The sequence below is a fragment of the Tetrao urogallus genome, assembly GCF_951394365.1.
Source record: "Tetrao urogallus genome assembly, chromosome: 9".
NCBI lineage: Eukaryota > Metazoa > Chordata > Aves > Galliformes > Phasianidae > Tetrao > Tetrao urogallus.
In genome coordinates this window covers 7,075,337-7,219,515 of record NC_136822.1, presented here as the reverse complement: position 1 = coordinate 7,219,515, position 144,179 = coordinate 7,075,337, and the positions used below count along the sequence as shown (strand labels likewise).

At 44.4% G+C, this 144,179-nt stretch overlaps 1 protein-coding gene across 1 annotated transcript; it reads left to right on the top strand.

The window, feature by feature from the left end:
* Positions 1-45,833: 45,833 nt before the first annotated feature.
* EPHA4 (EPH receptor A4) lies at positions 45,834-134,580 on the top strand (the record flags this gene model as incomplete). The annotated part of the gene is made up of 17 exons (XM_079539667.1): positions 45,834-45,924; positions 46,474-46,541; positions 50,309-50,972; positions 81,302-81,457; positions 94,594-94,932; positions 113,466-113,590; positions 114,757-114,916; positions 115,957-116,068; positions 121,235-121,293; positions 122,061-122,174; positions 122,355-122,540; positions 125,596-125,657; positions 126,213-126,422; positions 128,934-129,083; positions 131,423-131,616; positions 134,030-134,185; positions 134,466-134,580. The coding sequence occupies 17 exons, from the start codon at positions 45,834-45,836 to the stop codon at positions 134,578-134,580; spliced, it is 2,961 nt and encodes a 986-aa protein (XP_079395793.1).
* Between the last annotated feature and the right edge of the window lie 9,599 nt (positions 134,581-144,179).

Genomic DNA, 144,179 nt, shown 5'->3' with positions numbered 1-144,179 from the left:
TTACAATGACTGACTCGAGAATAACCGTAACAGAAGATTACTGTGGAGAAAGAGAGAGAAATGTAAAAGAATATCACAGCAGCGTGTGTAGTTATTTTCCTGAAGACAGCAGACCCACGAGGAAGAAAATATTTGAAATACACAGGTCATTAGCCTGAAGTGTTCAAAATGAATAGGTGTATTGGGTCCCCACATTTTCTCAGCAGCGTTGATAATCCCAGCTCACATAAAATCCATCAGAAAATCAGCTAAGCATATCTTCATTCAGAGCAGAGTGATGGTCTCCTTGAATTTACCTGCGTAGAACAAGTATGCAGAGGGCCTTGCAGTCACTGCTCTGGTGAGACACGGAGTGATAGCCTGAGCTTGATGGGTGCTAGCAATTGCCTATGACCAGCTCCAGATCAAGGGAATTATCATTTGTGGTCGTTTTGTCAATAGGCTGAGTGACTATCAGTAAAAAAACACATTTCCAGACCCATCCAGAACATCTATGAACTTGTATTTTTCCTTCATTCTCTTTCTACGTATTGGCTGTCAATTTACCATCAACAGACTATATTCTCCATAACTGAGTTTCCACGAACTTAAAATATATGCAATTAACATTTATTATAATTAAGCTTCAGTGCTGATGGGGGAAATGTCAAGAAATTTATACTTAATGTAGAACGGAGGAGATGGAAAAATGATTACAAGAAGTAGTGTTTGGTAATGGAGTTAGTGACTTAAAAGGATTAGCCAGAATTAGCAGCTGGATCAGCAGTCGCTTTCCTGTTTTCTCCCAGAAATGGTTCTGCTAATAAAACAAACACAGATGTGGGATGGTTTTCTAGCTCATCCTTAACTATCCCCGTGCAGTGTCTGAAACCTAATCATCTCAATGTTTTGCATGAAAGCCAGAAAGTGAGCAGGTCATTATGCTGCTACGTGTTGACATGGTTCCTCAGTATCTTCTCCTGAAATAAATACAGTCTCTCCGTAGATTTGCTATAATTGGATTCTACTGCACTGTAATATGTAAATCATAAACTCCAATTACCAATGCCTAAAAATAGAAGATCATGTAAGTATCTTATGGAAAAGCATGCAAGCGGCTAAGTATGTTTAGGATAGCCAAAAATATGTATTATTTACTTACAGTCATGGTCATGGCCCTGTATCTTTGATTTTTCTTCTTTTCCAAGCTATTTTACAGTCTTCTCTTGGGTTGCATTATTGCCAGCAGTGGCAGTTTGCTGTGTATCACTCGTGCTGCACCAGAGTGCTGATTAGGGGTACACTGCCCAGTCAGTCTGTGGTATTTTGGTCATGAAATCCCTACCTTAAAACAAATGAGCATGAATGTGGTTTAGTCTGCTGCGTTTTAAATTGCACTTAGGACACTGCTATAATCAAAAGAAGTGTGGCCAGCAGGCGAAGGGAAATGATCCTGTCCCTCTACTGTGTGCAGGTCAGACCTCACCTGGAATACTGTGCCCAGGTGTGGAGTTGTCAGTACAGGAGAGACGTGGACCCGTTGGAGCGCATCCAGAGGAGGACCACAAGAAAGATCCAACCTCTCCTATGAGGACTGCAGGAGCTGGGGACAGACTCTTTAGCAGGGTCTGTTGTGATAGGACAAGGGGAAATAGTTTCATACTAAAACAGGGTAGATTTAGATTGGATATAAGGAAGATGTTTTTTACAGTGAGGGTGGTGAGGCACCAGCACAGGTTGCCCAGAGAGATGGTGGCTGCTCCGTTCCTGGAGACATTTGAGGTCAGGTTGCACCAGGCTCTGAGCACCCGGTGGAGCTGTAGGTGTCCCTGTTCATTGCAGGGCAGTTGGAACAGAGGGCCTTTAAAGGTCTCTTCCAACTCAGACAATACTTCGATTCTTTCATCTGTGTGTCTAGCTTGCTTTTTGCAGTTCCCATGCAGTCTGTGATAAGTGTGCCAGTTTGTAAGATCAAAATATGATGCAGTATGTGAGCCTTGTTTCCAAAAGAGATGAGAGTGAGGAGGGCTAATGCAGCACCTCCTGAAAGGGATGTCAGTACAGCGAGCATGGACACCCATGCTTATTATTCCCTGCCCTGGGGTAACACTGCACAGGTGGGTTCCTGCAGCAGAGCAGATGTGGTCACACGAAGAGAAATATGAAGGCTGGTTTACAAGTGACAGCTCAGTGTTGGGCTTCACTGGTGCTTTACTTCACAGGTGGAAATAAAACCTGCAGCACATCTAGTGGGTCAAGTGATGGAGGCATGAGATTTGACTACTGTCGTAACTTGTTGAGTACTGAGTTTAAGAGTTGAGTTTAAGAGGCAGCAAACAGGAAATGGGAGAGGGGTGAGTTTGTCAGCGCCAACTGATTTAACACAACAAAAAAACAGTCTCTGCTTCTTTCATCTTCTCTCTTTTGCCACTGAAGCTCACTTACTTTTGTCCCTTACATAAGGAAGACCAAACATAAATTTGGTTTTCATCTTTCACATGAGCTGAACTCTTTGTTTTCCTCGGGCCTGCCTGCTCCTGACTGTTCTGCTGCCTGAAGCTAGTTACGGGTAGGAACTTGTTCCACATTTACATTGAACTGATACTGTAGCAACATGCAGGATCTGAACAAATGAGAATATGTCCTAAGGTGAGCTTTTCATCTAGCCTCCACAGTGTGATCCAGAGAGATTCTTCCATTACCACCACAATGTGTTTACTGATGTAAGTAACATCACCACTCATTAATAACATCACCAAGCCTCTTTGGAATAGGTTGTTATACCTCAAAGTGTCTCAGAAAGCTGCAGCTTATTTTCTCACCTGCCTAAAGGATTTCAGTAATAAAGAGATCAAGGTGGAAATGCAGAGTTCTTCCACCTGCTATTTATTTCTAGTCTTTCTACATTTATCTTCATAAAGTTTAATGTTATGAAAAAAGTATTCCCTTGCCACAGAAGATGTATCGGTTCAACTATTGTCCTTTGTTCATGTTATACTTAGTGTGTAGGTCCAAGAAAGCACTAAAGCAGAAACTTTCAGAGAGCCCTTGAAAGTGTCACTGCTCAGGTTTTGTTGAATTCTAGTATGATGTTGTTGTCTAGTTCTTGAAGTCTCTATGAAGACTCCAACTTAAACAATCTTGTATTACATCCTGGGCAGTGCAAGTTCAAATATCTTTAGCAAACTACTGCATTGATTTATTAATGTGAGATGGTACTGAAACTTGCTCTATGAGATGATCAAGTCTAATCTCACTATTAGAAACTGTGCTCAGTAAGAAGACATAGGCCAAGAAATCGTGCTAAAAAACCAGTAGTGATTTCAAGATATTTTTATATTAAAGTGAAAGAAGGAAAAGCCTGACGCTAGCTTCAGCGTGGCTTACATAAATGCTTAAAGAGGAACATTTTTATTGTGAAGAATTACATTTCCAGGAAAAGGCCTTTGATACTTAAAAAACATAATAATAATCTGGTTGTGCACTGGTGGAAAAATCCCATCATTGCTCGCCAGCCAGACCTGAGCCTATAATACAATGGGATCCTATCGTGATCTTTCATTTGCTGAGCCCACTATATTTTTTCTTGACACAGCAATTACTACTTAATCTTGTTAGGATAGATGGTAATGGACCCTAGTTGTAAAATATCCCTTTGTATTTTTTCTTTTGCTTTGTTTTGAATATACTGCCTTGATTTTTATCACATTTATGTGCACATCAAAGCACAATTATTCATTGTTAAAGCCAATCTGCAATCAATGTCATTTTCTGTATTTTGTTTACACAGATTAGTGGTTTGATCCTGCTCATTGACTTCACTAAGAGCCTGAGTTACCCTCTCCTCCCCTCTCCCCGGGGTCTCTATTTTACAAAGGAGCAGTTTGTCCTTGGCCCTGGCCTTGGTGCACAATGAAAAGAGCCTGTGAGAGGGGCTCCAGCGTGCTCAAGGGGAGACCAGCAATATTTACTCATGCAGGTGCTGGGGCAGGGCAAGGTGTGAGCCCTTCAAGTCTCCCTGGCCTCTGATAGAGGGTAGCTGGAGGACAGCGGCTGGGGAAGAGCGGAAGGAGAAGTGTAGGGAGAGGGAGCATGGCAGAAAATCGCTACCAAAAGATTTGGAAATAGGGAGACCAAGGCACGGTATTCCATGGAAATGTTTGGTGATGCAAAGAGCTGCAGCTGGGCTCGGTGCACCTGGGAACGTGAAGAGCTGCATGGGTTCTCCAAGCTCCCTGCTCCCAACTGTGAGCCCCAGAGGCTGCACGGCTGCCCTTGAGCTCTCGAATCAGAGGCCTGTGTGTATGGGCAGTTCAGTAATGAAGACAGCTAGGGGGAGGAAAATGAAATGTACTCTACTTCAAGGCACAGTCCAGAAGAAAGGGCAAAAGCAGTCTTTTCTGACCTTCACGTGTCTCTGGTTCAGAGTGTTTCCATTTTTGAGCACTGTGTATGTATTCAGGAGAAACTTTCCTCTCTTCCACTGATGGGATATTTGTGCTCTCCACCCTTTCCTGTGACTTTACCACTTATTACCTTCCTTGAGTTATGAATAAGTAGTTTTTTCCCCTGTGAGCTGCGTTCCTGTTCCGATGAACGAGAAACTTAATGTGACATTAAGCAAAGAAAGAAACTCATTTTCCTATCTCTCCAACTTGACTCAGGCTATCAGTCACCCTGGAGTAAAGTGGAGATTAATCTACCCCATGTGTACTTGCTGTATTTAACAAAAACAGCCAGTTCGCCTTATCAGCCTCCCTGTGGAAGTTCTGATCACAGAGCTGGAGGAAGAAGGAGCCAATGTTGACTCTTCTGAGGATCTTGACGCCTGGCAGAGTGTTTGCCTGCTGGGTCAGTGCCAAGCACTGCGGCCCCGGCTGGCTGTGTGACGGGCACAGAGGGCAAGCAGGAGAAAGCTCCTATTAATGATCACTGGGAACAAAGCCCTGCGGAGGTTTCAGTGTAGTTCTGCTGCTCCCAGTTATGGGGAGATGTTGTATGGCCAAAGGAGGGTTGTTCCAATGAGCAGCCCAACTTATTTGCCACAACCAGGCTGTGATTTTTTTGTTGATGGAAATATTTCTCTTTTATTTCTTTTTTGTCTTTTTTTCCTGAGACCAGACTGCTTTCTAGTGTTGCAGGAGAGACCATATCCTTCCTCCATTTATTTCAGTGGGAGGAAGATCCAACCTGTCCATACCAAAAGCAGTGCCCTTCCTTAGGTTGTCTGAAAACACAGAATCCTCTCCATCTCTAGATCCTACCTCAGGAAACCTCTGTAATGTGCTTTGTTCAAGGGGCCAGCTGGTTGACTTTGCACAGATCAGTGCTGCTCAGGATAGAACATGGTTCCCAGAGAGTTTTTGCTTAATAAGTGAGAGTGTGATATTGTCCAGGGTTTTGTGACTGCTAACATTGCACTTCCTCAACTATTCTCCTAGTTTAATTCCCTTAAAAAGTACATTTTGAACATTTTTAAGTACCTGCAATTGGTTATGTGAACTTTGCAGTATTATGGGGACCTTATTTTGACCTAGACTTTGTAGTATCATTTCATATAAATAACAATTAACCTTTGGAGAAGAAGAGAACATTTATGTTCTCTTCTGGACTCAGCCTATCCAAGTTGTCACTGTGGAGCTGCATGGATAAAAGGAAATCAGTTTTTTCCCCCCTCTTCTTCCATAGCAGTTTTAAGGTCAAGATCATCTCTGCATGGATCACCTGCAGAAGAACGTGTGGCGGCTCACGTTCTGTGGCACGGAGCAGCACAGTGCAGACCTGTCGGTCTCTGTCGGTGTCTCTGGAGGAGGACAGCAGGAAGGGGAACAGGGTGGCAGCAGGGATGCTGTTGGCTGCTTTGGCATTGCTGTGGGAGAACCCCTCTTTGACAAGTAAAGCTCAAAATACACCTGCATCACTTTGTAAAGTCTTTTTTAGGGGAAGAGGATAAGGATACTTTAAAAAAATATTTTTTTTAAATATATATATATTATTGTTGGTCATTATTTGGTGCCCCACGGTAGATTTCTAGGCCTTTTCTATTAATCGTTACACTAAAATTCAACATTACCAATATGTCATTTTCATTTCAGTTATCCTGCCAACTTCTACTTTTTCCCCTTATTGATTTTATTCCTGTCTAAAACCTCTTTCTGTTGTTTTTCAATAGAATAAAAACGGGCTAAATCAAGCACTTTATCCAATCGATGACTCTTCATACTTGACCAAGAATCCCTATGCCAGAAATAACATTCCACAGTCTGGAGACGATAAGGATGAAAAGGTCCATTACAACTTATTAATCATTGTTCTTTCATTTTTCTTTAGGCAGGACAAGTTTCATTGCTGTTTATTCTGTGACTTGTGATGGGAATCTTTGAAGCCTGCTTTACAATAGCAATGACCTTAGGCTCTACATGCTTTCTTTGACTTTTTAAACTACTGTGCCAAAATACATGCCCATCAGTATGCATAATTTGCATGTGCACTTGCTAGGACAGAACGCAGAACTTACTGACAGCCTGCAGTGGGGAGGTCGGTGTTTTTCTTGCCTGATCTGAAAGAACAGATGTGTTAAGCGTGTGGTGAAATCAGGGTCACAACAGTGTGTGGAAATATGCAGGTGGCAGATATTGCCTATGAGTTGAGGGAGTCAAGAGGAAAGCTCTAGGGCCAAGGAGACTCCTACAATCCATAATGGTGCTTGCTGCAGGAGATGGGGAATTGACAAAAGGCTTTTGAGATCTAGGGGTGGAGACAGCTCACTGAACAACATAGCTCAGCTGCTTCTGTATCAGACAGGAAGAGTAAAATCTGTGTGCAGACAAGGAAACAAGAATGGAAAATATTTTCATTCAAAGCTGAGTGTTCATCTTATGCCATGCTACCAGAATCATAGAATCATAGAAGGTTGGAAATGACCTGTAAGATCATCTAGTCCAACCATCCTCCCATTACCATTGCTACCACAAGCTACTAAACCATATCTCGCAGCTCCTCTACTTACAACTCCTCCTGCAGGGTATATGCCAACAAGGACCCACGGAATCAGTGCTTTTAATATATGGTCAGTTAGGTTCACACAAGTCACAACGAGCTCTGCTCAGCTCAGGACTAGATCTGGTAAAACACCTCCCTCAGGCAGTTCATGGGGAAAGAACAGCCTTGCTTCAGAATGGGCTGGGAACCACACAGTCTACCAGGCATAAAGCAGCCAGAAGGAGAATGGGAGAAGGATGAGTCCTCTGTCATTGTGTGCAGTGGTAGAAAGGCTCTGCACAATGTGTTATCAGAGCTTGGAAACCTGTCTTGAAAGTTCTCTTCTCAGATGAACAAGCAGGGCTCTCTTGCTTTCCTTCTCCTACAGCAGCCACTAAAAAAAGCAATTAGAAGAAGGAAAGTGTTGCTGCTCAGTTTTTAGTGGTTCAACAGACTAATCACGATCTGCTCCTCCGTCAGAATAAATTCAGCTGGACGTTTGGAAGGATGCTCTGTAGGCAGTCATAGTATGATATCATAGGAAAAGAGTCTGAGTTGCTGACATCAGTGAAGTGGGCTACTGCAGCCCTGACCTGGTACAGATTGTGCAGAATGAGATCCCTGCTTTCTGGATTTTCCCACTGATTCCAGTCCAGTGAAGCTCCTCTTTCTTTAACTGATTTTTAAGGGAATGTTGAGCATTCCCACTTCTCTTGTCCCATCCTCGTTGGATTTTGTAGGATGCATTCAGAAGTATAATCCTGGGAGAGGACTTTTAGCTGAAGTTTGGACTTCCCCAGCACAAGGTGAGTATGGCTTGGAATCTCCTCTTTCAAAAAAAAAGTAAAAATGCTGTGGCAAAGGCATTTCCTATCCACATCTGTCCTCAAAGCAACTGCCACCAAGATCAAATCATATTTGGATGGGAACTTTCAGGATAGAAGCTTGGTTCAGGTTGAGTGCAGAATTCATGTGGTTTGCAACTGAACTGGGATCTTCAGAAACAAGAATTTCACTATGCTTGCTAAATGGAGAATTTACCCCACCGTTTTTTGGGCATTCAGCAGCTGACATGTAGCTTCTGATGCACATTCTTCCCCTTCTTCCTCTTCCAAAAGGGTTAGGATTAAGCCAGTTTACATACTGCTTCCTCTTTCTGAAGCAGCAGTCCTCACAAAGTAGGTGAAATTGGAAATTACATGGTATATAACCGAGATCAATAATTAGAACTACTTTACATAATCTCAGACTAAGTGTGTCAGTCGGGTGTTTCTCATTAGAAGTTTGAGGAATGTTCTGGCTTCCTTTTGCTTCACGCTGCCTGTTTCTGGGTGTCTGTAATTCCCCGCATGGATTCGCCACAATAATTTACTGTGTATTCTGCTGTTTCCCCACCGGTGAGGGCCCGCATTTCTCATCCATTTAGTTAAACAGAAATTTTGCAGTGACTTACGCAGCTCTCAGAATTCAGGATGAAGGTATTTTTAAGGATTTGCCAGTTTAAAATGGTATGGATTTTTTTGAAAGCCAACATTCTTGATATTGAATCAGACGTTATGAAACGGAGATACATAATGTGGTGGCACTTCTATTATTCATGACAGATCAATTTTGTATGGAAGGTTATGGCAAAAAATGCAAAACAGCCTGCCACAAGAGGTTCTGACTAAGACAGAACACAGGTGGCATTGCTTTGTGTAGGAACTACAGGCAGATAAAAACAAATAAATTAGCAGAAAAACAAGTTTCTCTTTTGGTTTTGTTGGCATAAGGACCAGATAGGTTATTTACTTGCTGTTTTACAAATAGATGAACACACTGCAAATGCCATCAAAAAACATTTTGGACTCTAGATCAGGTCCAAGCACTTCAACAAACTTTAATTTAAGATCATGGCTTATTAAAATAAAAGATTTGTGCCTGCATTCTTGCAACCTTTTGTCAGGCAGTCTTTAAGGAGCCCTCTTTCCCTTCTCCTTGGTCTACTTGCAGAGTACAGTGCTGATCAAAGACAGGTGGCCCTTTAAAGCTGGTCTGTCTCTCTGTCCATACAGTCTGATGCTTTCCCTGCAGATGTGAGTGCTGTGCCCGTGGGTTTGGTCAGATATCACATAATCTGCTGCTGCTGTGCGTGGCAACAACAGTTCCTCCTGCACATAACTCCGATTTCTCAGTTCTCCTCTGACCAGAGGGTCCTGGTTTTGTGAAGGATGTTCCTTCACACATGCAGAAACAGATACCAAATTGACCTAAAGGTTATTTTCTCTAAATTTCCTTTGAGTTCTGTTTTCTTCAGCTGGCTGGAACCAGGTTGCTTCAAATGAAATTAGCCTATCATAAATCTTCCTGTGCTTCCTTTCCTGCCACAGGCTCTTGCTTCCATGTCAGCTCTTCGATTTTTTGAAACGTACTTATTGCAGTTAGGCTCGGAGGACGCCTTGTAGATGAAGCTGATCATCAGAGTGTTAATTCAGCTGCGCATTAACGCAGCGCCTTCCAGGGGCCCCGACACCCCGCACCCCAGAGCTGTGTGTGCCACATTGCTCCTGTCCTGCTATGCACAGCCATTTCTGGGTCGTCCCTGCGAGGTACCTCTGCCACTATACAATTTTTATGGTCTTTCTGAAGTGAGTCAAAAGACAATAATTGAGTTTTGTGGCGCGGTGTCTTTAAGTGAGCCAGCTCTCCGTGAGTTAAGTGAAAATATTACAGCTGTTGCTTTATGAGTCATAAGCGCTTGATTTTCATCAAAGCTTTATATGCTAGCCTGTCCCAAGGGGTTGACCTCTGTATCAGGTATCATTTGTCAAGTATTAACACAAATTAAGTTTTAATTGTAAGGTATGATGGAAAGTTGGATTTGTTTAAAAGAGGCAATAAAAGGAAATTTATGTGTTTAACTGTGCGCAGAGGGAGATTGGGTGGCTGGAAAATGCTTAATGCTTTTTGGGAAAAGTAAGGAGGTGAAGGATGGGAGGGGAGACGGCCCCAGCATGCTGATAACCCCTGGTGCTTCCCTGCTGCAGGATGGCTTGCCGCACATCTCCACTGGAGCCAAACCTCCCAGAGATTAAAGCCACTTAGGGAAAGGGCAGCGCCTGGCCCCGCTTGTGTTCTTGCTCGGGGAAAGGCTCACTCTTCACTTGCATCCGCAGCAATTTTGGGCTAGAGTGAGATCGAGTTTGACAGTAAAAGAGATAAAACTTATCTTCTGGTGTCACAATTCAGTACATAGCCCTGAAGATAAATGACTCATTTCAGAGGTTGATAAAAATGTATTTGTTCGTTCGCTGTCGTATGATCTGTTATATTTTCAAGCCATCTTACAAAAGAAGTAGCGTCCATTAGCGCAGAACAGCTGTGTGCTGTCTGCAGAGTTAAAAGGAATTAAAGCACACTTGTGTTTAAAAAAACAGGGATTATTTTTCAGATTTCAGCCACAGCTTGATGGAGCACTGCTCGATACTTGGGTGGCCAGAGCAGTCCCTGCTGACACTCTGGCTGTGAGCAGGGTGCCCAGGGATGCAGCTCTGGGAGGTAACTCTGTGTGTGCCTCTGCCTCAAGTGGAGGAAAGGTGATGAGAGAGCCCTGCCATGACCTGGGTACTGCTGGGGCTGGCTGCTGCCCTCCTGTGAAAGGCAGTAGAAAGGCCGTGCCAACAGTGTGCAGGAGCATGGATTTCCAGCAGTGGCAGCTAAGCCATGTTAATGGGGCTGTGAGGTCCAGGTAGCAAGGCTTTGAAGCGCAGTCCTAAACCAAGGAGAAAATATTTCTTCTAGCAGAGCTGGAGAAAATGGCATCTTTTCTATCAAAGAGCTCCGCACCAGTTTCTTCCTCTTCTGTGCACTCCCTTTTTATCTTTGCAGTTTCTCAGGCTGTCTCCCTTAATGGGCTTTTGCAAATCCTGCCTGCGCAGAAGGGAGCAGCCTGGTGCTCTGATTTCCATGTTGGTCTCCACAGCTGCTAACAGGGACAAGCTATTCTCTACCCCTCCTGCTGATCAACTCTCCCCAGCATCATTCACACAGTTTCTGAACCAGGCCCCAGCAGACACCTGGTGGCCAGAGGTACCCTTGGCCTGAAGATCTGCCTTGTCCCCTTGGGGTTGGAGATGTTGCGAGCTTACATCATAGCTAACTTAAATCACCAAGGGGTTTATCACCACTAAGATCTAGCATTTAGGTCTGCAGAAGCAAAAGTTATCTTAAATCCAGAATGACACTGGGCATGCTTTGCATATTTCCCAACAACACGCAATTCCATCAGCAGAAATGTTATACTTAAGGGCCTGGTGCAGAAACACCAGTAAGAAAATGCGTAGAGGTTTAAACTCTTTTCCAAAGTATGTCCCAGTTCAGCATTATCTTTCCCTTCCCAGTGTCTTTCTACTGATAACTTGGTGGGAAAATGTTCAACAGGATGTACCTTACAGCTGAAAGTAATGTTAGTGTAATGTGTGAGATGCAGTGTGATGCACTGCTCCTGCTGTTTTCAAACGTGCTTAAATATAACTCCTTGAAACAAGGTGAAGTGACAGATGAGTGGAAGTTTTATGGATTTTGTAATTTAATTTTTATATTCTTCTCCCTCTGATTCTTCCATAACCAACCTCCCCCAGATATATGCAATTCATTATTGGTAACTGACCCCCTTGCACCTTGTCACCACCTCTCTACGCCCAACAGCCCAGCCATCGTTTCATTACTAATGCAGCGAGCCACTTTATTGCAGATAATCACGGCAAAGCACGGTTTGTCTTTTCTCCTGCGTTAGTCCGAGTTACACAGTGATGTTTCCTTGTGACTTAAAGCCTGGTGAAAGACGGTTGCAAGGCACAGAGCTGGGTAGGGCACATTCATGGTGCCCAGGGCTGTCTGCAGCCCACAAAGCATCGGGCAGTGGTTCCCAGGGAGCAGCTCAGCTCTGTGCTGTGCCACCCCCAGCCCAGCAGCAGGCTGCGGCTTTCTGCCAGGGCTTCTGGTGCCTTTGTGCTTTTCACACGTTTGCCACTTCTTTTTTTGTGATACTAAAGAGGAGTGACAGAGCTGAGCTAGGACTGACCTTTTGTTCAGCCCTGCTTCTCCTGGATGATTTTAACCTATTTTTGGATGAAAAGGAATTTTTTTCTACTACAAATGGGCTCCGTTTTGAATCTGGAGAAGAAATTTGAGCTATCACTGGATATTCACATTAACTTTCCAATAGCGCCTAACATTTCTGCATCCAGACAATTAGCTAGGTGAAGCTCCATACTCAATAAAAGCAGACAGTTGCTAGAGGAAGAGAGGCAAACCGCTTACTGCATTTACAGTCATATAGTCATTTTATCCAGTCTGTGCTAATGTGCTGAATCCTGGTAGATATTCGGTAATGTTTAGCACACGGACATGTTCACACCTTTCTACCCATGCTAAATGTGCTTTCCTGCAGGCTCTGCCCTCCTGCTCCCAGCTGGAGGGATCTACCTTTGCTACAGGCTCGTTGTGCCAAGACCAACGTGTCCTGGTCACCAGGACGTTACCACAGTTAAACAACACTTAGCAAACTGCTGGCTGTTTGATTGCAAGTAGCTGATATTTTCTTATGTATATTACTTATAGCAGGTGAACACATGAAAGAGGATGTTAGTAAGATGAAGCTTTCATCAACAAAAAATATATTCATTTCAGGGAAAAACTGGGCACATTTTCTGTGATAGGCTTACCCGATATGTTTTGCTTTCATATCATGCCTGATGAGATGTAATTCTATGTAATGCAGTTTACCTACAGCACCTTACCAGAAAATACAAACAAAACCTCTCAGGTGTAAAGCATCCATTAACCCAGGAAAAATGTCCTTTCATTGCTTGTGGCTTGCTTACTAAGTTAAGGCGCAGTACAGCCATGCTGAAGAAAGCGCTGATAGGTCCGTGGAGAGGAGTTTTGTGCTGCCTTGAGGGACACTGCCGATGGAGGGTGAAGGCAGATGAAGATGAAATTGTCTGAGTACGGCAGCCAATGCCTGTGGCTCTTCCCGGAAGGATGGCAGGGTGGCCACTTGTTCAAAACAGAGCACATACAGGGGTGTTTCTGCCCAGCAAGGGTGCAGCTGTTGAGTGGAATTGGTGCAGTGAGTTATGTCTGTCATCCAGCCTGGACCTAGTTGCCTGCTTCATTCATATCTGTGGTTGACTATCTTGGGTGCTACTTTTACTTCAATCTTTCCCCATTAAAATAAGTTAAAAAATAAAAGTAAACTAATTCTGCAAAATACATAGACTACTATTGAGCACATTGTGATTTCTTCCAGAATGTGGCAAATTTCAGAAATATGTTTCAGCTCCAGCCTACTGCCATGCTTGGTATCATTTCAGTTAGGTTGTTGCTTTTTTTTTTTAGAATGTGGATTTGTGAAGAAAGGTTTGATTTATTATGATAATGTAGAGGCTGAAGAACTGGTTATTGTGATTTTGTTCCATGACATTATTTCTGAATAAGCAGCAGTATCTTTCCTCCACCTCAAACAGAACATGTAGGTTCCAACATGCAGTCCGCCTTCTAATTCACTGCTCAGCAATTGAAGAAGTGTCACTCTGGTGGACATTTCCCCCATGTGTGTTTCTCGATGCGGCAGAGCTCCCAGGCCAGAGGCACCTCCTGCTGTTTGCAGTCACTGCAGAGTCACTGGCTAGAATGGATCGACAGTTGGCAGTCTGGAATTGGACATCTGCTGCAAGCTGTAGAGAAATGCATTCTGGCATTCGTCAGGTGAAACAAGTACTTTTCAGGAAAGCCCCACCTTCTCCCGATAAGACCTTGGTTTTCATGCGAGGTCCATCCCAGGCCCTCTTCTTGGCTGTCAGCCTCCAACTCCTGCTGAAGTCAATGGGTGCTGCAGGCACAACTCGGAGGAGCGCAGACTTAAAAGAGACTGGGGATAAGTGCCCCCCCTTCCCTGCCCCTCACTACTTGTAAGTGATGTACAAAGAGGTCTTGAAGAGCTGGAACAGGGAAAACTTCAAACTTAAGCCTTCTGGGTCAGCTTTTTATATCCTAAAATAAGCTCAACAGCACAGAGATCTTTAAAGGCTTTTCTTTTTGTTCCAATGCTTTAATGAGAAGTGTATAAACTGACATTGATCTCTTCCCGTTAGGTTTACTACGCTGAGGCACTGGAGATGTTTTTAGATGATGAAGTTCTGCTCAAGTACTCCGTAAATAAATGCGGTAATGTGGTGATTTGGTTTATGTCAGAAAGAGCTGACCTGAACAGAATAGGACTATAACAGGGAACTCCTTATGAAAACATTGGAGTATTACAAGAACAGTGGGGTTTGTCAGAGTCCTTAGAACTCAACAGAGCCTGCAGCACATGAGCTTTTCTTGAGGATAGGGGAAATGGATTGGATTTGAGGCTGCCGTTCTGAAGTCTCCTCTTGGCTCTCTTGTTATCCTTAGTAGCTGCTGCTCCCTCAGATCAATGTTTCTGTGATGTAAAGTATTCTTGCCACTGGAAGAAGCCTAATTTAGATGCAGCCTAATTTAATTTGCTCTGTTTGGACATGCTGTATAATCTGGTGTTGAAAACTGAATCTTAGAACGGCTTTTCTTGACTCTACTGACAATTACACAAGTTAAGTGGTTCTGCCTTTTGGGACAGCATGTTCACATCTTTGTGGCAGGTTTATATTTGTTTTATTTAGGTGCTATTTCAAGTCAAGGTTTATGTGATAACCACTTGGGCAGACAAATTAGCTGTTTCTCTTCTAATTAATATCTAGTAACTTTTATTGGAGGCCTTCAGGAATATTACTAATGAACATATTCAAGATAGATTACTCATAAACAAATACTTATGTCTTTATTCCTAAAACATCATTTAAGTCTGAAAATATTATCACACAATTTCAGAAAGTTGTGGGTTGCATCCAATGTAAATGTAATGATTACATTAGCATCACATTCACAAGCTGTCAGCTGTCAGATTTTACTGGTAAATATATTGAAGTAAATAGCAAAGCAACATTGCAATTTCTTATGTTAATGTGGCTCTGTAGCTATTAAAACAGGCTAAATGCAAACAGAAAATAAAGCCTGGTACTGTAAAATTCTGTCATAGGAGTGACTGTCTTGTGGCAGAACGGAGGTGTGGGGCCATGGCCACAGCTATGGGCAGGCTGTCTCTGGGCATGGCATCAACTGCCCCAGGTCTGCCTCACTGACTCACAGACATGACATCACGTTTGAATGGGATTTGCCTCATGCTGGGCTGTTGGAGAGTGCAGAGTTCTCCCTTGCTAAGTTTTTGGGGGCAGATGGCAGAGAAGAAAAGTTTGCATTGCGGGGACGGCAGAACTTTTAGGCAGTTGGAGATGTGCTTTAACAAAGAAGTGAGATGCTATGGAGTACTTGGATGAACAAGAATTCTAGGCTCCCTCTTTCAGTATGTAAGGAACGTGACTCTAAGGAACACGACTCTCCTTCCCCACCAAAAGCAGACCCTTTCCCTGCTGCAGGCTGAGCGTAACACCGAAGCAAGCAGTAAAATATAAAGTGCACCATCTTACAGGGTGACATATCATTTTTCCTTGACGTCTCATAACTTACCCTTTTCTACAGCTTTTTGTTCTGAGCCAAATGTCACAAGTTAATGCATGAATAAATGAGGACGGTTCTCACCACTTTCATGATATGTTGCAAAATATACACAGGTGGTGCTTTAAAGCTTGCCATTTGCCTCAATAACTAAATACCGTTTGCATTTTACTGGCTTCTATGTGTGTCAGATCCCGCACCTGTTCAAGACCAATTTCAGTAGACGTTATACCAGATCCTGTATTTTACTTCTTTCCAGTGGTAAATAGGTCAGTATTTCATGACAGAAATCTATTAAAGAGAAAGAAAGTGTTCTGTCTGAAAGGAAATATGGCACATATGAAATTAAATTAAAAATAAATTGGGTAATAATCAGTCAAAAATACTAGAAGTGCTGAAGAAATCATTCCAAACAGGAGGAGTAAAAAAGAAATCAAAGCACACAAAGAAACCCCTACCTCAAATTCTCATGCCTTAAATTCATGTTTCCATAGAGCTGTGAAGCAAGTACTTAACTTAAAACTATGACTTGCCCAGCTGTAATCAGGGGTGCTTGAAGTTATACACGTTCTTATGTGCCTTGCTGATCTTTGGCTGAAGCGGTCAAGCTCACTGAGCATCTCTAGGCAGTGTCTGATTACATGTAGGCAATCAATGCTGTTATGTTTGCAGATTTTCTTACACTGGATACTCTTCAAAGCATGGCATATCTGACCATGCTCGCAGGCAGTCTGACACCAGATGTTATAACATGTGATGAATGCTACCAAGATTTATGCAAGGCTTATTCTGAATGCATACATGATGCAAAGGATTAGTGGCTTTGGGAAGATGTGATTTTTACTATTTCTATCAATGCAAATGTTGCATGTAAGGAAAAACCCCTTGCTCTCTTGTGGAGTTATAGCCTAACTGGAATGGCTGCTGATGCTTTTCAGCTTGCTGTTCTCTGCTAAGGTGCTCGGAGTGGTTCCAGTGCAAATTTGAGCAGTCTCTGCCTAAAGCCATCTGTCATTGTTTGCAGACATTTCATCTTGTGCCTCTTGGCCCCAGCTAAGGACTTTGACTTGCTCTGAATGAGAGTGTTCGTGATGTTTACAGTTTACATTAAGTGGCTTTTAGAAAGGAAGAAAAGCTTTTACTTCATGAATTAATCGTTCTGTGTATATTATTATGATGGTCCTAATAGGAGCTAGTATACACAATAAAAGCAGAATCAAAACACATCAGCTCTGGTTGTCAGGAAAATCAGAGTTTTTAAGAGTTGCATGTACGCAAATTAAATTGTGTTAAGAAATTTGTAATGCTATTAAATGGCCTTTAAAGGCTTTAGATTTATAAACCAGGCACAAGGTTTTCCCATTTCCCATTGTCAGTGAGCGTGAGCATGCACTGGCAGCCGAACTGGAAAAAATCAGAGACCAAAATGTAGGTGAGCCCATGGACATCACTTGGCACACAGCTAGAGAAATGAACAGTGATGGGCTCGTATAGAAAGCTGCTTACTGCTCACATTTCCAGAATTAATCCTTAGCACTTACCATAGTGTTCAGACCTCTAGCTATCCTGTTCTCAAGGGGGTTCTGCTCCCAAATGGAGCAGTTTGCTATGAGGACAGGTTGGAGCTGGTCTCAGTGGAGGTGAGTGGGAGCCTGGTGGTAACAGCAGGGCTCTGTGCAGCACCACACCTGGGAGCTGGGAGAGGGCATGGAGGGGGCTTCTTAACCTTATCCTCAATAGAATGCTTAGCTGGTGTGATGTGCTAGCATATGACTTATTTTATATCTTCCTCTAGTTATTTTGGAGGGAGAAAAACAGGCTAGGCAAAGTCTCTGTTGATGCTGCTGGAGGGGTCACAAGTGCAAAGAACTCAGGCCCTCATAGCACAAGCCCCAGTGCAGATGTGGGCATTTGCCCAAACTGGGCTTTCCTGAAGTAGCTTGCACTGTGTTTGCTGGGAGAGTCTGCCTTTGCTGATACAGGTTTCCCCCTAGTCTGCTCACACTCTGCTGGGATGGCCAGAGGCCCCTTAAGGCAGTGTCAGAATACAAATGGCACAGAAAGGAATTGGTCATACTGTGACCATGGAAAAACAGCAATTAACCTTTAAACCAAGATGGACCGCTTTGAGACCAGTCCTCACTGCCACCAATGGCTTCGTAGCAGATGTCCGGGAGAGTCTGCAGGGATTCAGCCACAGCACTCTAATCTTCATGCCTCTCCTTCAGGCACAATAAACCAATGTATTTGTTCAGATAAAAAGAGAAATATGATTTTCACTCAGATGTTTCCTGTTTGTTCTTTGTCAGTTCCTAACTATGGCACTTACCAGCCCGAGCCATGCGCTGCTCCATCTCACTGCAGAGCTGTGCTGCACTGTGTGTCTTCTCAGTGCCGGGCAGGAGCTCAGCTCTGGGCTCCGGTTGCTGGAGATGGAAACTGCACAACTGTATTGCCAGACACTGCCAAAGTTTTTCCTTGAGATCTGTCATAGCACAGTGCACATCATTCGTGGCTGCCCACCTGCGGCTGTGCTCAGAGAGCTTGGCAGCACACAGCTTTGCTCAAAGGTACCTGCTCTCATCAGGATAGGGAAGTTGAGGCTGCTTGTGCAATGCTTGGAGCTGTGTAGGCTGGGTCTGTGAAATGTTGGAGAAAGGAATGCTTGCTGGTTTCTAATTCAGCTAGTTTGCATTCCTGCATGCATCCCCTCAGGCCATCTCTGGGCATTCAGTGCCTGAAAGTCACTGCTCTGGTGTGAGAACTTCCAGTCTGTGTTTGGTACCTTTACAGATCAGCTTTTGGCAAGTAGGTGCACCTGTAACTTCTGTCAGCTTCAAAACAGTGAGGTCTTGATTTTCCTTAGACTGGTTTTTGATTCCTGTGCTTTCGCCATCATTTTCAAACCTGGTGCTGCAAAGCGTTTCTCATGTCTGTTGACCATAAAATAGGATATTACCATTTTTAGCCACTGATGAAAGCTGAGTGTTACATTTCCCTTTGCAAAGTTTGTATTTCGATGACTTTCCATTCTCCAGATACACTCCTTTTTGACTGTTCCCCCCATGACACAGATCAAGGTGTTATTTTTCCTTGAGCATAACAACTGTCTGTGCCACTGTGAGCATCTCCCTGTTGCAACAGTTGTTTGCACCACTGTGTGCCTAACGCTGCTACTGAGAGGGCTGACATAGGAGCACATCCGTTTTCTCAGGGACACACAAAATTTGTAGATACCCAAATCACTTTTTACCTACTCTCGTATTTCTGAAACTTTCCACTAATCTTGCAATATTTCTTTTGCTTTTGTTTGCTTTGAACAGCAGCTATTGTTTTATAAACGCTGACTGCCATATTGTAAAATATCGACATGATTCTCGTAGGAATTAGGTTGTATTATTCCAGCTGAGATTTATTACCTACATTTCTGCATCAGACTGGGAAACCATATAAAGATAAACCCTTTTAGATTGGCCGTTGCAGACGGAGCGCGGTGGAATGTGGAACGAGCTTTCTACATGCCATCAGCTGAGGACTTCTGCAGAACCTCAGGCGAGCGTGCGGCTGGCGGCTCTGCTGCCTGCGCTCAGATGGGGCTCTGCTGCTCCAGCCATGTGCTCGGCTTCCAGACCTGTGTTTGTTTGAGTTGTGTGCTGCAGGAACACACAGGGACAAGGATATTGTTCTGGAACAATGGCATGGAAGTTACCTAGACTTATAGCTGTTTATTTTTCTGAAACTATGGGATTAAGTACTTGATATGGTTAATTTATTATGAGACATAAATTGAGCAACATGGTAAAGAACTTAACTGCAAAATGATGGACAACTGGTATTAGAATTCCTCTAATAATGCTGTACGACGTTCATTTATTATTATTATTATACATCCAAAAGTGCTTTTGGCACAGTTTTGACATACTCTACTAACAGACATCCAGACCAAATTTATTGCCCAAGATAGATCTCTGTAGGAATGGCAAACTATCCGCGTGTGCCTGGACTGTCAGATACACGCTCTGCCAGCTATCCAAACAACCGCAGGCAGGCAGCCAGAGAAAACATATTATAACTTGTTATAAAACTCTATTTTGACTTGCACCTTTGTTAAGAAAATAAGGGACTGAATTTTTAAGTAACAATAATAGAAGAGAGCCTTTTGAATTTGGAACCCAGTAATCTGAAGGCAATTCAATGACCCATCAGACTAATCACATATAAAGTCTAGGCACAGGCATTCAGGAAGGTTTGAAGCCAGTGTGGGGAAGTGAAAAGCTAACTCCTACATCTCCCCATTCTTTTTTCCCCTTCTCCTTATGATTTAATATTGAACAACGATGAAATATGTCATCCATAATAGGAGAATTGGCTGAAGTGATTTTCCATTAATTAAAAAAATGTATGGAATCTGGGTCAGTCTCCCAGCAAAATACCCAATATAAATTGATTCAGAGAGAGCCTAATCCATGAAATATATGATTTCAGTTCATTATCTGATTTCTGAAACACTGCAGTACCTGAGGATCTTGTTTTCATTATCTGGGCGGATGGAGAGTAATCCAAAGTTCCTTTAAAATCAAAGGGTGCTTTGTAGCTTCCCCAACACGGAAAGTGCACTGGACATGTCTGAAGTGCATTCAACATGGAGAAAGCACGCCAGGTCTCCTTCCCTTCATTCTGCAGTTGCTGTGCCTGAGGTTGCTCCAGCAGCAATGGGCCAAATCACACTTGCTGGAGCCGTACAGCTAGCTTGCTTGAAACCAAAAGAATTACATTTCCAAGTGAGGAGAACGGTCTTCAGTTGCATTTCCAAAAGTCTTCCCACTGATTTCAGGGAGCGTAGAACTAAAAGAATCTGTTGCTTTGTGGATTATTCCTGATGCCATTTTTCGTTATGGTAAACTTCTCTTGGCTTCTGAGATGCTTTTCTCTCAGCAAGTCTGCTAGAACATGCAGACTGCACGGGCAGTAGAATATTGCTACGTTTCTCTGTGTGTGTGTGGCATCAAAAATGATAATCTTGTTTGAGGCCAGACTGTTCCATCTTCAGTAAATTCAGCAAAGTAGATTTTGAGATTTTGTTGTTTTAAAATCAGAATCTCTTTATTCCTATTTAATTAGAAGTAGTTCAACAGATTTGCAATAAAGGATTTGAAATCACTCTAATTTAATGGAAGCTCTTTCCTAATATGAATGATAGAACTGGTACATGACTAATCAAATATATTAGTGCACAGAATGGAGATTGCATAGACTCATTTGTCTTTTTGGTCATGTTTTATATTGTCCATACTTTTACTTTTTTTTTTTCTTTTCCATTTTCCCTTTACTTTTTCCCTGAGTTTCAACTGGACAAATTCACTTACAGTTGATTGCAAGATGGTTCTGGAGTAGATTAAATAGTGCTTAATGGATTGTATTTCTGCAAGACCATTCGACTTATATTTATTAGGGAGTTTAGGTTTATAGAAAATTAAAACAAATATCAAAAGATTTGTAATATTAAATATGTTTCTGTGCATCATAATTTTAACTGTTCCATATGTTTATATGGAGTTGTATCATCTTTGTAGACATAACAAGTGATATCTCAAAGAAACACACTTGCAGCTTTCAACAGAGTTTTGGTATCACACTTTCACTTAAGATATTTTAAAAATCAAGAAGTCTAATAAAAGTTAATTAGGTCTTTAAAAATGTGAAGAGTAATCAAAGAGTTTGGCTTTATGTCTGGATTTTGGTGCTAGTCAATTGGCATCATATTGCATGATTAAGAGTCACTCTCCTAATTTAGCTATTAGACAATCATTAGCCTGATTACTACATATTGACTGCTGTACTTAGCTCACAGATCATGCTACAGGAGGGAAAAAATACACCGGCAGAAAGGAATAATTTCCCGATGACAGCTTTGCCTAACAGTTCTCAGAGCTGTTTTGGTTTTAAAATGTTTCCCCTTTCAAAGTAAATTCTCAGCTTGGCATTTAGAGACGTAAAGGCCTGTCAGGTTGGTTTAGCACCAGGCTGGGGCTGCGTCTGTGCCCTGTGTGAGGCCAAGTGCTCCCTGTGTGCCTGAAGATCACTCCAAAGCCAGACTGGATTTTCATAGTCAGAGACAGAATTTAATTCTGATTCTGAGACCCAGGAAGCTTGAACACAGTAATTCAGAAATATTTACGTTCCCAGCTCTTGTTGAAGTCCTTCCATCACAGCTCCCACTTGAAAAGCAGCTCCACTCCTGCCTTGCTCTTTGGGATATCTCCGAAATCAGGCGCTGTGTGATGAGAGCAGAAGGAAACCTTTGCCGAGGGGAGCAGTGAGCAGGCTTTTTTCTCCCCTTTTGCCTTGGCCCCAAACATCCCCCTTCAGGCTGCTCCGACCTTGTTGCAGCCCTCTCTGGTGTGGGACATCTCACCTGGCCCTAAGGCCGTTCTGGGTGTGCACAGCTCTGCAGTTCTTCACCCCTTCAAAACTCATTAAAATGGGCTATAGCTGAGCCTAGGGATGGGCGACCAGTCCTGGACCATCATTACTGGAAACGTGCATTCCAGAGCAATCTAATCAGTGCCTTGATTTCTTCCTTCTGAGCTCGTTTTGGCATAATTGGGCTATTGGAAGATGAAGTCTTCCAAGCACTGTGCAGTGGGATGAATGCCATCCACAGCAAGTAGATAATTTAGCACCTACCTTAAAATGTAGTAGTGGATAATCAGTGAACACTTAAATGATCAGGAACTTAGTTAGGTTTTGAGAGACTAACAATTGAAACTCAGATCTGCTGTTGCGATGTGGTGTGTGCACTACATAACGCTAAGTACCCGTACAGACACTTGTGTTAAAAGATAACACTAAAGCTGTTGAGGCTTTAACCCATGTAATGCATTTTTATGCTCTCACCAAGTAATCTTAAATTGTTTCCCTTGACAGTATGACTGACTGATCCTGATTGAAGAATCTTTCATTGTCAGAGAATACCTTTTTGTTTCATAATGTCCCCCGTTAGCTGTAAACCCTGCTACTGCTGGCTGCAAGGAGCTGAGCTTGCCAGCAGTGACTGCCCACAGAAATGCGGGCCCTTTGAATGTCGCCTCACAAAAGTTTATTTTCCATATCAAAAGGCGTATGTGCCACACAATAAGGGTAGATTGCTTCAGCTGGAAAAATGAGGTTAAGCATAGAAATAGAGACCCAGAGGAAATACCAGACCCAGAGCTGCTGAGGAGCCCTGCCGTGCCACAGCCAGCCTGCTGCCTGCAGGTGGATGTTGGGATGCAGCACCCGGCAGATGCCAGCCATGCTCGGCTCTCAGGGCTGTGGAGGAGATGAGGAACCTTCCTCCCACATCCCTGCAGCTTTCTGCAGGGCTCCTGCACGCCTTTTCCTTTCAGGAGCAGGGTTCAAGCTTGGCAGAAGGCGCACGCAGCCTCCAGAGGCCATGGCCCCAGTGGGCGACTGCACAGCCCGCCTGCCCCAGCTCCCCCGGCACGGCATGGTGCAGCCTCTGGGTTGTGCCCCCAATTAGGGCTGCTCTCGTGAAGGGAGGTGACCAGCCTGGAAAACAGGACCAGGCTTGGTTCTCGGAAGCTTTCAGCCATATAAAGGGTTTAGATCAGCTTTGGACAAGTTTCTGAGCTGAAGCTTTTGTGGGGCATGAATCTTTTTTCTACTCACGTCAATGTGTTTCGAATCAGGCCCCTTGTTGGGCCAGGCTGACTCTTTTGATATATTAGCCTGTTGCTGATTAAATGTACATTTTGCTTTTTAATTTTTGCTTTTTGGGGGTAGCCATTGCTCTAATGGAGACCCATTTAGCCATTGCTATAGATCAAAAAAGCCAAGCTTCCTCTGTGCCACTATGGATTTTCCATGGAGCTGCCCATAAGAGCCTTGAAGTTATTAAATCCTTTTGTTTTGCTGTCAATTACAGACGGGTAAACATCAGTCAAGGAAGATTTTTTTTCTTTGCTTAGTAATTAATCAGAGAGCCCCCTCTCTCACTCTTCTCTGCTCTCCCTTTTCTTTCTCTGCTTCGTTTTATGCCTGTCCTTGCTTCTAATAGTAACAGGCAGCTGTACAGCGTGGACCTGAGTGCTTTGGTAGCACTTTGGTGTGCCTGGATCAGCCACAGCCTTATAAGAGGTAGCAAACACTGCTACACATGTCAAAATATGAAACAGAATGATCCCTATTTTATTTTATTTTATTTTATTTTATTTTATTTTATTTTATTTTATTTTGTTTTATTTTATTTTATTTTACAGGACTGCTTTGCACACAGCACACACAATGTCCTTTTACATTAAGAAATTAGTTACATTTCCTTGATGGCTCACTTTCTTATTAGGTCACATTTGGCATAACTGTTCAGGACTACTTCTAATTATTCGTATAATATCATCTTACGCATGAAGATGGCCCATTTTCCACTAATTTCTCAACCCTGTTTTTCTTTCTGTAATGGCATATGACCAGCTCCCAACATAAAATAAAAGAAAGGAGGGTGAATGAAAGGATAGGAAAAGAAAAAGAGCTCTGCTGTACAACCGAAACGGGTAATTATGCTCCTCTAAGCACATCGCTAGAGCCCAGCTGGCACAATTAAAGAAATAGCTGATCAGTTCCAGTTATTGATTCTGCTAACATGTTTGTTCATGGTTGCTTCTTGTCTAATTAGTTTTTTCTGCTTTCTTAGTCTGAAAGCATACCTTTTCAGTCAAATCTGTTTTCAGGCATCAGATAGCAATGCTTTATTTAGAACACTCGCTAGCCAGTTACTTCAATGCAACAGTACTTCACTTTTTTTTTTTTAACCCAACGTGGGGCGGATCTTGTGGAGTTGTATTGAACTTTGTAGTGCAGCTGGGCACCATTGGAGATGTGAGACAGTGCATCCTAGCAGTGAGATAACTGCTCTGAACGTCAGGGTGAGGGATCTCCTGCCTAAAAACACAGAGCCGCCTCTAACTTCTTGCGAGAAGCTACAGGCTGTGCTTGCCAGCTCCGGAAGAGAGAATGCTGTGGTTGCATGTTGGTTGGGTGGGCAGACAGTTTTAATTGCTCAGAGGTCCTTGTGCACATGATTTTGCTCAGATATTTTCCCCCTTTTGACAAAACAGCTCCTATGTAGAAAGCTGCGCTTTAGCAAAATAGAGCCCCGGCAAAGAAAAGAGAATCATGACTTTAATGGGAATCCAACGGTACTCTTTTTTTTTTTGACATTTTTGAAGTGCAAATGTGTAGCTCTGTCCATTTTACATAAAAACGAAGAGGACTGATGTATCAAACAAGAAATGATTTCCCTCCCCTAGAATCGCAGCCAGTGAAAACGTTCAGAAATACTGCTTTTCGCACTCACTCAGAACTGCACCAACAAAGGAGAAGAAGTCCCAAACTCCTTTTCTGATCAACAGAAAATCTCTTTCCCAACCAGCGCTGGTGCTGGTGCTCCTTTGTGCTGATACGCAGCTCTTGCACTGCACCTCAAACATGACTGCATTTCAGTGGCAGGTAAAGCTTTATATATTTCAATAAAGAATAAACACACCATTGCACTCTGAATAACTTTTATCTCATATTTAGAAACACCAAAGAGGAAAGAATGTGCCGCAGCCTTCATGACACAATGCGTGTGTCTGCACACATGAATGAGCACAATAAGTCTAAAATGGATAGTAGTAGTCTGACAGATTTAAAGGCGCAGAACATTGAAAAGACATCATAATTCTGCAACTTAAATACGTTGTTCAGGCAATGATTTCTTCAGAAAAGAGAATTGCTTATTGCTTTGTGCAAAGAGATTTGAGAAGTGCATTATCTGGACTAAGAGAGTAAAAATGACTTTTATGTCTGCTTGAATCATGCTGTTTTTAAGATTTCTTTTTGGGTTATTAGATCTGTGTAAGTAAGGTTGCTATTAGCTGCTTTCAGTGCTCAAAGATGTATACACCTCTGAGATACTGCAATATTTTTGTTAGCAGTAGTCACCTTGTCTTTGCGGCTGACACCACCGTTTGCTGGTTGTCCGTTTGTCACTGAGGACAGCTGTTAGCAGAGGAAAGATCCACCTGCCATTGGCTATAATTCCAGGAGCATCCAGCACAAACACCCAGCAGCTTTGGGTGCACTGAGCTCTGTCACCTCTGCCCAGCTCAATCCTGGCCCTCGTCCCGCTCCCCCTCCCTCCGCTCCCTGGCACTGTGTGCCCAGGCTCCTTCCTGCGGTCCCTCCCCATAGCCCTATGGCTCTCCACAAGCAGAGGAGCTGTAGGGGGGAGAAAAAGAGACAGCCTTATAAGTGCCTCTCCTGCCCAAGGCCATTGGAGAGGCTGTGGGGACATGGCGGCTGTGGGCTGTGGAGGTGAGGAGGCAGCAGTGCTCGGCCAGGCTTGGTGCGGTGCAGCTGGGCACAGCCAGACACAGGGCTGGCTGCACGGCCCTCACTGGTGCCGCTCATTGTGGGGAGCTTTTCCCTCTTCCTGCTGTAAAAAAGATGTAAATTGGAAGAGCACAGCACTCCTCATAAAAACGCCGTGCATTTATATTTAAACACTGAAGTCACACCACTCCCTATTGAAAACCACTCGGCTCTGTTGTTGCACATGACTGGAGCAGAAAGAGACCATTATGCTCGGCAAAAATGTATTTTCCTTGCTCATTTTCCTGGAAACAAAACCTTCCAGCCCGGGTGGCACAAACCTCACCAAATGGTATTGATGAAGAGGGAGAAATTGCACATGGCACCAAGTCACCAGCCCCGTCCGAGGGGATGGAATAAAGCTCCAAAGTGGGACAGCAGATGCCTGCGTGACGCAGTGAAGCCCGCCTTTGTGGGGCACGGAGCAGTGTACCAATAAAGCTCTCTCTGGCTGTTGTAGTTGTGTTCAATAGCAGTGACAGCTGTCAAGGAGCTCAGGGACTCGCTGTGATGCCTTCGACATTTTAATCGCTCCAGGAAAGGCACGGGAAAACTGTTTGTGTTTTGAGCACCGTTATTGCCATATGATATTTAAAAGGAGTCGGTAATTGTTATTTACCTCAAAATTAGAAGGAGCTTTTGCTTGTTGTGGTACAGCTCTCATTTCTGTAAGCACAAAGGACAGGTCCTCTTGCATTCTAATTCCGTGTGGTTAATTGGTGATTTACATAGCCCCTTCACCACCGTGCGCTCGGTCCTCAGATGAGGAACTATTTTTCCCTGAGAAGCTCAACTGACAGATTTTAATATTCCATTAAGTTTGCAGTTCTGCTATAACATTTGCATCCCGAGACACCGGGACACTTTGATTCAAACTACAGGAAATTAATTTTCTCTCTTTTATTATACCACCAGTAACTACCTTAAAAAAAAAAAACAAAAAAACCCAACTTTAAAACTACTGGAGACATGAGTATAATGTGTAAAACTGACAGGAAGAATTACGAATTTTATTTCCAGAAGAGAAGGAAGAAGGGGGTAATTATAGTGCTGAACCATTGTATTCAATCTGAAATTAAGATACTTTTCTAAGACATGAAATTCTCGGAGTGAAGAAATGATGGGAAGTAAATCTTTGTCGTTGAAAGGCATTAACAGTTGTTAACCCCTTTCACTGCAGCCAAAATGTTTTGACTGAATATTCCTGCAAAAATCACAAAATTTGGTACCTAGGAGATTGAACTTCTTCATCCTGTCTGAAATGACCACAGCTCTTCCTGAGGAGACGAAAGTATCATCGTTTCACTTTAATTGTCTCCTTCATTTGGATGGGTTTGGCTTCGTGGTCATAGGCTGTTACGGCAAAGATTGAGTTACTTGCAAGTTACAAGAGTGTTCTGCAGATGGATATAACATATATAGAAGGTAGATGACAGATTCCTCTATAGCATACAGGCAGATGTTCTGATTTTTAAGAGTAATCGAGTATTCCCTGAGCAGAAACGGTGGTTAAAAGTTAAAATATATTCAAATTGAAGAAGACGTTGTTCCTCTCTCTCACACGCACATGCAGTGGAAAACAAACATAAGTATATATATGTGGTTATATAATGTGTGTTTTCTATAGTTGTCCCAAATGGAGCTGAGAGGTGCTTTGCCCCATCTGGCTGGGAGAGGAGATGTGGGATGGGGGATGGAAGTGGGAAGTCGAGCCCACCACATGGCCAGGGAAGAGGGAATGGCAGTGATATTTGCTTAGTGTTGTGCTGCAGTGATGCACAGCTCCCTGAGCTTAGCAGATGTCCATCAGGAGCAGAGTCCTGCCTTGGGACAGGGGTCTCAATTTAAACCTCTTGAGGTTCTCTTTTTCCAGTTCATATTTTAACGATTTAGTGATTAAAGGGGGACAAGAAGATGGAGCTGGGGAAGCCTTTCTGATCAAGCAGTGAGTGAGAATATGCAATAGTTTCTGAAAGGTGATATTGTTAACTGTATTGCTGGCATCATGGAAACACATTTGGGAGGATTTAAATTTCTTTGTTCTATTTGATTTGTAATTTTAAATCAAACAAAGATTTACAAACTCCCATGCATGGATCATCTTATAAATGACATAACTCACACAGAGGCTTCTTTTCATTTACCTTGAATTTTAAAAGAAGGGATTTTCCCACTGAGAACTGTGTTGGGCTGCAAAAGACCTGAGATGTCTGTGCATCTTTGAAACAGTGTGTGATATAATTGCTGCACAACTTGCAGCTTAGGATGAGGAGGCAAGGCAGTAGCAAGGGGAGGAGCAGAAAGTTGATGGTTGCAAAGTACTCACAGGTTTTGCTTCAAACAAAATGAAAGTAGCCTGGAAGTGCTCATCCTCAGTAAGAAAGGGAGATTGCTTAGGGATGTTTGACTGGGGAGAGGAAACAGGAGTCCTGCTTTTGAGGAGGACAAGATGGGTTCCAGCACAAAGCAAACATGCTCTCTCCATGCTGCTGCAATTGAGGCAGCCAAATAGAGATGGAAATTACTCAAAGCTTCTGCCTTCTGTCTTTCAAAAGAGTAATATTCTAAGAGTAGTGCCATCTTCAGTCTATCCTTATGGATTTTTGTCTTCCATCTTTACCTGTTAATGAATGAGAGCTATCATTTTCCCCCCTTTTTTCTGTTTAGACATAAGTAAAAAGCCAGAGAGCAGATCTGAGTCGTATTTCTGTGCCACCTGTGTCAGATTAGTGCTGACCTGGGAGCTGCACTCACTGCCTGCTGTTTTCTCAGGGCTTTTGACAACCGAGACCTGCACTTCTATAGCATGGGTGAAGGATTAGTCACATGGAGAGGAACCTGCACACAGTAAGTGATGTGACACTATTTCCCGCTGAGATAATAACTCCACTTTCCTGACAGGACAAGTGCAGAGGTAATTGAGATCTCAGAGAGATTAATTACATGTACATGGCAGAGACTATGGCACTGGTAGCTTTGTTACCATAGCTTTACTTTGTGTGCTTCGAGGGAAACCAAGCAGGGATTTATGAGCTTTTCAGTAACAGAGCGTGCAATGGGCACATGTGGCTGCTGGAGAATTGTGCTAAGATTTGGTAGTTAAACTCTGGAGTTCAGAAACTTTTTCAATGAACTCTTTTGCTCCTCATCCACATATTTTCTGTAGCTTGAGAAATTCTGGCGCAAAAGTGCTGATTAATCTATATAAATTCTCAGGTGGAAACTGACATTCATCCTTAACCAGTCCTGTTGCCTCCTGTGGCGATTCTGTATTTATTATTGATATAAGATTTTGTCTGTGAGGTGATAAAGGAGAGCAGAGCATACTTGTCATGTTTCTGTCACTTAGATTGGGTCTGTCAGGCCTCTGTGGTTTTAGCCCAGCCAACACAGCGGAGAGGAATGATAAATGCCAACTGCTACACAGTAAAGAAGTGAGTTTTGACTGAGTTTGGGATTAGAGACACTTGTTTTAGGTAGCGTTTCCCTATCCATACTTATTTCCCTCATAATTGAAAATCCATGTGGTTTTTCAGCATAGTTCCCATGAATCACTATAAATTTAGGTCATCTTACTATAGTGATTTCTGAGCCTTGGAAATTTTACTTCCCAGTTCTGCTTTGATGCCTTGTGAAGAACCAGCTTTAGCAAAACAGTCTTACATTTTTATCTCAATCATATATCCATATCCCATTGGCTTCAAGTGCTGGAGCTGGCACACACTGAGTGCTGGAGCTAGCGCCGCATGGGCTGGCAGCGGCCAGGCACAGCAGCTGCCTTGCTGTTGGTGTTCATCAAACCAGCACTGAGCGCTCACAAAGATTTCGTTCTTCTTTCAATTTATTTGTAAATGCTTGCTGTGGGACAAGTCTACTGTAAGGGCACTTTGGAGGCTGAAGCTTTCCATCACTGGCACAGCTACAAGCCTGGCTGGGAAGCTGGGCTGCCTGCAATGGGTGCTGCCTGCGATTGGAGTTGCCTGTACTGAGTGCTCCCTGCAGTGGGTGCTGCCTGTACTGGGTGCTGCCTGCAATGGTTGCTGCCTGCAGGGGAGCTTCCTGCCTGCCTGCCTGCAGTGGTTGCTGCCTGCAATGGGAGCTGCCTGCAGTCTCTCCCCCCACCACTCGCCTGTTGCCATGGAGAGCAGATTTTGTCATGCACACTAGTGGGTCCCGCGTCTCCTCTCTTCCAGGGTAATCTGCTGTCACTGCAGCCATCACAATAACTGGGCTTTTTTTGCTTTTTTTTTTTTTTTTTTTTTTTTTTTTTTTTTTTAATATACTCTTCTCAGTACCACATATCACTTTCGGCTGCTTAGGTGCATTCCTGACATTAGTATCACAATGTGCTGTGCTCGTTTGAACTGGGAGACAAAAGCCAGATGCACTCTGCTCAAAAAATTGCTCAGTGCTACTGTATGCTGTGAGGTTACTTGGGATGCATGCGCTACTGTTTCACCTTTTGTCTTTAAAGTGATGTAGGATGAATGTCTTTCAAATGAAAAGACAGGCGACTGAAGAAAAAAAGGGGGGGAAAAAAACAAGTAACAAGATCAAAGACGTAAATAGAACAAAATATGCACAAGAGATCTCATCTGAGATCAAAGATGTGAGCATAATTACCATGAATAAGACGTGCAGAGCTCACCAAAACAGAATGTTTTGTGTGCCTGAAGAATTCTGCAGAAATGAACCATTCTGTGGGAAATCAAATGCTCCGCAAAGTGAGGAAGGGAGATTTGTTCTGCAGTGGAGGGGGAAAAGTGGAAAGCCTGCCGTTACTGCACTGCTGCACAGTGTTGGCTGACCCAGGGCAGGGTGGCAGCCATCGAAGTAACTCAGAAAAATCCTCCCAACGTTTGATTATAAAGAGGTTGTGATTTGGGTGGGGAAGAAGCCGCAGACGCAGCTCTTTATCCCTGGGAGATGTGTAGCTCTCAGGCAGACGTTTCCAAGGTTAAATGCAGTGATTGTGTTACAGGTGCAGCTGGAAAAAAACAATTGCTCTGTTAAAGTAACTTAATGCATAGAGGAATTGTACAGAACATGAAGAATTTCCTTTCCCTAATGCTGTTCCAGCAGAGATTACGAATATATCTGCGATTTTTATGGCTGTTACTCACACATGCCCACAGAAAGTCCCCATAAATTGAATAAATAAATAAGTTGTCTGGTAGAGTCATAAAGAAAGTTACAGTGACTGAACTGAGATTGCAAAATGCCAGTTCTTCCCAGGAAAAGATTTCACGAGCTTTATTCTGGCCACATGTAACAGAATACTGATTGATTTCCAGTGGAACCAGTCTAGATTTGATCCTTCCCTGAGAACACGCTCTGGATGCTGGTCAGTCCTCGCTGTGTTCCAGAAGGTGTGCCTTCTCCATGACTATCTCAAGCATGAGGAGAGTGTGGAAACCCAAGGAGACAGACTTGAGAGTGTTTATTGTTTTTACACCTCTCTTTGCATTGGCATGAACAGGAGATTCAGACACAGTTCCACATGTCAGTCTTGTTTCCACTTGGAAGAGGGGAAGAAGAGGAAAGTGTGAATGCTGAGCCTGCTGCCACTGCTTATTTTCTCAGAAACATTTCTGGAACTGCATTTAACATAAAGATTTGTATGGTTTTTGTGGTGGTGTTATTGTTTTGTCTGACGTAGCCTGATCAGGTCTAATCTGATTCTGCTGCAGATGAACATTTTGCAAGTACTGTAGAATTTTTATGGTATCATAATACATTTAAAAACATATCATTTTCACCAGGCAAAAGATAGCTTACTTGGACAAGAAGTTGCACAGCTTCTTCTATTCTCATTAGCACAACAGACCCAGTTCAATCTTCCATCATGTCCTTGTGGTCTTTCTGAAATAGAGGTATAGAGATTCACTTGAGACGAGATTTTGTCCTTCTGCAGGAGATATACTTCACAGACAGAGCACTGTTAAGTCCTTAGTCCAGGATGATTTATGATTTATCATCTTAAGATCACCAGGTGCTGTCAGATCAGAGACAAGGGACAGTTAGTTTTGCCATGCGTACTATTGTTTCTGTTCTGCGAGCTTTGCCTTGGGCTTCCATGCTATGTGGAATCAGTAAACTTACTCAAGAAGTGGCTCATGTGTGAGTATATATGTGTATATGTATATATTTAGCTTGGTGGTCTCAATCATATTCACAAATCCTTTTGAAACAACAAGCACACTCATGTTTCTGGGCAGCCCAATTTAGATGTCCTTGCTGGAGCTGCAGCACTGGTCAGGATGAGCTCCGTGGGTCTCTTCCAACTTCAGCCCTTCTACGGTTCTGTACTTGGAGCTCCTCAGTCTCTTTATTTGGATTCAGATGATATAACAATAGAAACCCCTGTCTCATTTTATTCTATAAATGGGATCCATTCAACAAAATGAGCTCAACAGGAATGGTGATCGCAAATTTCGTATGTGTGTAATATATTTAGTTATTTTCATTAGATAATGTTATGGGCTCCGGTTCAACTAAGTACTTAAATGCCAAAGACAGGCACACGAATGATCCCAAGGAAGTCAAGAGAGGTGCTTTTTTAGTGAATACTTAAGCTTAAGTGCTTGGCTGAATAAGAGCCATACTCTTGATTTTCATTAAAACAGTACTGAGAAGAGCGTGTACGTAGTTTGTGCAGCAGAGAGAAGAAGGGCGTTAATTGCATGTGAGTCTCCACCTTCTACCATAGTTTTTGAAATTTTGACACTTGGTCTAAGTGATGCAGAAAGGCAAAGGCTCACCTCTGAAAATCCAGTTCATAATTGCTGAGCAATAAAGTAAGCTGGACATGGCATCTGAAAAATATTTTGGTCCGCCTTCTCCCGAGGACTAGAGCCTTCCTTGTGATTCCAGCAATGAAAGAGTTTTAGGGTGGGCGTAAAGGCCATGCAAAGCTTAGTTTAAGTGGGAGCCAGACCCAGAGCGTGTGTATCAAGGACTATTTGAATTACATATTCAGTGCTGCTCACGACTTCTGCAGAATTGTAGAGCATGTTAGAAATAAAATACTGCTTACAAAAGGGGACTTATGTTTTCTATTCCTCTGGAAAAGAAATAAGGAGAAAAACATATCTGTGCCTGTTCAAAGGCTGCCCAAGGACAGCTTTCATTCTTTGTGACCCACTTATATAATCGGCTTCCGCGGGAACTCCTCAGACAGTTATACTTAAAAAAAAGAAAAGAAAAGAAAAAGCCTGATCAGTGCGTCTAATCTTCAGCCTTAGAACAGATCCAGGCTTGAAGCCATTGATAAATATCTTGCATCTCCAGCTGCCCTTGCAAAAATTTCACAAAGAAAGAGATGAGCAGTGCTGGAAATGAGAAATTAACTCTATCCATGTAAATATCACATGGCGCAGTTAAAGATCCTTTGGTTTGTAAGAACTAGGTCAATGAGTTTTAGTTCGAGCCAGCACAGGCTGACCCATTGCTCTCATGTCACCTTTCTCCAGCTGTGTTTTTTTGGGCACAGTGTGAGTACTCTAGGTGTTCTGTTGGTATTGCCAGGCCTCCCTTCTGGAAGCAGTGCTCCCACTGGATTTCATGCCCACACCACAAGCATGAGGAGGGTGACACTCAGCGGAGGCTTATCAGACAGGAACCCCATCGCCCCTGATCGCTCAGTGTGGGGCAAGTGGGCAGCACTGATGGGCCTCAGCCTGCCCTGCACGTCTTTGTGGGAAGGTAACAAAGCTTTTTCTTGCATTTTTTTCTGCATTGCTTTTGAGCAATGTTCAACACTGTTTGAGGAACATGCAGAGGGACAGGATCTGTGGTATATCTGTTTGCAACTCCCAGAAAGGAAAGAAAGAGAGCACAAAGCTCTGGTGAGCTCCAGGCAGTAGTACTGCATGTTCACAGAGAGGGCCTATATAACAGAAAAAGCCTTTTGTGGAAACTGGAGAAATGTGGAGAGCCAGAGGGTTAGTTGTAGTAAAATGTGGAAAACCTGAGTCCTTTTGGCCTTCCTGTCGTCAGTGACTAAACAAGCAGCAAATTTGCTTGGTGGTGGTGTTTCCTAAGGAAGAAGAAAATAGAAACCAATGAAGTTTGTTGTAGTTGATTGTGATTTGAGGAAGTTAAGATATTCACCATCCGCTGTAGTAATTCCCTGGATACTGTGTCATGTTAGGTCTGCCAGAATGAAAAATAGATTAAAAAAAAATCAGTATTATCTTGATACAAGCCCTGAATTCTTGTTGTTCCCATCATATGAATATTGAGTCATTGATATTTTATATGTCACACAGAATGGTTGAGATATCAGAGAAGTGGAAGATTTGCATAAGCATCCCAGAGGCATTTTTGGCTGTCTTGCATGCAGAAGATTTAGCCTGTTGCCTTTACCCAGAGTCTGCTGTAATGCTGCATGCCAGAGATGATAATTCATTTTGAGAAACGTGATCAGAAGAGCCCTTATGGAGGTGTGACAGATGCAGCTGTAGCCATCGCATGAAGCACTTTCCCACAACCTGAAAAATATATCTCCAGATTTTCCTTCTTGATGAATTTTTTAGGCATTGTTGAATTGAAGTTGTTGCACACAGTGAAATGCCTAAAAGAGCAAGGGGATAAAAAGGTTAAAGTGCTCGCAGTCATAGTTTCAGGACTTAATTGGACACTAGCAACTCTTCTAGGAGCATTCCTCCAAAGAATGCTGGCGTTCTTGTAGGCTTCAAACAATGGAGATGCGTGGGTTGGTGCCATCTGCAGCCTAGGGCTCGTGGAACAAAAAGATGTTTGAAGAAGAGGGAAATTCTCAGAGATATGGTAGAATGGGAATGATCTGAAAGTAATCAATCATTGCGGTGACATAAATCACAACACACAACAGCCCACAGCCAGAAGATGTCAAATACCGCCTGCGGCGCGTCAGTCTCTCTGGCATCATCACTTTTGTGTGCCATGCCACTGCTTTTTTGTGGGCCATCAATTTTGTTGGGTGATGAAATGTGAGAATGCTGCTAGTCCTCCTTCCTCACTAATGCAAGCTTTATGATTGCGCACCCTAACGTGCTCTTAAGGCGCATTCATCCTTTGACCTGAACTAACAATCAATTGTGAACTGGGTGCCAAATCCACCAGATGTTGCTTGATCTCATAATTACGTTAGTGCCATTGCTCCAGTGCAACAGCATCAAAACAATACCAGCCAATCTGGGGCACAAAGAGACTCTGCAACTCTCATGTGGTCATCTGGTTCACGCCTGACATTTTTGCCTAAAGCTCTCAGATGTTAAACTTAATTTTCCTTCCTTGATTATAAGCAAAATGATCTGTGCACAATATTAAAAAAACATTTATCAGCTGGAAAACAGTAAAAGGCATGGCATAAACTCATATAAATGTTAATGAAAGTCAGACAAAATTAAGCAACATTATTGTGTTCTTCAAGCTCTTCCACTCTTTAACTTAAAAGAAGATCTGGTAGGGGAAATTGGAACAGTTTGAGGATAAGCACAGAAAGCATTGTTTTGAAATTTACTCTTCTTCTTCTTGTGGTTCAGAACACCGTCTCAAGTTCTGCTAAATGGAGCAAGCACAGTTCTCCTTTAACTCGTTCCGATATTGATAAACAGCTCAATAAAAATCACAGCTCCCTTACTTCTGATAGAATGGCTCTATCTTCCTGTTGTTGCCTATAAAGAGAAGCTTGACCTACCAGCTGCATAGCTCCGACTAAGAAACTCCACAGAGTGCTAAAGCGTGGGCTGTAGTGGTGTGTGATGGGATTTATTCCTCCAGGTTGAGTGATGCCCTGCTGAAGGTCTGTAGGGCTTCCTGAGTGCAAGGCTCCAAATCCCAGCGCAAATGGCTCAAACTATTCCTCTTTGTCTTACGAAACTGAGCTGCTAAGTGAAACTGAAACATAACAAGAACGTTTTCATCCCATTTTTCCCAGCTCTCCCACACCCCAAATTGCTGCTGGGCCTGGTGCCCCTATCATTCACCGGCCTCTCTTTTTCCGGAGCTCAGCCCTGAGCACTGGGGGCAGATGTGGGTGCAGAATGGCACGTGAGACCATCAACTCAGGGGCCCTGACTGCTGTGCTGCCCTCAGGAAATTTTGCTTTTTAAGAAAAAACGGAGTTCTCAGCAGCAGGGATGGTGAAATGGCAGCGGTTTCCTTCTCTCTTGATTGTGAACTATAACGTCTCAAACACGACACAAGGAAAATTGAAGCACAGGACAGTAACTGCCAGCTAAAAAGAGTTTCTAAACGATACAATTTGGCTTCGGCTTCTAATATTCTCCATTTTACATGATTTTCACTTCAGATAGAATATAGAGTCACACACACGAGAAATTTTACTTCCTGCACTACTACAGTTTTCAACCATAACGGCCCATGTAGGCCAGTAGGCAAATATTATATCCTAAAGTTTCAAATGATTGCCATCTTGATGCTTCACATCTGATCTTTAATAAATGTTGTTTTACACAGTGCAATTATATTTTGGGATGTAAAACTCTAAGAATAATCGCGAACCTTTTAGCAGAGCTGGGTATTTTCAGGGTGCACGCACGTCTCGGCTCTGATCTAACAGCACAAATCTGAAGCAATTTCCTTGAAATCAGTACAATTACATCAGCACAAACCCTATAAAAGGGGGATGAGGGACAGACCTTTATTTCTTTTCCAGTCAGTTCTAGAGATACAGTATTTTCCATTTAGTCAAATGAAAAGAACTGTAAAGGGATAGAAAGAAATGATAGAACTAGATTTTATTATTTAACATATGGGAAACTTGGTTATTTTTTTACCATAAGCATATGAAGGAAAAAGAGCTGAAGTAAAATGGAAAAAATTCATCTCAGGTGTTGTGTCATGAAATCCAAGGAAGTGACATCAAAGATTAAGTCTGGTCCATTTATTTTTAAGCTATGGTCTTTAAGTATCAGATTTTATGTCTGGATTTTAATGTGAATTTTAAAATATCTTTTTTCTTGTGGTAAACATAAAACTGAGTAAGGATCCAAAAAACCTTGATCTGTCACTTGGTACCAACATAAGACCCCCATAACAGGTACTGCAATTCTTTTTTCATGGAGAAATGGCAGAGCAGAGGGCTCAGGGTACGCAGAGCCGTGGGCTGGTGGCATATGATTGCCCAGGGACGAACCAGGGAAGCGCAGAGGGATGTGGGGATCACGGTACGGATAAGACAGGGGTCCGTCGTGCTGAGTTCTGCTCTGAGTCCAACACCAAAAACCCTTCTGTGGGAAGAAGTTGAGTGGAACTGCTGGAGTTTCTTTTCATGGGTTATTTAAGCAGTACAAGATGTTGTTAATTCCGAGTTTCTTGCATGTTATTCAGGAAAGTATGTCTGATTATGTAAATTAAAAGTTGCTGCTTAGAAATATTTTGCTTGAGAGATTGCAAAGGCAACACAGTAAATGAATTAAGATCAGAGAGTCTTGCTCAAGTGAGAAGATGCATAAGTAACCACATGTGTTGTTGAAAAATACATATTGTTTACAACGTACTCTTACAAGATCCTTAAATATTTCACTTTGAGGTTTGCTTGATATAAAATATTGCATTTGTTTGCAATATTGCAAGCTTGTCACATGGGCTGGGCTCTAAGCTGACTCACAGCTACATCCAGAATAAAACCACTATGCCATCCCACTGCAATTGTGGATTTAATTTGATTACTTTCCATCTCTTTAAGAGAAACAAGAGAGTTTTCAAACCAAAAGGCATTGACTGCTTACCTAATTAAAAATGTATCCATCTGCTGGTTTGGTGGCTGACTTGTTATTCAAAGCATGCGGATCTAAGTAGGTTGATTTATTTATGAAGACCTTATGACACTGAGAGATATGCACTCAAAAACATGTAAAAATAAATGTGGCTGCAGATGGGTAGATGCACACAGATCTTTGTGGGGTTCTAAATAACACAGTGTTTTGGAAAATAGGCTTTCTGGCGAAGCTCCTTTTGTGAGGGCTGCTCAGAAAGCAGTGCCTCCTATTGTACGATGTTGGCCCACAACGCCAGAGGCGGACATTGGTGGGATGGCAGTAGAGGCTGAGCCTTCCCACCAGTATCCCACTGCATTTTGTTCCACGTGACAGATGGCAGCAGAGGGGCAGTCTGATAGATGGCGTCTGACATGGAAGTGTGTCCGAAGCAAAGGTGTGTCACTGAATTCCTCCCTGCAGAAAAATGGCACCCACTGACATTTGTGGACACTTGCTGAACACTGATGGAGACCCAACAGTGGATGTGAGCACAGTGAGGTGATGGGTGGTGCGTTTCAGCTGTGCTGACTGTGACAGTGGGTCACCTCCACTGGGGTGCATTTTTACAAGAGTGTTACGCAGGGTCTTGTTCATTGCTGGCAAAAATGCATAGCTTATGGTGGTAACTGTTGAAAGTAGTGTTTTGTAGCTGAGAATTTGCTCTATCAAATAGTATTTTTGTGCTCCTTATATCTGCTGTCATTTCTATGGAAATAAATAAGAGACATTACTTTTGGAGCAACCTGTGTACAACCCATGTGCTTCCACATATTTAACATTTAAAGCTCAAACAACAAAGCAGCCAGCTAACATGTTGAGTGATAGTTCTAGTCTGAATCTCCTATAGTGCCTTTTAAGGTGCAGTGATTGGTTCTGAAAACTTTGTGTGAGCGACTGACTCCTCAGGAGATGCTACATTTTCATCAGTGCTTTATTTAGAGAATGTTTTAAAGTGAATTTTAATCAAAGGAGAAAATCATTATCGCTCACAAATATCGTGTATTAGAATTAGGGTAAATGCTGTCTTCTTATATTTCATTTCATTGATATATTGGTAGATCTTCAGCAAATTGAATTTCCTAGTAACTATGCTAAGGCGAAGGGAAAATCAGGTTCTAATGGATTCATTCTTGATTTCCTCAGGTAAAGTTTATTCACCATTTTATGGGCTCTAGGAAGTTCCCAGTGTAATGAAGCCATCATGGGATTTCCATGCGGGGTGTGGAGCTGTTAGTGTTAAGTCTCACATCATTACTGCTGCAATTCCACTGGCATGAGCTGGCTTCTTAAACTAATATAATGGACTAATGCCCATGCCTTGTATACGATGCTGTAAGCAAAGCCGAGTTCGTAGGTGGTCTGCATTGGCCACCTGAGAGGTATAAGGAAAGTGGAGAATTACGTGGCTGGGAACAGTGTTGCAGGAGCTTTATGGCCTCTGTTTCTGTTTACCGCATGGTTTCTAATGGGTCCTTCTCAGCTTTTCTTCCCTCCATGGGTCTGGCCACGTTTCTTCAGGTTTTGTGTATGTTTGCATGTGCGTTCACATTCATACATGACAAAAGGGACAGAAATGATCCCTTTATAGACCACCTGACTACACTGATAGCCTAGCAGATTGAAACCATCTTGCATCTAACAATGAAGTTGCTTTCAGCAGAAATGTATTTTCTACCATACCAAGCATTGACAATTGTGCTCAGCTTCACAAAAATGCGTTTCTCTAAGCCAAGGTCAGTTTAAACTGGTTCCCCAGTATATACATTTTTAAATTCCCCGGGAATCTCTTTTTATTTTCATGTCAAGACAAGCATGTGGGTTTCTTAGCGCCAACAAAGTAAAGAAATACGGTTTGTATGTAGATTTAGCCAAGGAAGGATATTAGACTGAGTTGGGTTTTGGTAGGAAGCCATTTTGGGGGGAAAACTCTGGAGATGGTTGAATAATCCTTATAGTAACAGATGTCACCACTGGGAATCTGTTTTACTTTTACAGCTCTTTATGTGAGTGTCTTGCTGGCATTTTTGGTTACTTTGGATCCGTGGGTGAAACTCAAACAAATCTGCGTTGTCCTCGTGCTTTGATCTGTCCCAAGGATATACTTTGATGAAAGTTCCTGATAGAAATCAAGGAAAGAAAACCCATACATTTTACTGCGTGTGCTCCTTCAGTGCAGAAGCATTCTTCTCTGCTTCCATAAGGAACGGATAAAAAATTGTACCGGTAATCCTTCGCTTTTGTTTCCAACACACTGCAAATGGCTGTTTTCCTGGTCCCATGCGAGCCCTTGAAACAGGGGACAAGGGATCGCAACGGGTCAGGGCAAATGGTTAGTCACACTGCTCCTTAGAATCGAGCCCATTGTCCGGGCGCTAAGCAAGTTTTCCACTGCTCATTTCAGCCGCCATTAGGAACTGTGGGCAGCGTGGTAACGCGGGTAAGGAGTTGTAATGGTGGTGGGCAGGGGGCCGCCGAGGGAAGCTGGCAGCTCTGGAGCAGGAGCAGCACTGTGCAGTTCTCCCCAGGCATAACAGTTTTCCTGTTTTCCTCAGCGTACCACAAGAGAAAATATTCGGGAAAAAATGTTGTCATGGCTGTGTAGGTATTTGGAAAATTTGACAGCAGTGCGTCTCAGTAAAGCAGTACGAGGGAGTCATCTCTAATGGACACGGAGCTCTGAGGTAGAACTCAGAGGCACTCCTGCTGCTGTGTGCGGGAGGATGGCACGGCTTGGGGCTGCCTCCATCAGCAGGACGAGCTGCGTGCTGCTGGGGAGCGGGGAACGGCGTCTGGGAAACTGTGCTTCTGACCAAGGGAAACTGCCTGATGGTGCCAGTGGTGCACTGAAATAACAGCAACTAATTTGTATCTCATCAATTAGAAGAATTCTTAACATTAGGTTCGTGCCTGAGTAGCACAGGGTGCAGGCACGGACCCATGCGGGTCTTTTGTTCTGATGTCCCTGTGGTGCTCACATCCCAGAGAGCAGGCTTGGCAGCCGGCTGTGCGGGGGGCTGTACGAGGATATCTGCGTTTGTGACAAGAGCCAGCAGATAGGTATGAATGAAAAGCAAGGCGATGCAGTGGCAGCACTGCCAGCACAGCAAACTTCACCTTATTCTCTGAATGCTCCTCAGATCAGTGGCAGCACGGAGGAAAACAATAACCGTCACCTTTTTGACAGAAAATCAATCAAATGGTATTTTGGTTTTTTTTTTTCCTTTTCTCCCATTGTTCTTCTTGCAGGATTTCATTTCTATGTTTTTTTTTTTTTTTTTTTTTTTTTTGCTTTGTGTGAAATTAATCTAGAATGTGAAATATTTTGCAATAAAATCAATGCAGATACTGAGCTAAAGCAAATGCAAATATATGTACTCACTTTCCCCAGCTAGAGGTTCCTTAAAACGTGGCAAATCATTTCTTAGATAATAAACAGCCATTCTTTGCTGCCTGCAGCTTCTCTGTAGCAAGGACAGAGATGCTCAGGGAATGCATCAGACAGAGATAAGCCCAGCATTACTATTTTCAGATTGGCCCGTAGACAGCAGGTATAAAAGGTGCTTTCGTGCCTTACAGATGTTCCTGAATGAAGCTGGCCCCTTCTGCAGGAGCAGCGCGGCAGACAGTGGCTGCCTGCAGTTCTCTCTAAGCTGTTTTAAGGCAGGCATGGCAGGCACTCAGCTCCAGCCAACTTGTAAAGTTTTACTGTGACAGCGACTGAGAGTCTCCCAGGAAACCTGTGCAGAGCGGAGCACAGCTCTCCTCCTGGGGGCAGTCCCAGCCTCTGCCCTGTTTGGGGAGCACTGCAGTTACTCTTGCATTCACAGAAAAAATGCACAAATGCTTTCCACTTTTTTAGGAGAACAAAAAACAGGGTCTTGCATTTCGTTCTAGAGAAAACCAATCTGTCTGTATCGTGCTACTAAAAAATGGCATGCAGTAATAAAGAAGGAGGGGCTGGTTTTGTTCCTTAGCGTAAGCACAGAAACAATTTCCTTCTATATGTTTGCTAAAATTTTGTTCATTAGTCTGGGTGGAGTATCTCAGAGAGCATGGCTCACTCAGAGCTCATTTGGATTTACTCTCTTGGAAGTGCCAGAAATGTTCAGGGCTCCGTAGGGAACCTGTCCCTGGTACAGCTTGATTGGTACCATCATTGCATGAATAATCTCTGGAAAGATCACTGTCTCCAAACACAGAGCAACCATGAGTCAGAGCTCCGGCATGCTGTTCTTTAGGTTATTTTATCAAAAAAACAGGTTGGAGACTTTGCTTTATAATTAATTATCTGTGCATCCAAAGGCATTCCTGCAGAACGTTTATCAAGACAATAAATATAATCCTGTATCTTTTTAAATTTACTTTTTTTTTTTTTTTTTTTTTTTTTTTTTAGTAATACCTGCAGTAATTAATGGCAGGAAAGCCGAAATTCTTGCAGGAAAACAAATCCAAAGCATTTATATTGATTTAGGATTGGTTCTATTCCACACGAAGGGCCCAGTTCCACCTCTTCAGGTTTCCTAGCTAAATTCCTACAAAAATTCACTCAACTTCATCTTAGACCAGGCCAGAGTCTAGCTGAGAAGTCCCAAACTGCGACCTTATTCTTGAAAGAGGAAAGCTACATCTGTTGAACTCGATCTTTTCCCCACTGCAGACAGAGATGGGTGTGTGCTTCTAAAGAAATCTGGATGTAGTTTGCCATTCCCCGCGCTTAGATTTCAGCCTCACCCTTCGCGTTCAACCAAGGCTCCTCCGAAACGGCCACAATCAGCTTTCCCTGCCACTTCTGGCACGGGCTGCCGCTCTCGCTGCGATTCCTGCTGGGCGGCGCAGCCCTCCCAGCTCCCTGGCTGCACCCTCTGCCCGCCGGCCGTGCCCCCCGCGGCCCCACGGCCCATCCCACCCAGCTCGGCGGCTGGAGGCTGATCTCTGCTGCTTGCTGCTGCAAATGCCAGCGATGCTCAAAAGCCTTTTGTAGTCATTCAGGTATCTGTTAACCTCCGCGGCTCTCAATAACCTTTCGGTGCAATGTACGCACGCACATTCCGCTCCGAGTTGCCAAGCATCTGTGCTCGCAGCTCGCAGTGCAAACAACCTGCGGGGCTGCACAGCTATGCACGGCGTTCTCGGTCACGCTCCGACTTGGGACAGCTGCAGCTTGCTGCCTGCCTCCGGCCTGCCTGCAGGACAGCACAGCGAGCCCAGCCCTGCGCTGCCGAGGTGGGTGCTCGGCTCTGCTGCATCGGGCCTGTTGTTGGGTGATGGGCTGCAGCACCGGGCTTGGCACTGGCTGCATTTCTTCCTTTTGTTCTTCATTGTGTCTGAGTTGCTTTTCACATTTTACAGTTTGCCAGTGCCCTTCTGTGCTCACTGATGGTGGGCAGCACGAACTGTATCACAAACACTCCTGCATGGTCAGTGCTTTTGGTGACAGGATTTCTGTTTGGGGACCTGATAGTGGCATACTGCAAATGTTAGGGATTGCACTGTACAGAGCAGTCACAGCTGTGGCTTCACTTGGCACTGACATCCCATAACATCTCACTGACGCTCACCCAGCCCTCCTCAGTGGCATTGGTTGGGGAAGGGAAGAGTCCCGCACGGCTGTCCCTGTGCTGCCAAGACCTGGCTTGTGCCCAGTCAGAAGAAGCACACCGTCAGGCTTCTGCCGTTAGCAAAAAGGCTGCAGTAAATAGGCAACTGTTGTGATGATGGTCACGGTTAAGAGAAGGAAGTGTCAATACGTTCCAGTGCCTAAAGCTCACTTGTTTCGCAGAGTGGATTTGCAAATGAGCTACAGGTCTGATCCCTTTCTTATTGAGGTCAACAGCAAAGCTCCCTGTGATCCAGCTGGAATAGAACTGCTGGGATGCCGTGATGCTCTCTCTCCTCACTGGGATCCTGCAGCTTTTTGTGCTCTGGCAGCAGCTTCAGCTAATGGCAGCTCAGCCTAGGGAACCGCATCCTGCTCGGACCCAGGAGCAGCTGCTGCTCGCACATAGCTTGCAAGAGGTTTGGTCAGGGGACTGATGGGCAGATGTGCTATGCCCACAGCTCCGCCAAAGGTCTCTGAGCCTGGAGGGGATGGTGGGCAGCACAGTGCTGGTATTGGCTGTGCCACCGCGGTGTGTGCCAGGCCTGCAGGGCTGGGCTGTGGGCACACAGCTGCCTGGGGCTGCTGTGCCCTCTGTGCAGGGGCTGGTCGGGTGCAAGCTGTGTGGGAGAGAGGTAAATGGCTCACATTTTTGTGGGAAAAAGCTTTTCAGAGGATCCGGGTGCATTTTCCCCTGCAGGCTGTGGAATTGCATACTAAAGGAGGATCTGTGCTTCCTCCCCCCGCTGCTTCTTTTTCCTCCTGTTTTTTCCCCACCTCAGCGTGGTGCTGGGCCCCAGGAGGCCTGCAAGCACACAGAGCTTCCTACCAAGGCTGTCACTTGACTGACAGCAAAAAGCTTCCGAGAGATGGACGAGCGTGAGTAGGTGGGCAGAGGGAGAAAGGGGAGAAAGGCACAGTGTGCAGCAGCCCCACATCCTGCTGGGGCAGGAAGGCACCAGGCTGTGCATTCACAGCTAGGCAGGGTGCAGAGCAGCTCCTTGTGCAGAGCTGTGTGATACTCCAGAGCCCTGCTAGCAACACTGCTTGCTGTGGGACCGTGCTCTGAGCACACAGCACCTGTCAGGGGGATGCTGTGTGGGTACCACAGTGTTCACCAGCGCTTCAAAACGAACAGAAAACAAATGGTGAATGCAAGGGGGACCAGCGATCTTTCTGTGATCAGTTGCTCCACTGCTGCCAAGCACGGCCAGGGCTGGATCCCAGTTTGTGCTGTGTGCTGTGGGCAGGGTCAGCCCAAGTGCTGCTGCAGCTGGTGTGGCCATGTGGGCTGTATGTGCTGAGGTGACCCTGAGTGAGGAAGCAGCAATTGCTTTGGCACGGCTTCTTTCACACATTTCTAACAGCCAAAGTGCAGTGGATTTGGTTCAACTGGGACCATTTCTGTTGTTATATTTACAAGGCTGTTTTGTATTGTCTATGTTTATTTTATCTGAAAAAATCTCTAAATTAAAGTGGCATCAATATACTTGGAATATTTTAGAGGTTTCAAAGCATGTCGTAATTGATGACAACTGACATTTCTGTCATCGCAATAGAAACGACCCAGTCTTTTGCAACCCCACACCATTTACCCTAACATGAAGGTGGGAGGCTCACATCATTGGAACCGAGCCCTGCCTCCTTTGGGGTGTAATAATAACGGAACAATTCCTTCTCTTCCTCTTAATTAAGCCGAGAATTCGCATCGATAATTAAAGTCAGGAAGCGCAGAGTTTAACAATGGCACGACCGTGCTGCTTCCAGCCCCCCGCCCCGACAGGCGCTCCAAACTTTCGCCGTGTGCGGGCCCAGAGGCCGGCGTCGCTCCCCGCTCCTCCGGTTCCGCTCGGAGCTGCCCCGTAACGGGCGCTCGTGGGGAGGGGGAGGCCGAGCCCCGGCCGGGAGGAGCCGAATTGGTAGCGGCGAGTTTGAGAGCTATGCTACGGGCGGGCAGAGAGCGCGCTGCCGGAGCTCGCCCACATTAAAGCAGTGAGAGGTACTTTTCTGAGGCGGAAACGCGATGGCAGCAACGGTACCGCAGCGGGTGCGGGGGCTGCTCGACCCCAGGCGCGCGGCGCTCCGGCGCGGGGCAGCGGGGCCGCAGAGGCGCTCGGTGCGGCCGCCAGGTGGCGCTGTTGCCCAGCGGTGGGGCGGCGCGGGCGCTGCGGGGCCGCTCTCTGCCCGGTGCCCGCAGTTCCCGGGCGCCGCGCGGTACCGGGAGGGGGCGGGTTCTCCTCGCGACTTTTTGCGATTTCTTTACTCAGTTATTTGTTTGTCCGTCCGCGCGTTCTTCCTTCCTCCTTCGTTTTCCCCGCTCGCGGGCTCCTCGGGCCGCACCGCTCCCGGCCCCGCCGCCCGCTTTGGCCACCGCACAGAGGGGCGGAGCGGGGCGGGGCCGGCGGCGCGGGGCGGGCGGCGATTGGCGGCGGCTCGGCGGCTCGGCCCGCCCCTTGGCAATGCCTATGCCCGCGCGCCCATGCGGGCGTTATTCCACTGGGATGGCGCGGCCGGGCGGCATGGCCGGGGTCCCCGTCGGCGCGCTCCTCCCGCTCCTCGTCGGCGTCTGCGGGGCCGTCACCGGCTCCCGCGTGTACCCCGCCAACGAAGGTGAGGCGCGGCCGCCCCGCGGGAAAGTTCGGTGCCGGCGCCGCTCCCTCCGCCCCACGGGCCGCGCGCTCCCGGGCGCTGCCGCGGGCCGGGGCCGGACAGGTGCGCGGGGCGGAGCGCGAGTGCCGCAGCCCCCGCGCCTTTCGCCCCTCTCACCCCTCTCACCCGGGCCGGGGCCGCCGCCGCCGCCGCCGTCTCGCGCGGCTCTCCCCGGAGCGGCGGCGGGCGGGTGCCCGGGGAGCGGACGCGGCGCGGGACGGGGCGGGAGCGGGAGCAAGACAGCCCTTGGGCGCCGGGGTCCCGGCAGCGCTCCGCCGAGCGTCCGAGGCGCCGCTCGTTCACCGTCCGGAGCTCCGCTCGCTCCCCCTGCCGCCCCGCGCCGCCCGAGCGGCTCCAGCGAGCGGCCCTGCCCCGCGCCGCGTTACTTCCCTGGGCGCCCCGCTCCGAGCCCCGCGTGGAGCTGCCCGGGACTCGCGCGCTGAGCGCTCGCCCCTGCGCGGTGTTCCCGAGTGCGGCCGGAGCGTAACGCGCTGTTTTGCCTCTCCGCAGTGACCCTGCTGGACTCCCGCTCGGTGCAGGGAGAGCTGGGCTGGATCGCGAGCCCGCTGGAAGGAGGGGTAAGTCCGCCGCTATCGGATCGCGAGGGCAAAGGGGGCGATTAGTGCGTTTCGGAGTGCCCTAATGGCGCGATTACCGCTGATTGCGGCGGGGAGGTCGGGTTTCGGCCCGGGCTCGCGGAGTGAATTACTCTTTGTTGGGGAAACTCTATACTCCCTTCGGATGGCTCTGTCATGGAAGAGGTAAAAACCAAAAGGGCAGAAAAGAGGTTTCGGAATTAAGGGATCGGTTCAGGCACGGGCTTAGGTGCCTATTTGAAGGTGAAATACCAACGAGAAACGCGATCCGGCGGCTGAACCGGCGGTCCTGGCTGTAATTACTGCGTCTGGGGGCTGGCTCCGCCGGGCCGCGCTGCGCTCTGGCGCTGCCGCTCGCGGGTACGACGCGGGTCGGGGCTGCCGTCGGGTTGGCGCGGTGCGTTGGGCTCCCGCTGGGTACCTGCAGCGCGCAACCTGTGCCGCCCGGGTCTTTTGGTGCGCTTTTCACAAAGAGGTGATTGTAAGACAGAGTCGCTCCGATTCCCTGCGGTGCGGTGACAGCAGAAGCCTCACTTGGAGGCGGCCGGGGCTCCGCGCGGCGCTGCGGAGGGGCTGCGGGCAGGAGGGCAGGGTGCCCGCAGTGCGAGCCGCTGCTGCGGTCCGTGGGGCGCGGGGCGATGCGGCTGGAGCTGGCGGGGTCACCGCGGTGTGCGGTTACAAGGGGCTTTCTTCCTGAAAGAGAGCAGCTTAAGAAAAATGCAGGCAACGCACACTAATCGTTAATAACGATAATAAAATAATTAAAAAAAGCCCACCTCTCAAATCCTTTCAATATGAGATGACTAAAGCAGCTTAGTTACTTTTCTTTGAGCACCCTAAGTCAAACTGGGTGAAAAACAAGTGCTGAAAGATCCAGACCCAAACACAACAGAGTGCTGGGGTCTTTGGGAACCTACGGGTTTAGTTCTGTGTGTGTGTTCCTGCCTGTAATTAGAAGAGAGCTAAGGAAACAGCAGCGGGTGGAAGGAATCTGAGGTTGTGCTGGTTGGCGGCGTATTATGCATAAGCTCTGAATAGCCATAGCATGGGAGAAAGGGGGATTGATTGGCTCCTCCATTGTTGTTCTGCCTGAACTTGACTACAGCCCGGCTGGGGCTGAGCCTGGCACACTGAGCTCCGGAGCACGGTGCTGAGCGGCAGCCCTGCAGGCTGCGCTGCGGTGCCCACTGGTTGCAGCCCTCAGCCTGCACAGCTGCCAGGAGCAGCTCTGCCTTGGGGAGGGCTGTGGGGCTGCAACCCAGGACGGGCAGCTGTGTGAGCAGGGTCTGTCCTGCAGCTCTGCAAGGGGAACCTGCGCTGTGGATGAAAGTAGGACCCAATGTATAAGTTTCAATAAGTCAGTGATGAATTGATGACCGGGGAGAGCTTTGTTACTATTAACTGTTGAATTCTCCCTTTCCCCTCATGTCTTCCCTGAAAGCTCCATGCAAGCTGGAGAAGGAAGCGCGCGCTCTCCTTGTGGACGTGACTGGTTTCACTAAACCTACATACGTGTGTTCTATTTTTAAGCCAGTAGTGAAAAATTTAAGAGTACATGGTCTGCTCTGAGAGACAGTGCTTGCAAAGCGTTTATTTTAGCTTCGTGTGCTGCAGATTTATTTCAGGCAGCAGCAGTGAACTCTCTCCTTTATCTTCCTGGGAAGACCCTGTCCTTCAGCACCAGTTTATCTGTGTGCACCTTCTCTATTCCAGGAGATGTTCCTCTGCACCCCTGCCAGTTCCTGAGGTGTGAGGGCTGCGTGAGTAAGACGGGTTAGAGATAAACGCTGCCATTTAGCAACGCCTGGCTGTAATCAAATGTATAGTAGCCCTGGAGGAATTAATGAATTGCAGTATAAACGTCATTAATGATTTTCTCTTGCGTTTCACAGTCGAAAAGCAGGTTTTGTGCCCAGAATGTTTTACTTTGCATCATTAAACCGTGAGAAGAGTTGAATTATGAAAGTTAACTTTTTGCTTTCAAGCTGAAATTAAGCCTTCGCCCACGTACTTGGAGTTACAAACCATTTACAGTGGCTGGAAGTCTTGGGGCTCTGGTCGCTTTCAGCTCTGGCGGGGAGATGTGCTTGCATTTGGTTTGTGTGTCCATGAAGTAAGAAACGTTTGCTGCGTGCTGGGAGGCAGGGCTGTGCTGAGGTCCTGAGCAAGGCTCGCTGAGTGTGGCTGCAGCCTCAGCAGGCTCTGCGTGGAGCCCTGTGCAGCATCCTCCTTTGTATGAGCGTGCTAAAGGAAATCCCGTCCGCGAGTATTGCTTCCCTCTGCTGCTTCCTTTCTCTTCTACCACACACGGATAGGTAGCATAGACGGGTCGTAAGCAGAATAGAAACTGATGGATCATAAAGACAATGTTGCAACAGTAAACTAGCTCTGTGGCAGCTGTAAATTAAATAACTGTCTTCTCACTAACACTGTGTTACACTTTACATTGATAGATGGCTTTTTAAGATTTATTTTTTCCTTTTTCTGTGAAAAGTCATGGCATGCTGAGTATTGATTTCCCCCCGCCCCGTCCCTGCTTCCATTTTAATTTGCAGTTATAGCTGGGCAGCAAATAAAATATTATTTGCTCTGCTCCTAGTGACTCATGGTGCTAACTGCTGTCTTTCTATAAATGGATTCAGCTAAGCTGGAATCTCTTTAAGTAAAAATCACTCTCATATGAGCAGTCCTTGTGAGCAGAGTGCAGGATCTTATACTAGAAGGCCCTTAACATTAAGAAGGCTTTTGTTTATCGGAGCCATGGCTTCAGAACAGCACTTCTGGGAAGTCTCTCTAAAGTTTCTGATGGATTTTTTTTTTTTCTTTTCTAAGGATGATTTTTATATGCTTTTTTGTATATCCTCCAAACTCAAGCAGGCATTATCTAATACATGCTGCCTTTTGTTGTTGCTGTTGTTGTTCTGTGAAGAAGGATTTCTCTTAAACCAAAGCACTGTGGGGATTTTACTAGAAGTATCTTGCCAAGGCCCCTCTTCTTCCCACTCCAGGAAAGCACTGTGGTGAACTTTCTGTATCGCAATCTCTAGAACATTGTGGGGTTGGTTGGTTTGTTTGTTTCCAAAGCTCTTGCTTATGTTTTCTTTCTCTTTAAGTTCCTCATCCAGAAATGGTTTAGGGCAAGATCTCTTCTTTGCATGTCTTCCTTGGATTGCAGGTATCGGTGCTTCATAATTATGTTGCTTGTTGGTTGGGCACTTCTGAAGGAGGTGCCTGAACTTGATTGAAGAGTGGAAGAGTTCTAAAATGTGGTGCCAGCCCAGCGTGGTGGTTGGAAGCTCTCAGAAATAACCAGGGCTGGTTTAGCAGTTTAAGAGCCGTGGTGGTGATGCCAGAAATGTGGGTGTTACTCCATCTCTGTCACGTGATTTTGCTGCCTGCTGCTCGTGTACAAAGAGGGGTTCACATTTGCTGCAGAGGAAACACCAAGGCTGGTGTTGTGCTACCGGTCTGTGAAGTGCTGCATGTGCCCTGATCCAAGTTGGGTCCTGGGGGCTGAGCTGTTCAGTCTTACCTGGTTTGGAGCCTGCTTCTCTTCAGTGGGCTTCTCGTTGAATGTCCAAGTAGTTGAGGTCTGGCCTTGGCGTGATAGATGTGTTTATTTATTTGCTTTCCTTCAGCAGAAAAAAATGCCATCTCCCTGTTAGTTGTGGAAGGGCAGGTTAATTTTACTGTGAATGTCTGTTGCTTCTTTTGAATACTGACGCATTTCTGCTCTTTCTTCTTGACAGTGGGAGGAAGTAAGCATAATGGATGAGAAAAACACTCCGATCCGCACCTACCAGGTCTGCAATGTGATGGAGCCCAGTCAGAATAATTGGTTACGAACTGATTGGATTCCCCGTGAGGGGGCTCAGAGGGTATATATTGAAATCAAGTTCACACTGAGAGACTGCAACAGCCTGCCAGGTGTCATGGGAACTTGCAAAGAGACTTTCAACCTCTATTACTATGAATCAAACAATGACAAGGAGCGTTTTATTCGAGAGAGCCAGTTTGCCAAGATTGACACCATTGCTGCTGATGAGAGCTTCACCCAGGTGGACATTGGCGACAGGATCATGAAGCTGAATACAGAGGTGCGGGACGTGGGACCTCTCAGCAAGAAAGGGTTTTACTTGGCTTTCCAGGACGTCGGTGCCTGCATTGCTTTGGTGTCTGTTCGTGTCTTCTATAAGAAGTGCCCCCTGACAGTTCGAAACCTGGCACAGTTTCCAGACACCATTACTGGGGCTGATACATCCTCTCTGGTGGAGGTTCGTGGCTCCTGTGTCAACAACTCGGAAGAGAAAGACGTGCCAAAAATGTACTGCGGGGCAGATGGTGAATGGCTGGTACCCATTGGCAACTGTCTGTGCAATGCTGGCTATGAAGAACGCAATGGTGAATGCCAAGGTAAGATGAGCCATATTGTACTTTTCATTAGGGCTTAGTTGAATACATAATTGGATTGGAGATGAGAGTAAATGGAGTAAAGCCAGTAATTAGCAGCCCCTGTGGGATGCAATGGGACAGAGGGGTTTAATGAAGGAGTCCAACAGCTCCAGGTGGCAAGGCTAAGAATTATGTAATGCAAAACAAATGATACTGCCATAATAGGCAGAAGGCAAAATGCGTTTTGCAGCAGGCACCTAAATTTGCATTGGTCTGCAACAGCCACCAAAATGTGTGTGACTGCAAAGCAGTGCAGCTGAGCTGCCATCATTTAAAGTGACAATTCTTTTAAGTTTCCCTTGGATAAGGCAGTGGGGTAAGAACCAGTCAGGAGGAGGAAAGGAGGGGAAAAAAAAGAACAGCAGCAGTTTTAGCTGCATTATTTTCCCCCTTTGAGAAGGGGAAGTCTTTGGTGTTTAACTTGTTGCAAATTTTTAGTGCTAAATAACCTTTTGATATTTGACACTGCTGCCTTTGTTCAATATTTTCATTTCTCAGAGGGTTTCCATTGTCAGCTTAATAATGGAGGTGCTAGGATACTCTTAGAAATGCTGAAAGTCTGCTCCCCCCCCCAATCCTATGTACTGCTGAATTAGGGATTAAAGTTTATATAAAAGACAAATTGTCCTAAAAGGGGGGGAAAAACACCCTCAAAAACCTATGTTCTCTTCATCTCTCCTTTCTGGAAAAAGTAGTAGAAGGTTAAGGAAGGAGAGAAGAGTTTATAAATAAAAAATCTTTGGCCTCAGCTTCTAAACTCTTGCTTGTATAAGCGTAAACGAAGATGAAATTTGAAATGCTTTTGCACAGTTCGGTGGCCTGAATTCTGCCAGGTGCTGAATTGAAGGTGCTGCGTGTGTTAGTGGATTTGTACCCAGGTTTTTGGAAAAGGTGGTTTGGAGCTAAATGTCTTGGCTTCACGTCCCATTGATGCATTTTTCAGCAGGTCCTTATTTAGTGGGGACTGAGAACAAGCTAGCAAAGCAAGCATCTGACTGCCTTTGTGCTGAACTCCTGTGAGAACGTTGTCTTTTGAACGGCCTACTTGATTTCTTTTAAATCATAATTTGCACATGAAGCTCATTACTGCATACTGAAATTAAGCTTTGGCAGGAAAGAAGTTCTGAGTGCAAACCTCTGCCTTCATTTGTGGAGTTTTTGCTAGATGGAAAAAATCTTAAGTGCCTGTTGGCAACAAAATTACCATGGGCTGTAGTGAGCTTTGGGAAATGAACAGCATCAGGAAGGGGCATCCTGTTTGGGGTAAAGGACTGCCTTTGGAGTTCTGTGAGACAGAAGCTCAAAAACCTGCATACAATTGAAGATGCAAACCTGCAGATGTGGCACTGAGGGGGCGCTGCTTAGGAGAGCCACGGGAGGCTGAGGAGGTGTTGCTGTCTTCAGATAGATCGGTGACTTCTAGGCAAAGCATCTTGACACATTAACAGTCTGGGCTGTGAGAGGAGGAAGCGAATGGAGGGAAAAGCATCCTGGTTTATTGCATGGAAATGACTGTGCCTTCTTCTGAAGGCCTGCTGGGTCAGCCCTGGGTCACACCGATTGACACACATCTCACGCTGTTCCTCGCCAGCGGCCCGGACGTGGTATGAGCTCGTCGTGTAACGAGTTCTGCCTTCTGCAAGGGAAGGTGTTCAGGTTTTGCTGGTGGGCGGTGGTGGGAGTGGGCTGTTTTTCTCTTTTTCTGTCGTTGGACTGGACCTTGGGGCTGAATGTGCATGGGCAGGTACCTGCTGGGCTCAGGAAACCGGGCAGCCTGTCTGTGCGGCTGGAGGAGGGCCAGGCTGCATCACGTTTGCAGCTGAGAAGGAAACTTTCTGTGTTCCTGGGTTTGCCAGAGTCAGGCTGGCCCGTGCCAGTTCTTCTCGGAGGACTTGAGCCAGCAAGTAATTGGAAAGTGCTAAACCCATTTCATCAGTGGTTACTTGTGGTTTCCTCTTTCAGCGTTTGCCGTTCCCCAGCCAGAACGGTTCACCAGGAAGCTCCTCTGGTTGCCGGAGCCCCGCAGAGCCGAGGCGCGCTGCCGCCTGTGCTGCCTGACGCCGCGGCTGTGGCACGCAGCCGGCCCCTGTCCTGCCCTCTGCCACCACGCAGCTGGGCTGGGTCTCACTTGGCCGGACACTGGGCGGGGGGCGTGAAATGAGGAGCATTCCTGTGGGTTTGGAGCAAGGACGGGGGGAGGAAGGGGAATGTGAGCTTGTGAAAGACGATAAAAGGATGCCAGGCTGGGCCTGGAGCTGGTGAGAGGGTTCCACCCCAATTGTTTTTCAATGGGCTGGCTATGGCAGGACAAATACAAGGGGAGGTCAGAGGTTGTCCGTTTCCTCATCCATCTTCCCCTGTGATCCTTGGGTCAGAGTTAGGATTGATTAAGACTTTAGATGTTTGACAAAAGCTTGCTGGGCAGAAGAGGCTCAGGGCAGCAGAGCGGGGCCCGCACTTGTTGCAGAGCCACGGGAGACGTCGGTGCTCCCAGACCCGCATCCCCCACACGGCCCCTGAGAGCTGCCTGGGCTTCAAGTTCATTCAGCCCTCTGGGTTTTAAACAAGAGATATTTCCTTGAGCTGCGTTTAGTTAATATCTGCTCTGTGTAGGAGAAGCACAATGGGAAGATGCTTCCCTGCTAAAGCGCCTCCCGTAGCTGATGTTAATGACACTCTGACCTTGACCAGGATGTATGGAAAAAATGGCGTGTGTTGTACGGAGGTGTTTGGAAATGATTGCACAAAGCCTGTCCTTCAGTCAAACAACTGCTGTTTTTTTCTGCTGACTTTGATAAATCGCCTCGCTGAACTTCCAAGGGTTCGTACGGAATATGAATATAGGGAAAATGTGTATAGAATATATACATGCACACGGATAAACACACAAAAGCCCAGAGCAGGGACAGAAGAGAGCCGAGTGTTTAATTCCTGCTTATTTCGCTTCAGAGGTGCCTTGGGAGTACTTCCTCAGCACTGTCTTGTTCACTGGAAATACAAGATGAGCGCTGATTGATTTCTGACGGCTGATGTGTGCTGTGAACTCTAACTTGCTGTGGATCTTTAGTTGTACAGATCTTCCCAGAACTTCTCATGCAAATGGCTGTCCTTCAGGAGAGCACAAATGTGGAATATTGTTGATGGAATTTGAAGCTGTCCCAACTCGTGACGCATCTCGCGGCTGAGGTGCTTCAGGGCAACGTTGAGACATAATTTTGAGATTTGCTTGTACGCGTCATTGTTATGCAGATGGTTTTGTTACACAATTAATATATTGTGGTTTGCGTTTAGTTCTGATTTCCTTATGATAAAACACATCCTTTAAACTCAGATTGGAGGAAGGGGGAAACAAGCAGGAAGGGAGAGAAGGCAGATTAAAGAAGCCATAGACTGTAGCCATCTGTGATGGTTTTGATGCTGTGAAATTACAAATCTCAATTTTAGACCTGCCATTTAATATAAATATGTGAGACAGTTGAGATTTTTACTGTGATATTGTAAAGGTTATGAGAGCCAACAGCTTTGTCTTCATCTACGCTTGCTTTTTTGAGTTGTGGATCGGCCAATTTGGCAGAAAATCCAGTGTCATTTAAATATGGCTAGCTCCCGTTTTCCTATCACTGCTGTTTTTAGAATTTTCCTTCTGACTTTGATAAAAGCATCCCTAAGAAGCAATAATTTGAACGATAAGATTCTTTTTATCTCAGAGGCTTTGAAGAGTGACTGTGATCATTGAGAGCAGCAGTTTGGTTTATATCAGAAGATTACAGTTTAATTATATATTTTTTCTGTGATAAGATTTTTGGATGGTGGGTTCTGTCAGGGCGGGGAAGTGAAATAATTTGTGTGTGCTTTCCCGTTTCAGTCAGTTGAGTTGTTGTTTTTTTTGTCAGAACAACAGCGATGAACACGTTTCGCTTTAAAGGAGCTGAGAAGAGGGGAAGCTACCAGGAGAGGCATGGCAGCTGTACCCAAACACAGCCTGTCTGAGCCAAACTTAGCTGGTGCTTCTCTGTTTAAAAGCTGATTTGGTTATGCTGTGTTCTGAGGGAGCTCAAAAGATCTTCCAAAGGTTGCTCCCAGGTTTTTTTATTTTTTATTTTTTGTACCAAGTGGGATATTTTAAGATCCTCCATTTACATGTTGTGCAGACTCTGTAATGCTTTCTTTCCCAGGAAGTCAAGCCACAACTGTTATCAAGCAACTCTGCCTTTATGTATTCCTTGGGGAAGGGCTCATACCACTTCTTTCCAAAGTGCTGCCAGAATTTCAGCTGCTACATGGCAGAGCAGAATCTGTCCCTTATTCTGTGTGCTTTGGAGAAGAGGCAGCTCGATAGGGTATGGTCCTCTCAGTTGAAGAGAGATGAGCTGTTGTAGTGTGAATTCCACGGCAGTTCTAGGCAGTCTGTGAGGTGTGTACACCCTGGTTGTTGTTGTTTTGTTTTTAAATAAAATAAGGTAAACAAAAACTTTCCAGACAACCTGTCTTGTGTGTGATGACTCCAGGATTTAGATCTTGGCTGTGGAGGGGTTATTATCTGCCTAATAACATGCTCCGCTGAGCTTGGTCTTTATTGCACTTGAGAAGTGATTAAAGAAATGCTCAGCAGTGCGCTTCAGTCTTCGGAGGCTGCATCAGAAAGCCCCCCAAACTTGTGAGATGAGGATCTTATCTGGTTTCATTGCATTATGCCGCATCCTTTTGATATGTTGTGAGGAGCAGGTGAGGTCACCCACTTTTGTGAATCAGAGACAATTAGCACTCCCATGACTAAATGGACATTCATTTTATGAATATTCAGAGCCTGTTTCACCTCCCTGGGAAGCAAACATGTTGGTTCCCTTCTCTTTCCTCTCCTGGAGACTGAGGAAGCTCTCCCTGTGAATGGGGATTGGCAGCTGTCGTATGACTTGTCTTTTGCATGCAAGCAAACTTCTCATTTCCATCTCTTGTATACACCCTCATGCAAAGTAGCACACCCATTTCACAAAGGAGATAAGAGCTTCCTTTGGAAATGCCAGCCAAAATCTCCTTCTGTTTATGCAGGGCTCAAAGATTTGGATTTTATGCAAATGATTCTGTTTTGATTTAAATTCTTTGTTTAAGAGAGAGTGTAATATTTGCGCTGTGTGCTCCTTGTGTCCTGGGTCTCCCTTTGGCTGTGTCTGGCTGTCTCTTTCCCAGTCCCGCAGCGCTCTCACTTGCTTCCAGCTGGTGCAGGAAAGCTCCAAGCTCTGGAGCACAGCGTTCCTTGCAGAAGCAGCTGCCAGAGGTGCTGGCAGGATGGTGTCCTGCCTGCTGGGGCTGCAAGCTCCGGGCTGTGATCCTCTCAGGGTATTCACCAGTGACCTCAGAGCCCTGCTCTAGCTCCAGCTCAACTGGGGTAACGGGCAAAGTCAGGCAGTGGGATCCCTTCTGACCTGTAAGCATATGCACACACGTGTCCCCTAAAGCCTCACACTGTGCAGTGTTAGCAGAGCATGGAGCTGAGGTGTGCCACAGCCCCAGTGCAGTGCCCTTGGCACGGCCAGCTCGGCTGCTGGGTGCCCCAGCCCGTGGCTGCAGCCTGGAGCAGAGGGGCCGTGGCGGCTGGTAGCACTTGGGTAAACATGCACAAATGAAACTGTGGTCTGTATTTACCGAAAGAAAACTGTCTGTGAGAAAAGTTCTGCTCTCCTAAGCCTTGTGATTACACAAGGGCCCGTATTTGGTTTTATTTTTGGTTTTAGTGGCTTTCTGTTCTTTTTAACTTTTCTTTATTTCAACTTTACTTAAAATTGCCTTTGGCTTGAAATAAAGCTGAGGCTCATTAAGTGCTCCCAAAACACGGGCTTGTTCAGAACAGATTTGTTGAAAGGTTTATTGATATAAGCTAGAACACATGCTGCATGAACGTACCGTATTTCTTTAAAGTACCATTTTTCATTTTGTGTCTTTATAAATCAGTGGTATGAAACTGGGACCCTGATTGTGTTGGGGCTACATCCTATAACAAACAAAGGGGAGAAATGAGATTGTGGGGGTTTTCATTTATTTCCTTCTTTTTTCTTCTTGCTTCTTTCTTTTTCTGGATGCCCAATTAGTGTTTAACTTGAAGGTAATTTCACAGGGGTAGTAAAGTGCGCAGTGTGAAACCTTGTGGCATAATTAAACGGAGGAAAGGCTCTTTAAAACAACAAAGGAACGTGCAAAAACTTTGGTTTTGCCCTAATAGTCACCCAGAAAGAGAGACCATGCTGTTTAAAGTACAATATGGATGGGCCATTAAGGCTTTAAAAAAAAAAAAGCCATACTGTGCAGTTGCTGTTTTCTTTAGTTCCAGGAGTTGTGGGTACCTAGAGAAAAGCCAGCTCCCAGGTCTGCCTGTTTGTGCTTTTGTTTTTGGGGGTGGGTTCCAATCTCAGTGGGTTTGTGGAGCTGCAGTCGGTGCTGCAGGGCTGCTGTAGCAGCAGAGGTGTGCTGAGGATGTGCTGCAGGAGCTGTGCTGTGGGCAGGCTGGCGCTGCTGGGCAGGGTGATGGCAGGAAGGCCGTGTCCCAGAGGCACGCAGGGTGTCTGTGGCAAAGTGGGCCAGAGGAAAGCTTGTCTGGCTCTGCCTGGTGTCCCAGCCACAAGACAGCTTTTTTTTTTTCTCCTCTCTTCCCTCCCCCTTACTCATCAAAAGGAATTGGTCACCTTCTAATCAGCTACCAGTCTTGCATGCTGGAACTCCTGAAGATGCCGTTTAAATCAGGCAATCGATAACTATCGTTTCTCCTTGTGCATGTGGATACTTTGTACAGCCACAGTTCAAAGCTGCAGTACAGTGTCTTAATTACTCAGATAATCCTGTTTGCTTGTATTTTTAAACTATGAAGCGCTGGGTAATTATTCAATTCTTAATAGAAGGCAAATGGCAATGTAAACAATAATTAGGATGTTAGACTAATGCGCTTCAAAGCAAATTGGATTTTTTTTCATACCGTTCAGCATGAAGTCCCATAAAGCTAACAATTTAGTGGCGAGGAAACAAGATCCATTTTGTTCATATTTTATGGCATTATCTCTCCATGCCTGGTTCCTGTGAGCAGCAGTTGATCTGCCGTGACGTGGCCCTGTGTTGGGCTGTGCTCCCACGGTTCCAGCAGGTTCATGGCCCCTGCAGGCCACGGCTTGGTGTCATGGCCTTCCTCTGCCTCTGGTCCAGATCCGCTTTGACCTTCTTAGGTTTTGGAGGCTGGACTGCATGCTGTGGTAGAGCTGCAAGGTTGCATCTCCTGCTTGGAGAGCTCTCCTGGTCTTCACAGCTCCTCTCCAGTTGTGCAATAAGCATAACACAAGCCATGAGCTCTCAATTGATTTCTTTGCTGTCTGTAAATCTCATGGATATAGCATACATGGGAACTTCCCCAGACAATGAAATCCTGTCATCGTATCTGTTCTTTAAGTTGCATGCAGCCTGTGGTCCAAGCTGATGGGTTGGCAGAGGTATCCACCATGCCGTGTGGCTCTCCTGTGCACTGCAGGCAGGCGAGCCATGGCCAGGGCTTTGTCTGGCTGCACCCCCTCAGCACTGAATGGACTGAGCAGCCAGCTTTATTTTCTCTATTATCAGCATTAAGAAAGGCCAAAATATTCTCCAGCACTGATGCTGAATTACAGGAATTGAATTACAGAAACTTAATTTTCAGTAGACTTCATTTTTATTCTGAGAAGGGGTAAGAGAGGGTAAGCAGTGGAGCACTTGAAGAGGTTTTGGTGTTGTTTTCTGATACTAGTGCAGGCTATCTCTGTATTAAAATGTGCACTTAAAGGGTGTGGATTTTTTTTATTTTAAATCCCAGGGGCCTCTTGCCAGGCCACATTGTAATGGCATTAATTAACGAGTCTGCGTTTCCATACATAAAACACCTCTGTCTGGGGAGAGGAGGAGCACTGTCAGCCAGGGCTTCTGTGAACTTGGAGCTTGAATTCATTTGTTTTTGGGCTTAAATGTTTCTGTAGTTGAAAAAGAGGTGCCTGCTTTGAAAACAGTTCCCCTTTGAAGTCCCCGGGCTGGCAGTGCCTGGGGCAGCTGGCAGGCATGGTACCATGTGAGAAGCACGGATCAATACCTTCCCTGCCCTGCTCCCCGGTGTGCAGTGCTGCCCCAACCGGTTTTGGGAGCTATTGCTCGCGGGGCGCATCCAGCTGGGATGGCGTGGTCCTGGGCCTGGTCTCTTTCAAGGAAGGCCCTTGGAAAATGGGTTCTGGGAACTGATGGCTTTGGAAAGAGTTTGCTTTTTTTTCCTTCTTCTTCTTCTTACAACTCCTGTAATTATGGAGTGGATTAGAGGGAAGGCGAGGAGATCAGTAGGAGGGCACAAGTTGCCTGAACTTCTCTTCAGATGTTGGAGTACTGCATGTTGTTGAACTGCTCCAATCTGTGTAGAAGATTTCTTTGGGCTTTTTCAAGAGACAAGTAAACAGAAATTAAGAAGCATGTGTGTGGGCAGTCCCTACTGCTTCACAGAGATGCTCGGGGGCAGTAGCTGCTGGATAATTATAGCAGGAGGTGCTTAGATACAGCCGTGTTTGCTGACAAGCTGAAGAAGATGGTTCTGGCTTCCCCCAGCCTGCTGTGTGCACCTTCAGTCCCGTGCTGGTACCTGCCAGGAGCTGTGGGCTGCCGCCCTGCCCGTGGCTTTCTGCTCAATAAGCCCCTGTGCTCTGATGAAGCACTCATGAAGTCTGTGCCAGGAGTAGCAGTGCCAATCAAAGACTCCTGCATCTAATGATGTTCAGGCAGTGCAAGCACTTCAGCTGTCACCTGAGCCATTCTGAAGTGGAGACAGTTCCTCGGGAGGCTTCCTGTGGTCTTGTGCACCTGAGCTGCTGGGAGATTAGCTCAGCTCTGTTGCTGTTTCTTCTTAGTGGCTTTGGTATTTCCATTTTGCACACCTGCCAACATCCTCCTAATCTCTGAAGTACTGAAACACAGCTATTAGGTTGGCACATTTTGTCCACTCGTAATTAGTTCTTGGATTTCCTCATTTATTTTTGTGGTGATCAGAAGTGTCCAGGGTAGAGCTAATAAGAAGCTGAAATCAAGACCAGGTCCCTTTACACGCTCCACCTGCTCATTAATCAAGGACTCTGCAGTTAATGAGTACTTTCCAGGTAATATTTAATCTCAGAGTAGCAATAGTTACACTTAATGCAAAAGAACTTCTTTTTCTGTTTGTTACTGAAGTTGTTCCCATGGCACGCTGGCAGCCTTGTTGCGTGCTGATCCCAGATACTCGCTCCTGTCATGCTGACCTATGTTTGGAAGAGTCCTGAAGGGCCATGACAACAGTGTTGGTTCCAGTGCTTTAGGCTGCACACAACTTAGTGCTGGGTGGATATGTGTATGCACAGATGTGGCTGATGAAGTACGTTGTTCAGTAACGCTTTGGTTTGAAGGCCGGTCTAGGTAAGGGGAGAGTTGAGAGGAGTCAACAAAGATGTGAAGGCTGTGTGTGTCATTGAAGTGCACCATTAATCACCTGTGAGAATATTTCCGTTCTTTTGGCTGAATCTACCCATATGCAGATGCTTAATCCATTTAATTGATTCACCTTAAAAATTCTCAGTGCCTCATTTGAAGACAAGCGCTTGGTATTCAGTTTTAATGCACCCAAAATTAATGTATCCAGTGACCTTGAATTCCACACACCTAATAGCTTGGGAAAGAGAGCTCAAAGGGTTTGGAGCACTGTGAAAGCACCCATTTGGAGCTTTAAGGTAGGTGAAGCACTTTGATTTGTGAGAGACAGTAGAATAAAATTCTGTGTGCAGAGCTGGGGCAGAGGCAGGCAGACAGTTGAGCAGAGCCACAGCACTGCCAAGGAGAGCTGCCAGCCCTGGGGCAGGAGGCAGTGCCTGCTGGGAACAGCGAGCTGCGAGGGCCCTGGTGGAGGCTGAATGGAGCGGGTGCACCTAAGGGCTGATCCAGCACTGCAGGGCTGCGACCACCTTGTCCTAGCGGCGTGCCCTTGTCCTAGCAGGAGCGGAGCAATCCCAGGAGAGTGTGGCCTTATGGAGTATCCTGTCTCCTTCCTGCAAGGCTGCACTGAACGGTGACTGGAAAGGGCTGGTCTTTTGTGTTCAGGGTGGGCTGTAACTGGTGTACAGAAGTGTGAGAAAGAAGGTCTCCTCTCTGTCTTTCATCCCATTTTGAGTCTGGTTTGTTCTTCCATGTGAATGGAGATGCTCTGTAGCTGGAACCTGCACTGAGCTTTTAGCAGCTGCCTGCTCGCTGTGGGCATGATTGTGAGAAGGAGCTCGGAGCTTTGCCCACCATGTTGCTTTACTTCTTCAAAGGTCACTATTAAGTCCTTTCTTGTGGTTGTGCGTTTAGCTAGCCTTCTGCAGGGATCATGGTAATGTGACCTCTCCATACACCTGTATTAAAGTTTGAGTTAAAAATGCACTGTGGCAGAGCAAAGGACAGGCATTTTTCCGTGGGATTGTTGAGCTCTTTGCGAATGCCAAATGGCTTCAGTTAACTCTTGTGCAAACATTGCCTTTTATTTGACTTTGTAGTTTGCCCTTTGAAATACAAACATATTTGTGTCAATCAGCAAGTTTCCCTTCCGGACTTCTGGTTGACCCTGCACAAAGAAATGTGACTGTGCAATTATTAAAGGTGAGGCATTCGTTTTAACAAATGCTGAGTAATTGCCATTCAGTTGTCTCTGTGCCTCTGTATAAATGATGGCAAACTGCCCTTCAGTCAGCTGAGTAACAAGGAAGATAGGTGTTTGGAAGGAATAGCTCTTCAGAAATTTGCAATGTATTGTAAGCATTGTCTCACAGCAACTTGTGGGTAGGGCACGAAGAAACCTACCTGCTTCAGCTTAGATTGCAAGAGCCTTATTTGGGCTTTTAAAAGCAATTAGATCAGATATTATAGCTCTGTCTCCCGGACAGAGTTATTGGGGAGTGTTGGAGTACAACAAAGAGCAGCATTTGCCCATTATAAAACAATCTGGAGTATGTGTATGTGATACTTGGCAACTTACCTAGTGTTCCTTACCATCAAAAAGACCAAAGACTTGCTATTCTCCTGCACCATAGCATTGGCAATAATTGGAACAAGGCTTTTAATGTTTCCCAGCAGTTTTTCCACGATGTGTAAGCATGGAGCTGGCAGGTGCCCCTGCCCTGATGGATTCCTGACTGGGAAGTAGTTGTCATCTGCAGCATGGGAGGCATGGATGAGTTGTGTGAAAGAAACACTCGGAAAATCAGACCTCACAGCTGTGTTTGGAGAACGTCCCCTGTTCTCTTCAGTTGTGTGGGGTTTTTCTTGTTTCTTTTTCTTTTTTTTTTTTTTTTTGGAAGCTCTTTGGAGAAACAAAAGCCTGGTATAAAACTAAATTCAAAATGTACAACGTGTGGAGTTACTGTGAGGATGGTGCAGCACTGCTCTGACCTGTCTTTTCTTTCTGTATTAGCTCATAATTCCTGCATCCTTCATCCAGCGTGCGTATAATTTCTTGAAGGAAATTGTTTAATGCCTGAATTCAGCAGACATGAATCTTGCAAGTACACCTTTGATAATAGATAAATATGTGTGATAAGGGGAGATGAATCTTCTTCAAGGGAGTGCTTTTCCTTTTTGCTCCTCAGAAACTTTTTTCAGAAGATAGTGGGTTCTGATTTTCCTGCTCGTATCACCTGGCATGATTTTGGCTTTACTCCAGAAGGAAATACTTGAAATGCTAGGCGGTGTCTTTAACTAGACCAGATCTTGATTCCTGGATACACAGGCCAAAAGGGCACGAGGGCTGTGTTAGCACTTACTGCTCTGCTGTCTTCAAGGAGTTTGAATTTTGGACTTGCTTAGAGTTGAAGAGATCTTGAAATGCCTCACTTCTTAAAGCAGAGGTGTGTGCAAGTTTGTTGTATAGATGGAGCTGGTAATGGGCAGGAAATAGTGGGCTTAAGTAGCAAAAAGAGCGGATTAAGTGAGATCTGAGGGGAAAAAGAAAAAACACAGTCATGGAGATCTGTAGTGCCAGTGCAGATTGCCCTGGGACATGGAATGATCAGTGTACTGGGGGGGTTTCAGAACAAGCTAATGGAACTTCTGGTAGCATGGTTTGGGTACAGGCTATCCTCCTGTGGCACAGGGGAATAGACTAGCCACAGTGTGCACCTGCCTTTTGCACTGAATGCTCTTGCACAGTTGCTATGGGATCCCTCCACCTGTATCTTTATGTAGCTGCGACGCAGCCCTTTGAGGTCTGACCTAGAAATACAGACCTGATCTCAATCTCTCGCAGCTCCTTTTCCTCAAGAGAAGCAGTTTCAGTCTGAGCAGGACTTGGCTCTGGAGTTCTGTCCCTGCATTTCAGTGTCCCAGCTCCCTGGGCAGGTGGCTCCCACTGACTGGAGCCAGAGTGGGCAGCGTGGAGGTGCTGATGCCTCTGCCACCTTGTTGAGATGCAGTGCTGTGTGCCTTGCTCTGTTAGTCTGTGCTGTGTTTGGACCTAATTTTGCATTCCCTCCCCTGCAGCTCAGGTATTTGGCAAATTTCTCAGCTTGTTGAAAGATGGCCTCCTGCTTGCAGATGGCAACTTTTTCTGTGCACCCAGGTTGGTCCTGATGTGCAGCATGTGCTTGCTTACAAGCTGGACGAACAGTATCTGCTAAGGAGGCATTGGCTGCTCGCATTGGCATTTTCATGTCCATGTGTTGGGATGTGGAGAAGGGACATGAAGATTGTTTACGAGGTCAGAGCTATAGCAAGCCTTGCACCTCCTTTGAGTTACGATATCATTACCTGAGCCGTGGGAACCAAGAAATAAAACCTCTTACTGTGAAATATGAGGAGAGCTTATGACTTTGAAGTATAGTGAGGAAGAAAAATGTACACTATATGTCCTAGTGCTTTTTTTTTTCTGTTGCTGTGGGGTTGATTTTGTTTACTGGTTACACACAGAGAATAGATATGGCATTTGTTGAGGGCATTTTTGCTAGAGAAATACCCCTCTTACTAGTCCATTTCCTTTTGGATCATGCCAGGAAAAATGTTCCTTTCAAAAATGAATAAATTATTCAAGCTTACTTAAATAAACATTGCATTATTTCTCTACCTAGTGCCTGTATTTATGCAAGTCCAGTTCCTTTTTTTTTTTTTATTATACTACATTCTCCTTCTTGTCCTTGGACAGTATTTCTGCCCTGCTGTAAAGGGCGTTACTATGTTTGACCAGATGAGTGGTTGCATTAAATTGTTGTTTGAATGGAACATACAGCACTGAAGCAATATTGATTAAGTTGATCATTCACAAACAAGCTCTAGCTGCTCTTGTCTGTTCTTGTCCTGAAAGCCACTAGCAGTTTTTTAGCAACTGAAAGCAGTTGATATCTGCATGCCCTATAGTTAGGGATCTCACAAAACCTATTTTGGCAGTTGTAATGTCATCCTTTGTAAGTACTTGTCTCATAAGTCAGTTTTGTGAAATTAGATAACGCTATTGCAAGGTTAGGTATCTGCAGATGTGGAAAGAGTTTAAAAGTCATCGATAACAGAAAAACATGTAGGTGTAAAAACTGGAATGAACGTGGGATAGCAGGACAGAAAGACGCATTGCAGGCAGGAGGAGATGTAGCAAAGATTGTCCCAGGAGAAACTGGGAGAAAACTGCCGTGGCAAAAAGCAGTAAACCAGCATTTGTCAAAGTTAACAGTTCAGTTAATAGTTCAGTTTCTTCAGAAAATGGATTTTGTGGTCTTGTTGGCTACTGTTATGTCAATAACTTGCATCAAAACTTCCTCAAGTCAGAACATCTGTTGCTGCCAATGGAAAGACTCCACTTGACTTTAATGTGCTTTGGACCAGTCCCAAAATGCAAATAGTTTTTCTCTCATCCTTTGAAGTCTTTAACATTTCATGGGCTCCCTTATGTTATTGGTAATTTGCACCAGAGGTATTTTGCATGCAAATGAAAGTTTGGCGGTAGCAACAACTGCATTTGTGAATATGCATGGAAGCACGCACACACGGATATCGGTAAAGCAAGTTCTGCTTTTCAGCATATGAAGCTAAGAGTTTCTTTGTCATAGTGGGCTGCTCACAGTGACTAGAGCTGTAATGTAATGTATTGACAAATACATATAAAAGCCTGCATAAAGCTGCCAAAATACTTTTTGATAAACCTGTATAGAGCCAATGGACCTTTTTTGTAACTTGTGCATGCTAATGCATGTTCTCTATGTGAAAGTGGCACTTGTTGCTAACTTGCTACAGTCATACATCTAAACACTGTAATTGAACTTGAATTCACTATGGATTTATTTATTTACCAGATAGAGTAACTTCAGTCTGCAGTGCTGATTTTGTTTGGTAGCGTGAACTCAGGAGCTCAGTGCGGAGCCACAGGCGCTATTCTTTGCAATGAGTGAGTTCTAGCAAGGTCTTAGGTTTTCATAAACTAAAAGTGACAGATTGTAGTGATTTTAATATGAGCATTTTTAGGTGTCTTAGCTGATACAGACTCGTCTAGAGCTGGAACAGACTGAATGTGTTCTTTTGCAGTACTCCTCAGCCACATATGCCTCAGTGCTTGGACTGCGTTGCTGCTGGGCTGTGCTCATGGGGACTGCTGGCCTGGGGCAGCAGGAGGGGAGAGGGGAAAGTAATCTGCTTTTCTAATTGCCTGAAGACATCCTCTGAAGAGACATGGAACGTCAGCTACACAGAGTGATGCAGGAAGCCATTGCGTGTCAGGGGAACTCCGTGTACAACTTGAAACGCCTTTCGGACCCGAGGCTGTTCTGTGGAGCTGTTGCTGGGAACCTGGTTGTGACGAGGAGGTGGCAGCAGGAAGACAGCTGGGGTCAGCAGCAGCAGTGACCTGAGAAGTGATGGGAGCCCATGGCAGGGCTGTAGGGTGGGGTGAGCGCCAGGAGAGAGCGGCTGGGAGCTCCCACCTGCTTGTGGTTGGGTCTGCTCGTGTCTGTGAAAAAGGGATGCATGAACAGTGGAAAACTGAAAGGAGATTGTTGTAAACCAGTGTGATTGCTCAACCCCGAAAAAACACCAAAATAACTTCCTGTTGTCAGCGGAAGGCCTTTAAAGAAAAGAGATGTCTTTCTGGTTCTCTGCATTTATTTTGCAATGACCTAAGAAAATTTCATGTTGAGAAGGGAAGGCAAGGTGTGGTAAATACATTGGGGGGCAATGTTGCCGGACATGTATGTAGCTGCTGACTGCTGGGAACCTCGTGCAGCACAGCCACCAGCTACATAAATGGCAGACTGAATACTTGAACTGTTATGGATAGGCTGGTTTGGTCCAAAAATCTTGGAAGGAAGAGGAGGGTGTGGGGCCCCGGGCCAGGTGCCGGTGGAGGCAGGTGTGGCAGGAGTGCAGGCCCTGTGTCAGCCGCCAGGCCGTCCCGTGCCTGCAGCTCTGCCACGCTGCAGGGCAGCACCTGCAGCTCCCAGCTCCAAGGCTGCTGCCACTGCCCTCAGCAGGATTTCTGCTCTGATGAGGCAGCACCGGTGAGTACACATCAGGAGGAGCCCGAGGCCGGCTCCTTTAATCCCTGAAGCCTGGGGCTTCTTGAGCAGCCCCTGATTGCGGCACGGCTGTGCTTCCTCCTCAGCCTGGCTCCGCTTCGCCAGCTCGAGGCACAGCCCCAGGGAGGGTGTGGAGGAGCAAAGGAGAGACTGCGGCCTCCGCCCTGCCGGCTGCTCCCTTCAGACCCAGCTCTGGAGGCTTTCTGATTCATGTCCTGCACCATTTGCCTGAACATCCTGCCTGCCTTCTCTGAAGGCGAGTGGCATCCCAGATTGCCGTGCAGCGCAGCTATAATATCATGAGTTCAGGACTACCTCTGATAGGGGCTGCGTGAGCGATGAGCAATGGCTGCTTTATTTGTGGCACAGCTTTGGCAGCAGGCACTGAAAGAGCAGCACCTAGCTGATTTTTGAACTCTCATCACCTGGAGTTAAAAGCTGATCTCAAACAGTCAGTGACGTCTGGCAGGTAAACAAGATGGCTGAATCTCAGCACATCAGATTGCCTTGTGGTTCTGGGGCACTGCTCAAACCATACTGTGATAACTGAGGGTGCCTGAAACTCATCCTGTGAACACCCTGCTGTTTTCCTGACTCTCAGGGAGTTACCAGAGGCCCAGTGGTGCAGTGCCAGCCAGGGCCTTTCCAAAAAAACCCAAAACCCTAAGTGTGGGGTACTGCCCTGTTAGTACATGCAGTGTTACCTTAAGGCTGTCTCTTGTGGGGGCCGAAGTTGTCTTTGTAAGGAAATGATACAGAGATGGCTTTAAACATGCACAGCGTTCTTACCGATGACTTTAAACACTGAAAAAGCCTTCCTTGTTGTGGGGGAGGCTGACAGTGCTTCACTGTAGTCAGACTTGCAACATGTTTGAAATTTCAAGTCCAGAAGTAGAATTATTTTTCAAGCCTGAGTTACATACAGCGAGTTGTAAGTAGTGTCACTTGGCAAATGCAGAAAGGGGGTCAGAGGAGGGATGGCTGTCCTCCCTAGAAATGAGGCTGGATTGAATGCAGAAACAGGCAGTTCACACAGTGTTCTGTCCCTTCTGGGCTTGTTTTCTCATTGTTGGTTTTGGTTTTTTTTTTTTAATTTTATTTTTAAACACACTGGAGAATATTTAGGCTATCATCCCAGGATTTTTTTTCCCACTGCCTGGAAGAATGTGTGTTGATGCTTAAATGAGAGTGACAGTGCCCACTTAATTGTGTTCAGACAGATTTTGGCAGTGCAGCACCTCCTGCACAGACTTTGCAGCACGTTTCCTGCAGCTGGCCCCCAACCTGCACAGAGACTTGAGCCCAGCCACCCTCAGCACAGTGCATTGCTCAGATCTCATTTCATGTTTGTCTTCTCTGCACACAGCCCTTGGGTCTGATTCTCCCGTCTTCTAGCTTTTACATCAGCGAAACACCATTAATTATGAGAATTTCAAGTTGCTGCTTAAATTTATGTTGGTGCTGATGTGAGAAGACTCGCCTGTATGTTATTAAGCTGGTTTTATGAGAGTAGTGATCAGGCTGCTGAGTCATTATATCCATTTTACATTTTGAATTTTAATTGCTTTATGGAGCTTGTTAATTTTTGTTTAGTTTGCTGGTGGCTTATAAATGATTATCTTCTCTATCAAAAAATGCCGCCAGTTCTTTCATCACTGCTTCTGTATGGTTCAACGCTTCCTACAAATATTCAGGCAGGACTTTACTCTAGATAACTATTATACTGCAGCTTTGAAAATACTGGGCAGCTTTGTTTTGCCTTGTTTTCCTCTCCCTGTTACCAGGAACAGATATCACTCCAACAACATGAGTAACAATTGGAACTTCTCAAGAATCGGCTAACGTGGGAGCTAAAACCGCCCAGGTGATGCATTCATAAGCAGAAGCATATAAAGCCACAGGAGAAGTCATTATGTCCACATTTTTAAGTCATTTGGTGGGGATGTATCACTGTTTATTTAAATACTCTTAGTGAAAAGCTGCTAGGAATACACAGCCTGTGTGTGGTATGCAGGTGACTCTGCGTGGGGGTTTCCAAAGGCAACTGTTCCCTGACGTTGCCCTACATGGGGAGTTTGAGACTTTCATTTGTGGATTACTCACTGCCCCTCTGTATTGCACGTTCACCTCAGCTTTCTAAAAATGCAGTGGCAAATCACATTGCACTAATGGAAAGTGCTGTGGCCTAGAAAACAGATTTTACTGCTGACAGAATGGGCTGATGAAGCCTGAGCTTGGAAGGTATGCTATTTTTGACTGAAAAGTGGTGCGTTCTGAAGGTTTGCTGAATGCAGTAATGTGATTTCATGTTCTTCTTTGTTAGTCATCGCTAGCTGCTGGTGATGGTAATGGATGCTCTTAATGTTCAACATTTAATCAGCTGAAGTATATGTCTGTCTGCTTTTCTTTCTCAGAATTTGAGAGGATTGTTATCAGTTTCGTATATTTTCTGAAAAGTCAAAAGCAGCTTAGAGAAGGTGAACAGAGATCTGTTAAATCCATTTTAGAAGCCTGTGAGTGCAAATGAGTGATTATGTGAAAAGAATTTGGTCTTTTCACCAGCTGAGGAGATGTCTGCAGTAACCATTGGCTTGTATTCTTTCTCCAACCTTGCCGTGACCATTTAATGAGGTCTGATTCAGACTAATTCCCACAATCTGTAGGTTTTATTCCCTGCTGAGACTGGAATATTTGGATGTCAACTCAGACATATATTTTTCTTTTTAATTAGCACATCTGATTTTTTTTTTTTTCTCCAAGGCCACAACCTCTGTCCCAATCCAGGCAGGTGAAATTTCACAAGCGCTTTATCATTGCTCATACCTCAAGCATCCGGACACACCTTTCTAATTGTCATTTATATCCGCCTGTCATTGCCTCTGGCATTTGCTGACTTCACATTTCCATGTGATTTACTGCAAAACATTTTGTTTAACAAATCACCAGTGCTCACTGACAGGGAAGTCCCCCTCAAGAAGCTGAAATAATGATTGCTTTCGTATTTGCTATCCTGAAATAGATTCTAAAAAATCAATCTGTCAGAATCCACACTTTGGATTTTGCATACATGGAGAACTCTTGAAATGGGAAAACTCCGACCTTGAATCTGTGAGTGCTTTGAATTGCAAATACTTTTTGTAATTTGCTGTGCATGTAGCAGGGTGGACGAGCTCAGAGGTAGCACAGTTAATCCCCAGTTGCAGGATTTTGAGTGCAGTTGGTTTCTGAGTCAGCGTCAACTCTGCAAATATTCAGGTAACTATGGAAGTATTTGGATGCTGAGACTGCTCCTTAGCAGTTCTGGGAGTGCTTTTAGTGGAACAGCCATCCCTTCTGTCTTGTGTACTCAGCATCTGGCTGCTCTCTGAGTACCCTGTATGTTGCAGAGACAGGAACTGTCCTGGGCCACTTCTGCCCGTGGCATCTCACTGGGTATGCCATGGTGGGCCAGAGTGGGGTCAGGAATGGGTTTGGAGTGAGTCAGAGCCCTGGCCAGCAGGCTGCTGCCTCATCTCCATGGCTCGGGAGCATAGGGATGACACAGGCAGATCTTTAAGACCAAGGATGAGCCCAGTGCAAATGTTCCCACATGGTAGTGAGCTTCCTTGGTGTTTAGGGCAATCTGGGGTAGGGGACTTCTAATTTAGACCTGGAATTTTCTCTCCTTCTGTTATATGTTAAACTTTATACTCTTCTGATGTCCTGAAATGACTGTGCAGGGGACAGGCATGTTTGTGTATTTCTGAGTAATGTCACTAAGTGTTCTCAATGTCTAAACCCACTTACTGTTGACAGAGGTGATTCATATGAGTCTTTTGAAAGATTGCTTATGTACCATGATGAGTTGGGCACAATTTAAAAAAAACAGCTCAATTTAAGTGACGCATTTGCAAAATGTAAGCAAATGCATAAAAATAAAACATGGTGAAATATCCATCCCCCCCTCCCCATGTTAGTGGCTGATCTCATGCATCCAGAGTTCAGCCTGGCATAGTGCAAATTTACTGGTCCATTAGTGGCTGCTATTTGAGTGCACCTTCACAAAGGAAAAATACATCTTGAGAATAAACTTGACGTGTCAGACGCACCACAGCCAGAGCATTGCAGCCCTGCTTGTCCTTCACTGTGCTGCTCTACTGTCCCAAAATGCACAAAATACTTATTTTGGTTGTTAGAAAATTCTTATTTGTGTGTTTGCATGTGTATTTCTTAACAATAGAATGAAAGCGAGGAAAAGTTCATGAAGTGATTGCAAGTAAAGAACACAGAAAATCAATATGCTGGTCTGAGCATTAGGATTCAAAAGAACAGGTTCTCCTGTGTTTTCCTGGTAGGCTAATATGGATTTTGCTAATCTAGTGATGCTGTTTGAAAACTGAAGCAAACAGTGGTCCTGTCTGGGGTACCTAACAAATTGATGGTGAGAAGGCTTTGGTGGTGGGAGGCAAAAAGCAGATAGTGCTGTGGTGGGGTGTGCACTGGGGGGAAGCCTCTGATGGCCAGGGATGGCTGCGGGGCTCTTCACAGTGTTCATCCATCTGTAGTTGCATGGTGCTTTTTAATGTGTGAAACTTGACAGTCACAGAAACACTGCGAAGGCACTGGGTCTCCTCAGGATGGGTTTCTCTAGTTTGAGATGAACTGACAGATAGTAACAAACGGAGAGGAGGGGGAACATGTCTGCTTGGCTGAAGTTTGGAAGCAAAAGTTACTCTGTAGATCTGTGACATGGGAAAGTGGAATGTGTGTGCGGAAAAGAGATGATGGCCTTGTGCACCCAGGTGTCTGTGTCATGTAGGTGTGATGTTACCTAATTGACAGTGCCTCAGTCTCCTGGGCTATCCAAGATGCAATTGGGATACTACTGATAGCATTCTGTTAATTGTCGAGGCAGAATTAAGTCTTGATATGATGTACTGAGACTAGATAAGTTGTGCTCATGAGAGCCATGAACTGATAGAGCTTATCAGACCAGGGAGAGCGTGGCTGATGGGAAGGATGTGAGTCACGCACCGGCACGGAGCGCTGGGGCCTTGGCCAGACTCAGAGCCAGGTTTCTTTCCCGGAGTGAATTTTTGTGGCCTGGATTGAAGTCAGTGGTGCTTTTGGCCATTTCTAAACAGCTGCTGCTTACCGCAATGAATTTCTTTGTTTATTATCTTGTGCTCATCTACGTATTGTGTAGATATTTGAATTAATAGCTCAATCGTGTCAGCCACGAGGGCTTCTGAGCCAAAAATGTGATGTTATTGGTAAGCTTATTTGCCAGTAGTTCTGTAGGAGACGGATGCCTTTCCAGATTACAAGCAAAACTGTGTTCGTTTTGCCGCTTTCCCCTAATTGTCAGCCACGTGACATCACACCGCAATGGGACACGAGGCCTTTCTGCATCCCCATGATGTGGGTACAGGCCCTGCAGGCTGGCGCTGCCTGTCCCCATGTCGTGACTCAGGGCCTGGCCGCCACTCGGGCCGGGGCTGGCTCTAGTGCTCCACGGGAGCTCCTGCATGGCCCGGGGCCTTCCACAGGGGAGAGAGGCCTCTCCTTCCTTCAGTGGCACTGGCTGTTACTTCAGCTCCTGAGGAGCCATAGCTGCAGTGCTGGGGATACTGGGCTCTCTGCGGCCCAGCTCTTGGCCCTGCAAGCACTGCCCTCCTCTGCCCTTGCGCTGTAGTGGAAATCTCCCTGCCGCACCCTGCAGTGCAACCTGCACCTCCGCTGCTCTCCTGGGGCTGTGGCTGTGCCTGGGCTGGCACCTCCTTCACATCATTGCGAGAGATGACCCCCAGCCAGGGGTCCTGCTGCTATTCGTGACCTGATGCTGCACCCCAGTGCTGCTGGTGATGTTTTTCTCCACAGGTGCTTCCCTCTCTTGCTTTTATTTGTTGGTGATAAAAGACTGTCACAGATAAATAGACATGTTCTCACTTGACTTGATAATTTGCATGGCACTGCTGAAGGTGATTTATAATTTATACATGGAAAGGATTTGCTGATCTCATTAATAACTTTCCAAACATCCAGATAAATGTGCTATCTCTCTAAATCAAGTGAACTTGAAACAGCAAAGGTATTCACCTGCAAGGGCTTCTGGCACTCTGTTCTTTCCCAGACAAGAGGAGTTTGACAAAAGAATGTGGGAACTGCCAAAATCCGTTTCCCCTTGCAGCCACCAGATCACCCCAAGGTGGGGGATTCCACCTATTCTTGCTAAATTATTCCTCTCTTATTCTTTCTAAATTATTCCTCCCTACTGAAAGGCTCATTGACAGGAGCATACCCAGCTCCTTTGATTTTCAAACAGGGACAGTTTCACAGCTCCGAGCAATACAGCCTGTGCTGGTATTTCTCTGCCTTGCTCCTAACCATCCTGCCAGAGAGCAGGTAAACAGCTTCTGTGGGCTCCCTTTGCACTGTGAGAGGAGGGCAGAGGCAGCTCAGCAGATTCCCTGCTGAGCGTGCCACGCTGCTGCCGTGGGTTTGTTTCATCAGAAGTAATCGCCTCTCTCACATGGATGCCTTGTTATCTGGAGATCTCAGGGTGCTCTGTACACACTCATTGCTTAATTAAACCTCACAACAGCTTTTCAGCGTTTCTATTGTGAATTTTATTGCTGCTTTATAAGTGCATAAACTGAGGCAGCGATATTGGGTTTATACTTTGGGTGTCTGTGAAGTTGTAGAGGTCAATGAAGTGGTCCCAGAGGAGCAGCCTTGCTTTCCCCTCAATGCTGCTTTCTTACCACTACCTCCTACGGGAAGAGGCTGTGTGCATCCATGATCCCCAGGGAGATGACCTGAAATTTACTTAGCAGATTGTGAGGCCAGATTTGCTGGAAAGCAAAAGAATGATGTTTTCTCTTCAAACGATGATACACATCATCACTATGGATGGAAGAGGAAGGTTAGGAAGCTGTGCTCAGTATCTGACAGAGCCAGGAACTGGAGTAAAGAGACCTGCAGAAACCCTGCAGCCCTTGTAGCCATGAGATCACACATTGCTGAGAGGCACCAGGCCTTAGGTGAGAACAAATGTAGAAGGTCAACTCCAAGATGCCTCTCTGTATATTGTATATTGTTTTCTGAATTGGATATGAGTTTGAAACAAATCCGTAACCTCATCTTCAGAACTGGGTAAAAAGAGGTATCCAGAGAAATGGTGGGAGTTTGAGTCATTCTTCTCTGCTTTCAAAAAATCTTTGGTAGAGAATGCCGAGTTCAAATAAGGTGCACTTGCACAGCAGCCATTTCGGGCACTTCTGCAAAGTGTGACTGCATAGAATGGAGAAATGTACAGCTTGGGAAATCTAAGGAGAAAAGCACAAACAATTGAGCTGCTGTTTTCCTGTCTTGTTGAAATTAAGCTTCATGATAATCTTTGCATCAGTAATGAACTAGAAGTGGTCATGCACTCCAAACAGCAAAGGGCAGAGAAGAGAGAAGCAACTCATCAATGTATGACCCTCTCTAAAATGTCATGGGTAATCAAGTGTGAAGTACTTAATGGATCATGATTTGCACTGCACTATTTTGATTGATGTACTACTTAGTAGAGGATTGATAGTTTTTTACAGTGCTGTTGATGGGAGCCTCTCAGCAGTACCTCCTCTATTTCCTCTAGTGCTGGGGAAAGCCGAAGCAGCATCTGTTTGAAGCCATTGTGTTCCAGTGTCTTTGTGAAACGGTCAAAAATAGTGCAGAGTTGTTATCTTGCTTAGACCCTGATCTCATCAGAACTGTCTATATTTAGGCATCTTCCAAAACCTTTGTGTCAAGCAATTCTCTAGGAAGACAAAAATAGCTTTTTTTTTTTTTTTTTAAACATGCTGTACGACCATTTAGAGAGGATGTGATGATTAAACCATATTAAGGCATCTTGCTGTAGCTCTAGAGCTATCAGCTTTCCGGTTAGCTGGGAGGACTTGGCTCCTGTGGTTGTGATAGGAGTTCAAACAGTAGCAGAAAACATTACAGCTCTGCTGCAGTGAGTGGCATTCCATTTGCACAAAGGAAACAGCATTAAAGGATTTATGTGCAGAATGAATCCACAAATTCTTGTCAATAGGAAATTCCTTGGAGGGGATTAATGTAATAATTACTTAAGGCAAATGGCAATGTCTCATTAGCATATATTATTAAATAATAGAAAATAACTTCTTATTTATCTTTAATGCCTTAATCAGTACTTATTTTCAGTGCAAAACTTCAGATGATGGCAGTTAGGAGCAAGCATATGTGTTAACTGGTGACGTTGGGGATACGTGATAGTAGTTTTAGGCCTTTCAGTGTCAAACTGTACAGCACTCTGTCTCAGGCTTTATCTAATTTAGGAAGTTTAATTGCCTTTTTACAGAGCTGTCAAGATTTAGGAGATGAGAGATAATCCCCCGCTGGCCGGACAGCGCTTCGAGATGGGGATCTCTGTTCCCATCAGCGCTTTTACACAGCTGGGGAGAGGAGCTTGTAAGCAGGATTAGGGCTTGTTAATGTGGAGATTCAGGGCAATTAACCAGCTTTCACTGTATATTTTAACACTTCACTCATATTTTTTCTGTAAAATCTAGTCGCTTTAAACAAACAAAACCGTCATGCCATCATTCTTCTTATTTAAAAAAAAAATATGAAAAAACCTCTTAAATTGACTTAAAATCTGTTAGTTTAGCGATTCTCCTCTTGCTGCTTCTGTTCAAGGAAGGCTGTCAACTTGTTTTTCTAATTGAGTAATTATTTGAAACTGATTAGTTGACTCATCTCCTAAATCTCCCAGCTTGCAGAAAGGTGATTAAACTTTCAAAACTGGATGAAGTCTGTGATAGAGTGCAGTGACAGCATGAGCAGCTGGAGCCGGAGAGCACCCGACACTGAGCTCAGTACCATGTTAAAGGTGCTCTCAGCACTTGCACAGGCGTGCTGGCAACGCTAGGGTTGTCTGCGCTGAACAAAGGAAGGCAGCCCAATTTCTGCATTAGAGAAAGACAGTATCTTGATTTAAACTCTTATTAATTCGTAAATTAATGAAAATTTGAATTTTTTATTAAAATCGTTGAGGTCTGGTTCCCCAGCTCAGCAGCACATCCTTGTGCATTAAATCTCCTGGGCGTCAGGAGCTGTGTGTGCCTGTCATTCTCTGCTGGGCCGGACGCATGGCTGTGGGCAGGGCAGGGCGTCCTGCAGCCCTGGCAGAGCAAGCAGCCCTTCCCATTTCCGCTGCCCGAACGCTGGCCGCTCCGCCTGTCATTGCCGGTCCTAGCAAACTTCTTCCTGCAGAGAGCAGAGCAGCCTGGGATTTTTGTTGCTCGTGGAAAGTGCTGACTTCTCACTAAGACAGGGTTTTTATTTTTTTTTTACCCAGTCCCTTCATCTTTAGCTTTCAATTTTTTTTTCTTGTTTTGATTTCAGACAAAACAAAAGGGCAGCAAATAGTGGGCTCCTTTTCCTTTTACAGTGCCTTGATAGAGACTTCCCAGCTGAACCTCCTAATGTGAGGCTGGAAGGTAGGCTGGGGAAAAAGTGGTGCCACTGCTGAGTGGCTCAGTGCCCAAGGAAGGGCTGAGGTCCTGAACACTTTCTTTGCCTTGGTTTTTGCTGGTTGGGTTGGCTGCCTGGCCTTCCAGGCCTGGAATTGTCACAGGGGCACCTGTGTACGTTAACAGGCATACATGGTACCGATGGGATGTGTCTGAGAGCACGAGGGCTTTGCCTGTTGACAGGGAGCAGCCATGCACTGGCGCCTTTGATGTGCTGTGGCAATTGGCAGCTGCAGTTAGAGGTCTGCGCCTCATCCCTTTTCTTCCAAGGATGCAGAAGGAGACCTTGGATGGTACTGGTGGTCCAATTCCATAGCAAAGATCTCCCTGGCTACCCGTTCCTCACATCTTTCAGCTTCTGCCAGGTGTAAGCAGGTGAGCTTCCTGTTCTCCAGGTGCAAAAACTGAACTATCCATCCACCAGTCACTGACACCATCCTTTGTCCTCACCTTGTGATGGGTTCAATCTAGGCTGAGCCAGCACAAGGAGGGAAACTGCTCCAAAGTCCCAAAATTGTCTTTAGCAAGAGTGTTTGTGCTTCTGCTTGTCATTCATACAATAGAAAAATGGGCTTGGCGTGTGGAAATACTGCTGTGCTCATTGGAGAGGGGTTAAAGACGTGGAACTCAATGTGTAGAAATTATACAGTTGTTCTTAAAAGGAGGTAAAATAGGCAGTAAAGATGTTGCAGCATGAACATCAAAGGAATGTGACCTTACTTGGAAACATTATTTGCTAGGTTGCATCTAATTCTACAACCTGACTTGTAAGAAAGGCTGAAGAGAAGACACTTTTATTATTTTTTTTTTCCCCTCTGGCTTCTAAGGATCTTTATTTATCACCCTCAGGGGCATTACAGTGAGTAATTAGATTGGACCAGGAGAACGACTTAATTTTACAAGAAACTCATTAATTCATCCTATTTAAAATCTTCTCATTTCACCCAAAACCAATTATGCTTGTAGTGGCAATGATCTGGAAAGGCATTGTCTCGTAGGCATTAGGGGGGCTGTTGGGGCTCCCCTGGCATTCATGTCGGGGAGACAAGGGTGACTCCCTTTCTTTGACTTTTAGGTCAAAAGAACTAGTCGCTGGGACAGCTTGACAATTAGAAAACCCTGATGAGCATTTGGAACTCAAACAGCTGTACAATAACAGAGGAGTTCATGGTGCGGGGCAGAAAGCTCATCAAAAGAGACTATCCAAACAATTGAGTTCTATAATTAACACACAAAAATCTGCTCAGAAATGGTAATAACAGTAAAAGAGAGCTGAGAAGATGCTGCCTACTTATGTGGCAGATGTGGTTTTGTTACAATCTGAGGGAGAAAATCCATCCTTTTAAAGAGTAGGAGGAACATTAGAGGGGGAAAATAAAAGTAACTTCTTATTCCTAAGGGTGCAATTAAAGCATGAGCTTAAAATATTTTCACACAGACAGGAGCCGTTGAAAAAATAACTGCTGACGACAGAACATATAATGTGCTATCAAAGTATTTGATACACACATTTCTTTTCGGTCTGAAACTTATAAGAAAAACACTGATGTATTTTTTCTGAAATTATTTGTTTTGTCCTTCATTTAACCAGGAATATTATTCTTGGTTTTTTCCTCAAAGTTGGCTCCAGTGCCTTTCCACCCGCAGACTGTCAGCAGCGTTACCCATGTGCCCAGTGGACACGGGAGCACCGTGAGCATCTCTCATCCACTGCTGACCCCATGGTGGCTCCAGCCAGGGGGAGCCCATCCCATGCAGAGCACCTCGACGGTGGCACATGCAGCACTGGGATTTGTAAGGGATGGCTCTGCAGCCCAGGCTGCATGTGCTCCATTTTCTTGAACAGCTTAAAATGCTGAAGGGGACTTTTCTCATTTTTATCCAGAAATCAGAGGAAAAAAAGAATCAAAGTTTATTTTAAAATAGTTTTTAAAAATATTAATTCTTTTTAGTTGCAGTAAAATAGGAGTATGTGACTAGAACTCCATGCATTATGAAATTCTGAAATCGCTGCCTGAAATTTTCTAATGGAGAATTCAGCATTTGGCAAGAGCTTGCAAGCAGACTTTCTAGCCCACACATGTTTTTTCCTTTAAAAAAAAAAAAAAGCCATAAAAACTAGAAAATCAGGCTTTAATGAGAAAAATGAAGTTTGAAAAACGGCCTGAGAAAATTTACATGGAGATTGGACTGAAATTCCGTAATTCTTCTGAGCTCTGACGTGTATCGGTTCGGTCATTTTTGTTTTAAAAAAGAACCCCTGTGGTGCTGGCTGGCACTGCTGGACAAATGCCGCCTGCCTTTAGGGGAAATAGAAATCAGATAGATTGTAACATGGCAACTCCAAGATATCAGCATGTTTATTTCAAGCTGGCGTCCATTTAGAGTCGATGAGATTTGTTCTAAAAGAAACTGTGAGCATTTTGATACTGAAATTTTTTTTCAGAATTTTCTTTGGATACAGTGCAGAGGGCCGTAACCTTGCTGTGGGTGAGGTGAATGGGAGAGAAGATGTCTGTTTGTTTTTCTTATTGTTGTTTCTTTAAGCTAACAGAAAGAGCTAATTAAGGCAAAGCTAAGGAACACAGTTTGTACAGCACACGTGAACTCATCTTCTCACATTGGAATGTTTTGAAAGCTGTGTAAGAGTGCTGCTCGTGGCCCACCTTGCCCTGCAAGCCCTTCCTAAGACAGCAGCGGGATGAAGATCTGCAGGCAGGCAGGATGTCCATGGAGCAGGTTCTGCACGGGCTGTGTGCTGGCCTCTGAGCCAGGGAGCTCCTAGGCAGCTCTTCTGCTGCCTGCCCTGGCTCTGCTGGTCATGGCTGCGGCCGCAGGGCTTTGTGTGGAGCTGCCCTAGCAGGATTAGATTTAACCAAGAAGTGACAGTGCCACCGAGCTCTGGGAGTAAAGACTGCTGGCTTAGTGCAGCATGTTCTCTAATGCAGTTTTGTGCCACGTGCTGAAATGTGGTGATTCTCAGAGCACACGGAAGCAAAGAGAGCCGATGGCTCAGTCTGTGCAGCTGGAGCAAAATGGCTGTGTGCGCTTCAGAGCAGTCGCTGCACTGGGAGAGCCTTCTTCAGGTCTTGAAATATTAATGATTGTGGCTTAATATAGTAGAAAGCAAAATACAGTGCTTCAAACAAAGGGGAAAAATCCTTGACTTACAGTGTTGACCTTGCAGTACCCACTGCATCCATCTATTACCTGTAAAGGGAGTGAGCAGAGGAAGGATCCTCAACCCTGCTCTGTTTTTCTACCTTTCCAGTAAAACACTGGAGTCAGTGCAGAGCTTGCAGCTGTGAACAACACCATCAGAGTGCTCTAATACTGGGGAAATGCAAAATGTAGCTCTTCATTTAATAACTTCTGTGAACAATCATGCTCATATTAAAATAATGTTAGAGTTCGTGTGTTTTTCTTTGAAACCCTTGAATAGCAGACGGAAGCAGTTAGTGTGCTCTCCACTTGGACTCCTGTTTCCCACTGTACTGACTGTGCTGCTGGGCTGAGGCAGAGGAGCAGAACCAGGACTGAGATCTCAGCTCAGAACCAGCTGCTGTTCAGCTGGCTGCACGAGGGCTTGTAGCAATAGCACAGCTCGTTCACCACGTATTGCAAAGAATGGAAAGTTAATTTCCTTTTTTCCTTTTTTTTTCTTTTTTTTTTTTTCCCTTTTCCTGATCCATTCACTTCACAAGCAGGAGCCGTGGCTGTGCCCAGCTGACAGGCTGTGCCCAGGGTTGTGCCGTGCTGGGGGCACGCTGCTGATTTGGCCCCACCACTCCTCCTGCCAGCACTACGGTTTCTGATTCTCCTTGAAGCCCCAGGGCCATTTGAAGCAGGGCCAGAAAGCACCTTGCGAGTTGAACCTTATCTAATTGCGCGATGTGTGTAAACTCCGGAAGCATAAATCTCAGTCATTTGAGCAATGTGTTTTTATAAGATTCTCTGGTCCAGTGGCAGCCAAAGCGAGCAAAAGCGAGCCGGTCTCCCAGCGCTTCTGCAGATGGTGCACGGCACGTCGTAAAGTTAGGGCTCGTTAGGGAAATTCCAGAAATGGCTTTGGTTAATGAGGGAAGCAACTTGCTGGTTTATGAATGTGTTACTAAACCCCTCCCCGTTCCCAGTATGGACAGCTTCATTAAAGAAGGGGAAGGAAAGGAGAGCAGCTGATGGAAGGTGAGCAGGAGAAGGAGCCTGGGCTGGACAGGGCTGGGTGGGAACTGTGCACTGCATTGGGCAGGGAGATGGGACTGTGGCACTAGGGCAGTGATAAATGGCAACGTGTGAGGGGGGCTTGGTGTTAGGGCAGCGATCAGTGGCCAAACATGAGTGGGAGTAGTGCAGCAAATGCCTGGAACTACCTTTCCTTTGTACATGTTTGTGTACTTGCGTGTTTTCTCTTTGTCCATAGTGCTGAAAGCAGGGTGGTGGTTGGCTTTTATCTCGAGCCAAGGGAGAAATTTCTGAGATGGCATACGCGTTAGCCACTGTTAAAATGTGTTATTAATGATACTAATGAGTTTTTTCCAAGTGATGTAAAAGTACCTATCCGTGTAAGCATTGCACTTACAAAGATGATGTCATGGAAAGCTTGCCAAGCCGCACATGGGACCTCATGCCAGTGGTGCAGTCAGTGATGAGTCCTGGCTTCGGGGAGGGGAGAGCACTGCTGATTTCCTTTGCTGGGGATCGGGAGCCAAATTAATTCTGCCTTTCCAGGAGGGAGATGAGCCATTTCCGGGCATGTCAGGCATATGGCCTCGCTGCCAATCACAGTGGGTTCCTGTCCCATTCCCTCTTAAAAATTGGCAGGGTCTGGCTGTCAGCTGCCATTCCTTAAGCGGTCATAGAATGAAGCAATTGCACACTTTTGTTGCATGCTCTGGTGTCTGTGAATGCAGGTGGATGAGGGTTAAACAGCATGCAGCTTCACAGTAAGCAAAAAGAGGCAGCTGATCTTCTGGCAGCGTCAACACAAGTCCATAATTTTTTTTGCCATCTCTAAGCCAAGATGGCTCTTGTTGGAATTAGAAATTGGTATCTCCTGACATAGGAGTACTCATTAAGAGTATGATGATTTTAATTCTTCACCTGGGGCTAAGAGGACATCATTAGATCCTTTTGAAATGTCTCCTGCCTTGATTTTAAATAAGTAAGTCAGAGATTTATGGCCACAGTCTGGGCAAGTAACACTCTCCCTTCCTGTCCCTCTCTCTAGCTTGCAAAATCGGATACTACAAGGCGCTCTCGACAGATGTTGCGTGTGCCAAATGCCCGCCTCACAGCTACTCCATCTGGGAAGGCTCTACCTCCTGCACCTGCGATCGGGGCTTTTTCCGAGCTGAAAATGATGCTGCGTCCATGCCCTGCACTCGTAAGTTGGTATTTAAACACTTTCTTCCCTTTCCATCGCCTGTTTCTCGTACTGCTTGGAGAGCTGTGTCTAAGAAGTCCTGCTTCCGATAGCAGCGTCCATTAGCTACTGCAGCTCTTTGCAGAGGAGGTTTGCATTTTGGATCACGCTTCTGGGAGAGAAAACACTAGTTTTCAGCCCTGAATTCCTAACAGTGATATGGTTGCACTGACCCTTGAGAGATTACAGTCTAAAGACTTGCAAGCTTGAGCAATGGAAGTAATTACAGGTCTAATTTCCAGTCTGAGGACCTGTCTAGTAGATGACATCACTCTCCATATTTAAATTATTGGTATTTCTAGAAATTGTGACATCTTTTTTTTCATAATTATATGATAAGGAGTAAATATATAGTATTTATGATTTCATTAAATATCTAATTTGCACAAACTATTGCTGATGGCCCTTAGGAATATAGGAGTGTTCCTCCAAAAGGCATGGTAATAAGAAATTTTAAACCATAATGAATAAAACCTCCCCAAAAGTATGGTTTACTTTATCCTTTGTATATAAATACATCCTTTGTATATAAATACATCATGCACAGCAAATGGAATTATGCTTCAGTTCCACCAGAACATTTTCAGCATGAGAAACAAAAGGCGTAGCACGCTGAGCACACCCGCCGAGTTACTGGAACAGCTCCTTGTCCTGTGTGTTGGTTCATGGGTTAGGCAGCCAAAGACCTGAGACTCTAGACATGCCCTGGTGTTAAATCGTGATCATCTACTGCCTTGGTTTTTGTTTCTGTAGGAGCAGAGTAGTTTGAAACCGTAAGTGAAAGGGCTGTATTTTACTGGGGGATATCCATGTGTGACTTTCTCTGAAAGCTATTGAAAATGCTTCCAGATTTTTGGAGTTCAACTGTATATTTATGTAGCGTGTGTGTCTGTGAGGGAAGGCTGAGATATTTCTTTTGTAACATTTTAATATATTCCAAATTCATTTTAGAGAGATGACTCACATTTGTTTCAATCTTAATTTCTCCCTTACAAGGCAGAAACAAACTATGTCCATAACTCAGCAGCACTCATCCCTTTCCCACACCCTGTGATTCCAGCTCTTCCTCAGTGATCTCCTTCCTTTCAGCTGGGAGTTTTGCTGGGTGGTGGCTGATCAGGTCTGGGTATAGTCAGGAGCAGCTGCTTTAGCTTAGTAGGAAAGCAGAGAAGTCCCTGTATCTCTTGCCAAATGCTGATTGGGGATAGAAGTCTAGCTGTGATGTGAAACCTCACTGAAGTTGAGTGGGATCGTGCTTTTTGTAATACTGTTTACACTAGAAGATTTCAAACTTGACCGTTTTGATAGGGAAAATGTCTTTAGCAACAATAAAACTATTGTTCAGAAGATACACTCTAAATAGCATTATACCAGCAAAAATTTTCTCATAAAGCTCTGGTTGTAGCAGCTGACATACTGACCAAATAGAAATCAAATTAGGAATCAGCTGGTTGAATTTAAATAGGCACGTGTGGGACTGAAGTATGAGGAGAGAGCAAAATAATTCCAGATGGGGGAATTGTGAGCAAATGATATGTATGTTTGCTTACATTGCAAAATGTACTCTTGCAAGCCTAGCCTTTTTTTGTCAAGTCTTGGACTTGCTTCTGGCAGCCTTCCCCCTTCTGGTATTTGGAGGTCAGTCAAAGTTGAGGTCCCCTGTCTTGGTCTTCTACAGTGAAAATATGGAGAGTGCAAAAGAGAGGGCAAGGGCCTGGTGTTGGCCACAGTCTTCATCTCTGCAGATGTGATGTGCAGAGAGGCAAGCCAACAGCACAGTCCCACGGCCGCCTGGCCCTGGGAAGCAGGCCTGTCTCTGGACATTTCATAGCTCTGAATTTTCACCAATAGCTTAAGAGCTGCTTTTTCTGTGATCCAACATGAAGTAAGACTCAGAAGTTATTTTGGAGCTGGCTGGTGGGGCTGCTTTGCTCACTCACACCTTCTCTTCATTGCTGGAGCGTGGCTGTGGTGGTGGCAACTGTGCAGGCCCTGGGTGCAGCCCCTGGGGCCTTGTACAAAAATGGGGTCAGGAGGCTCCTGGAGGGCCATCCTTTGCCACACCAAGTTGCCTTATTCCCATGGGTTTTAGGCAAGTGCCAGGAACCATTGGAAAGGCCTGTGTTGAAGGAAGGCCCTCCGGAAGAAACTCCCTGTTTGTCTGCCTCTCCTGACAAGATGTGGAGACAGAAGGGACCGTAAACATCAAAAGTTCTTTCAGATAGATTCAGACTCTAATCAGTTCTTACCAGTTGGTTAAACCAGGTGACAAACCCAATTCCCTTGTGCTGACAGCCATAATAATCAGGCACCTTCTTTGTTCATTATGCTCTCTTTAACCCTGGTATTCTCATTCGGCCCTGCATTTAGTAATCGCTCAGTGTGACGGCACACTAATGAAGAAATAAAACACAGTATCAGAGATCCATTCTTTTAGCAAAAAGATAGACTGTGCTCCACTGGCTTGTAAAATCAGCTTTCTGTTCACTTGGAGAGCTATTAGACCAGGTGAATAAAAGTAACATTAGGTAATTTGGAGACAACACCTGGAATGGACAGAGGATTGATCCTTTCTTTCTTATTTCTAAACAGTTTTTAAGATGAAGAACTTCAGGCTTCTTAGGATGTGTTTTTGTAAAACTTTGACCCTTGGCTATTGATTTCCTTTGCTAATAGGCTGGCTGGCCTCGTCGTTTATCTTGCCTTCTAGGTTGGGTGAGGAGGACTGTTATGACTTTCCATTAGGCTGTCTGTGCCAGTGGATGGCAGGGAATTGGTGAATTCCCTTTCCTTTCCTTCCTCACAGCTCACATGGTACGTACTAAACAGCTCCTCCTTCCTGATGTGCTGGTCAGAGGAGGTGCTTCAGAGTTTCCTGGTTCCAGAGCACCACTATCTGACATTTCTATCCATTGTTGAGTTGTAAAAACTGTGCTTAACCTTCAGTTCAGTCAGGCATCCAATCTAAACAAATAGCTGAAGCTCTCTGTTTAGCATTCTTCTCTGTTTAGCTCTGCTGAAGTGAGTGGTTATGTCTGCCCTAAATCTCCTACAAGAAAGGGCAGAATGTGGCTGGACGTGAGTGTAAGAGACAGTGGGCTGTGTTGGAAAGCCAGGCAGGCATAGACACTCTGACTTGCACATACTTAACTGATGCCTCTTTTCCCTCACGCTTCCCTCATGGGAATAATAATCATTGTGTCTGTCACCACCAAGCTGCAGAGCCGCCCTGGATCTGCCTCATTGACCTGTGCTGGGAGTTTAGACTTTGAATGCTGAAGCACAGTGGACTTGTCAGCTGTGTGCTTGGGCGTGGAGGTGGTTATGATTGACCTCGGGTTCACTTGAGCACAAACTGTGGCAAACACAGAAATTCTCCCTTTTGGAAGCATTGCAGAAGTTGCATTAGGGCAAATATTCAAACCTTCTTTGTATTTTAGTACTTGCTGAGGGAACGGGCCTTTCATAAGGTTAGCAGTCCAATGGGGAATAAACTGCCTTACCAGGATCCATAAGGCTGATTAACAGTCAGTCTCAATCATGATCCTCATTCTGGTCTTTCTTTCTCTGTAAAGATGTGGCAGCGAGACTCCCTGAATCGCAGCCTGATGCAGGCAGGTGCACTTCCCACCCAGACTAATGGGTGTTGGTCCCACGTCCCCACTGTTAATGAGTCAGGTTCTCAAACTGTTTCTTAACAAACAATGCTTACATTATGAGCAAATATGGGATGGTTTTGTATTGTTTATATTGTCTGTTCAATTCTGATTATTAATGACTTTTAATTGGGAGCCCTCTACAAAATAGAGATTACCAGGCTGTCCAGCTTGAAATTTGTCTCAGTAAGTGACCCTGAAACATTTAGTCTGTTGTTCCACCCAAACAGTCACTGGTTGATTGGTATTTTGGCGTGCCCTGAAATATTTCCGAAACCGTTGCATTTAGGACAGTTTATACCAGAGAAGCTTAGAGATAATGAGGGTGAATTCAGTGAGATGCATGAGAAAAGTGCCTGCTTGAAAAGGGCTTTCTCCAGTTCAGGTTAAGAAATCGAAGAACCTGACTTGAAACAGCAAACATCACTTAGTTGTCTTTACATTCGCCTCTTCTAATTGAATTTAGCACAGTGCTGTATTTCCTCCAGAAAGTATATTGTTTTTAAATTACCATTTCAGTGCTATTACTCAAGGCCCCGGCTTCTAATGTTTTCTGACAGTTATCAGCGTAATGAACCATAATGAAATGATGAGCAATCTACAGTGGAAACTCAATGTGGATTCCACTAGAGCTGTGTGACTGTTGTTAAAATTTGAATGCACATTAAAATAACACTGTCCTTACTTGTTCCCAAGGTTGGGGTTTTAAAAAAAGTCAGAAAGGTCTCAACACTTCGATTTCATAAATGTTAGTCTAATACATGCCCTGAGCTCAGTCTTCTGTGGCACATAATTTATCTAAGAGAGAAATATTTGACCTGCATTTTCAAAAAAGAGTGAATTTACCTACCTAATAACCGTGCTTGTGAAGGAGTAATTACACAGGAGCTGATTATTTGAGCATATGTTTATTATGGTTGCTTAGACTTTTAAATAAACAAATGTGCCCTTTTCCTACAGCTTAACTCGTGCCTCTTCTGAATTTTGAAACGTACACTGATTATCACTGTTCTGGCTTTTATACAGAAGAGTAAGAAAGTGGGATACAGCGCACTGCCCTGTGGTGGCTGGTATGCTGTAGGTAGTTGTGTACTGACTGTGCCATGCTTTCTCCCCAGGACGCTTCTTTGGCACTGAGTCAGTCTAAGCCATGGCATAGAAGCCTGCTCTCTGTAACGTGAAATATCTGCCAAAGCAGTCTCTGTTCTTCTGATACAAAATTTATGGCATAATAATTCTTCTGCACCTTTCTATCTATTCTCACGTTTGTTAAATTATTTCATTCCTAAAGCATCATAGAAGATTGTTCATTATGTAAGCAGCATGTCAGAATGTCTTGTAAGGTACAGTATGGCAGCTGCAGCATCAGAGCGGTGGGTAGACAGCATGGAGACAGTGATTTTTCCTCTCCAGGTGTGCTGGGGAAATAGTTCCTCGGTTGCTGCCAGAGAGGAAGGGCTTTTGGCTGACAGGGATCCCAAAGGAAAAGGCTCTTTTCTTTCGTCTGTGGAGACAGACTGGGGGAATCAAGAAAACACTGCGTAAGGAGAAGTGGTTAAAGAGAGGAGACAGGAGTAATTTGACAATGTGTGTTTATAATCAGTAAGCTTAAATTCATCATTCCTTTAAATACAGCAACTGTTTATTAGCTGTCTTCTGATTTTCTCTCTCCAGAGCCTTAAATTAACTGAGATGTTTATTCAATTAAGCGGGGGCTTTGATTTGGTTAGTCAGGACCCAGTTCTGTAGAGTCAGTGGAGTAAATTAGAGGACTACCAGGGTAAGAAATCCAGCAGTTGGGCCAGTGACAAAATGACATATTTCTCAGGTTGGATTTCTTCCCTGTCAAACTGTCAGACAACCTTCTGGTATTCACAGTAGAGTTTTTCTTTTTATCTTGAAAGAATGAGTGGACACATGGGATGTTGTCTGCATCGCAGCATACCAGAGAAGACACGATAATGTGTCAGAGTACGCGGTGCTGCACAGGGTTCTTACAAGGCCGTTTTTGGAAGAGAAGCTCTGAGCCCACGGAATGGCACCTGCGAGCATCAGTTTTCCCACACTCTGCCAGCAGTAACTGGACCTCTTTGCTTAACTCCCTTCTGGAGAGAAGAGGAAATATCCATTGCATTGTTCTCTGTGGTAAGAAAACAAAGCCTATTGTGAAGCTGGTAACCAGGGTTCTTTGGCAGCTAAGTAGGAAATTGTACATGCCAATAAAATGGGCATTTTATTACTGGCACTGGCCCAGGATCCCTAGCTTGGCAGAACTCCCATTAAAGTCAAAGGAGTCTTGCCCGAGTAAATAAATTAAGAATTGTTTACCAAATCAGATGCCTTATTAAAACCCCATTGTAATGCTAAACATGCACAGAAAGGAGAAGAGACAGGGAAAGGAGCAGATGACTGATATTTCAAGTGGCTGCTGTGTCTTGTGGACTGTTGACTTTGGTCTCACGGATTGTAAGAACACCTGATCTATAATGATAAATGATTGGGAACAGCTGGGCAGACAAGAAGCGTTGGTGCTTGTATAAACTGGCCACAGGAACAGGAGACCTATCCACAACTGCTGAAAGAAGCAATTAGTGGTCACAACGTATACAACTGACAGGAAAGTGTGTGCTTTATTTCTGAGCCCAAACTTACACGGCCCAGGAGTGTACTCTGCATTATAACTTGACATTCAGATGGGTGAAGATCAACAACTAAGATTTATCTGAAGGGCTTCACAGCTCACACACTGAAGCTTTATTGACAGCTCCACAGTTGTCCATGTTTAGTGAGGCCTGATGAAATGGAAAAAGGAGGCCAAGGTGCTTTTTCTTGAAGCTGTGCCTGGCACTGCTTTGCCAGATGTTTTAGTGAGGCAACTTAAAGAGTCTAAAGACATCGATCCTTTAGTAATTGCTTTCTTTGCATCCACTCTAAAAATAGTAAGCTCTTTATTTCACACTCAGCCTTGCCTACAGGGAGACAAATTTTCAGATCATGATTGAGTTATGATATTGATTAGAATCATTAAAGGCTATCTGTACAGTAACGGCGTCGGGAGGTCACATGGAGAGCAGCAGTGGTCATGTTGGCTGGCAGGAGAGCTGAAAGCCCTCGCGCAGCTGCAACACCCAAGTACTTCAGGTAACCCTTCAGAGACACTTGATGTACTTCAAGTGGCATTTCATTGCTCTCTGTATATGTACTCCAGAGTTCTTCGGAGTTGTTCATTGTATGGATCTTTTCTTCTTTGCACCTCTGTATTTGTCCCCTTTATTCTTGCTGTGCTGTACACAAAAGCTGCCTCTCAGATCTCGTACAGCAGAGACGTGCTAAACTTTTCACTGCTTCCGATGCCACATTTCCAGTTAGGCTTTCCTGCCATTAGACAGTTGGAAGCTTACTTTCCTGTGCCTGCTGTTCCTGTAATTCATCAAAGACTTAACTTTTAACAGCTTGTCTGTAGAATAACTAAGGCCAAGCTGCTGATTCAAATCAGCCCGTTCATACTAGACTGCTTTTACGGTACAGTGAATTGTAGCAGTCTGTTCTGTTGTATGAATCTTGTTTGTTTTTTAGCAAATTAGCTCAAGGTTTCTGAATATCCCAACTTCCCTTTGAGATCATTGGAGATGCAGAGGGTCAGCATCTCTCTGAAGCAGGCTCATGAAGAGGATGCTTTTGTCAGCCTTGGTCGGAAGCCGTTGAAGCTTACTGCCCTGTCTGACTGATTAACAAACACGTCATTGGCACTGTGCTGCATTTAGCAGTATGTTTATAGGGTTTTTTCTGCTTGAGGGTGAAGTGAGAAAGCTTCCAACTGTAGCAGGCTATCGTCTTATTTTATTGTTTGTTAGAATAATTTTTAAACTGTATCTAGCTAAGGTCTGCTTTTTCTGCCTCAAAAAGAGTGATATTTTCTTCAAGGAGAGTACGGGAATGGTTAAAGAAGATTAAAGTCTTTTCTACATGCTTGAGGTTTTCTGATGTCTGGTGGGAATTGCCAATGAAGCTTCCTTCCGATTTCACACTGTCAGGCAAATGCAGACTGAATGCGGGGTGACAACCCACTTGAAAATAATTATCCATTGCCCTGGCTGCAGAGGCATCCGTTACCCGATAGAGAAATGTGCTTTTACACACATGCACATGCAGACTGAATTATTTTTTTAATCATTTTCTCCTTCCAGGGCTAAAAAACCTCATCCTGCTCGTTACCATCCGCATACATATCTTTTGAAAGCATCTTCCTTTTTAAAAAGGTTACATTTTAAATGCACTGATCTGGTGACTGACAGGATGCTCATAATGAAGGCTTGCTTCTTTAGGGTATGTACTTGAAATATCTCCATTAGCACTTCCTTGGAAAGTGTGGGTTTAAGCTTGTGTTTTTAAAAATGTTCTCCCACAGATATATCTTTCAACGTAATAAATATTAACTGTACCATAGGTTAATAGTACATAAATGTGGTTACAGTCCAAATACTGATAATATCAGTGTAGCCCTTACTGGGTAATGTTGCTGCCAAAACGATCCACTGCCACCCTCAGTGACTGAGGATGGAGTGGCACGAAGAAAGGGGCTCCTGGCACAGAGCTCTGCCATGGACAGCTGGGACAGTTATGCCTGGCTAGGGAGACCTTTGTTCTCAGTGTCATCAGAGTGGGTCTCTTAAAGTCCTTAATTGCCTTTCAATGCAGTAAGTGTCAGAACCCTGTGCTGAGGTGCTTTTTGGTTTGTTTTGTGGTGTTTTTCCTATTTCTACCTGACACAGCAGCTTATTGTGGTTACTCAGGTCCATTAAAATTGGCCAGACTGAAGCCCACTGCTTTCATCTTCAATGCTTTGTTTATGGGGCATCTTAGAATAGGAGCAACAAACTTTTATTCATCTGCAGCTTTAGTGAGCAAAGGCCTCTGCAAGCTGCTCTGAATGCCTGCCCAACATTTGGGGCTGCTTTTTTCAGCAGTGGGCTTCTGGCTTCAGTCAGCCTGGGGCAGTGAGGAGCATGTCTGGTCATACTGTGGGACAGCAGAGTCTCTCAGGAGCTGTTTTGCCTGGAATCATTTATTTCTCTTCTCCTTTCACAGCCCTTTAATCCACGCCTTCTAACCATACACTGTTGCTGAACTAAATTAACTGGTTTAGTGAAGACAGTATTCTCTATGTCAAACAAGTCTGTCTGGTCTGGATGTAGAAAACTGTAATTGAATTTACTGTATACACCCACAGAGGCTTTCAGAGAAGCACTGTGCTGGGCAGATCAGTAATAAAAAAGGAAGATGTAAAACCAGTGATATTAAAACCTTTGCCATAGCCATTTGAGTGGAGTTCCCCAGCACAGCACACCTGCAGCTCTGCCCTCAGATCGCAGGGCGGCTGTTTCTGTGGGCTTGGCTGCAGCAGGCAGGGCAGTGGCGGTGTGCCTGGCAGGCTGTGCCTTCTGTCTGGGGGCTCGCAGCAGCAGCAGCAGTCCCAGCACAGTGGCGTGAGCAGTCTGTCAGGCAGGATGCTCTGTGCTTCAGCCTAGTGGCTCGGTGGGGCTCACTGCGTGTGGTACTTTCCTTTTGTTGGTGAGGTTGATCCCTGAGGGCATCTGTTCTGAAATCTGAACACAATTCTCAAGGAAATAATCAGTCCAAAGAAACGGCCTGTGCCGCATGGGTGCTCCCTCAGTCCCGCAGAGAGGAGCTGGGCTTCTGGCAGGGCCACCCCGGGCTCATCGCACCACTTGGGCCCTGCTGTGAGACAGGGAAGCTCCTGCAGCCTGCCCGGGGAGGCCTGTCATCCACAGAGATGGCACGGATAAGGTAGCATGGGGAGGTGTCTTGTGATCTGGCAGGAAGCAGGGAGCCGGTCGGGTGATGATTCCTATCTTTGTCAGGGATTTCGACAGCCTTGTATCAGCCTTGCAGGGGCTTGCAGGAGGCCTTTGGCTGGGAGTGGGACCTGAGCGCCTTGTAGGAATGGAGGGAGGGTAGCAGATAGTGGCAGATGGAAAATGCAGCCTGAGATTGTAGTAAGGGTGCTAAAATGCATCAGCCCTTTTAGTACAAATCAGTGCTTGTGCTGTTAACTCCTTAAAAACTGTGCTCTTCCTGAATACTCGTTTGACGGGGGTACATATTGCCAGCTGGCCAAATCTGTCTGTCATTAAAGAGACAGACAAATAGATGCAAAGCCTATAGCTTATTGCAGCAAGAGAAAGCCAAACACAACCTGCATTGCACAACGCGTTTAAGTAAATCTAATAGGAGGGTTGAGGAAGATAGCAAGATTAACTTGACAAAGGTTTGTTGCTAAACAGACTCTTCAGTTCCCCAAGCACAGACACACTGAACTTGCTCCACCCCAGGCCTTCCATTTGCTTCGTGGCTCAGCTTATTTTGATGGCTTTATTGTGAAGCAAGGTTTGTGAGTTCCAAAAGGGGAATAAAGTGAAAAACCTCTGTCCTCTCTGTTCCCCTGTGCCTGCTTGCGGTGCTGGTGAATGGGCAGCTGAAGGATCCTGCTCTCAGTCAACCGTGCTCGTACCCTGTTCTCTTTGTGATCCCCAGGTCCCTCTCTGTATGTCCCTCATGCAGGTCCCTCTCAGTGCTGCTTTGCGGGTGCCTGCAGCCTCCCACGGCCACGAAAGGGTTTTCCTCTCCTCTGGCAGCGTCTCTGTTGTCAGAAACAAAGCAAATCCTGATCACTATTGAAGGAGCAGATACGCCCTGTGTTTCAACATCTGAAACCAGGCCCATCAATCTGAAACTGTTCCCCACTCCCAGTGCCAACAGCTCCATTAACAACTATGCTCCAGAAAGAAAGGAAATTGCTTTTCCCCTCGCTGCCATGTCAGCCCACCATTTGGAAACTCCCCCGCATCTTCCTTTTCATGCTGGAGGTGGTGCGCTCATCTCTGTGACCTGCAAGCATCTGCTTCCCTGGTTTTCCGCTTCGCTGCGTCTCTGTTTAGACACTGCTATGCCCTGTCCCACATACTAATTACTGACTTTTTGCTTCTGAGGAGCTTGATTCATTCTGGCACATTTTCCCACGTGAAACTGGACCTAGAGCCTTGGAAAATATCTTAATGGACACCAGAGTAAGTCTGAGATTAACCCCAAATTGGCTGCTGTGTCTGAGCTAACAGGCACGTCTTTAGGACTGTGAGCGTGGCAACTCCCAGGGTGCAGAGCCTGGCCCTAGAGCAGTCCCAGCTGTGGCAGTGCAATAGCAGCAAGGTAACATTCTGCACGAAAAAGCTCTTTGCTTTTTCCCATCTGAGTCTCGCTATGTAGTAGCTGCTTTTTGCATACTGGTTTTTTTTCCCTGGATGTCCTCAGCGTTGCTGGTGCAGAGACCAAAATTGAGGCTCGCAGTCCAGTGGTGCAGCAGCAGGGGCTGTCCCTGTTGCAGAGGTTGGGCTGTGGTATGTCTGCTCATGGCAGTAAATCTGCCTCACAGCCCTGGCTAGCCCAGAGACTGTACTTCAAAGGTTTGGCAGGAAGGGAGGATTTCTCTCCTCTCAAAATGAATATATTAATTTTGTATTTGTGAAGTTGAGCACAGAGAAGCGATCCTTGCTCAGCTGCTCTTGCAGCAGAAGCTTTCATCTAGGCACTGATGATAAGTAGTAGGTACATTTGACCTCTGTGTAATTTAAGACTTTTTCCTTACCTACATGCCTCTCCCCAAATCCAAATACTGCGTCCAGTTAACATGTGTTAGGTCCTGGCAGCTTCAAGCACGGGCCCAAGGACATGATGCAGCCCTCAAAGCCTCCCCCTCTGCATTGTGCTCTGAGCTCAGCCTTCCTTGTAGCTGCTGATGAACCCAGGCAGCCACAATTCGTCTTCACCACCATTACCTTTTGATGGCTTGACCTCCTTGCTGCTACACTTGAGTCACTTTATGATTTCAGCAGGATTTCACTATTATTTATTCAGTTTCCAGTTAAGCCTCTTGGATGCTTTTGTACCTTTGACATATGAGAGACTGAGATTAATTTATTTATGTGGTTAATCAGACTATTGGTGCTGCCTATTTTTTTTTTTTCCGATTTCTTAACATTGGATGAATAATAAGAATTGAAAATCTGGAATGAAACTTGTAAGAACTTTCCTTCCTTTCAGCCAGCAGACCTAGTTGAACACTTTTGAATTCCAACCACCAATAATATTTTGAAAAATTTAAGAAGCTTTCATAGGCTCTCCAGTATCTTGAATGAAAACTTAATTTGTGACTTCCTACAAAATTACTTCCTGTATTTTACTGGCAGTAACACCCGCATTTACAGCTCCAACCGTGCATAATGACTAAGGATTGCCATCTTCACTGCAGTCTGGTTTGGATGGTTACATTCTGCCTGCTTCATTCTCTCTCTGTTCCATTTCTGTTGGGTACTGTATTTTACCTTGTGTCCTGTCCCATAGTACTGTGTGTGTAGTTCAGAGAGCCATTGTGCTCAGTCCCAGAAGGGGCTGCGTTTTGATGGCTGCGGAGCTTTTTGTGTTGTATAAAATCCTTCGTCTGTTTCACGGGGTTGCCAGGAATCATTCTTGTTAAATTTAAGGATAGAAAAATGTGTCTCACCTCAACTGTATTGAAATTAGATCAAGGATCACAGGATTAGCTCTTCTGCATTTTTAATGTACTTATTGGTTCGGAGCCTGTGGGGATTGATGCATATAAATGAGGTTTGTGCCTGTGCCTGGGCTGTGAAGCAGCCGGTGGTGCTGGGCTGGTCAGAGCGGCCATTTCCATTGCAGTGGGCCTCTGCCCCACACCTGGCTCAGACCCACTGTATGAGGAGTGTGGGGACCTTGCTCGGTGCCTGACTGCTCCCCTCTCCCCCCATGATGGAGCCAACCAGGCAGCTCACCTACAAGATGTGGGTCTTTGTCTCCTGTCCTGTGGTGCGAGAGCGCTGTGGGCTCCAGTTTTTGCTGAATGTCATCTGACATCAATTTGTGTGGAAAATATGGCAGTTCTGTTCCTAAAAAAAAACAAAACTTTGTAATACTGAATGATCAACAGTTTCACTGTTTGTCTGCATGTGTGTAATGGGGGACCATGAAAATCTCAAAGCGGTGGTTTGTGCATTTGATGGTTTGCACAGGAGATCATGAAAAATGAGTGTAAAATATACCAAATGAATGGCTTAGATTTCAAAACAAGTATAAGTAACACAAATGAAAAATACAATTCTTGTTCGGTTGTAGTTGTGGCTTTCAGGTTAATTTAGAGCTGGAAAATATTGTTTCTTCATCAGATGAAGAGATTAAAAATTGTCCTACTGGTTAATTTTCCATCTTCATTAAGAACACAGAGAAGTAAAATTCTGCATGATCTCTGCTGTCACTGGCTTCATTGGGATTGCCCACACAGGGCCACAGGTCTGAAGATACTATGTGACATTCTTGCAGTTACTAAAAAGGTGGAATTTTTCTTCCTAGGCCCTCCATCTGCACCCCAGAACCTGATTTCCAATGTCAACGAGACATCGGTGAACTTGGAGTGGAGCGCCCCGCAGAACAAGGGAGGACGGGAGGACATCTCCTACAACGTGGTGTGCAAGCGCTGCGGGGCCGGGGAGCCCAGCCGCTGCCGGTCCTGTGGCAGTGGTGTGCATTTCAGCCCCCAGCAGAATGGGCTGAAAACCACTAAGGTTTCCATCACTGACCTCCTGGCACATACCAACTACACCTTTGAGGTCTGGGCAGTGAATGGAGTGTCCAAGCACAACCCCAGCCAGGACCAAGCTGTGTCAGTCACTGTGACAACTAACCAAGCAGGTAGGAACCTAAATGCACTTTTGATTCTGGTCTCTTTTGCCTGGTTTTAGGAAAGCTGTGGTTTCCATTGAATTTTGCGTGAGAAAATGAACCCAAGGTACCCTAAGATGCGAAGCTGGGTCAAACTCTTATTTTCTGGGTTATTTATATGGATAGTTTAAACTGTTAGAGCTAGAAGAACCGAGGAGGGTTTGAGTGGTGTAGCTGGTTACAGAATTGCGCTGCAGCATGCTGCAAGGACACTGGGAGGCATTCTGCAGAAGCAGGACAGCACGGCTGCTGTGGAGGATGCGGAGGGGACAGAGCCAGGGCTGCTGAGCAGCTCAGCCCCTCCTCAGCAGACCCAGCACATGAGCACAGATGTGCCCGTGGTGCTGGCAGAGGGCACAGCACAGCTGAGGAGCCCTGCGCTGCACTTCTGCCTTCCCCAGAAAGGGCTGGGTGACATTCAGAAAGAGCGAGTAGGTGCTCACTAGCCTGCATGTTAGCTTTGCTTTCCCTGCAAAGTCAATTAGATTCTGCCCCATTATTAAATAAATACCTCCTTAACCTGCTGCTAACAATATTTCAATTGATCAGATCTGGCATTACTTGAGAAATCCTACATGAGCTTTCATCTTTGTGCTGGCTGATTTTTGCATTTCACTCATCCGGAAGAGTGAAATGCTCTTTCTGTTTATACCTGATTATTTCAGATATCCTAAGTGCTCCCAGTTTTTTCAGTTCCTTGTGCTTGACCTAACAAAGGTTGCAGCAGAACAGGGCTTAGCTTTGATGATCATTTGCATGATTTTTTCCTTTAATTACTTGAGAATATTTCTTGTTTGCACATAGCTAGGGTTTCAAGCACAGGATCCCAGTACAGTTTTTAATTTAATGAACAGAATTATATACATTTGAATGTGACACTCTTCTATTTGCAAATTAAATGTACAGACTGTGAGACTGGCTACAAGACTGTCAAACCTGTTATCTAATTGCTCACAGCACCCATTGCCTTCAAGTCCCACAAACGTTGCAGGCATTCAGCACCTCGGAGCGTAGCTTACGGGGCTATCATTTATCTGCAGAGTTATGGTGTAAGAGACAATATGAATAATGTATATTCTGAGAATACTGGACTATGTGTGCTGTGGATTCTGTTTCCTAGTAGAGGCACATGTAAACTAGGTATGCATAATCAAAACCCGCAAATCCAAGCTGTAGCCCACTGCACTTCAATATTAACAATGAGAGGTGAGTTCAGTTTTGCAGTCACAGTTGCACACAAAATTGTCAGGTCCCAATTGAAGGTCCTTTGAAAATCTGGTCCATTTGTTTAGTTCTTTACATGTGCAGTTGACGGTACAGTGGTGCAGTATCCCTTTCAAATTATAACTCAAAAATCAAAACTGTCTGGTGAAAAGACAGAGCCATAGGAGAAAGCTTTGGGAGAATGCTGTCATATGCTATATGAGAAGAAAGGGTTGAGAATGGCAGCAGGGACTGAGTTTTTGTGCTGTGAATGCTTAGCAAAGAGTATTTCTGACTGATTCTGGCGTGTGTAAGGATTAGTGGATGCATATATGCATAAATGAGTGGCATCCATCTACCGTGTGAAAATTCCACCATCTTATGCTTTAATATGCAAACCGAGATCTGATTGAATATGCAAATAAGAATTGATTTTGTTTATTATCCATGAGTAGCAGTTTTTCACATCAGGAAATTTGTATTTTTGCCAACATTTCCAATTATAAAACAGGCCCAGTCTATCAAATGCTTCAGAGGGCTGGAGAAAACCACTGGTATATGTGAAAATTAACTCCAAGGTGCTAGTTTTCTCCTGTTCTTTGCACAACTTTGTGTATTCTGCATAAAAGATCTAAATAGAAATCTGTGTCCTAAACCCATAGATCTCAGCTAAGATAAACAGTACTTGAATATGCAAATAATCCCGCTGATTTCAGTGAAGCTACTTGCCCAAGTAAAGATTTGTAAAGTTGGGCCCTTGGGTTTTACAAGTACCGATCTGTTTAATCACTGTAAATGTGTGTCTGGGGTGCAGTAAAATTCCAGTGCCACTCATTTTCTTTCACTGTATTTCATTATAAAGAAATCATGTCATGATAGAGCTCTGCCATAGACGTGTCTTTGATTTCACACCTTTCTCATACTAATGTAAAGCAACCTCAGTTACATTGCAGGAATTTCTTATTCTGAGAAAGATGAGAGTCAAACTCCTCTTTTCACAAAACTCCTTCTGTGTTTTGCTGATCAAAACAAAGCTACCAACATGGAAAATCTGTAAAGTGCGCTGTCATTTTGCTGTCTGTGTGCTTTCCAACATTTGATAGAAAAAAGCCATGTTAGCCTGGTTCTGTAGTGATGTGAGCAGTGCTTTTGGGTCACATCCTGGGGAATTTGCTGTCATTGTTTGCAGGAGATACATCTTAAATTCAGTAGAGATGATGAGTATGCAAGAGAGTAGGAGATGCTTCACCAGTCTCAAACTGTCCTCCCAGATACACAACCATATAATCTGCAAAAAGTATATTGAAATTTTAGAGCATGGTTTTTAATGTTAAAATCAGAAATCCCATTATTTGTTCGCTTGCATTGGCGCCAACCCCTAAGGAAGGAGTGCATTGGGAGGCACAGGGAAAACAATGAGAAATCAGTTACTGGTGTATTCAGCACAACACTGAAGAAACGTGTTGCAGGGACACAAAGGTGCAGTTGAAAGGCACAGGTGTTTTTTTGTTTGCTTTTGCCATTTTACTCCTGGAAATAATGAAATGAGGCTGTTTACTTTCCACCTTTGTTTAGAAACTCTTTTCAGTTTCCAGTACTGTAGAAAAATGTTTAAATGAAAATAAGCTTTTGCCATTCAAAGTGGAATCAAAAAGCGTTTGAAAAAGTATTTTTGCTGCTTCCTTTGAAAAGATTCTGGGGTTTATGGCATTAAAAAAAAAAAAAGAGAATTTAAATTTCAGGCTTAGAACCAAGTAAACATTTATATCTCCAGGAGATAGATGACATTTTAGGAATTTTTTAATGGTGAATGCAGCTTGCTATTATACATACTAGATATAATAATATTTTTGAGGTTTTTGAGATTAGAGCTGCCACTCTTTTCCTGCATTAGATAAAAAAGTAATTAAAAAAGCAAAGGATGGAGCCCCGAGCTGTTGGAACTGGCAGCCAGCACCTTCCCAGTGAGTACTGGGGAGTACCGGTACCAAGGGCTCTCCCAGCAGCAGCAACTTTTGCTCCTGGCTGTTTTTTGCTTAAATGAAGTCAGCGTTTTGTCCACCCTTAACAAATGTGAAACGATGCGTGGAGGAGATGCAGCCCGGCTCCTCCGTACGGTGCTGCTCAGAAGCTGATTGCAGTGAGGAGCCCTACCAGGCAGCTGAGTGAACAGCTCAGAAATCTCAAGGCTCCTTTTTTTTTTTTTCTTTTCCTTTTCACTAAGAATAATGCCCTGAAGCTGTTCAAAATTAAAAGTAAATCTCTAAATAGAGAGACCTTGTTCACAGCAAGCAGGAAGCTTTTGTTTTTTCGAAGGGGCACTGAACACTTTGTGTGTTACTGAACAGCTGAGTGCCCAGGTGCCCCGCAGCCGTGCTGGCTGTCCCCTGGCTGTGTGCATGGCTGAGGGCTCAGGATTTGGGTCTGGGTTTGGTGAGAGACGAGCTTCCTTCTCGTTCCTTTGCTTTCAGAAGTTAAATACTTGATGCTTCTGAATGAACAGACTGCCTGGTGATTTTTTACCTTGTTAGTTACCTTGGGCTCAGTGCGTTCTTAAGTGAACCATCTCAGTTAGGTGGAGAAGGATATGCCAATTAGGATGAGAAAAGCAGGCTAAGTAAATAAACTTACTCTTTCTCCCACTGCATCAAGCCAGCTATTTTCATACCTCCTGTGCTGAGGATCAAGGACTGATCTTATGAATGTCTCGGGCTCCCTGTCCCATTTTTCCCCTTCTGTGCTCGCCTCCCTCTGCCTCCTTTGTCTCCGACCCCCACGTGTGCTTGTCTAGCTGACTATCGCCTGTCCCCAGTCCATCTCACAGATGCGGTATGGCCGGTACACTGCCATCCGTCTCCCCCCTTGGGGCACTCCTGGGTCCCTCAGTGCCACTTGAAGCCCAGCCCCACTCCTGGGCAGGAACAGAAGTGGGTTGCAGTGCCGCCCGGAGCACTGCCGGGAGTGCCTGCATGGATGGAGGGTTCTCCTGGGGCAGCCGAACCGTGGTGAACCCAAAATACTGATGTTCAGCACCGGGAAGGAAAATGTCAGCTGCTACTACTATTTGGCCTTTAATTTTGTTTGTTTGTGTTCTTAATTCCATTAGTAAAAAGAAAAAAATCAGAAAGATCCCTGGAGGCTGCTCATGTTGTAGGTTAGAAAGGAAGGTGGAAGAAACAGGAGCCTCTAGCTTTCTGATGGCTCACAGGTTCTACTGGACTTGTTAATAGGGGAATATATTCCCATTTTGTATTTCAGTGGGTTTCCTTTGAGAGCCCATGTTTCCTTTCAAATGTTGATTAGCATTCCTCATGTGTTGTGCTGAACAGCACGGAAAATGCATATAGGGTCTTACATTCTGCCCATGCAGAACTGAATCTGCAGTCAGTAAAAATTCATGGCTGTGCATTGCCCTTGGTCAGTGTGCACTGCATATATCGACAAAGTAATAGTTGCTTAGGTAGATCAAAAGCAAAACATGCCAAAGCCAGTAAACCTAGGCTTTTGGTATTTTCTTTTTAATATGCTCCTTTCCTGGATATTTATAACTATCTATAAAGAATCACTCTATAGCAAAACATCAAAAGACATTGTTAATTAGATTTCTGTTGCAGAATTTTCTTTATGTGACAGCATGAATATCCTTAAACTACTTCTAGCAAATAAAATTAACAGATGCTCTGAAGATGGACATCACCCTTCCCAGGACCTGCAGAGGCTCCAGGTGGGGGTGCTGCCCAGCTCCTGCTTCCCACCATTTCCAGTTAGTGGTTCCCTGCGGCCAAAGGATACAAAGAGCCCTTTCCAGGGGCCTGTCTGCAGGCACTGACCGGCAGGAAACTCGTGCTGCTACCTGGGCACGTGTGAGTGCTCACAGCACCCTGCCCCCACACCCTGTTCCCCAAAAGCCTGATTTAAAAATAATCCCTTGGCAAACAGCTGGGTGTGGGCCAGATGTCCAGAGCATGGAATGTGCTTCATATTTCTGGCTGCTGCGAGTTTATTTATGCGAAATGTACATCTAATGGAAAATGGGAGTTGTGAAGGGATGTTTTTATGTTACTTTAAGGTGTTTGTACTGAGGGTGATGGATCAGCAGTTTCCTTGTTCCTCAAATGGGGCTGTGTCAGGCGTGAATTCAATAGGGAAAGAGATTCAAAACTGGTAAGCAGGGCTGATATGTGAGCGTGACACTCCGAGTGATTTGTTGCAGCATCTTGCAGAATTCCAGGCTAATTGTATGCAACTTTCTCATTTTGAATCTAAACCAGTGTGGTTTCTAAGGCTTTGCACTTATCTGCTAGACATAATTAGCAACCCCTCCCCTCATTTTTCAAGCAGAAGGGCTGGGACAAGTTGTCAGCTGCTCTGGGGTTCCACCTGCCTCGTCCGTCCTCGCCTGGCTTCTCCGGGGAATTTGGCTCCCGCTGTGGAGATTTGCATCGGAGGGAGTTACCACAAGGACTGCTGAAGCAAACCAAGTAATGTCTTCTGGGAAACCACAGGCCTTTCAAATAGAAATGTGATGGGAGATCCATGGAGATAAGTGATCCCAGCATAAGAAATTTGGGAATTGTATGGAAGCAAACAGTCAGGAATGCTCTTGGATTGCCAAATTTTAGTGTTTAGCGTGAGATTCCTCAGTGTCCCTGGGATGTCAACTGCTGGCCGTGTCAGATTTCTTCCGTGCACCTTTAATTATGTGTGTAAGATCATGTGTCTGCGTAAGGAGCTTCTCCAAGCTGACGGATGCAAGTGGGAGTTTTGTATTAACAGCTCTGTTCTTGCACAGGCTTTAACTGATGGCCTGTAATAAATGTGCAGTTGTAGGTATACGTGCTGCGGTCTTCAAAACAAAACTGGGAAAACTATTGTTGGGAGAGATTAAATTATTATTTTAAGGTAACTGCAGCTTTCCACAAAGAAATAATAATTAAAATAACAATTGCCTGCTTGCTGGCAAAGCCGTCTGCACCACCCATTTCCATGAATTTGTATTCAAGGTGGGGGATACAAGTCTTGGTCGGAAGGGAAAAAAAAAACGCTTTCTAAAGATCCTTAGTAAATAACCAGCTTCAGGGTTCAGTGAGCAGCTCAGACAAGTTGTGTGTCAGGTAGCGCCAAGAAGTAATTGCAGCATTTAAATAAAGGTTTGGTCACACTGTTGAAAGGATCTCATGTTTGCTGTGCAAAGTGAGGGTTGCTACATATCCACCTTAGGAAAAAGGCATTTAATTTGAGGACTGGTTGGCATTGGCCATATTTATAATTACAGAAATTTACTTTCAAACGGCATCAGATGTGTTCAAGTTCAGCGCTCAGTTATGGAGGCGCAGATGAACAGCTGGTAAATGGTCAGGGCTGAAGGTGTGGTCCTGGAGCTCTGGAGCATTTAACTGCTCGTTTCCTTCCGCCACCAGCGCTCTGCCGCTCCTCGCTAGCTAACTTTGCATCCAGTCTGAGCGTGTCCCTTAAGCAATTTGCAAGAAAATATTTCGACGTGGAAGGAGAATTGGCCCGAGAGTACTTGTGACTACCAAATGTTTAGCTGGGCTTCTAAATTTTCTGGGTGCTTTTGCAGCTCACTAAATTAATGGGAAAACAGCCAGAAAGACAGCAGAGTCCAGTCTGCAGTTGAGCAACAAGAAAAGGCTCCGGAGAACTTTATCAAAGCTTCCATTAACCCCCTGCTGGTGTCCTCAAACAGGATTTTTTTGAGAGAGTGGAAATACAAAAGCCGGGCTGCACAACTGCCCCTGTGTGTCCATTCAAAGGCTTTAAATCCGCACAGTTACTAATTAAAATGCCATGCAGGGCAGCACAAATAAACACAGCCAGTCCCTGAGTCCCAAAGTTTCTGCTTCGGCTTGGTTTGAAGGGCAGGATGCTGAGCTGACCTGGCAGGGATGGGCAGTGTGGCCCCGCATGGTGCAGATGTTCTCTCCTTGCATGAGGAGGTGCAAAAAGTGTGTTGAGCTGATATGCAGGAAATGCTATTTCCAGAATGCCACCCCAAGGCAGCCTGCTTTTTTTTTTTTTTTTTTTTTTTTTTTTTTTTTTTTTTTTTTGCATAGCGTTGCGTTGAACCATGAGGACTAAATAGAGCTGTGGCATGTCTGCTGGATCTCTATAATCATGTTTGCCAGGTTTTGGAGGACATCAAAATGCTGAGCACACGAGTGAATACCACTCCTTTCATAGAGAAACGTCACTTCAGATTTAGCCCCACATGTGAACTGGCATGCAGGGAGCACTTTATTATCGTGGCAAGGCTCCAGTGGGCTTCCCCTCCCAAACAAAGCAGGCAAACGCAGAGCCTCTCTCTGCCGCTACGTGAAGGATTTCATGGCGTCGTCTTAGATTAACGTAATCTGCCTTCATTACTAAATTCGGGAACCAGGATCCCAGAAGCCTTAGCAAGATGCTCGGACAGCAGGTTGAGGGTCTGGGAAAGCTGGGATTTGTAATCGGATGGTGACAAAAGTTTTTTAGATTTTTTAATACAGTTTAGAAGAGTATAGGAAACTTTGGCATCTGTATTTTATGCCTTTGGTCATTTACATTGTAAGCTTTCCCGTATGGAAAAGTCCTACTGAACTCAAAAGGAAATTATAACATTTGTCTCAGCTCTCTGAGCTCTTCCGTTAGGATTTATTAGGATTTTTATCCCTGCTATTGAATTCTATTACTCAGTCTTAAAAAGAAGATTGAGTGATTCTGATTTTTTATTAAATACTTTTACAGTTCAATAAAATCTCTTTGGTTCTGTACACATTAAAATCCATTGAAAGTATCCATGGATTATTACAGAGAGAGAAAAAAAAACACAAAAACTTGAAATTGTTATAAGCTTTGGATATAAATGTCTTTCAGTTCTGTAGATTTCTGAAGACTAAAAGGAAAGCGCTGAAGCTTTTAATTAGCTTTTTATTATTTTTAATTTTCTATGTGCAGTTAAATGGCCCCATCAATAAATAATAGAATAAGGCAGTTTCAGCTAAGTGAAATCAGAAGGAATAGTGGGCTGGAAAAGGTACCTCCTATATGAATGGAGTTCTGTGCATTGTCCATTTATTTTAGCAAACAAATAAAGGCATGATCTCAAGACAGCCCACTCCAGCGGCTCCCTGGGAAGATTGCACTTGTCTAGATAACATAGTGCGTTCTTTAAATCTGTCCTCTGAATCAGCCTCAATTTATCTTTCTTAGCATAACGGGGGATGCGGATGGAATGGCTGCACCCTTCCCTCTCGTTTATCAGGATACTCCGTGCGCACATAAATAAGGCAGGAAGCGAGAGGGACGTGCGGGCAGCCCAGAGCTCTGTTCTAGGGCTGAGCTGCCCCGTGCGGGCATGAGGGGCTGCGGAGAGGTGAGGGCTCTGCTCTGCTGCCAGCCTGATGCTGTGCTGCCAGCCTGATGTGCGGCCCCACACTGCTTCCTCCTTTCCATTTCTGCTTGCACACCTGCCACTGCTGGAAGGTATTACTGTGGTTATGCACCTGCTGGAAGGACTGCTGGAGAAGAGTGGGCTAAGTGCAGAGGGACACTTGTTTAGCACTTCTTGCAAATGTGCAGTTTGTCCTGAAGCGGAGAATATTTTATGTGCAGCAGTGAGTTGCAGCCATCACTGGTCAGAGGAGCTTTGCAGCACGGGGGCTTCCCTCTTTGGTCCAGAATGATCCTTGGATAGAAGTTACTAGATTCATCTGCTTCAAATATAAAAGTGAACTGATGATAAAATGATCTAAAAAGCGCTTTGCATGCTGTCAGAAGAAATGACTTTGAATTGAAGGTTTTGATTGAAAGTTGTATTTTTCATTGCAATCCCCAATTGGCTGCAGCTCATAAGCACCCCCGGAGGTCTGGTGCAGGAGAGCCGGGGCTCCTCTCACAGGGAGCTGTGGTGCTCCTGGGGTCCCCCTGCTGAGCTGCAAGTTTGACAGTCAGCGAAGAACTCGGCATGCGGCTCTCTGGCTGAGCTGAGTTGGGACTGTTGCTTTCCCAGGATTTGGTTTTCCCAGCGCTGTAGATCGATACTCCTCCAGGAATTAAACAGAGCAGCATTCTTTGTACAACCCCGATCTTCAGAACCTTCCAGGTTGATTTTTTGCTAATTTTTTGTTTCCAGGATTTCTAATGGCACTTGCACTGCACAGGAAGTTCTAACAACTGTCCTTCCCATTGAGGAAGCCACTTATTCTATCTAGTAGTTACTCCATTTAGGGTTTTGCTAATTGACACACCTTTTGAATGAATAATGCGCTACTTTTCAGTATCTAGCATAAAACCAAACTAATGAAACCCCTGTGTGAGTTTAATTACGTGCCACCTATGATGTAATCAGTTACTGACACCATGAGCTAAGATTTTAATTTCAGGATTTGTGTGTTTTGGGAAGCTTAAGGCTGTTCTCCAGTTTGTCCCTCATCTATTTTTTCTTTTTTTTCCTAACAAACTTGGGGTAGCTTTGGCTTTCCAGCAGCACTGTGTGCAGAATATAGTTCTCTTTCTCTTCAGCTCTATTTATGGTTTTTAATTTCCTGAGAAGTCTGCACATTGCAGTGAAGGAAGGTGGGTTCAGTTCAGTTCTGGTGAGTGTATCTGTGAGAAGAGCAGTGAGTATGAAGGCCCAGCAGAACCTGGTGTGCCGCTCGTTAATGCCCCTTACTTTTCCAAAATCACAAAGCATCTTTTCTTCCACTCAAGAAGAGGATCATTGACGGAGTACCCTAGAGCCGTGGATGTTCAGGTGCTGTCAGAGCAGTGTCCTCCACGAAGGACATCTGAACTGCAGGCTCAGGAGGGCACGTTTGGGATCCAGCCCACAGGTGCTGCTGGAGCTCATCACTGTGGTGTATCACAGTGGGAGCAAAGTGCTCATGCTTCTCTCTCAGAGGTTCTTGGCATTTGGATGGTGGGTGATTGATCTGAGAAACCCAATTGGCAAATTCTAACTCTGCTATTACTGTCGCACTTCGGAAGCCAGGATGAGATAATGTGGCCAAATCTATCTGTTAAAATAGCAAATGCTGCTTTGGGAGAATGAGTCATAACATTTATTTATTTATTTGGTTGAGAAGATGCTTCAGTATTTCCAAAGCATGTAAGTGATGGGGCAGAGGCTTTTATTTGTCTGAATTTCAAAGAAGCTTTTAAGGCTATTCTTTACAGAATCTAATATTCTTAATGCTGAGAATGAGCGATGAAGGAAGTTATTTAATACATATATACGTCATCTGGATATCTGTGTTCAAAGTAAGAAGTAACTGTGTGAGACTGAAAGAGAACAGCATTAACATTTGTTGCCTTGGGTAATGAGTCCCACATTTGCCCCTTAGTGGCTCATGCCTGGTGGCACGGTGTGAGCGTGAAAAAGGAGCAGTGAGCAGGAGTGGGTTCTGTCAACAGGTATAGGCATGAAGCGTCAGATGACAGCTGTCCTTCACTATGTGAGAGGAAGGGTTGTCCCTGTGGGATACTGATAGGAGCAGAATCAATATTCAGTATCGTTTCATTGATTGTTGATGTGTTATTACATGAGGTTGAACAGCTGCACAAGCCAAGAGATTTGCAGGGCAGAGAAGCAGAAAGTAAATTCATTGATCCTGCAGACTTTAAGAATGGCGTTACTTCTCTCATCAATTAGCTCTTGAAGCATACGCAGACATGTCCCAGCTTCTCTGTGGGCAGAAGGATTGGAGAAAGAGAAGCAGTAGTTGGGTGTTTGCTTGACTTGAGGAATGGCTTAGATAACAGGACATGGGCATCAACTGAGGGCTTTTCATGCATCCTTGCTTTGATTTGGTAGCTTTTATTTCCCCATGGAAGGAGCTGGAGAAGGAGTTTGGTTTGTCCTGGCAGCTCAGCAGGTCCCCATCCCACCCAGCAGCACGGGGGGAGCACAGGCTGCTGCAAGGGGTGTGGTGAGACTCGCTCCTGGGGCTGCTGCTCTTCTGAGGGGAGCAGCAAATGGTGTGGGTGAGGTGGAACTGCCCTGGGGATGGTAAGTGGTTAGATTGCTCCAGACCAGGTGTTTTGAGAGGCTGGGGAAAGCCCTGCTTCCAACATCATGATCTGTTTTAATGACTAGAGGTTACTGGCTCCTGTTTCTTGCTCAGGTTCCCGCAGAGCTGTGCTGCGTCCCAGCACTGGGGATTTCTGCAGGTGCTGGCTGGACCTGTGCCTGGGAAATAACAGAGTAATTCCCAAAAGTTTTCAGCCCTGACTGGAGTCACAGGACCCTGCTTACACATATGTGCCTGGTTCAGGTCCTAAAGGAGGGCTCTGAGAGCTCCAGCAATCTCTGACGGGGCTGGGTGGCCCCTTCTCTCTACTGCTCTCAATCCCCTGTAATGCAGCAGAGCATCCCTGTTAGCTTCTCGAGGCTACAGAATTTATTTTTGTTTATCGCAGGTCAGATTCTAACCTCAGCTGGAGGGAAGAGTAACAGCAGCATGACCTGCTTTGTGACCAGAGGCTCTAAACCTGCTCAGGTCAGAAAGCTGCTGACTAATTCCAAATCTTAACAAATTGCTTATAGCAGTAGAATTTCTTAGTGCAATCTACAGCACAAAGTACATTCGCCCTTCTTGTTTTAATCATTATAGTTTAAGCATTTAGAAATGCTGCTGATTTTTAAGTGATTGTAATGTTCAGGCAGATTTTTATAAATTGCTTTCCAGTGAAAGCCTTGTTTTCCTGTTTGCTTTGAACTGGCATTTGTACATACAGGAAACGCATACACAGTATTCTGCCATGTTTCTGTTGGCAACTATTAAGTTATCCTTGTCAGAACATGCCAACAGGATTTCTTAGCAAGCTAGTGGGAAGAAAACAAACAGTTCTCAGACTAAACAGACCCCGTACTTGAGCTTCAATACAGATCTCTTGCTAAATGTTATGTAGATTTTGTAGTCTTCTGGTTGAAAGCAATCATTGGAATTGTGGGTTGCAGATTCAGATCTCTGGAGTTACTCCACGCCTGCATTGCATTAACAGACGTCATGATTTGGCCTTCAGAGTTGGAGGGCCAGCACCTGAAAAGATATTGGTGCCAAGAGCTGGTCTCCAGCAGGGAGCAGCCAGGGCAAGTCATCTCCTGGTTGTGCAAAGTCTTCGTCACCCTCATCTCAATGCAGTTTCTGATGTGATCCATAGGGAACTGTGGTCAGCCCTCAGCTCCTATAGTGGGTTTAATCAAAATGAGAGTAGTTCTGGTGCTAAAACTGACACACACAGCCCAGAAAATAGCCGTGCTCCTTATGGATCCTCAGCAGTTGCTGCATGCCTCCAAGAACTAAAGCTGGAGTAGGATGGTAAATATACAGCACTCTAATAATTCTCAACTGCTACTATTTGTTGCTGCTAACAGCCTGGGTTTTTCTGCAGGCTTTCGATTTGATGCAAGTCAGAGCCAGCTTTTGTGGTTTGGCACGATTTGCAGTGCAGGTTCTTTTGGGAGAGGCAAGAAATGAAAACTTTAAAATAGAGGAAATATTTAAAACGTAATAATGCAGTGTTAACAGTCTTTAAAATCTCATTTTCTAGCCCCTTCCTTTATGAATACTTCATTATAAACATAAGTGATGTGGGCTGGTCCCTAAGTCTGAGAGCTTGTCACTTGTTTTTCTTAGAGCTCAAAGGTTCTGTGTGGTGGAATCTGGAAGAAAGGAAAGATGTGTTTTGGGATGAAGATGTTGTAGGGGAGTCCTGTGGCTGAGCTGGTCCTTTTCCTAAGCAGCATCATGTCTAGTATGAAGGAAGGTGTGGTTGCAGAAATGCTGTGGCTGGTTAGAGAGGCTGAGGAAAGAGGCTGAGCTCAGCTGTCACATCACTTCACATTCTGGCAGCCAGGGCTGTCAGATGTGGGTGAATAACCTTGGGCATTTTTCTCCAGTGGTGCAGACTTAAAGTCTGTGCTCTAAGTGCCAAGGCTCGGAAGGGCTGGCCCAACTCCTGGCCTGTCCCTGTCTGCAGGCTGGGAGCGGTTCCTTGCCGGTTGTCATTCCTTGGGGAGGGAGAGGCAGGCGCTGGGAAGGCAGAGGGCTAGGGAAAGCCTTGGGAGGCTTCCAGTGGCTTAGTTGAGCGATTGGCATTCTGAGTCCTTCTCCAAATCCTGTCCTGGCCCAGTTATCGCTTGTACAAATGTTTGCTCCACGTATGCACAGAGATTAATGAACAAAATTGCGATACGTACACGGTTCATTTTTGAAGAGCACATCCAGTCTGCAGTTGTGCTGGACCCCAGAGAGTCGTGTAGCTGTCATCCGGCAGCAAGGAATGGTGCCAGCTTCCAGCTCAGTTCCTCAGATGTGCTTTGTGCGTGCAAACAGGTTCACAAGCGTGAAAACCTTCCGAGAGCTCATCCTTATGTGCGTATGTGGGTTACGCATATGCTATGCATATGTTTGGAAATTTGGTCGTGGTAAAATTTTCTGTGTTGTTTGCAAGGGATTGGTGGGAGCACCGCCACCCCTGTGCTCCAGTAAGGGGTGCAGTAGTGATTGTACTGATCTGACTGGGCAGGAGGTGGGGTGGGCAGCCTGGGCACGGTAAGAAGGAGGACTGGGGTTTTTGGAAGGAGCAGAGCTGCTTTCTTTGTCATTTAGGCTGGTACGTGTAGCTGAGAGGGGCTGGGTGCTTTTGCCCACACTTGATTTAAAGCAACTGCGGCAGTTAGGAGAATAAGTGGCTCCCTACATGAAAAGAAGTGTCAGAATCTGGCCTGGAGAACGTGGTCTTTAGAACCGATTAAAAACATATTTGATTCTCTGTGCTGTATATCCTTTTCCTGCTGTGAGATTATTTGGTAATATAATTTACAAAATGCCGTGCAGAAAACCCACGGTATTGCAAAGTAAATATTTGAAGAGAAAACACAGAATGTGCCAGGTTTCCTTAAATGCTTTGTTCCAATTAGTACAAGATCTTTTATTTTCTTGTTTTGATTTCTAAAGGACTTCTCTTCAGTGTGAGATTCTCAGAAATCTTTCTTTTTTATAAAGTAATTAATAATGGAGCAGGCTTTTAGTATCTACCCTGGAAGGTAAAAACCCCTAATCACAGTAACATCATTAGTGCTTTCAAGCATTTAATTTTGATGCTTGACAAAGCACATGGCCATTGATAAGAACAAATAAGTGTTGTTGTGTGCAATTGAGGGAAAAAAGAAAAGCATGAAAACCCCTAAGCTTCAAGTAATTAAATTTAAATATGTTATTTGAATTTAGCTGAGATAATGTACAAACTGTGGGTATATTTTTCAATCAGTGAAAGACCCCTTGAGTAAACATGATCCATTTAAATTCAAATCATGGGGAGTGGAAAGTAAACCCTGCTGTGGTTAAGAAGGCATCTTCACTAGAAGACTGGGCATTGTGTATCTGTGATGTGCGAGCACTTGTGTTCTGTGTAGTTTCATAAAGGGCTGTGTTCACTCATGGCCTACATGCCAGAGACTTTGTTGCATCTATTTATTCATTTATTTAGTTAGTTAGCTCTTTTCTTTCCTCTCCCCCCCCCCCACCCAGCCCTTAATTTGAACCGGTAATGAAAAACTGACACTGCCATTTCCATCCTTTAAAGTGCCTCAAAAACGGTTATAATTCAGCACTTACTAGCCTTGGGATATGACTTTATGGCATTTGGGTGAAGTTTTTGCAGTACATCTGTGCCTCTTTCTCTCTCTGTAGGCCACAAGCTCAGAACTGCAGTAATAAAACTACTAGTAGGTGTTTAATGGCAGGTTATTGAGGAAGTAGATAAAAGAAAATTGCAACATTCACATCAGTAGGGAGTGGATTTTTTTTGAGGGAGAGGAACTGCTGAGCTTTGAACTAAGAAAGTTACACTCTCTGCTTGTTCAAGGGGACCCCCTTGGAATACCAAGATGCCTCATCATTCTTCCCTGGGAAGTGGGCTGCTCTGGTGGCACTGCTGTGCTATGTACTCTGCCTGCACGTGTGGAGTAGAATAATTTGCTGTTATAAGCAGTGATGGTTGGGAAACAAAGTTTTGCTAAGTATTCCTTTCTAAATATCAGGGAGTAGGGAAGAAGAAAGCGCAAAAGGTGAAAGACAAAGAGGTCTTCCATTCTGAAGGGAAAAGTATTATGGGATCTTACTGTGAACGTCTTAGTTGCGTACACTGCTCGTTTGGGTCAGGCTGTCCACAATGTGTTTTGTGTAGGAATGTGTGTCTGTAATGAACAGTTGTCCATGCACATGTAAGAGAAGTTTCTGCCTCTGATTCTGCTCGTGATCAAAGAATCATTTTACAATCTGTTACACGTTTATCTTCACATCATCCCTAAAAGGCCATTTGAAGGTATAAGGCAGAAGAACAAAGAATGTAAATATTTTGCATGAGCTCATGCAGATGGCTGTTCCTGCTGCAGGGATTGCTGTGATGAGCTGGCATGGTGATGTCCTGTTTGTCCACCACACTGCTGAGGCCTTCTGTGTGTAGAGGACTGAGGAGACCCAGAGCTGGTGTTCTCTAAGAAGGCCTGTCTTCTGGTGTGGCCTTCTACTGACTGGCCATCTGGTGGATCATGGAAGACACAAATAACAACTGTAGTAACTGTGGTTAATCAGCCCATTTCCTCAAGATCCTTGAGGTGCTATTTTGTAGGATAGACCAGTATAGGTCTGTACTGCAGAAATGCTGACGGCCTCCTAGATGGCCTCTTATATATTCCTTTGTCCCATAGCTGGACTTCAACACTGAGGATTTCTGCAGTGTATGGAGAATCAGGATATACAGCCAAAACAAAAACTGGGAAGGAAATTGGTCATCAGCAGAGACAGAAGAATAGATTTAAAATAGGATAAAGTTGCATAATGATTAATATTTGACAGATGCAAGGCACAGGAAGGTGAAAGTAGGGCCATTCTTACAATTCTCATAGTGAGAATTTAGAAAGGAATTGATGTTCAAGCTCTTTCCTGTCCCAGAGGCCAGAAGCACATTTATTGCTGTATGGAGTAGTGCCTCACATCAGCTGTCCATTTTTGAGAGATACGAGGAAGCACATTTGAAACTATGAACCTGATCGTCTTCTACCAGGAGTGGAAGTTAATATATTTTCTTGGGCGGTAAACGGCCATTTTACAGCAGAGTAGCAATGTGTTTTCGTACAGCACTTACCAGCCCAATATTGAAGGATTCGGTAAATTCCAATCTAAAAGCACGCAGAAATGAAATGGAAAACTGGGGAGGGTAAAAAAGAGGATGAAGGAAGGAAAGTGAACTTTCTGTTTGCAAATCTTGAGGTCAGTATGGCATAAGTGGAAGATTCTTGGTAAAAAGAATTGCCTGTCTGCCCTGCATGAAGCACGGATTAACTAAGCAGATTGCTCTCCGGTTGGTTTATCAGTAATGTCATGTGTGGTGTAGGGTAACAAACCCGATTTCTAATTTATTAGCTGAGCAGTGTTCTTACTGCAAGGGGGAAAAAAAAGTCCTCTGCTGAGGATCTGTGAGATTATTAAGGAGGTTTGCAGTCATGCCACAGATACAGCTTGATGGAGCACACCTGGATCCTCCCTGTTGGCTGTGTTTATAGTCTCCTCTGTCAGCCAGTATTTGCCTTTGCATGTGAGAGACAGGCAAGAAAAAAGAGAGAAAGGTTCTGGAGGCATTTCTAACAGAGATGCCAAACTGTCAAATAGTAAATCAGGAAGCAGCTCCCTGATGGTTTCACATCAAGAGGAGACACCCTTTTGTGACTTTGTGGCGTCTGCTGGTTATTTTCACTTCCATCAGAACTGTCTGATATGGTCAAGTAGGTTTGAGGCTTTCAACATTCAATTTTCCTTTCATTTATTGTGACTGTTTTATTTATTTGTCTTTCTAGATAGTTTTCAAGGAGATGTGTTTCAAGGATACTTTTTGCTCTCTTTAACGCTTTCATGGATTCTCGTCCCAAAGTTCAGGGTAGAAAAAGAAACAAAAAGAAAGGGAAAAATGGGGGAAAAAAAAAAAGAAAAAAAAAAAGATCAATATGTCTCCAGCTTCAAGAGACAAAAGAATAAATATATTCAATTTAGGAAGACCCCTAATCTCTGGTTATACAGGACAGCTTTGTTAGATAAGATTAAAAATTTCATGAATGTCCTTCCTTATCCCTGGGGATTCTGCCATTTATACCAGCTATTGTCAGCATCAAAAGAGCTTGATAACAGCTGGCCAGAGACGTGACCACACAGCAACACAACAGCAAGAGAGGGGCAGCCGTGTTCATAAATCTTTGGAAAACCTGTTCCCCCAGCACAGCCGTGAGCCTGCTGCTGTCACAGTCAAAGGGAGATGGCATTGTCCTCCCACCAGCCAAAAACCTGAACTTCAGCATTAGTGGGGGCTCTATTGAAAGTGCAGGGTGCACAGTGAGATGTTTTCCATTATCATCTTTGTTGCAGCCCTTGTTACTGCACGTAGATACAGTTTAAAGGATCTTTGAGTAAAGCTTGTTGATAAGTAGAGTTTTCCCAGAAATCATGCAGCCTTTCTCCTTGTCAGTGCCATCCTGCTTTTTTTATTCATCACATCCATATGGTATCACATGGGGCACGACCAGGTTATGCCAGTTTCATGCATGGGGACTGATCTCCAATATCTTCTGACAAGGGAGGAGCGATCAGAGCCAAAATCTGGCCTTGGTTTGCAGACACTGTATACAAACAAGGGCACAAGGGCAAATCAGGAAGCACAAAGTGGCCCAGACTCTTTGAAAGATGAGTTTCCTGGTTTTTGTGGGAGGCTCTAAATTCATGCATGTTCAGCTTTATTCTGGTTTTACTTAATTCAGAGGCAAACTTTTCTCAGGGTTGAGGGACATTAGTACTTCAGAAATTTCACAGTTCTTGTAGAACGAATAGCTAATCAAGTAATGCCAATTAATTTCAGGAGATGGAAGAGGAGAATCATTATGGACCAGAACATGAAGACAAGTCTGTGCACTGTGCCTAGCAAAGGTTAAAAAAAATAAGGCAGAATCTGTTAGTCTTTCACCCTTTTGTGGAGGTTTGTACCTGCCTGCCATAAACATCATGCTGCTTAGGAAACTATAGCATTAGTCCAAAGCTTACCTGTCTAGTATCACTCAGAATCCAAGAACGAGCTTTATTAGAAATAAAATGCAGTTTTGTTGGAGAAAACAAGAAAAATACTAAATACTTTCAACTCCCACACAAGAAAAACAGTTTCTGAAAGTGCTTATGTTGCAATTAAAAAAATTTGCCTCATTAAAAATAAATTATTGCTTTTTTTCTTTCTTTTATTTTTTTTCTCCTTGTCAGCACCATCCCCAATTGCATTGATCCAGGCTAAAGAGATAACAAGGCACAGTGTTGCCTTGGCATGGCTGGAACCTGACAGGCCAAACGGAGTCATCCTGGAGTACGAAGTCAAATACTATGAAAAGGTACTGTTAAAAAAATAGACAAACAAGGAGTTCTGTTTGGATCTGGGGAGAACTTTTTACTTTGTTCAGTTTCAGTGTTATTTCCAGATAGAATTCCATCATTTGAAACCAACTAGATTCAATTTAGTAACATTCAATTAAGGATTTCATGCACTTGAATGGTTGCTTGACATAATAAGACTCATCAGCTGTTGCAGCTGTATGGCATGAGTATATTTTGTTATTTTTTCTTACCTAGGAATTAATTTGTAGCAAGCGTGTTTATAATGAGAATCAATAATGTTGGGCAGAAGTGAGACTTTAGTTTTACATCATAGACAGAAGTATAATAATGAAGCATATAAGACAATAATAATAATACAATCTGTTTGCCAATAGGTTCTGCTTCAAAGTGATGGTGTGGGCTGGATGGCTTTTAATAGAGAATAAGGAAAGAAAATTACATTCTTCATACTTTCCATGTTAGAAGGAGAAGTTATTCCTACAAATAACTTCTCAGCTATGGAACTATGGAAAAGGCTATTTTCTTTGAAGGTCCTTTGCAAAAGTGAACAATTTCCTGCTCTTGCTCGCATGCTCTCTCTCTCACACACATGCATACTTTTTTTTTTTTTCCTTTTAATAAAGGTAATCACTTACTTGCCTCCCTAACACAAACAGGAAAAGGCAACTGATTTTCAGGGAAGGTAGATTAATTCATTTTTTGATGGATTTTCCAGACAAAAATGAAATAATTTTAAAGTCTGGGCTTTCTGGAAGACATTTTCTGTGCCTTTTTTTTTTTATTTAATCTATTATCAGTCTTTTTATATGGCTTCTGGCTTGTAGGAAGAAAAAGAGAGTGCCAATGAGTAAAATGTTTGCTCATCAGGAGGCTCATATTTGAAAGCTTGGCTGTTTTCCAAAGGATTTCATTGTGTGATTTCTTAAGTAATCAGTGATATATGAGCATCACACCTACCATCTTATCACTCCTTTTTTGGCTTGCTCAGTGCTGGGGGTATTGAGCAAGGCAGACAGCAGCAGCCCTCGGGACGTATTTTGAGAATTCCGTGGTTGTTACTCATATTCTTTCATCATCCTTTTGGCAAGGAAGTGGGATTCCATGGTTCACGGTGCAGTGAGGCATTTTTACTTGGATCACCACTGTGTTCTTTTCTTGTTAGGACCAAAACGAGCGCAGCTATCGCATTGTGAAGACAGCCTCCAGGAATACTGACATCAAAGGTTTGAACCCCCTAACTTCATATGTATTTCATGTGCGGGCCAGGACAGCAGCAGGATACGGAGACTTCAGTGGGCCGTTTGAGTTCACAACTAACACAGGTAATAACATGCCTGCTGATGTCTTTCTTTTCCTTGAGTGAAGAGTGGAAATGTAACTGAGCTGCATACGAAGAGTTTCCTAGTGTGTTGGCTGCCTAGATTATAGTATATTTATTCTGGGAAAGCGTTCCTCCATGGCCACATGACTATTAAAAATGTGGCAAATCTGACCTTAAACATCCATTCGGATATATTCTCAACACTAACAATGACAGTGCTTCCGTGTGGCAGGAGGAGGCACGAGCTCTGTAAATATTTAGAAGCCATCGATGCTGGAGAGATTTATGTACCTATTTTGTTAAATGTAAATGTAGATGTTTGCACATGTTTTTGGAGCATCTAATAACTTTTGCAAGCTATTGGCATAGATCAGTAAGATGTCCAACATCAGCTCTCGTACTTGCATTTGCCCTTGCACGGTTGTGTAGAGACAGAATGCTTGAATTATGTTGTCTGTACAGCCTTTCTTTTTGTCGAGGGAACATGCAGATTTCCCCCCAGAATGTTTACTTTCAGTGTCAGGCAGGCGATGTGACCAAGCCTGCATTATTTTGGAAACGGGCTTGCTTAAATCTATTTAAGGTCATGCCAGTCAGTGGCAACATCCTTCAGGATGTTAACAGCTGAAAATAATCAATCCAGCAGGAAGATAGAAGACATTTTAAGATAACTTATTCTCTTATCAGTTGGGGAGTGATCATCTGTCCCCACTGAGAGAAAAAGAAAGAGAACAGTGAAAAGCAATTAGGAAGGTGAAAAGAAATAGCCATTATACCCTCTGAGCAACACCGAAAGAAAGAAGGAGAATGAGTCCTTGTTCCCAGTGAACTGAGCTTCCCAAAATCATTATCAAACATCGTGTCCTCAGCTAATTAGGGCTCTCTTGGAAAATTGTGTCAAATGACTATATAATAAAGGTCTGAAAGTAGATTTGAGTAGGACTATAAACTGCCTTCAAAGGACAGAAAACCTCACTGAGTGCTTCCTAGGTTGATTTTTTTGAGTTTGTTTGACACTAATGCTATCGTTTTGGTTTCCAGTTCCTTCCCCCATCATTGGCGATGGTACCAATCCCACAGTGCTGCTTGTTTCAGTGGCTGGCAGTGTTGTTCTTGTGGTCATTCTCATTGCAGCCTTTGTCATCAGCAGGAGGTAAGAACTTAAGCTTCTCTCTCTCCCTATTTCTTTCATGAGGGAGCTTTTTGTCTCCTCCAAACAAAGCTAAATTCTTTGATTAGCATCATAAACAGTACATTTGCATTACAAGCCTTCTCCCATGTAGCTTTGATCTTCTCAACATTTGTACCACAGTGCATGTGATGTAATAGCAATAGTTCCAGCTCTATTTGCTCTTGAAATGCAAAGCTGATTCCAATAACTGGCATTGAGAATCAAGCCAGCTAGAGATTTGTGGTTAGTGTAATTTGAAGTTAAGTTTAATGGGTATGGTATAGTAGATTTTTTGGACTGACTCCTGGTACACAGGGAATAAACAACCACACTGTTGTGAACTAAGCTATCAGGCTGCTGTTCTTGTGATTTTCTCATAATCTGTATGAATCTATATTACCTTTGGGTAAGTCCTTCCAGTGTGTGGGGAAATGAATGTAAAACAGAAGCTACAGTCATTCAGTATCATAGGCAGTAAACAGAATGAGTCGATGGTTACTTGATCAAAGCAGAACCATAATCTACCAAGTATTTGTTCGCACCCCCACATTCAAATACTGCATCAGGAGCAGCCCTGCAAGTGGGAGGACAGTGTAGCAGAAACACAGTGGGTTTCTGTCTTCAACTTAGTGTTCAATGTCATTTAAGATCAGCATGATTTTGCTTCAGTTTAATTCAGAGATAAAATTGGACATATCGTTACTGCATCTGATGCGTGGGATCTGAGGGACACAAGTTTTGTCAATCTCTGATGATCAGTTTAATGGCATCAGCTATAAATGTGCACAAACTCCTCTTGATTTACTCTCTTACCTTAAATTGACTTAAAGAGCAGTTAAGTCACTATGGTTATAATATCTGGAATGTAGTCAAGCATTGTAATAGCTTTCTGTGGGTGTTCACCTCAAAGCCTCCATGCTGGCAGTAAGAAGAGCAGAACATATGAAAATGTAATGCAGAGAGACAGTTTTATTAAAAGCCGTTGCAACAGAAAATAGCATCACTGAGCTTGATGACTTAATCTCCCTTTTGCTTTTATTGATCACTTCATTATTTAAGGCAGGATTGATAGCAGGATACATTGGATTTCTAATTATGAGTCGCCACCTTGGAGAATTGAGCCTGTCGAGTTGCTTTGAGATGATTCCTTTCCCTCCTCCCCCTATAAAAAAATTGTCACTTCTCAAGGCTGATAAACACTGCTTGGTGATTGGCCCTCAATGGATCACTTCTTAGAAAATGAAATGTCAACCCCTTGCCCTCATGTTGATTCTCTTTAGTATTGGCCATAAAGCTGTCAAAGGAAAGGCTGCCAGGAGCCAGGTAGCTGACAGACTTGCTGGAGGGGTGCCTGCTCAACCAGGTCTTCTCTCCATTCAGGCTGTCTGTTTGGTTCTCTCTCCCCACAAGTGTTTAAGTTGGACAAAAAAGAAAAAGAAGAAAAAAGAGGAAGAGCAGGTGAGCAGTAGAGAAGTAAGGTTGGTCCAGGCACTGGAGGTGGCAGAAGTGGTCTGGTGGTAATGGATTCAGAGATGTCCCGTAGCTTTTTACTGGCAGGTCTCAGGGAGGCTATGGAAGGGGAAAGACAGCAAGAGGAATGAAATACTAGGGCAGTGAAACTGCTCTGTGCATACTAATGTGCCGTGTTAATTAATAGCCTTCCTCAATACACTGCTCTCCAGTAGCTGTAAGTAGTTCTCAATAAACAGAATCTGTTTTAATATTCACTTTTACACAAATGATTTTAACCACTTTACCAATGTCATTTAGAGGTGTGCGCTTTGGGGACATTTCATGATGTTCCTGTACCAGCTGAAGTTAATAGCAAAATAATTATACTTTGTTCCAAAATTAGTTCAGCTGAGAAAATGTTTCTTTGTCTATAAAGTCCCCGTGAGGAGATTTTGTAATATTTCCATGACCTAGAAGTCATATTTGTGCAATCAGAATGGTGCTTTGGCCTGTAGACATGGCCTCTCTGCATCCGTGTGCAAAATGTAGGAACTGGACATATGCTGGTGATGTCCAGTTTTGAACCCTGGGTTATTATTACTAATTTAGCATTATGTTTTTTCAAGCAATTACTCAAATCCCAAAACTCATCTTTTCAACTGAATTTGTCAAAGGACTTTGCCTTCAGGCAGCTCAAGCTGCTTTGGTCTGTCCTCTAACCTGTTTGTGTCAATGTGAGAACTAATCTGCCTCAATGTTTAAGTTTACTGAGGTTAAAATGGACAGAATGATACAGCAGGAGTGCAAACATTTCTAAGTCCTACGCTTACAGGAACAAGAAATAAAATTGAAGTACTCAAAATAGAGTTTTAAAGGAAGTTTTGGGGAAGTGTAAAACAGTAAGAGCCACTTGCTGGAGGGCACTGACTGGAGTAAGTTGGCTGTACAGAATCCTTTGGCCATCCAGAAGTTTCGATCAGAAATTCTCGTGACAGATTCCTTTACCATGTGCTTCACAAAGGTAGCTGAATACAAATGCCTGCCTTTTGCTCCTGCTTTTGGCTCAGCATGCTCCACCAGCCAGGTGCCTGAGCACTGCATACTGCAGCTCTCTTGTTTTGGGTGGGAAGGTGGAAGTGCAGTGCTGGCTGGCACACAGGCTCCCTGCTGCCTCACCCCAGTGTGTGCTAATAGCCTCTGGCTGGGCACAGACCTTCCCCCTTTGTATCTCCAGGCCCCACCTGTAGGTTTCCTTATGCTTCTGACCCCTGCAGCTTCTGAAAGCCTCTGTGTTCTTTTCCTGAATACCTCTATTTAATCACCACCACCCAAATCCCTGTAATTAGGGAATTCAAGCCTGTGACAAAGGCTCCCTTCTGCCATTCAGGTGAGCTGCCCCGAGCAGCTGCCCGCTTGCCCCATGGCGTGGGGACGAAGGCTGACGGGAGGCTGGGCAGCCTGGAGACAATGGCAGACAGGAGAAGCCTGCCGTGGGCCAGCTAGGAAAGGTCACCAGGTGACAGGGGCAGAAGTGGAAGTAGGTGGTTAGTTTGGAAGGCATTATTTAAAGTTAATAAGCTACAATTATATTGCTTGAACAGTAATCCCTTTGTTTCACTCCGCTTTTTGCACTTTGGATTCTTTGGGTTTTCATGGGGGAGTTATTTTCATCTGTTGTTAGGACCATCTTAGTGAAAAATAAGATTAAAAGCATCTTCACATCCTTAAAACACATTCGTGCAAACCTGCTTGTGTTTTAGTTTTTCCATCTGTATCTGAAGAGTAATACTATGAATTTGAAGGGATCCTACTTAAAATGCAGAATCTTGAGGGTTTTTTTTCTTCTTTTTTTTCTTTCCTCTGAGGCTGTGTTATACCAGTCTCATCTCTGCAGTCCTCTTAGTGACCTGGCCTTGCGTGGCACTTGGTGTGATTTGCCCTCCTTATTCCATTCAGTAGCGGGGAGCAGTCCTGCTTTGCTCAGCTCTGTTGCACCAGTGCTGCAAGTCCTCAGGCAAATAAATAGTTTACATTGGTGTTTGGATCCAGGGTGGTTTTTAATGAAGCTCTCTTTGTGATTTGGAGCCATTTGTGTTTAACTGACTTTCATCAAGATAAGAAGCTCCCAGCCACTTAAGGTTGGATGTGTACTTGCATTTTTATGTCTGAACACAAGGCGTGTTGATGTTGTTGGGGGCTGTAAGGCTTGGTTCAAACATCAGGTAGTCTTAGTATGTTGAACCAAATCTGTTTCCTTCTGTTCGTGAGTAATTTGTAGGTCTTATTTAACCGCCAGCACCAAAAGGTTGCAGAGACGAGGGCTGGGACGTGGCCTGTTAGCTGAGAGCGATGGGAAGCTGCCATTCCCGCAGGCCAGGCGCAGGGCAGGAAGGGGAGGCTTCTTGCTAATGGGCAGAAGCGTTTTGCTGGCAGGAGGGGAACAGTGAAACTTGGAAGATTTGCTGAAACTGAGACTGTTAAAGTCATGTGTTTTCTCCAAATGTTAACCCCTTCTAACTTATATCTGCTGGTAGCCTTTCTCTCATCCACTCCCATTTTCCTCTTTGACCCATTTCAGAGGCCTAACCAGTTCACCCCAGCAGCCTAGTGGGCTCCTGCTCCACCCTGGGCAGCAGCTTGCATGTCGCAGGCAGTGCCAGTCTCACTGCCCTTTGTAGGGGATTGGTTTCTCCATTTTCTTTCTGTCTTCACTCCAGCCCAGACTCCTGACAGTAGCTAACTAGGGTCTGATTTGCTTCTGATTTAGAGTGGACCAAGCTTGCTGAGGAGTAAGCAACAGCAATGCCTTTTCTTTGTCAGTGTCTGTTCTTATGCCTGGTTCTGAATTTTCCATGAGTACCTCAAATCAAATATCTCTACTTACTTACCATTAGAGGCTGGAGAGCTTCAAATTTCAGTACACAACTGTTGGAACTGGCTCCTCAATATCCTCCCTATCAGATTAACCTCTTGTGTTAACTTTTCTGAATGCAACTTGTCCATTGATGTTTAAAGCTGAACTAATTAAATACATAACTGGATACAAAACCATATGTGTAAGTGTAAAAATAATAATCTATAGGATTAGCATACTGTACTGCATTATTGTATCCAACTCAAGTTTATCAGAAGAGCTCTGCAACCAGAGTTCTTCATCTCTTCAACTGTGCAGTGATTAAAAGAATAAACAATTCTTCTGGACCTGCATTTGTGATAGTGTTTTTTTTTCCCCACCATCCTGATTTCTATGTTAATAGACTGCTTCCTTCTTTAAATTTGCAGTTGCAGAAGGGTGTTGGTATTGGCATTTGCCTAATTAGTTTTAAAATCAGTCTACCAAAACACTTCCCTTGTAACGGCTTGATCTATATATGGTAGTGCTAAAAAGCAATTAGCACCCATTTTGCACAGCATTGCAAATGTACATTTGAAGAGAAGGTAGCTGGAACTCGGGCTTTCTTTGTTTAAATGTGAGATGCAAATACAGAGGTCTGTGTTTCCCTTGATGCTTTGCTGATGCCACTAACAGCAGTTTGAGGAGTCTGTTACTCCTCTGGAAAGTTGTGTCATGAGCTGTTGTAGGGAAGCTGCTGAGCACAGGTTCTGTCGTGTGCAAACAGGTCAAGAAGACAGAGCTTGTCTCAAAGTAAGATATTTGAACTGTAATGCCCTTTTTTTGTTGTTTTGTTCTGACAGGCGCAGCAAATACAGTAAGGCTAAACAAGAGGCAGATGAGGAGAAGCATTTGAACCAAGGTAAAAGGCAGTGGTGCTTGTTTATTCTTGATTTGGTTCAGAAAACATGTCCCATGTTCTGATGTTAGGCAAATAAGGGATGACATTCCTCTTGAGATGAATGTGTTTCTGTTTTCCTTACTTGCATCCATCCTCTTTCAAAACTAGATGCTTTAGTAACAGGAAAAATAGAAGAATCTGTGTAAAACTTTTTTGAGTTGGGAGAAAAGTTCACGAAATTGTTCCATTGTTCATTTCCACTGAAATATTTCTGTTCCTGGCTAGTGCTGTCTAGACATGGTTTTTCCCCGCAATATTTTGCTAAGGCAGGTTTTGGATGGGCAAGAGGCGGTCCTGCGGGAGAAGAGATGTGAGCTTTGCTGCCTTCATTCCATGACTGAATGCTACTCCTACTTCCATATCAGTCATCTGTGTACCAACCCTAGGACCTGTCTTAGAATTGCTTGATTCCCATAAAGGGAAATGTGATGTGTTTTATTCTTACAGGTGTATAGCCAGACTGATCGCCTCTTAAAATGGCAGTGATTTATGAAACTAATTTATTGGCAAAAGCCTGATCAAGTCAGTATTGGGAAATAATTAAAAAAATGTACACTGAGGAAAAATACATTAAGTCCTTCCTTCTCTAATCAGTCATTCCTGGCTTACTGTACACTTTTATTGTGCAGACTTTTGCTGTTGTATATCATTAAGACTTCAGTCTCATATGTTCTGTGTTCAGCAGCATGTAGATCAGTGACTTCAAATAAAACATTTCTGCCTTGCAGGTGTCAGAACATATGTGGATCCTTTTACATATGAGGATCCAAATCAAGCCGTGAGGGAATTTGCCAAAGAAATTGATGCCTCCTGCATAAAGATTGAGAAAGTTATTGGTGTGGGTAAGTGCCAGAACTTTTTGCATTTTTTGCAGTAAATATAGTTTTAAATTTGCTTTTGGAAATGTGAGGTCCTTTGATCTTTGTGTGACAGTTCCCCAGAATGAACTGCTGTAACATTTTGGCAATAAAAGTGCGTGCTTCATGCTCATGACCATGGATTCTTGTGGCTTTTTCCTTAAGGGGAATTTGGTGAAGTATGCAGTGGACGACTGAAAGTTCCAGGAAAAAGAGAGATCTGCGTGGCTATCAAGACTCTAAAAGCTGGCTACACTGACAAACAGCGGAGAGACTTCCTGAGTGAGGCCAGCATCATGGGACAATTTGACCACCCCAATATCATCCACTTGGAAGGTGTTGTTACTAAATGTAAGTAGGTCATTTTCATGACAAGGCCAATTTGGAAGTCACTGGGAAATTAGAGTGGTTGGTTTTTTCTTTTTCTTTCTTTCTTTTTTATTGTTGTTTGTTTATGCCGTCTTTCCTGTGAAGTGACAGATGGAACAGATCCACTGATAGCTAATAGGAGGAAATCAGTGCAGGACAAGTCATTAATCTTGTTGTCAGCTATAAATGGTTTTATGGTTTCAATTGATATTCTATCTGTAGGCAGCTTGTGGAAGATTTGTAGGGGGAATTAATATGGTAGGGGTTGGCTTTTTTTCCCCTTCTTGCTATGCCAAGCAGGCATCTTTCACATCTTTGCTAGCCTGAGCTGATTGTTACAGGATAGGCAAAAGCAGATGGTGAGCAAAGAATTTAAAATAATTGGGAGAAAAATACCAAAACAAAACTACCGAGTCATGTGTTTAAGGTACAAAGCACAGATGTAAGGAGCAAGCCTTTGAAATGAAGTTGTCTGTTTTAGTGTGAAACTTGCTTATTTGTTTTCTCTGACTGTGTGATAATTCTCTGTAAGAATTACCTGGCTGATCTTTTTTGTTTGGTTGTTTTGTGTTGTTGTTTTTTTTTAGGTTTTTTTTTTTCTTTTCTCGTTTTTTGTGTGTGTTTGTCTGTGTGTTTAAGTCTGTTATCATTCACTGTGCCATGAACCCTGCCTTAGAAAAAGAGTGGCAGAGCTTACCGAATTCTGTTTCCAGGGTAGAACTGAAAATACACCTGTGAGACAGATGCACTCGGGTGTGACTTCATAAAGTGCCACTGAGATGGTGTAGTTATTGTCTGTACTCCAAGTGCACTAGGTAGCATGTTGGCAAAACCTCACACAGGTTGCTAATCCTGAAAGACCCTTTGAATATATAGAGCCTCATTCTAGGGCAGCAAAGAAAGCAAACAGTAGGCTTGTAAGCTGCTGCTAAAGCAAGATCTGAATGCTTACTCGACCACTTGTGTTTCTGGACATTAGTGCTCCTTCTCCTCTGTAAAAGAGGCAATGTGAGAATTTTTATGTTGAATCCCCCCTAGCTTGAACCCTCCCTTAGCTGTTCAACTCTAGCAGTTATAAATGACTAAATGTACTTGCATAATGCAGTTGTCACTGATTAAAATGATTAGAAATTTCACTGAGGAGGTGGCAGCCTGACCCAGGAACGCTTCATTGCCTTGCTCACAGCAAGCACTGCTCCTGCACCAAGCCGGCTTGCTTACCTCAGAGCTGGTGTGTTCAGTAAACAGAGCTACTTAAGAAGGCATCTATCTCAATTTCTCCATAGGTTTTCTGAATGCTGTGATAAATGAATGCATTTAATAAACTGAAAATTAAAAAGTGAGATAAATAGTGGAGTGGATGGGGGTTGAGGGGAGAGAGGCAGCAAAAAACCATGAATACATTATTGGCTGCTAGTCAAGTACTTTAATAATTGACTCACTGATGGTAACTTCTCCTCTCTCTTTCCCTGCACTCTGTTAAAGAAGTGCCTGAGTAATGAAATTACGTGTTAATGCACTGAAAGAGTCTCCCTTTCTTCCTTTCTGTGTTGACATAGTGCCTTTTGATTGAGGAAGGTTAATTAAAACTCATTTAGCTGTATTTGTTCAGTGGAAGGGTTCTGGTCACAGTTGCAAAGGATAAATGAAACAGCGACGTATGCAGATTTGGTTGGAGTTTTTTCTCTTTTTACCCAAGAATGCTGGCAAAGGTGACTGAAGGATGTTGTTTTATCACATCTCTTTCCTTAAAGGTCACTAAGCCCTACATTCAGAATAGTTTGCTTTATGTCATACTATCTCTCCTTTGCTTTGTTCATGCAAATCAGAAAGGGTTCAGCTACCAGACTAGCATTTCATAGGCAAACGTGCCAGTTTGCATGTGACCAAAATATGCTGCTGTAATAAGTACCAAAGCTAAGTTTCTCTTGGGCACTTTGTTTTATGTAGGAAGAAACTCAATAGTTCTGATAGCTGAAGCAAACAATTGGCTACTGTGCCAGCCTGGAGTTCCCTTCAGGTGGATTTGACAGTGTTTGTCTTGGGACTGTGCGTTTGCCATTGTGCCTTTGACAAATCACTTCTTTATATCTCTTGCTACTCAATTTTAGAATGGAGTTGATATTAGACCTGTTTTTGCAACTGTCCGGATGCTGAATATGGACTATAATTAACCCCTTTAAATAATTAGTGCTACTTGTATGTACCTGTTTCCAGTTTCAGCATCATATGACTTTGTAAAGCTCTTAAGGCAACATCAAGCATTACTTATATATCTGGTGTTATTTTTAGGTAGCAGAATGTCTAGAAAGCATCTCCATGTTAGCAAACTTGCATCACATCTCTCATCGGATTGCCCAGAGTTGGTTCTCTGTATTGCAGCATGGAAAACTGAATGCTGCTGAAGCTCTGTGCCCCACATATGACACATTTCATTGAATCATTTTTCCCGTGGTTGACTTCATGAAGCAAATGGCTTTGGCTCATTCATAAATAACAAGAGATACACGATACAAATTTGAGACAGGGAAAGTTGAGAGGAATTGTCTGTGTTTTGCTTCCTTGTCTTCGAGTACCTTGTAGCTGCTGACAGCTACTAACTTGCCTAAAGCGTTGATCTTTCGAAAGAGACGGGTAGACCAAAGCATTCATGAATTTCATTTTGGAAAAGGAAGACTTTCTTTTCTGCAAGCAATTTAATTACACTAAAGATCTTTGTCAGGTTTGAACAGATCTTTGTTTCCTAGCTCTTGATTATCAATTCATATATTCCTTAGAGTCTAGGAGCCACTTCAGTTGAAGACCTTGTCAGTGAGTCATCTGTAGAGATAACCTTCCAGATGGGGCCATTTTAATGTCCCCAGCCTGTAATATTTATTCATTTGCTCCCCACAGCTGAGGCGTGAGCTTGGTGGTTTTCAAATTAAATTAGATTGTGCAGGACAGGTGTCTTGGCTGTAAAATAATGTGCAACCCATTTTTATCCCATTAACATCAGTGTTGGTCAAGGAATTGTGTTTTTCTTTCCGCACTCTAGGTAAACCGGTGATGATCATAACCGAGTACATGGAGAACGGCTCCTTGGATGCCTTCCTCCGGGTAGGTGATTTCTTCATAATAAGCCAAGGAAATTTTATACTGGGAAGCATCTTCTGTCTTCTGTTTTCTTATTCTGGTTCTGTTTTACAAAGGGATGCTGAAAAGTCAGTATTTTAAAAGAAATTATGTTTGTACTTGGAAAATTCTGTTTCTTTGCTGATACAGTTCCTATCAAAATACAGAATAAATGTAATGTCGATGGATATATAACAAATGTGATGTTTAAAGATGTTTAAAATAGCAAGCCCTTAAATAATCCATGTTTAATGGGAACAGTTTTGATGTGTTCCATTTCTGAAAGCATTGCAGTGCTGTAGGCTCATTAAAACTGGATGTATTGCAAACCGGATGCCGCATCAGTAGAAGCTGTGACAAAACCTCTGAGTTGTACTTTACTGGTGAATTATGGACACCAGTCTGGAGAGTGAGGAAATAACTGCATTTTATTTGAGATAAGATGGGGATCCAGAGATATGCTCTTTGCCAATTTCAGCAGTGGCAATAATGTAGCTTTTAGCTTAATGCTCTGTGATTTTCTTCCTTCCCCATGTACAGAAGAATGATGGCAGATTTACAGTAATCCAGTTGGTGGGAATGCTTCGTGGCATCGGCTCAGGAATGAAGTATCTGTCTGACATGAGCTATGTGCATCGGGATCTAGCTGCTCGAAACATACTGGTCAACAGCAACTTGGTCTGCAAAGTGTCTGACTTCGGCATGTCTCGTGTCCTGGAAGATGACCCTGAGGCAGCTTATACCACACGGGTAAGGAGGGGAAGGAAATGCCCTGTGAGTTTTCTTGCCTACTGATATTTTTTCTGACTGTGTGGGAGATAACAGTGGTTTGTTTTAAAATAATCTCAGTCATAAATGAAAACCTATACTGGAATATAAAAATAAACATCAGTCCGGACTCTATAGCTAGCATGAATTGATGCAGTGTTATTGCCCCATCAGTGGCTGCATTGGTATTTCTTCGCTGAGAATATGACCCATGTGCTCCTCTGTTTTTTTTAGTGTGCTTGGAGTTTGTGACAAGAATCTGATGCCAGGAATTAGAGCTTGGGCTTCTATTCCTTCTTGTGATATTTATGATATCTACAGACATGCATAATTTGCAAGTGTGTAGTCTCACTGAGATTTAATACAACAAGGGCAGATATGCTATCCCCCAAAAAATCCACTTTTGCCCATTGCAAAGCTGGTCTTTGGTTTGACCCCAAATAATTTGGGCTGGAAAAAGTATGGGGGCTGCATTCCCAAGAGTAGATTTGGTACATGCTTTTTTGCCTCACTTTTTGTTTATTTGTTTGTTTCTTTCCTGTTTTGCCTGTGTTTCAGCATCCCACTGTTACTAATTCTGCTAAGACATTTTAATATGCTGCACGTGGAATAGTGCTTAATGCAAGTACTTCTGGCCACAAAACAACAACCTGACCATTACCAGCTTTGTGCCAATATCCCTGTAATTAAAATGTTTGTGGAAAAGAGAGTCAGAGTTTATAAAGTCTCTCTTTAAAATTCCTTGTTTTCTTCATTTTTACATATCTACTATTCTCCATCTGTTCTCCCTAGCACAGTTTGTTTGCAGTGCTCACATTTTGCAGTTTAATTCCAACACTCATCCTGTAATGGTTTCACATTCATTATGGGGAATGATAGACTCATGTTGTATTAAATGCTGGCCAACCTTGATGTTTCTCACTCATAAGAGTGGGCAAGTGGAAAAAGCAGAAGCAGAGGTCTGGGAAGATGAATTCAGGGAAATAAAAGTTTAGAAAAAAGGTACAAAGGCAAGAAAGAAATGATTGAAAAGCTTCCCTTTGAATTCAGTGAGTGCAGATACAGTATTATGTTATTTCTTGAGTAAACTAGAGGGAATCGATGCATTTGCATTACAGTGCATTGTCTTCGTGTGTTATCAGTAATGAAGGATCAGGAAGCTTTGGATAAACTCCACTGTACTCAAGCAGCTAAATAAAAAGAACTTATTGACAGTTTTTAGAATGACAGCCACGTATAAGCAGTATCTGTGCATCTGTTTCTGAAAGGAGGAATAGAGCTTTTTCATAACCAGAGATAATGCAGTAAAATGCAATTGTTAAAACATTCCTTCTTAAGAGAATGGTATGTTTTTCTCCACATTAGCAGTATAGCTCATTAAAGTGAGCCCCCTGAGGCACTTACTGTTAGAAACTGATTCACAAAGGGCCTGATGAGCCAGAAGGAGGACACCTTTTGGTTTCAGTTGCCTTTGGAACAAGTCCATATTAAATACTTGAGAGTTACTGGGACAGTAAACCATTAAGTATGCACATGCTGCACTCAGTTATGGATAAAAACTGTCTACAGGATTGCTGAGAAAAAGCTGATCAAAATAAACTTAGACAAAAAAGCAAATGAAAAAACCCTAAAAACTTTATTCGCTTTAAGCCATTTCCCAAATGGAACAGCAGGAAACCAAAAGCTCAATTAAAAACACCTTGTGTGCTAGCGTAAACAAAAGGAGAAATCTCTGGCTTGGGGTCTGCTCAGCTGAGGCAAAATCAGATAAACTGGATGGAGCAAGTTCCTCTTCAAAGAGTACAGGACCTCAATGGCCCAGATCAGGTGCCCAAGCATTTTTATCTTTTTAAATGAAGTATTGTAGCAAAAGGCAGCTCTCTCCAGCAGGTATTGAAAGTGTGGTCTGGTCTGGAGCTCCTCCTAGCCAGACTGGGAGAGCCCAGAGGCTTGCTTGCCTTCACACTTCTCTAAAAGGAATTGGGATATTGCCCATGGGAAACACCACGGTATTCATAAATCTTCCCAGTTTATCCTCTCTTTAACTTTTTGAAAAACAGAACGCTTATAATCCCATTTCTTTCTGAAACAGGCCTAACAGGCCAGACAGGCAAGCAAGGAAATAGTAATTAACAGCATATACTTATTTGTTTTGTCAACCAAATCTCTGAAATATACTTTGTAAAATCCCTGTCTTTTTCTCATGCTTCAATATAGCCCTAAGCAGTGATCTAGTAGAGGACTGATAAAAATACACTTAACAATTTACTGGTTCCCCTCCTTGTGGCTTAAGAAAACAGATGGGCAGCATTGCCTCCTGGTTGTATCTGACAGTTTTATGGCAAAGAAGAAGGAAAGGCCTTTTTAAGAAGGATGCTGGACTTGTGTGCAGGAAGCCATTTTAGATTTGTAATGGCATTGTAGAACAGTGTCAGCCGTGCACATTACTGGGTCAGCGACTCACTAGCCTGTGGTTTCTTTTATTTATTACAGGGTGGCAAGATTCCTATCCGGTGGACTGCACCAGAGGCAATTGCCTACCGTAAATTTACATCAGCTAGTGACGTGTGGAGCTATGGCATCGTCATGTGGGAAGTGATGTCCTATGGAGAGAGACCTTACTGGGATATGTCCAATCAAGATGTGAGTCTTCCTCTGGGGCTCCCTCTTCCTTTTCTCTCCCTTTCTTCCCTTTTGCCTTTGCCTTTTCCCTTAGATGTCTGCTGATGTTCTTCCATGTTAATTTGCTACATAGTTGCAAGACATTTACTCCTGGTTTTTAAAAGGTTATCATGAGTGGTGGATTCCTGTTTTGCCAGGGAACCACTCCAGTATATAAATACTGCACTGAATACTCCAAATACTCCAATTCATCCCTCCTCTATGTCCAGGGAATAGGGGGTTCTCAAGTTAGGGCCGTACCTACAAATAGGTAAGGCAAAGAAGAATGGAGGAAAGGAATGTATTTAAACTATTAAATCATAATACTGCAAAAGGAAGGAAAATTTGAACGTTGACTCTAAATCTCAACTTTATTGAAAGTCTATTCCAAACAAACACTTGAATTTTAATAGGGCTTCCTAATAATGGTTAATTCTTAAAACCTAAATATGCCTGGAGAGGATTTTATTGGAGAGAATTTTATTATCTGAAACAACATATATGAAATCCAGTTCTGATTATCAGACAGAGCATCCTTGCGACAATTGCATAGGTGCCCCCCGAGGACATTAAGGAGCAGCTTTCCTAAATGACCATTCTTAAATTATGTATGTCCTGTTTAAGCGTACCATCTGGACTACTTCATTGTATTCCAAGAGGGACTGTACACAATGGCTTCTATTCCAGAAGAGTATTTAATAACACTATTAATAAGCTTCTGCTAATAGAATTTTTATTAAAATGAAAAAAAAAAACAAAAAAAACAAAAAAAAAGCCCCAGCAGTTAAAATGAGGCATAGATTATCCATAATACTTTTTCCCAGGAGATTTACAAATATACAAAGGAAGAGGGAAATGTTAATCTGAATATATGGTCATGAGAGCAATTAAGTGATTTGACAAGTCATTTGCTTTGTTATGTAGAGCTGAACATTTTCAAAGAGTGTCTAGATGATGTGCATGGCATTTAATCTAAACAGGAGGATATAATTTTAATTTCCTTCTGATGTGAAATGTCTGTTCTGGCACCCAGTGTTGCCTTCCTCTATTAACAGGAAGTCATCAAGACTTAGCAAGAAAATAAAACACCAGATGTGTCTGAGTTATATCAGGCATGTCTACACAACCCAGAGGACCTCAGTGCAGCAAATGCAGAGCTAGCGTACTAGGCCAATACACATTGCTAATGTACAATGCTGGAAGTTTCAAAAAGCTAGTTTGAACAGGGCTGTCAAAGCCAATAATACTGTCTTTGCATCCACTCTTTAGTACTTGGCGTAGACAGACCATACTTTCTTCCTTTACAATAGTGAGAGCTGTGCTTTTCACATCAGAGCAGAAGTGGATTTTAAATTGTTCTGGATGTCTTTTAAATCAGGAGGCTGCAAAAAGGATCTTACTTCCTGAATTAGTGAGAAGCACTTTCTTTGTGGTCTCTGATGAGCTAGTCATAGTGCAAGCATATCCTGCATCCTGTTCTCCCAGTGGATTTTAGCTACTGATGGACAAGACCAGAATGAAAGAATTTAGTTCAGTTCAGTTTCTATGCACTCCTGGTCTTTGGTCTCCTGGTGAGACCTGCTGTGAGGCTCTCATTAATTAATTAAAGTTGGAAAGCTTCTGCCCTGTTGTCTCAGAATTGAGTCCTGATTCTGTCCTGTTCTCCTGAGAGAGCTAATAAGCCGTCAGAGTACTGAGCTCCGGAGCAGTCTTTGGAGGGTTTCAAATGGCTTCACCTTGCAGTTTTTCTGGCTCCTATTAAGTATGAGATGCACAAGCAAGCTTCCTTGATAAAGCTGCAAAAAAGGGTCCCCATCTGCGCAGTTCAGGACATAACAGAGAGAGAGCAGGTACTCTACAGAGTACCTACAGGCCTGTGACAAAGATGGACTAGCCCAAGAGGGGAGGGTGGAGGGAGGTGATCTGCTGTCCCCTAGGACTGATGGGGAAATGTTCATCTCAACGTACCTTACCCAAAACTGACAGATGTTAAAGATCTGCCAACCTTCAGAATGTCAAGGATGGTTTTCTTTTTTTTATTTTGTCTTTTCCTTTATCCCATGTGCTCTTTAGTGATACATTGCCCTGCTGTATCTGATGTCTGCTTTGGATGCTTTGCCCTTTTAGTTTTGAATTGTTAAGGAGAAATGGCAGTACTGAGACCACCAACTGCTTGATTCAGAGTGCAATTTTCATATTGTTTCATTTAATGGCGAATTTGTTTCCATACTTCAGATCGCCGTAGGATAAATGACAGTCAGATGGTAGATGAGAGTAGTGTCTGATGTTCTCTAATGTCTTCCTAATTGTGCCATTTATAGGTTATTAAAGCCATTGAGGAAGGGTATCGGTTGCCACCCCCAATGGACTGCCCCATTGCTCTCCATCAGCTGATGTTAGACTGCTGGCAGAAGGAACGCAGCGACAGACCTAAATTTGGACAGATTGTCAACATGCTGGACAAACTCATCCGCAACCCTAACAGCCTGAAGAGGACAGGCAGCGAGAGCTCCAGGTCAGCTGTACTTTTATAATGGTGATTTATGAGGGAGCACAGCGGAGGTGACAGGCAGAGGTTCGTGTCACCTAAGCTTCTGCGCTGAAATTAAAGTGTACTCTGCGGAGCCAGACTGCACAGCAGGCATTGCACTGTGCAAGAGAGCAGAAGTCATCCTGGCACGCTGCCGAACCCAGCTGGGTACCCCAGACTCTGCTAGCTCTGTGAGAAGGAGAATGAATGAGCAGAGCTGCTGTTGTATCGCACCAGAGCTGACCAGGTTTATAATACAGTCGTATGTCAAAAAAGGTTCTGATGCAGGCAAGCCCTGTTTGCAGCATCTTTCTCCCACCTCAGCAAAGAGGCTTCAAGAGGTTTCCTTAATGCAGTGTAGCTAACAAAAGTGATGTGGTTTTCTGCAGGAAAAGTACATCATCAAGTTTTATAAACCCTAGATTTGTGTAGGATTTGCAAATGAGCGTTACGGCATTACAGCCAACGCCTCGCGGGCATTGGGAAGGTGTGGATTAATTTTTATGTGAATTTGAATTTAATTTTGTGGAAAGCCAGCTTCATGTCTGCACTGATCCCGCGTTGCATTTGTGTTTTGTTTTGTTTGCTGAGCACAGTATACCCCGTACGTGCAAAAGAAGCACAGTAGGAAGGAAACTCCCAGAGTTTGAGAAACAACAAATCTTTGTTGGGACAGCTCAGCAGTTTGTTTAAGCTGGCGAAATGCTGCTGAAGTAATAGGAGCTTTACTAATTTACACTAAGTTTGCTCTTTTATTTTCAAATAACTTGGCTTCATAAAGTGAATTACGGAAATAAAACTTAGCAGGACAGAAAGAAACAAGAGGAAAATATTTTTCAGCAGAAGGGAGGGTGCAAAGATAGCCACTGGGAAATACAAAATTATGGTTTTTGGTGGCACTGAGAGAGTAAGAGAGGTTCTGATTCAGCCTCCGACAGAGCCACATACCAGAAAAAGGTATTTGCAGTTTTAAAAGTCAAGGTCCCTTTGTGGCTCTTACTTAAAATTTACATTATCAGAAGAGGGATTATTAATCCTGTGAGGCTGCTGTCACTGCATATCTTCCAGACTGCCCTAATTGCAATGGTAGCCTGGAAAACATGTATCCACCCTTGAGGCTTAAATAATTCATATGGTGAGAACGCAATATGGATCTGCTGTGATAATTTGATTTAGGAATCACTGATTGAACCTACTCCATTTTGCTTTGTTTCCAATTTAGAGGTGCTTTTTGAAAATAAATGTATCTTTTAGAAGTTCAAGGCCTATTCGAGGTCATTCCATATGCATGGATATTAATGGCTGTTTCATTCTTCCCTTTGGAATGTGAATTTCAAATTTGCATATAGCATTATTAATATATGGCTTTATAAGTGAAGCGTAATTGTATATAATTAGGTTGCTATCATTGGTCTTGTGTTAGATAGTACAGTAGGAGTTGCACCAAGAGCTACTGCTGTGAAGCCAGTGCCTTAGGCAATACATAACTATGCTATTGCACACCTAATCTTTGATGATGTGCGTTTTCAAATGAATTGCTGGATGATAATTGTTTTGGTTAGATAGACAGTAGTAATTTTTAATGGTTTAATGAAACGGTGTGATTTATAATATATGTGAAATAATAAATGAGATACTAATAAGTGGAGTGAATTTTGTGAAAATAATTATTTGCAAATTGTGCAAGAGAAAACGAGAAGCACATTCCACAGTGCGAAGAAAGATCAAAGCTCGCATCAGTCCCACCAGTCCTGGCACACGTGCTGGTCAGGAATGGGTTGATTAAAGCGGGGATTAACTCCCTGCTGTCCTGAGTTGTATTGAATGCAGGAGATTGCCTGTGAACCTGGCTAGAAACAGGGCTTATCTGAACCCACCCTGAATTTTGCTCTCCAAACCCGTCTGGCGGGTTGTGTGAGCTCACCCTCCCTCCGCACATACTTGAGTGGTGTTTCTATAGCTGCTGAGCTGAGGTCTGACATATGCAAGATTGGCATGGATTTCCATTGCTGCCTGCGAGATGCGGACTTGGTAGGCTGAATGTGCTGCAGCATTGCCATCTTTGCTTTTTGAAAGAAAAGCATTTTCTGTGAACCTGATTGCGACTGAGGTAGAAACTGTGGACAGTGCTGTGATTCAAAACACACCTGAAAGCAAAAAATAAAAGCCTAGGGTCAAGTTCTTTCTTGGCTAAAGCTGGCCTGTTACCTTGCACTTGGTCGAGATTCTTGCAGTTGATACACTTTGCTGTGCAGAGAGCCACGAGTTTCGCTAGGTACGACTCGTTGCCCGTACTTTTCTTAGTCACTGTGAATAATCATTGCAGAGCCCAGACTTGGGGTTGAAAGTCATGATCAGCTGACATGGTTTGTCTGTCCTTTCACTGTTTGGCATGCAGACCCAGCACAGCCCTGCTGGATCCCAGCTCCCCGGAGTTCTCGGCGGTTGTTTCTGTCAGTGACTGGCTCCAAGCCATTAAAATGGAGCGATACAAGGATAACTTCACAGCTGCTGGCTATACCACCCTAGAGGCTGTGGTGCATATGAACCAGGAGTAAGTACTCAGCGCAATAACAAAAAAACTGGTAAATCTGGATTTAATCAGCCTCCTTTGCTTTGTGCTGCATATCATTACACTCATTAAAGGAATGGAATGCCTTTCATTTGGACGGAGTATGACTTTAAAATGCCTCCACAATGCCTTCACTTATTTAATTAAACATTTCTGTACATCTGCCTTGCTTTTGCTGTGTTGCATGTGGCTGACTTTTAATATTTGTCTCTGCATCAGCATCTGACCCACAGTTCTCAGCCTTCTTCTCTTGCTTTCCCAGCGACCTGGCCAGGATTGGGATCACTGCCATCGCGCACCAGAACAAGATCTTGAGCAGCGTTCAAGCCATGCGCACCCAAATGCAACAGATGCACGGCAGGATGGTGCCCGTCTGAGCCAGTACTGAATAAACTCAAAACTCTTGAAATTAGTTTACCTCATCCATGCACTTTAATTGAAGAACTGCACTTTTCTTACTTCGTCTCCTCGCCCGTTGAAATAAAGATCTGCAGCATTGCTTGATGTACAGATTGTGGAAACCGAGCGTGTGTTGGGAGGGGGGCCTCCAGAAATGACAAGCCGTCATTTTAAACCAGACCTGGAACAAATTGTTTCTTGGAACATACTTCTCTGTTGATCAACGATATGTAAAATACATGTATCTATATAAATATAATGTCACAGTCAAGTTTTGATGCTATGTTTGCTGCCAGATACTGTGCTTAAAAAACAAAATTACTTTTCTTCTCCCTGTGACCTGTAGGATTATCAACCATAGTGTTTTATTTGTGGGTGAAACCACAGTTGTGCATCTTTCACTGGAATGAAGAATCTGCCCTAGGATATTTTTTGCAGACTCGATGCAACGCTGATACCTTGCAGAAACCTCATTGAGAATATCATTTGGCTAATCAGTGCTTGGCGATTAGCAATCTACCCATTTATGGGTTTGAGACCATGGAATGACACACCTCATGGATTACTGGGCAGAACTGGACTTCTGGGAAGACTGTTGGCTATTGCTGTGCTGAATTCTGCCACTTAGAGAGGTTTCATGACCATCTTGCCAGCAGTCAGCTGTGGTAGTCATGGCTGTGGAGCTTTCAGACTTTTCTTTGTCAAGAAGCGGTTCAACTTGCCACATGGAGAAGGTCAGTGAAACTACAGTGTCCAACATGTTCGTGGTGCTGTGGTATTGTTTTGGTCACATACTGCACCTGAGAGCAAATTCAGGAATGATTTAGGGGCCTTGTATGTCATATAGTTCTTTTTAATCGTTGCTGTCATTCTGAATCCCCAACAGTTCCCTCAGTTGGACAAGTCACACGCAGCGTACCCACAGTGTTGCTCACATCACTTCTCTCACTTTTAACAATAACTTGCTGATTTTAACCATAACTTTAACTCACCCCCAACCTTCTCAGAAAACAACTTGTTCAGAACATGAAATGCTAAATTCAGATCCTGTCATCGCATGACAGCTTAGTAAAAACTGTTCTGCAGTATTACTTATAAGAGCTTTACCATTTGCAGAACTTCAATATTTCTTTTAAAAAATGTCTTAAACCAGCATGTTTTAATGTCCTGTTGCCAGCAGACATCACTTTAAAGACCTGTACTTGCAGCAGTAAAAACTCTTCTGCTTAAGCGCAGAGATACTTTTAAGTTTTCCCTTGCTGTAAACATGTTGCATTATTGCTGAGATTATCCTTTTACGTAGACAAAAAATACGCCCAATTTGTTGGCCAATTTGCAAAAAGAATGATTTATTGGAAGTCTAGTAACAGTAATTCAAACCACTCCAATATTTTCCAAACAAAATGAACAGTTTTCTCCATAGACAGTGAAAACTCAGAAGGCTGCACAGGTGGCCGATTTTCAGCACTGCTAGTGAAGCCTTTCTTGTTGCAAAATATATCCATTGAGAGGACATGCACTTGAATGTCTTTTTAGCTGGAGGAGAGAGGTTTGAAAAATAGAAGGTGGCACATGCATGTATCTGACATCCCCATTTAGGCGTGTCGTGAAGATGAGACTTGAAAGGGCGAAGGGCTCCCCTTGAGCACCCTAGAGAGCAGAGGCTGCAGCCTGTGGCATGTGCCATCCAGCCCCCTTTCATGTTGGAACTGCCTCTCCTCCTGCTTTCTCCTGTCCTTTAGGAAATCCTTCCCCTCTCCAGGGAGATGTTTAACTCCGCGTCCTGCTCCCATCTCAGCTCTTTTCCAGTGATATGAATTAGCAATTGCACCTGCCAAGGAGATGCTGGCTGGCCCAAGATACAGTTGTGCTTCTCTTGGGAAATCTTGGGGAGATGTTGGGGCAGATGTACGTGTTTGTCTTGTAGCACTCTTTAATATTCATGCTTTCTTTTTGTGCAGGGAAATTACATTTTGCTTTCACGGCCTCCTAGCCCATCCTGTTGATCTCATTGACCATGGAGGAACGCAGACTGGATCCTGAAGCCTTCTGAATCCATGGTTGCGTCTTCCCTAGCACTGATTCTCGAAACCACGCACTGAACAGTCGTCAGGCCCTGAAAAGAGTGTGACTTTTACTTTTTTTTTTCCTTGCCACTCATTCCAATTTTGCTTCATTGAAAGATAGCTAACTCAGTAAGATTCAGCACCCAGTTGTCACTGGAGGAATGTACTGTGTCAGAGCCTCGCAGACTTGTTGATTTTTTTATTCCCTTCTGCTTTCTATTCCCACCTTGGATTTTATTTATATATTCTGTTATTCTCTATCCTCACTCCCCTGCCTGCTGCTGCTTCATCTGAGATGGATGCAGGTGGCAGAACATCACACATCTTACTATGGACGCCAGGCCAGGCGCCACAGTGGAGAACCCAGTTGCTGTGAGCTGCCTATATACATTGCTGAGGTGACATTTTACATGAAACGTGCCATTGCAGTGATATAAATATATTTTTTTTCCTTGAATGGATAATGGATTATTATCTCCTCTGAAAGGTGCGTATGTGTGTTCGTGTGCGTGCGTGTGTGCAAATCACCTTGTGTGTACAACTGCCTGTGAATGTGCCCAAAGCATCCCTGGGAGCCTTGTGACGCCCCTCTGCCTTTTGAGCACGGCCAAGCAGCTCAGCTCTGCAGTGGTGACAGGAAACGCATTAAGAAGTGTTGAAATTTCTGTGTCTGTAGGTGTGCTTGTAACTGCCACGCTACGTGTAATGAGTAGTTCTGCAGCCTAAAACGGGGACAGTTTCAAGTTAGTTTTGAAGTTGTGGATTACAGGATCCATAAGGGTGCTAAAGATTTTCTTAAATGTTTTTTCTTCTTCCCGATGTTCTGTTCATGATCCAGAGCAACCATTTTCTCAGTGACAAGGTGATGGAGGCAGCACCTGCATATCCATCCAGTGATAACCCTGACCTGAACTCTTAAGTAGCCTTTTTTATCTGCAGAAGTGGGGTTTTAAAGACTTGCTGAATGCGAACAAATATATGCAGTTCTTCCATTCACAGAAGCACCTTGCTCTGCGTGCAAGCTGTGAAAATTGTAAGTTAATAACCCAAACACCAGTTTGCTCCCTGCACAGTTAAGGAATGAAATCGCAACACTTCCAAGGTTGCCGTCATTAGCCAGAGAGCTGCGGCTGCCATAGGAGCATGGGAAGTGCCGAGGAGCAGTGCTGCTGCTCCCTGATGCTGCCTGCCACAGCTTTCTGCCTTTGGAGACGCAGGCCAGTTCTGAGGGGGGCTGCGTGCCGGAGCCTGGGGAGCGTGCATGCTGCTGGCCTCCCACAGGACCGCCACACACTGCAGCGCCCCACTGGTCAGCCCAGAGACGTCCTGGGACAGGGATATGGGTGCGCCACTCTGAACGAGAGCGCAGCACAGGCCACAGCCACGGCCCGCCATCCCAAAGCCTCTCCCCTCCTCGCCGGCCCTTTCGGGACCATCCCCAGAAGGAGCCGGGCCTGGGGTTGGGCGCAGCGCCCCGGGGCTGTGCTGGTGCAGCTGGTGCAGGATTGCTGCAGGACTGCTGCCAGCTGCCGTCCCACCGCCCAGCACAGGGCCGGCCGCAGCACTGCCTGCTGGGGAGGAGGTTGTCCTGCTCGTCCCTTGCGCGGTCGCGTTGGTCCGGGTTTCCTGCTGTACTCATTTTGTGATGGCTCCATGTATTAAAAATATGTATGTATAAAATACAGAAGGCTGGAAGCGACCAGTGAACGGGACTTAAAAAGCAGTATTTTTTTTTATGTGACATTTTCATAACCAGAAAGGAAAAAAAAAACAAAAAAAACCACAAAAAAACCCTGAAATACTAACCAGACGAATAAAAAGAGAGTGCATTTATTTTTTTGTATCACTGCAAGTATGTTGGAATATGCAAGGACTGTGGTTAAAATTAGAATGTATGAGGCATATTATAATTTAGTTCATACTGAAAAAATCTAACAGCATTTCTTGGTTCGTGCATTTGAACGATCTCTGGGTTAGATAAATAGATTTTCTATTTTGATTTAATTTGTAATGTTTTTCCCCTCCATGAATTTTAGGTACACATAACTTATGTCATTTATTTATGGTCTTTTATACCTAGTTTGTAAAATTGTAAAATAGCAAACAGTGCAAACATTTGCATTTGAAAATAATAAAGTAGTTGCTGTACAAACCTATTTCTAATTATCGCATCTTTTTATTATGTAGCACTTATCCACATCCAATACGAATCCAAAACTCAAAGCAGTAGTTGTGGCATTGCCCCAAAGCGATCAGCGCTACAGCAGCTTTCACAGCAGCGTGCTTCCACGTTCGTCTGAGCCGTGCAGCTCCCATGCGCGTTAGTTTGTTGTCACGGCGCGGGCCGCGCCACGTGCTGCACGCCACAGACACGGCTCGTTGGAAACCACCTGCAGGATCACCTCCGATTGGGATGTGGGACGGGTGCTGCAGTCAGCCTGACCTCGTTAATAACTTCCGTGACTTCTCCTTGTGAAGCCCGCCCTGCGTATGGCTGCTACGGCTGAGCAAAGCGCTGCAGGATGGCGGTACCGCTGCACGAGGACCGGCGGGCCGTGCTCTCGGGCCGCCCGCTCCGCTCCGCGCCGCCCAGCCGCCGTTCGGTGCCGGAGCAGCGGCAGCACGCGCTGCAGGCACGCGCCCAGCCCGGCACAGGTGCAGCGAAAGGCGCGAGCCGCGCCGCCCATCCTCACCTCATCTGGGGGCTGCAGCCGAAGGGGGAACGTCTCCGCTTGGAGACTGCCTCCCTTTGGGGTTTCCGGCGAGCCCTGCTGCTCAGATAAGGGTAAGCGATTCCTTCTTTATTACCGAAACGTCACCGCTACTTTTTGGGGCGATCCGAAACTGGTTAAAGGCTGGGTATCGGCCATCTCCCGTCCCGGCGCGTCCTGCAGGATCGCGGCGTTCTCTCGGCTGTAAGGCACGCGGCTGGTGCTCAGGGGAGACGCGGTGGCGGAGAGGAGGAGCGGAGGGGGAGCGCTGGGCGGGGCGCTGAGCGCTGCGAGCGGACCTGGGAGCGGCTGTTGGGTACGAGGCGTTGTTGAGTGATGGGAGCGCCCGGACCGTGCCCGGGGTACTGTGCTCTTAACCAAACCGTCCTTAGCAGCCCTGCTTAACTGACGGCCGATGGACTCTTGCGCTACAACTGTATGAATTATGTACGTACGCAGCCCAGAGTTACTGCAGAAGGGATGGTGGCTCTTCTGGCTGTTTCCCTAAGCTTTCGACTCGTTTATTCAACAAACGCTTTGAACCGAGTTCTTCTTCCTGGGAGGGATTCCAATGGAGCCGATGAAGCTGCCCCTCTCGGCCGCGGTCATCGGGAGGCCCCGCGGATGGCATCGGAGCAGTGTGCTTTTAGAGGCACTTCAGATGCCCTTTTGTATTTGGGAAAAGCAGCATTCTGCGTGCTCCTCTGGTGCCTTTATTTGGCCAGGCTGAGTGTTAAGAGGAAACATGACTTGGCTGGAAAAACAGACTCTGTTTCACACCAAGAAAAGCTTTTACAAATAGTTCAGCTTTATGGCAAAATGAAAGCAAAACCTGCACATCTCTTTCAGAAGTCGCTGTCAAAACATCCAGGCAGGGGTCAGGCTGTTTGTCAGGGTATTTGTCTCTGTTCTTTTCCAGTTCTTGTTTCCATACCTTGGGAGTCATTCCGTTACGAGCTTTACCACAACTATTCCATTTTCTTCAAGTGACATGGATTTTATTGAAGTATTCCCTTACGGAAAGCCATTTGTTCTCTCTCTCTACTCCTCACTTTGTCCATCTATTTACAGGACAGCATGAGGACAGAGATTCTAGTTAGTGGGAGTTATGTTTGCATCTGATGTCAATGTATGTAGCTGCCCATGGACTGAGCGTGGAGCAGTGAGGAATCATTCATACAGTGACACTGGGGCCACTTTAGACATGTCAAGAAAAATAAAATGGGTTTTGACAATTGGAAGGAAGAAAAAAAAGAAAAGCAATCTTGTTATGCTCTAAATCAACAACATGATTAAAACTAGAGCTGTGTTTGAGGCCTTGACCTCAGTTATTTTACTCTTTCTTGTGTATGGAAGTACCCTTGGGCCATTGCCTGATTCTCTGTAGACTGGGTTACAGATCTCTGATGTATCTGATTTCTGGCTGTGGCCCTGAACATAATTCTTTGTTTACAGCAGCCTTTAAGAAAGTTAAGTGAATATGTAGAAACTTTATTTAAAGAAAAAACAACAAAAAACAACAAGCTAAAGCATGCTTTTTGAATCAGCTTAGTAAAATGTGTTCTCCATGGGTGGATGGAAGGAGTAGCCATAGGAATGCACTATAGTAAATTTCTTCTATGCATACCTATGTATATGGGCAGTTCTTGTCAGTACTCTGCTGTGGATGACTAACCCCTAACCGACCTACAAGAGAGAGTGAAATCCTTGCTTTTTATGGTGCTCTTGAACTTCAGCTTCTGTTCTGTCCACATAGTGCTCACCGACCTCTGATCTCTGCTATGCACAGATGGAGAGAATAAATGGAAAACTCCACAGCCCCCTCCTTCCATTCAGTGAGTGCCAGGTGGGCAGCGACGCACGGACACTATGCACTCTGCTTTGCATGGGGCTGCCAAGAGCAGCAGAGCCAGGACTAGGGCCTGTACTGTACTGGGCTGTGACCACATACAAAGGGGCAAACAACCTGAAAAGCTGGGTGCTGCTTCCCAGAGATGCCAGGAGAGCAGTTGTTGTGTTTGGAGGATTCACCACAGCACCATTTCTCTGTGGTACCATCGGGCAGGAGAGCCACTCCTCCCAGGCTCAGGGATATTGCCTTCCAAGTGCCACTGACTTCTAAAACTGATGTCAGGAAACTCTCCATACACAGGTGCTGCTTCACTTCCACCTGCCAGTGCTGCAGCCTCTGCAGAGTTCAGAGCTCATTAGTGCTGCAGCCAGGTTATCATCCCAGCCAGGTGGAAGAGATCATCAACCTTTTTTTAATCAGCTTTAGAAGTGGGTGTAGTTGATCCAAGAACAAAAAGCATTCACTGACTGCTAAATCCAATCGGCTGTGGGTGACTGATTACTTTAAGCTTTCTTAATTGATTGACTGTGGGATTTCTGTGAAGGAGTTATTCGTTATTCTGGCACAAAGTCTTGAACTGAAACAACTTGCAAGTTGAGTATTAAACCTGTGGTTGAGTTCAATGGTGCTGTGCATTCGAGCAAATGAGAGCTGTGCTGGATTAGAATGGATGTCTTTTCCTCTTGCTTAATAACAGTGATGAGAAGGAATAAGATTATGGGTCCCTAGAGAAGTCTGTGAGGAATCTTCCTCAGTGAAAGTCTCCTGTGCTATCTCCTGCTAGCATGTGGCAATGGCTTTTTGGAAGGAGGCTCCTTCCACCCGCCTTCCTTGTGAAGCACAGGCCTCTGCCTGGTTCAGCCTCGTTCCTCTGATAACAGTAAGAGGAAAACTTTTCTCCGAAGTAACCCCTTATTTATTTAAAGGAACCTAAGGTTAAGTCCCACCAGCTGCCCCTGAGGTTCAAGCTGAACTCAGAGCGTTGGGGCTGTGCTGACCGCAGTGTGGGACACAGGGTGTCTGGGTGGCTGAGAAAGAAGGAGTGGGGATGGGTGCACTGGGAGTGCTGCAGTTACGTGTGGTGCCCGTCATTTCTGGTGTGATGATGCTGATGATAAATAAGGAAAAGCCACTTGTGTTAGCCGTGCCCTGGAGATGTGTGCAGCTGTTTGCTCTACTGGTAATATATGAAGCGCTCTACAGAGATAAAAAGTTCGGGGCTTGAATTCAGAAGCATGGAGGACACCTTTCTGATAAAGTATTGCATTTTCTTGAATTTATGTGTTTTCCTGTATCTGTATCTCCTGGTAGCCTTGTTTTGTCCAAGACAACATGGGTTTGAAACTTTACTCACTGGAGAACAGCTGAGCAGTGCTACAGGGATATTCAATGCTTTGCCATGTAGAAAATTATACACTGTTTCCTACTGCTAAGAGTTAAGTTTCTCAGAAGAAAATTCCCTAGATTGTTCTTCAGACAAAATTCAAGAACTTCCCATGAATTCTCTGGGAGAATTCATCCCCTAACTTGAGAGCTGCTTGGTGTTGGTGTGGAGCTGGGTTTCTCATTCAGTGTAGAAGCCTTGCCTGCTGTGTTAGAGGCTGATGGTTATTCTTAATTGTAACTTCTGTCACTGTTTTTAAATAGTTTCTCAGTCATTGCACCTTTGCATCATTTACCCCTAAGTTATCTTTATGTGAATCATCTTGCAATCATGTAGTCTCTTTACAAAATACCTGTGCATTTTGGGTCGTGGATGAAATCACTGCTTGTGACAATTACAACTGTTACAAGATCTGGTTGATAACTTGATTTATCAGTCTGCTTTTTATTTGTTCATAGGGCTAGTTTGATTAAGGAGAAAAGATGAGCACTCCATTGACACTGCATCACTCTTCTACCCTGCCTTCAGCTACATTATTTTTGCTTGCACCTAGGGTAATGCTACCAGTTACCCTCAGCATTGCCTTTGCAGGTGAATTGGCTGCTAATGGCCAATGCGTACCCAGGCTTTGCCAGCTGCAGGAATTACCCCAGGTGTAACCCATCTGCTGCACATCTCATTGAAGTGCCAGCCACAGCTGCAGCCTCTTTGGCCGGGAGGAGAGGGATATGTTGTTTTTACAGGTTGCAGTTTGCATGTTATAAAATGATACTGTCTGCATTCCCTCCTTCTAAAGTTGTTTGTTATCAAACACTGAGCCAACTGAAACAAGTTTTTATTGTTTGCAGCGGTGGAGAAAAAGCTCAACAGAATGGTTTTGTCTTCCAGAAGTACATACAGTCAACTTGGGCCCCATGTTTAGATATGTACGGCGTTGATCAAAGGAACCAGATAGACAAGTAAGTACAGCAAGGGCCTTGGCTCAGCTGCCAGCAGAATCACTGGTGTGCTTTGCAGGTCTTACTGAAATTCTCCTCTCCCAAGAAATCTGTGGCATCAGCTGTTAGCAACTCAGTGCTCCTGGCTTCTCAGTGTCCAAGTCACCGGCCGATTTCGTGGCACCGAGCCTTGTTTTCCTGCTGGCATACAAACCTTGTGTCCATCCGTCCTTTTCATTGTTGATTCGAATTTTTATTTGCTGTTGAATAAGTATGTCAAGGCTAAGCCTTTTTTGCTTGCATTAAAAAGGGATTTCTGCGGACTTATGAGCTTACCTTTTTGAATCAGAATGACAAGTTAGTTTATCTCATAATCTTTAAAATCTCATTATTAGCAGGAACAACATATGGAATCTTAAATTGAGCAACTGGAGGTCCTATTTGTGAACAAACTGTGCCCACAGTGATGTCTGAGTCTGTGCAGAAAAGCATGCCTCCTCCATATGTATTGCTGTGAACTAGCATTTATCTCTGTGGATGAGGTGAACTGCAGTTGTGTGTTTAGCTGTGGCAGTACTGGGCTGGGGTGAGCTGAGCTACGTTGCTTCGTCTGTTCCATTTGGTGC